This window comes from Dermacentor variabilis, chromosome 2 (assembly GCF_050947875.1).
Source record: "Dermacentor variabilis isolate Ectoservices chromosome 2, ASM5094787v1, whole genome shotgun sequence".
Lineage (NCBI taxonomy): Eukaryota > Metazoa > Arthropoda > Arachnida > Ixodida > Ixodidae > Dermacentor > Dermacentor variabilis.
In genome coordinates this window covers 134,178,239-134,322,417 of record NC_134569.1, presented here as the reverse complement: position 1 = coordinate 134,322,417, position 144,179 = coordinate 134,178,239, and the positions used below count along the sequence as shown (strand labels likewise).

At 48.5% G+C, this 144,179-nt stretch overlaps 2 protein-coding genes across 3 annotated transcripts; one reads left to right on the top strand and one right to left on the bottom strand.

Moving 5' to 3' along the window:
- The first annotated feature begins 72,345 nt into the window (after nucleotides 1–72,345).
- LOC142572721 (uncharacterized) lies at nucleotides 72,346–128,292 on the top strand. Of its 2 annotated transcripts, none has more exons than XM_075682024.1 (5): nucleotides 72,346–72,875; nucleotides 115,700–116,630; nucleotides 117,995–118,216; nucleotides 122,069–122,791; nucleotides 124,831–128,292. In XM_075682024.1, exons 1-5 carry the CDS (start codon nucleotides 72,829–72,831, stop codon nucleotides 125,284–125,286), a joined length of 2,379 nt encoding a protein of 792 aa, XP_075538139.1. In that variant the 5' UTR covers nucleotides 72,346–72,828; the 3' UTR covers nucleotides 125,287–128,292. The 2 variants fall into 2 exon arrangements, with proteins under 2 accessions (XP_075538139.1, XP_075538138.1); XM_075682023.1 differs by lacking the exon at nucleotides 72,346–72,875 and adding an exon at nucleotides 104,017–105,012.
- A 2,974-nt stretch (nucleotides 128,293–131,266) lies between these two features.
- On the bottom strand, nucleotides 131,267–140,719 carry Fer2 (basic helix-loop-helix domain-containing Fer2). Its single transcript, XM_075682022.1, has 3 exons — nucleotides 138,680–140,719; nucleotides 132,749–133,144; nucleotides 131,267–132,074 (listed from the first exon to the last, which is right to left on the bottom strand). The coding sequence occupies exons 1-3, from the start codon at nucleotides 139,080–139,082 to the stop codon at nucleotides 131,950–131,952; spliced, it is 924 nt and encodes a 307-aa protein (XP_075538137.1). The 5' UTR covers nucleotides 139,083–140,719; the 3' UTR covers nucleotides 131,267–131,949.
- Between the last annotated feature and the right edge of the window lie 3,460 nt (nucleotides 140,720–144,179).

The window sequence follows — 144,179 nt, the reverse complement described above, 5'->3', positions numbered from 1 at the left end:
CCCTCTCTATGAGTTTGACCATATTAGAAGTAAGAGCAATAGGTCTGATATTTTCTATGTTATAACGTAGTCCTTGTTTTTTAGGTATAGGGATTACTTTAGCTACTTTCCAATCGTAAGGTATCCAGGCTTTGTGTAAGGAATAGTTTATAATGTTTAGAAGATCTCCAGGAGATAGATCAAATAAAATTTTTATCATGTGAACGGTAATTCCATCAGGACCAGGGGCTGACAAAGGGAAGTTTCGAATCACTTGAGATAATTCAGGCAATGTAACTTCAGTGTACACTAAGGATGGGGCAACTTTTTGCAAATTATACGACATCGATGACGAGAATCTACTCTCCAAGCCTTTAGCAAGGAGTTCAAGAGATTTTCTCATTTCATCGGGAGACAGATTGACATAATCAATATTAGCTGGCGATGGCAGAATTTTCCGATATCTCATATATCTAAACAACGGTTTTTTGTTTTTAGATTTGGAAAGGAAATCATAGTGTTTCCTATCATAATCCTCTTTAGCTTTAGCAACTGTATGTTTAAAGACAGCAGCATGAAACTTGTAATCAGACCAATTTTTGGGGCACTGGTTGTAGAGGAGCTGCTTCCAAGCTGCCTGTCGGCGTCGGTGGTCTCGCGTGCAGTCTGTATTCCACCAAGGGTTATAAGATGATTGCTTTGCAGATGTAACACTGAATTCAGCCTTTTTGTATGTTCTTTTAATTACCGCACAAAGTTTCATAGCCTTGGTGTCTTCCTGCTCTTCGGAATGAGAAGCCAAATGTACCTTAAGATCGGATTTAAATTTATTATAATCTACAAATACGCGTACCTGGGAGCACGATGGCCTAATCGGGCAAGCAATTTCAACCATTATTGGTAAGTGGTCACTGTTGGTTGCACAGTCCAAGGCTGTCCAGGATGAGTTAGTGAAGGACGAACTTATGAAACTTAAATCCAATGCGGAGCGGGACTGTTTACAAATATATGTAGGAATTCTAGAGTTCAGGCAAGTCAGATTATTATCTATTGTCCAATCCCACAAGCGTTTTCCACATTGGTCAGTCCGAAAGCCCCAGCCCGTGTGATGTGAGTTGAAATCTCCAACCAGAATTTTGTCCTTACACCATGAAGTCACTGCAGAATTCAAACATCGAGTGTTCTGTACACCCGCCGGAAAGTATACGTTTACTAACGAGAAAGGTGGACACCCTGGTATAGTTATATCTAATGCGAGAATTTCATTTTCGGGGGACATATGTTTATATGAAATCTTTGCCTTAAGGCTGATTCTGTTATTGATAAAGAAAGCTAAACCTCCGCCCTTCGATGGACGGTCCAGTCGGAAAGATCGATAGTTCGTCAATTGAAAACATTGATGTACTGAAAGCCATGTTTCTTGCAAAGCAATGATATCCGGGGAGAATTTCGATGACAGATACAATAAATCTGTTGCTGCAGAGTAAATTGATCGGCAATTCCAATGAATAATTTTAAGGAGACCTATGGTTGCGTAAGTATGGACTCAGTAACTGCCTTACCTAAAATGTTTTCCTTTAAGAAATCTTCCTTTGTAAGGCTGTCTTTCTGATACTTTTTTGTCTTTGCCTGAGTTAGAGTCGTAGCTTTTTTAGACAAAGGGGACCTACATCGTTTTAATGATCGAGGATCCATGTCCATTTCATCTGCGCCCTCTGTGTTATCGTTGGAGCCTGTGCATTGGGTCTGGTTAGCATCGACTGGTGGGATTACAATTTGGGCATCTTGCGACGTGCAATTGGCGGTTACTTCCTCATTTGAAGTACGTGGACACTCAGTAGTTCGCGAAGTTATACCAACTGCTGTTGTTGTTGCGAATATCTGGGCCATCTGGCTAGTTAGAATTTGTGTCAGGGACTCACAAAGGTTTCCAGCTAGACGCCTTATAGACTTTTCCATTGCCCTTTCGATGGTATTAGCAATAGAAATTGAAAGAGACGCATCCGTTGCTGTCACCTGGCGGGCTGTGACGCCGGCGTATCCCTGTGTCCTAGAATGAATTTCCGCTACGGCTTCTCTACGCGAACAACGCCTTCGTTCAACTATTTCCAGAATTTCAATTTCCCGTGTCTTTGCTGAGCAATTAGAATAATCTGCAGAGTGCACGTCATTGCAGAGGCAGCATCTTTCTTCCTTGCTTTTGCATTCGCTAGCATTGTGCTCTTCACCACAAATTCGGCATCTGGAAGCAGATCTACATCCTTTTAACGTGTGTCCGCAGCGCCAGCATTTCACACATTGCAGGGGACGAGGGGACAGAGGTTCCACTCTGTAGATTAGAGGCCATGCCTTTATCTCTGAGGGTCGAATTATCCCTGCAAATGTGGCTATGATCGACTCAGTAGGGACTCTGTTTTTCTCGACCACACGTCCACACCGATAAACTGAAATTACACCCGCGGGTGAAAGCATCTCTAATACCTCTGTCGGTGTCATGTTCATGTCGACGCCGCGGACAAGCCCTTTCACACATGCCAAGTGGGGAGGAATAAATGCAATCACCGGATTGGCGGCAAACAGCGAACACTTTAACAGGTCTTGTACACAGGACTGGTCTGCCGAAAAGCAGAGGATTCCACCTCTGCCAAACTGGCGGACCTCAGTGATGGTCTGGAACTGGGCCGTCGCCGATCGCAATTCCGCCTGAATCGCTTTCGGATTCTTCATCCGTATGACTGCGTTATTGGTTGGAACTAGAGCCACAGGAACTGATGTGATGCCGTTGCGTAGAAACAGATCCACAGGTAACTCCTGCGGAGGAACAGAAGCGGACCAGGGGAAGGCCCCCGGCCCCGGCGAAGAAAAGGACATCTGCGTGGTCCGACTAGCCAAACAATAGTGAGACCAGAAAAACTGTTGATAAGCGACAAAATAGATAAAAAAAACAGCCACTCAATCCTTGGCCAATACCGACAGTGAGTGCTTCGTCAGCGAGCAAGGGGAACGCTTCGAAGTTCCTTCTTCTTCGTGCCTCCTTTGTCTCCGTCGGTTCTCGCGCTGTAGCCTTCCACTATAAGTCGGAATTAATCCGGAGTGCCCAACTACGGCGTGCCTCATAATCAGATCGTGGTTGTGCCACGTAAAACCCCAAAATGTAATGTTATGGTAGACTAGGAGAGACGCTGCGAGGTGAAATAACATAGTTACAAACTGCAAATAACAAGTTCGGATTTGGTGAACTAACACAGTCCGCGGGTAGCATACGCTGCTGTGAACATTTCAGCCAAGTTTTACTGCCGTACGCGGCGCGTGGAGCTCGGAAGCGGATCGCGAAGTCGCCTTCCTCTCAAAGGCTTTCTTTTCAAGCAGAAGCCTGTGCCCCAATCTCTTCAGGGACGCTTTATTTCGTACTAAAGAAGATTCCCATACGCGGCTGCACGTTGGTCGCTGCGGCCGGCTACGCAGCGTAGATAACGCGGCCGCCGCGGGGTGCCGCAAGAAGTCCACTGGCTAAGCGCACTGCGGCTCGCTAAGGACAACCGCGTTTGGCTTACGTTTAGCACATCGTAGGCACCAAAGCGGCATCAAAGTCATGGCGACTACGTTAACATCCAAATTGAAATTTGAACTGCGCGCCACGGTGACATTTAGAAGGTGGGGCGTTGTGGCTACGCCCCTCTCCGCCGTAGCCTTCGCAGTGCAAGGCATTGAGCAAGAACGGGACTACAGCGGAGGCCGCGTTTGATTGCCCTCAACACAGCTCCTGCTGAACACATTGAAGTATATTTTACGGCAAAGTATTCCTGAAATAGCCTATTTTCACTTCAAGTGCCTTTCTCCACTTCGAAAATGGTTCAGGTCCCCTTTAATAGCTTCCGATAGGGCTACGCTGCTGTTGAAGAAAAGTGGAGCTGTGCCGTACAGTGAAACATTCTTCACGACTTGCACTGCACCAGAGAGCCATTCTGTCACCGTGCTCAGATCGCGAAACCATACCAAAGGTGGAACTGCCAGCGTCTAGCATTCGACATGTATCAGCAGTTGTTTTCTACCGTTTTAGCACTGGGACAGGTTAGTATACCTTGATGTCAAGAGGGTGCTCAGAATATCACGCGAATCTTAATTGTTTAAGAGATCGCCGAGTACCTATATTATTCTGGAGCATGCATGCCCGACCTTGGCCCGTCCTTTTGGGTATACCGCATTGGCTTTCTCGGCAGCCAATGCGTAAAGCTGAAAAGCGCGTTCTCGACGCTTCGTTCTGCAAATCGGAGCACCTCGTAGTGACCATTTCCAACAGTGGTAAAGGTGCATCACAACACCATTGTAACATTGATCTATTCGTCTATTGCAAGTGCCAACTCCAAATAACAATGTAAAGAAAATGTTCCTTTGGGTATGTTGCTTTTATAATGCAAAACTTTCTTTGCGCATTCTCCCACATTTCCTTGACCGTGGCAATTAGTTCATGTATAAATATATGGAAGTATGGTGGAGTCGAACCTCGATCCCCCGGCACATCAACTCGGTGTTAACCATTAGGCCACAATCGCATGTGTATATCCCACTGCATATAGCACGGACACGCGAGAGTGCATGCGCGCGCGCCTGTTTCTTTCTTTTTACTCCAAAGACGCAGTAAATAAATTGGGCTAATTAGTAGCATATGATTAACCGCTTCACGAAGCCTTCGTTTCTCATAGATCCTAAAATGTGCGTTGGATCTGCGACTTCTTTTTCTAATCAAAAACTATGTTTGGCCTATGAACGACCTAAAAGGCGAATAACGCGAAGAAAGGGGGATAAAAGTCCAAATTTTGTTGCGCTATGCAGAATGTTGCGAAAAAACAACACTGATTCTAGTCTAAAATATAAACTCTGAATACACCCTTTAATTCTGACACAATTTCCGAAAATGCAGAGCAATGCTGTCACGTAGTGACGTGTCACGTTGTTGTGACTGGGAAATACCAGTGGCACAACGCAGGTCCCCTATGGTGTTGGGCTGCTGAGCACGAGGTCGCGGGATCGAATCCCGGCCACGGCGGCCGCATTTCGATGGGGGCGAAATGCGAAAACACCCGTGTGCTTAGATTTAGGTGCACGTTAAAGAACCCCAGGTGGTCAAAATTTCCGGAGTCCTCCACTACGGCGTGCCTCATAATCAGAAAGTGGTTTTGGCACGCAAAACCCCAAATATTATATATAACGCAGGTCCTGAAACTGTTCTGACAAAGCGAACCTGTGCCCACAAAAGAAAAAAAAAGAAGATAAAAATTAACACTCAGCACAATGGTGGCGGCGAGCACACTTGTGGATAGTCGATTTACGGGTTAGCTAGACGCGCCGTCTTGACTCATCAACGGTCCCAGTTTGATGTGGCGATTCTATTTCGATACTATTCCTTTTCGCACTTCGTCAGTGGTCCGAGCGGTTCTTCGCCTGTATGCTTTATCGCAGGGATCGGTCGGCCGTTGTGAACGGTGGGTGTTGAGAAAGGAATGGAGTCGAGCGAAATGAGTCCGTACATTATACTGGCCTAGGTTTGTGTGACTTGTTCTACGTTCGCAAGGGTGAAACGTTCCTTTGGGGGCGATTAAATATTTAACGCTCAGAAGATCCATTCTAGCGCGAACTTCTAAGTGCGTTGTTCAGCGTATGGGCGTATATCACTAAGTTGGGGTCATTACCTGCATAACCGTCAGCTGTTATTTCGACATACACGGAGACTCCTTTTCGTGTGTGTGTGTGTGTGTGTGTGTGTGTGTCTAGAAATCCTAGCCACAATTTTGTAGCGATGCCTTCCGCTCGATTTGATGCCGCTCTTATCATCTGTCATTCACGGCCGGCCCATGCCATTGATAACGCTGCCGGAGCGTGGCTCTGGCCACTGACGAAACGCGAGAACGAATTACATCGAAAAATGGGTCGGTAGAAACCCATGGTTAATACTGCGAGACACAGAGAAATACACTGTGAATAATATTTAGGTACTGCCTATTACAGCCGTGAGAACGTATATACTGGGGATCACAAATGATACTAGCACCGGAGTTGAAACTTCGTAGTGGATATAAAAGATCAGCGCCTAATATTCGTATCTAAGTGGAAACGCAAGCACACTTGCCGTGAAAGAACGTTACCGTGTTTCATTTATTTATGACTTAAATATGCTTTATGGCTTAACTGTGGCTTAACTACGTTTATCGGTACACTCAAGTTGATTGACAGTCCAGGGACATTTGCGGAACACCTGGGTTGCGTGGAGTCGCTTCGAACGCACTAAACATAAAAACAAATGCCAGACAATCAAGTAGACATTACCCGTGCGGGGTAACTGCTGCTGCGCGTCATATTGGAGCGGGTGCGGCAGCGTGCATGCTTGCCCGGTGTGGACGATGCGGCGGAACGTGAGCGGAATCTTAATTCGCGGTAGACTGCGAAGTCGCTGGTACGGCGATAGATGCTTCTTTGCGCCCGGAGTCTTATAGCAGTCTACGAAGCAGCGAAATGGCAGCAGTCAGTTTTGTTACTCTTTGTGTTTACCGCTTGCGTGCGTGCGTGAGTGAGCGGCTGAGTGAGTGCGTGAGTGAGTTAGTGCGTGAGTGAATGCGTGAGTGAGCGAGTGAGTGTACTATTGCCAGTGAAAGCCAAAATTGCCAAGAAGTTCTTCCCCCAAAAGTCACGCAGACCCATCGCACTGTTGGCTTCTAGGTGACGCGTAGCTTTGTGCTAGTTCACAACGTTTCAAGCCGTGCTTAAGCGTTTGCTCTCTGTTGGGTTGCGACCAGAATTGCACGCAACTAATTACATGCAGTTAATTATTTGTAATATCAATAACATTTTGGTAGTTTTGTAGTTGATCGATTACCACTTCTTTAATCGGTAACGCTTAGTGTAATTCTATATCCTATTACCTTTTCGTTAACCAATTGCACGTAAGCAGTTATTTTATTGACTAGACAATCTGCAATAGACGACCGCAGCTTTTGCACTTGAATTGGTCGGGAACTACGTCAGAGAGCCCCAGGTCGTGCCTTGCAACACCCTCGCTGACGCGAACATTCAGACAAGCAACACTAAGGTTCTCACCATTTGTGTCACCAATTCGTCCGGCTCTTCGAAGAGGTTTGTCACAAGGAGATAATCATGCATTCTAAGTAACCTAATGAAGTGACGACATATTTCTTGAACGAGAAGAACTTGAAGAGGCGCTTCTTTAACTCCCGCGATGGCAAATGTAGTGAGCGTTGAACGACACAAACCGAGGCATATACAGAGAGTGCGAGCTATTATGGTGGTTAGTTTTCTTAAATTTGACTGGAATAAGCTCTGCATAAGTGGTAATTGATATGCGAGAGCTTGCCGTACAATCACTATGGTCTATACCCAATAATGTAGACATGGGGAACAGCCGCCGCCATAGCAGAATTGGCAGTGCAGCCAATTAATGTGGATGTTGTGGATGCGGGTCCGAACGGTGGCAAGTTCTTTTTCGTCTACTTTCATTTACATGTAGCTTATAACTTTTACACTTCTATTAAAACCTACAAATAACTACCCCTCTGCTTTATTTGGCGCCGTCATCTGCTGGCTTCGCATGATTGTAACGAACAAAGATCGGGCCCCCCCATGGCTTTCCTTATAGAGCTAGAATGGGAACTGTTATATCGCGTTTTTTACAAGTGATTCTTCACTGCCGCCCATTTTGTGGCTGCGATCAAAGGAAATTCAAAGTGTGATTAACCCGTCTTCATTGTAAGATATATGGGCGCCACACGTGAATGCCCAGTAGGGAATGCGATACGTCTACACAACTGGCATTACAGTCGAGTTGGCTGATGAGCTGAGTTAATTTTAACGCTTCCTTGTAAATGGTAGTACTGCTGACTTTTCCGGTTGAATCATCATTCTGTCAGAAGGCGCAGTGTTATGTCGTTGCCTTGCCGAAGCATACTCTGTCATCAACAAAGAATTTGTCTGACGTTGAGAGGCAAATATCATCTGCATACGTCGGCGTATGGACTTAGTGAAGAAAGGAGGTTTTGGTAACATATGCTAGGTTTCGTTGCAAAAGAACGCTTAACGTGTTTGCTTGGGGAATCTAGTGCACGCAGCGCCGACGTAGGGAATCTGAAAATACAACGAAGCAGGCGTCCTTTTGGGCATAGGCTCTACAGGCCGTGCAAAGTAGGCACGGGGCTTAGTTAACTCAAATCCTGTCGGGTGTCGAGCGAAGCTGAAATTTTCATCCTTCCTTATGTATTTACATGCTCCATACTGATCGCTAGGCCGAAGACAGTCTATGACACTGCAATATATATGGACTCAAGCCAAACGTGTGCTCACCGACCTTGACTAACTTCCAGCCAACCACTGCCGTCGTAACATTTTCTGTATAACCTCGATCATGCAGGTGACCGACAAATGTTTAACAAGTTTGTGAATTGTAACTGCCTCAGCAACCCTCCACTAAGCCGGGACTGACGATATACACTGACAAACGGACTTGTTTGTCCTTCTGCGGTGACCGTTTATCACTGGCTAACAAATGTTACAAAGTTGTCGCTCCGCGCAAGACGCGCGTTCCTGTGTCGGAACTTTCTCTTATGTCGTGGCCGATCCTATCTGTTGTCTATATTGTCTCTGAACCTTATGTAATCAAATTGTGTGCATGGCGCGAATAGTGTTGTAGTACATTCTGGAACGCACGCGAGCACCAGCGATAGCGCTGGAGCCTCCGACGAGTCGGGTGTAAATAGCTGATGCGCTTGACCCGCAGATTTAGGCAATCGTCGACTGTGGTCGCCGCTGTCGTTGTGCTTCGAGTGACGCTTGTTTCTCTGGGCGCACGTTCGCCCAATAAAGAGTTAATTTCGTGACCCACCAGTTTTCGTTACTGTCCGATACTTAACCATCGCTACAACGTGTCAATAACTCGAGAAGTTGTGCCCGATGTTGTGAAGCGTGACACGTTACTGTTTAAGCTGCCGACGGATGCTTTTGTTCAATTTTGCAGCACAGCCGATGCAGTGACAACGGCATCACACGACAGTCATTACACGGACCCTTATGACATTCGCCCTGACTGAACGCACTGTATGTTAATGTGATTTTGCGGATGAGTTCGTACTTAAGCAGCTTCTTAGGTGTTTATTCGCTCGGCTATAATGAAGAAAATGTCACTCTTTCTCTTCACGTCGTCCCAGAGATCCCGCTGCTAATTAAAATCACGTGACCCTTTGTGTCAATCTTTTGCCTACTCTACGAAGAAAACATTGTTCTCAACTGCCTGATTGTTGCGCGATGACCTGCGATCCGTAAATCTCGATCGTGCCTCGGAGAGAGCGCCAGCTTTGCTTTCGTTATACTTAACCTCGTTGCTTGGCCGACTTAATGAAGGTCCGGTGCTAAGAGGCGGAGCGCACGGATAACACACGACGTGAATGTTAAAGCTAGGTTATGAGATGAGCACCTGCAGAGGCGTACTTCCGAACAGGTTCGTTCATCCGCGGTTTAAATTAGCTGTTCCTGAAGGCATAAGCAGGGTGAACAGCACAAGCGCGAAAGGTCGCCCTACTTCTCCTTGGCACCACAGGAAAATAAATGCGGAACAAAGTTGCTCCGTTAGGCTTGGGGAAAAGCTCGAGCTGGAGATCGTGGCTTGAATATAAAGCGCGAACAGCGAGCAGGAGAGTCTATGTAAGAATGACGACCTTTCGCGGACAATAGGGGAGCATATATCACTATACGAACGAAGAATGCGTAACGGAGAAAAATAAATAGCCAGCCAGTGCATAACAAATGTCTTTATGCGGCAAACAGAACTGGACATCTACATCTGCATACTTGACCAAGCTTCGTGTGCTTGCCCTTCATGCCATTTTCACTGTTTGCGAAAGATAAATGGATACGGGGGGTTTACTAGTGCTGTGCTATAATACGCAGAATACGTGGTATTTGCTGTGGTAGAATACGCAGAAGAACCATTTCCGCCAAGAGCCCGCTGTAAGAAAGAGACAGAGAGGGAGATAAAAGGAAAAGGAAAGACATGCAGGTTAAAGGGAAGAGATCTCCTGAAATGGCTATTGTGTACTGGGGAAAGGAAAACCAGGTACAAAAGATGAGAAATTAAATTGAACCTGGAAGAAAGCAACCATCTATAACTATCTGGATGGACCCTATTACCCACGGTCAGCCAAAGCGCCACATAGTCATACACAGTCCCAGTGCCGCGTATACAAAAATATGCAGAGGTATACAGAGGTATACAGAGGTATACAGAGGCATAGCGTCAGCTAGGGCGGTGTCACACAGTTCCAGTCTGTCGTATAATCCGGACTCCTTCATATGTAGCGTGGCAGCGCCCTTTAAATTCTCTCGTGTCGATGTTCGTCTATGGCTGATCGAGGGTTTGGTTGGAAGATCACACGAAAAGCTCGTGCCTTGCAGATTGGGGCATTTCGTTTGTGAACATTCACGGGTTTCCGACACATATAAGGAGGAATTGGCAAAGCTTTGGAGCATGAGCACTGATGTGTTGGAAAGGCTAAATATAATAAAAATACGTGGATGCAATACCTATGTGGCAATTGGTGTTAGGCGAAAGTTTCCCGTAATATTAGCGCTAATGTAAAAATAGATGTTACGCAAACGTAGCGATTGTTTGGATCTGCACTGCTGGTACGATCTGTTGGGAACTCGGCGCTGACGCCCGTGGTTGTACCTGGGTCGCAAGCCCCAAGGGTAGCGTTGGCCTGGCGGCCTGGGGTACAACTCGAAGCATCCGAAGGTCCCGGCAAAGCATGAGTCGACTGGTAACAACGAAACAACTTGTTTATTTTAACATCGCAAAGAGTTGGCGGTCAGGTTTGACCGAAGTAGAGAGACGGGAGAGCACTTCACTCAACTGAAGAAATCGGAGCCCTCTTCTGGCGTCCGGGGGCAGCTGTTTTTATACTCTCGCAGTTGAGGGCAAGAAGGAACCCCTCAAAAGACGAGCACGTGAATGTACAATGGGCTAATGGTGACGCACACTGTCGTAGCGACGCCGTAGCACCATGTCGTGGCGCTGCGCACGATCTCGAAGCACCTGGTCGTGGCGCTGCGCAGCACACTGTCGTGGCGCTGCCGGTCGGACACAATGACTGTAACGAGAAGATGGTCCCTGCTTTGGCATCGCCTGTTTCGGGCACAATGACTGGAACGAGATCCCTGCTTTGGCATCGCCTGTTTCGGGCCCAATAACTGGAATGAGATCCCTGCTTTGGCATCGCCTGTTTCGGGCACAATGACTGGAACGAAATCCCTAGGCGGTCGCATCGCCGCAGACGCGCCTGGAAACACCTGGCGATGAGTGTTGCGGTGACGACGATCGGGCCAAAATGTCCGCCGCCGTGCCGCCGTCGCGCCGGCAAAACCACGTGTCGCAGGCGAAACGCAACAGACCGCCCCGCCGGGGAAAGGAGATCCCGATGGACAGGGGACTGCATCCGCTGTCCGGAGGGATGTCGCTCGATGATGCTCATAACCGAAGTCGGGCGTCCCTTGACGTTTCTTGAGCGCAGCGCACAGAGAAGGCCTCGTTCTCTCGTTCAGGTTCGCACGGGACACTGCAAAGTGACTTCGGGAGAGTTCACATTTTTGTTCTCGTTCCCGGCAAGCGTTAGAACTACGCTGAAAACTCAACCGCTCAGTCAGCAAGCACGGCACAACCCTCACTAAGCCCTGCCAGGCTCTTTCCCCTTTTTATACCACTGCCTAGTTCCTTACAGTAGTCTAGCATCACTCAGAACGCGTCCACAAATTGAAAAATTGCACTAGAAAGCATATCATCACTTTGAAACACTAAACAAAAGCAATATGTTAAAAAAAATCCTGCCTCAGGAAGAAAAACATCAGTAACAAACAATTTTGAGGCTGATTCCTACGTTAGGGGCTTCGACTTAAGCCATCGGCGTTACCGTTGAGACTCCCCTTTTTGTAACGCACCTCAAAGGAATATTGTTGTAAAGCGAGGCTCCAGCGCAGGAGGCGGCCATTTTTGGGAGAGATGGTCTGCAGCCATTGGAGAGGGCAGTGATCTGTCTCAATGATAAACCTCGAGCCGGCTAGATAGCATGACAATTTCTGAACGGCCCACACGAGACATGCACACTCTTTCTCGGTGGCGCTATACGCCTGCTCACGACTGGTCAGCTTACGACTAGCATACAGGACGGGGTGTTCTACTTCTCCATTTTCCCGTTGGCACAGTACAACGCCCATGCCTCGCTCACTAGCATCGCACTGAACAATGAACGCTTTTGTATAGTCTGGCGATCGTAGCACAGGCTGGCTTGTTAGGGCACTCTTTAGGGCGCTAAAAGCTCTTTCCTTTGTCTCGTCCCAGACGACTGTTTGAGGCTCTGTCTTTCTTAGAGCATCCGTCAGGGGAGCCGCGATATCAGAGTACCTAGGGATGTACCTCTGATAGTAGCCGGCGACACCTAAGAACGACCGAATATCGGTCTTTGTGCGCGGTTGCGGAAAGTCTCGCACAGCGGCCACTTTTATTTCAGAGGGGCGGCGACGACCCTGACCAATCACGTGACCGAGGTAGACAACCTCGGCCTGTGCTAACTGGCACTTAGGAGCCTTTACTGTCAAGCCTGCTTCGCGCAGGCGGGTTAGCACTGCCCGCAAGTGTGTCATATGCTCAGACCAGGATGCGGAGAATATCGCTACGTCGTCTAGATACGGTAAAGCGAATTCTCGCTGGCCCCGCAACACTTTATCCATGAGGCTTGAAAAACAGTATGGCGCGTTCTTCAAACCAAAACTCAACACTTTAGGACGGAATGTTCCCATTGGTGAAATGAACGCCGCATACCTACTAGCCTCTTCTGTAAGTGGAACCTGCCAATAACCCCTGACAAGATCTAGGGTGGAAATAAACTGAGCGCCACTAACTTTCTCAAGGCGCTCCTCGATGTTAGGGATCGGATAAATTTGATCCTTAGTGATGGAATTAAGCCTGCGGTAGTCGACGCAAGGACGAGGTTCCTTGCCCGGTACCTCAACTAAAATCAAAGGGGAGGTATAATCACTCTCACCTGCCTCAATAACACCGAGCTGTAGCATTTTCTTTACCTCAGCCTCCATAATATCGCTCTGGCGGGGTGACACCCGATACGCCTTGGATCGTACTGGCTCTGTGGAGGTAAGTTCTATATCATGAGTAAGTACAGAAGTCCTACCAGGCCTCTCAGAGAACAGACCTTGAAACTCTTGTAATAGCTGGTGTAGTTCGGTTTTCTGCTCAGGCGACAGCGGTGCTTTACTGATAAGGTCACTAATGACTTGACCGGTGTCTTCCCTGTTCGTCACTGAGCCTAGTCCTGGAAGCTCGACCGGAAGCTCTTCAGGAACGTTTACCATCATGCACACCACTGCTTCCCTTTGTCTATAAGGTTTGAGCAGATTACAGTGGTAAACTTGCTGTGCTTTCCGCTTTCCTGGCAGACTTACCACGTAGTTAACGTCCGACAGCTTCTGAACAATTCGTGCTGGGCCCTCCCACTGCACGTCTAGTTTGTTGTTTAGCGATGTGCGCAATATCATGACCTCATCGCCAACCTCAAAACGACGGGCCCTGGCTGTCCGATCATAATAAACCTTGGCCCTCTGCTGGGCCTTTGCCATTGCTTCACCTGACAACTCCTGTGCCCTTCTTAAGCGTTCGAGGAGCTTAAGCACGTACTCCACCACGACTGGGTCGTCGCCCCTACCTTCCCATGATTCTCGAAGCATGCGAAGCGGAGATCGAAGCGAGCGACCGTACACCAGTTCAGCTGGCGAAAATCCCGTAGCCGCATGCGGCGCGGTCCTTAAAGCAAACATCACCCCAGGCAGACACAGCTCCCAGTCAGTTCGATGTTCAAAACACAACGCTCTCAACACGCGCTTCATGACGGAGTGGAGCTTCTCAACGGAATTCGACTGTGGGTGGTACACTGAGCTGTGTAGCAGCTTTACCCCACACCTTTCGAGAAAAGTTGTCGTCAAAGCGCTAGTAAACACTGTGCCCTGATCTGATTGGATTTCCGCAGGGAAACCAACTCGCGCAAATATGGACAGTAGTGCATTAACTATCTCAACTGAGCTGAGTTCTTTAAGCGGCACTGCTTCAGGGAACTTTGTCGCTGGGCAGATCACAGTCAAAATGTGTCTGTACCCCGTGGCTGTTACCGGCAGAGGTCCCACAGTATCAATAACGAGCCGTCTAAAAGGCTCCGTTATGATAGGTACCAATTTCAACGGCGCCCTTGATTTGTCCCCTGGTTTGCCCACCCGCTGACAAGTGTCACATGTCCTCACGAAATGGTCTGCGTCCCGAAAACACCCTGGCCAATAGTACTCTTGCAAGAGACGGTCCTTAGTTTTCTTAACTCCTAGGTGTCCGGACCACGAACCCCCGTGTGACAAGCGCAACAGATCCTGACGATAGCATTGAGGCACGACCAGCTGATCGAACTCCACTCCTCTTCGGTCTAGATACTTCCGGTACAGGACTCCACCTCTTTCCACAAAACGCGCAGTTTTCCTGGCGATACCTTCTTTGACATTGCAGCGCACGTTTTCTAGGCTGCCATCCTTCTTTTGCTCGGCTATCAAAGCCGACCGGCTGACTTTTAGCAACCTATCAAGTCCGTCTGACGTAGGCGCGATGAGCAAATCAGTAGATAGCTCTTCTAACTTTCCCGAATCGGGATTTTCCTCTCCAGTATCTGGCGCCTTCAACGCTACAGACTCAATTTTATTCTGTTCGGGCGTGCTCTGAATATCAGCTTGCTGCGCCTCTGACCCTTTTTCGTTGGTTGATAACGTCGGCCCCGCAACTACCGCCTTTGCAGCGAGCTCCCGAACCTTCGATCTGGTTAAGGCCTGAACACTAGCTTCACCAAACAAAAGCCCCTTCTCGCGCAGGAGGTGATCGGACCTGTTTGAAAATAGGTACGGGTACTGGGTTGGCAGCATAGATGACGCTGCCGCCTCCGTCTCAAGCGCTCCGAAAGGTCCTTCAATAAGCACTTTTGCTACCGGCAGACACACGCTATGAGCTTCCACGGCTTGCTTGATCCATGCGCACTCGCCCGTGAACATATGGGGTTCTACGTAAGACGGGTGAACTACATCCATCGTAGCTGCGGAATCGCGAAGCACTCGGCACTCTTTCCCGTTCACGAGGAGGTCTCGCATGTAAGGCTCGAGAAGCTTCATGTTCTCGTCCGTGCTGCCTATTGAAAAAAACACAACTTTTGGTGTTGTTTCCGGACACTGCGCCGAAAAGTGACCCGGCTTCTGGCACGTATAACAAACGCCCGCTCGCCTCATCTCGAACCGCTTTCTGCGTTCGGCTTCGGCTGCCGTCTCTTTACGTTTGGTCGGATTGCTTTCACTCGCATCCTCACTACGCGTGTCCCCCTTAAATCTCATGGGCGTGAACCTTGGCCTCTCAGACTTGGAGCCAAATTCACCCTTTTGACCGTCCTTAGCTCCGCGAGCTCGACGCGTCACAAACTCCTCGGCTAGCTCAGCGGCTCTAGCCACCGTACTCACGTCTGGCCTATCCAAGACCCAGTATCGCACGTTCTCCGGTAACCGACTATAAAACTGTTCTAGCCCGAAACACTGCAGAACTTTATCGTGGTCACCAAACGCTTTCTCTTCTTTGAGCCACTCCTGCATGTTCGACATAAGCCTATACGCAAACTCTGTATATGACTCACTTTTGCCTTTCTCATTTTCCCGAAACTTCCGACGGAACGCTTCCGCAGACAGCCGGTACTTTTTTAGCAGACTCGATTTTACTTTGTCGAAATCCTCTGCTTCCTCTCTATCCAAGCGAGCGACTACGTCGGCCGCCTCGCCGGGTAACAAAGTGAGCAAGCGCTGTGGCCACGTTTCCCGAGAGAACCCCTGCTTCTCGCACGTTCGCTCAAAGTTAACCAGGAACAAACCAATGTCCTCTCGAAGCTTAAACGGCCGCATCAGGTCAGTCATTTTGAACAATACGCGTTCTCCTGCACCGTGTGCCTGACTTCCATTACGAGCGCGTTCCATCTCTATCTCGAGACGCTTCATTTCCAAAGCGTGTTGACGCTCTTCTTTTTCTTTCTCTGCTTTACGTTCACGCTCTTCTTTCTCTTTCTGTTCTTTAAGTTCGCGCTCCTGTTTCTCTTTTTGCTCTTTAAGTTCGCGCTCATGTTTCTCTTTTTGCTCTTTAAGTTCGCGCTCCTGTCTTTTTGACCTCTCCTCAATAGTCTCAAGGCATTCCGACAGCTCGTCATCCTCAGCCTCTAACTCAAGAATAGCCTTTAGCAGTTCAGGTTTTCTTAGTTTGTCTGAGACATCCAGACCCAACTCTCTTGCAAGCTCCAACAATTTCGGTTTGCGCAACGACTTCAAATCCATGGCTGCTCTGAATGCTGCTTTCTCTACTGCTTACTATTGTCTTGCCGCAAACTAACCCGGCAGCAACGACAACCACAATTACCAGCTCTGTTTCTGACACTAACAAAAAGCCTGGCAAAGCTCAGAAGAAGAAAGTCCCGCACTCACCTAACCTCGCAGGCAGGAATTCCGCGCAGTCGTTCCGCTGCAGGCAACCAGTCGTCACACAGGGCTCGTTGCACTGCTCCCGGATCGTCGTTGAGCTGCTCAGCATACTGTCAACTGCATCTCTTTGCTGCTGGCCTCCGTTGTCGCGATCTCGCCGCTGGCAGACAGTTGTTTGAAGTCGTAGGCGATCTCACCGCTGGCAACCAGATGTTTGGATCTGCACTGCTGGTACGATCTGTTGGGAACTCGGCGCTGACGCCCGTGGTTGTACCTGGGTCGCAAGCCCCAAGGGTAGCGTTGGCCTGGCGGCCTGGGGTACAACTCGAAGCATCCGAAGGTCCCGGCAAAGCATGAGTCGACTGGTAACAACGAAACAACTTGTTTATTTTAACATCGCAAAGAGTTGGCGGTCAGGTTTGACCGAAGTAGAGAGACGGGAGAGCACTTCACTCAACTGAAGAAATCGGAGCCCTCTTCTGGCGTCCGGGGGCAGCTGTTTTTATACTCTCGCAGTTGAGGGCAAGAAGGAACCCCTCAAAAGACGAGCACGTGAATGTACAATGGGCTAATGGTGACGCACACTGTCGTAGCGACGCCGTAGCACCATGTCGTGGCGCTGCGCACGATCTCGAAGCACCTGGTCGTGGCGCTGCGCAGCACACTGTCGTGGCGCTGCCGGTCGGACACAATGACTGTAACGAGAAGATGGTCCCTGCTTTGGCATCGCCTGTTTCGGGCACAATGACTGGAACGAGATCCCTGCTTTGGCATCGCCTGTTTCGGGCCCAATAACTGGAATGAGATCCCTGCTTTGGCATCGCCTGTTTCGGGCACAATGACTGGAACGAAATCCCTAGGCGGTCGCATCGCCGCAGACGCGCCTGGAAACACCTGGCGATGAGTGTTGCGGTGACGACGATCGGGCCAAAATGTCCGCCGCCGTGCCGCCGTCGCGCCGGCAAAACCACGTGTCGCAGGCGAAACGCAACACGATAATGTCCAGAAGGTTTGCACAGAATGACGCGAATGAAGTGTCAGAGACACAAGTCCAATGTTATGCTTAACCAAGCATAACGCAGTCATGCAAGTTTAACTTAATGACGTGAATGTTGCTGACTTCTTGATTTGTTGCCTCTGGTAATTAACAGCGGGTTAACCTTGTGTTAACTCAGCAAGCCGCCAGTAGTCGAATCGTCCGGTAATGCGGGACATAAAAGAAGTGTTGCCAGAAAGTCGTCGTATTACATTTGTGCTCTCATATCTCGTGTCCATGATCTCGGTGTGTTGATGTGCAGTGTGGTCGGAAAATATATATACGTTATGGGGGAACGCCAGTTAAGGAATTACTTAAATGCTGTGTGATAGCCTTAGTCGAAACGACGCTCTGCTTGGCTCTAGAGATTCCCATTCTAAGGTTGCCTTCGACTTTGTTGCATCAAACTGTCTATCATGCATCGGTATATCGAGTATACCAAGTACGCATCTCGCGGCCATATACTGTATACTTGTTCCAATGTTTCCTGGTCAGTTACACTAGCAGGGCCCCATACACAACACACATACTCTATTACAGATCTAGCAGATTATTTGTAGAGTATTTCCTGAGATTTCAGAGGAAAGGTACGTGCACTTTGACGCAAAAATTCAAAACTCTGACGTGCTTTAATTACAGTATAATCTATGTGCCGTTGCCATGTTTAAGATGGGCAAAAGTAAACGACTAAGTATACATATTCCGACACTGTATTGACCTTAGTATTATTTATTGTGTAACAAAATTTAGCAGCGCTTTCTTTTTATAGGGAACCTCGTACAAACTGTGTCGCTAAGATTAAGATTCATTCTCCATTTTTCTCATCATGCATTTATTGCACTATATCCGGCATTGGTCTGCACTATAACAGGGTGCCCCAACTATCATGCACCAAGTTTTTAAGATATGCAAATGCCACGTAACTGGACAGAGCCAAGGCAATGTTGTTTGCCATCGCTTGGAGATGCCCAGATTATTTTTTTATTCCACCTAATGACATAATTTCTCTTAATTAACTGATAAACTTGTCAAATACGATAGTTAGATTAAAGGTGTCAATGAGAAAATTGTAGAGCGACATGAAACGCTCCAGGTGCAGATTTCTGTTGCTCAATACGTGCCACATAAAAGTGTTTTTCCGATCATGAAAGAAGCCCACGAACACACGAAAAGTGCCTCGACGGACCAGTCGCGCGGTAATCTTGCGTGTATTCGCGGGCTTCTTTCATGCTCGTAAAAACACTTTTATGTAGCGCGTATTGAGCAACAGAAATCTGCACCTGGAGTGCTTCATGTCGCTATACAATTTTCTCATTGACACTTTTAATCTAATTATCATATTTGACAAGTGTTTATCAGTTAATTTAGTTTATCAGCATCTCCAAGCGACGGCAAACAACATTGCCTTAGTTCTGTCCAGTTACGTGGCATTTGTTTGGATGTTTTTTAAAGTTTGGTGCATTATATTTGGGACACCCCGTATACCCGGACAACGAAAGAATGGCGGCGACGATGTGACGTCGAAAGCATGTTTTCGTTGGAGCTCACGCCTGTGCCTGCGTAAATCACCTGCTGCCGCACGCCGCCTCGGCTTGTGCTATATCTGGCACTGGACTGCACTACAGCGTGATCGTTGTTAAGTATTATGGGATTTCTAAAGCTCGTCGGTTGCAGGTAACGTAATTCGAGTCCTTGAGCTGGATTGTTCAGGGAGGTGGAGATTACTTGCGCAAGAAATTGAGGCACATGTTAGAATAGTTCACAGAAGCTGACTAATTACAGTCTTAATGAATTAACTTTCCGGCACATATCGTAATTTACGAGTAGTAGCCAGTGAGTTTGCAACACACGTACGCACGCACGCACACATACACACGTACACACATACGTACACACACGCGCGCGCGCGCGCGTACGCACATGCACACACACACAGACATGCATACGCGCACACAGACGCACAGACACATGCACACGTGCGCACACAGAGACAGAAGTTACGTGGGAATCGACATTACAAAGGCAGCGATAGCTACGGCACGCAGCCGCATGTTTTTTTTTTTTCAGGAATGACGTACAATCGAGTAATTTTCGTGTTGGACTTGTTATTAAAAGCATAAAAATAGTTTGAGCTATATTAGTGAATTAAACTGCCACTATAAAAATAAAAATCATTCTTACCGTGGGAAAGGGGTTTGGTGAGCCAGAGAAAGCGCAAGAATGAAAAACTGGTGGCGGAAACACTGCGCTGAAGTTCCCGCGCCACTAGGTCGTGATGTCACGGATTTTGACAGCGCCTGCTCGGGCCTATACGCGCCGTGCACGCCGACGGACGCGCCACTGGTGGCGGCCTTGCGCAGAACACGCGGGAGAGGAGCCTGGCGCGCGCCGTAGTTTGTTGTGTCGTTGATCGTGCTTCTCTGTCATATTCACGTTTTCAGAGCAAGATAGGCCACACCATTCGCACGTGTGGGGTGGCCAAAGCTTGAGGGAATGTCGAAGAAGAATTGTTGCAGGGTGGGGGGCTCAAATACCGGTGAAAACGTGCCGGCGATACGGTTCTAATCATTCCCGGCAAAGCCTCATCAGCGGGAGCAACGGTAGCAAAAATGGATCGTCGCTTCGATGGGAAATTTCTTGTTCTCATCCTTTCCTTTGTCTCGTCGGTGTTTTTTTCCACTCGATCATAGTTAGACGCGTGAGCAACGAAGTTCGTCTGCAGTGCAGCATGAGGCATTTCGCTAAAGTTCGGAATGCTGTTTGCCGCTTATATTGGTTTCCGCTTTTTTACCGCGTTGCGCTAGCTAGGCAGCACGACTGCACGAGCGCATTGCGTTGTATTTTAAAGCTATTGAAGTTTGCAAGAACTGAAATGGTTGGTTTCATGTGGCGCGGTAAATCCTCGCACCAGCTGTCGCGCACTTCATGTTTTTACATCTATTTTATGCGTGGCTTCGCACATGTTTAACCGTTGCTAGTTGCTCCATGCATAACACTTGTCGATTCTTTTGATCTGCGAAGTTTTCACCCTGCAGCGTGCCTTGTTTGTAAAGGGTATAAATCACGCTGTGTCTTATCGGTATGATATCAAGGAAGTGCTTCTTTAACAGCTTTATTCTTTTCGCCCGAGGGCATCTTAGATATTGTTTGCGTTTTTGGAAATGTGTTTAGAAAATAGGTAGTTCAGGGCGAGAATTGCTAATAGCTGCTGCATATGGTATTTTTGTTCCATTTCTCGCTGAAAAGTTCGCGTCCCATTTGGGAAGTCATCACACCTCGATACTGCCTGAGCAAACTTAACACGCCGAGTGATTTGTTTGTTTCACAACGTAGTCCCTTCTTGCATGTGAGTTTTGTACTCAACTGAATTCTTTCTTATACTTACGCTGCAGACAACTAAACCGGGCCTTGCCGCCAGCGCTCATCTACTTTGACTGGCACTGCTCTGCCTTTAAATATATCATGCGGCACCTCTCTCTAATAATATAAAAAAGTACTGAAAAGTTAGCCAGTCTTTAGCTTTGTACGTTTCCAAGCAGCTCCCTAGGGGAATTTAAAATTGCACAAACTGCAGCGGGAACGGTAGTTCATCGGCGTATGCAGCAGAATTGCATCGGCGGTGCAGCACTAACACGCGCTTTTATTAACCCGTGTGTTTGGTGACTTCGTTGGCTAGTATACGCGTTTCCATCAATAAATTGACAATTACTCTTCTTGAGGCGACTTCGACTGCACTTATTCGGTGATGTCACATGTATTCATCGGCAGAAAAATCACAACGGCATACGCAGCGATTGCACTGTGCGGATTTGTTTGATATAAGTCTGCACTAACGACGGATGCTTATTATCAGGTACAGAAGAAGCACTGCGGCAAGGGTAGAATAAAGAAAGAACCATCGAGAGATCGCATCACTCTACAAAATTTATCGGCTAGTGAACATGAGCTCCACGTCATGTACATGGGGTTCATGGCGTTTGTCTGCGGGACACACCTTGCACGTATGTGGACCATGTTGTCCCAAACACCGGTAAGATCGTGTTCATACCCGCTCGCACAGAGGTCAGCATCTTCCCTACAGCTGTCACCGCAGAAGAAGCAGCCTGGCACCCGAACAAAGGAGAAATCGCAGCCGCGAACTTCAGCCATCCTTGCTGCAAAGGGTTGTCGTCTGCTACTGCTCCCGCGTGTACTGTTGGAAGCGTCCGCTAGGTGGCTTTCATTGGCGCCTCTATAGACCGTTTTTTCGTAGGCGCCGCCATATTGCGAACGCAGTGGCGCCGCCTATGAGCAGCGCCATACTGGCTTGGGTGAAAGCGGTCTTTTGCATGGCAGGTATACGCTTGGCGGCAGTTTCTGGCGTTTGTTTTCGCGGTCGTGTGGTCTGTTTAGTATGACGTGCGTCTTCTACGTAGTAAACGGTTCTGTGAGACGTGCTGAAGTGGTTTAAGGCATCATGGCCGGAATTTTCTCTGGCGTTGAGGTGGACAGAACACGCAACGCGATGTGTGCGCGCATATTCGAGTCTGCAATCAGCCTCGGAGATGAATTGTGTATTTCTGAATGTTCCAGTCACTAATGATTGCAGTATTATCCTCTATTTCTAAGCTGCGGAAACATACGCGAGGATCATAACAGCGTGATCGTGGGTACCGTTCTGCTACGATAGGAGCTGTAATGTTATACTTTGGCAAGCGTTCAAACTGTTCGCTGCAGGTTACACTGCGTGACTACTTGGTTCGATGGGTGAGGTTTCCGCACCTGAATCAAATAGTTTTGGCAAGTGATAGCAGCATACCTTACAGTCTGAATTACGCTTGTCCAGCAAAGGGACTGTTTACGAACTGCGCGAGCGTCCTAAGCAGTGGTAAGTGCTGGATTACATATATCTTTGTTCTATATACCGCATGGTCCAAGCATACCGCATCAGCGGTTATATATTTATAAACGTTGTGCGGCGTGACTATGCGAGGCCCTATTGCGGCGTTAGCCCGTTTTCTCTTGCTTTTTCAAGAGAGAGGATTATCACCGAATTTCTTCTTCGGTTGTGTTTGTTCCGTTCACTACGACGCACTCACACGCATTAAGGAAATTTTGTCCTCAAAAATAGGCATCGCATTCTTTTTATGCGATCCTTCATATATTATGGCTGTATGCAGGCAAAAAAGGCAATGCCGAAGCACACAGCTTACATATGTACCGTGCTGGTTCACAAACCGCAGTGATCCCTGCGTTGAGCAGCGCCATCGGCCTCATGCAGGAAGGCTAGCGTAGACATATGGTAATCTGAAGCCTACTAGACTTGAAATGCACGAGAACGATGCCGGTGCATCACAAATATTTGAATGCGCCTGCCGCTTAGATGTTTCGTGGTTGCCTTAGGTTGGCCGTGCACGAGCATGCGCTCTTATGTTTATGCTTTGCTCCCTACGCCAAGCGATCAGATATTGAGCAGATTTACCATTTCATGCTGCTAATACAGAGACACCGAGTTTCTTTGTTGAATTAAAACCGATATAAGTAAAATAGTTCACAACACATACACACACCGCGACTGATAATGTGCGTACACCGCGGCTTATAAAACGCGTCACATTTCTACGCTCCCAAAAAGATATTTCCGCCTACTGTAGTTACCGATGCACCGAAAGGCTTCCCTGACGACCTTATATGAACGGAAACGGCGTAAATTTCACAAAATACCATCTAAAACATCTCAAAATCGCTCCGCAGCACGCGACAGCAATACTTTCAAGCAGCGCCGCGCCGGATCGCCCAAGCCAAAGAGGAGGAAAGGCTCTCCGCGCGCCCTATCCTCCTCGCCCGATGAAACGGTCTATAGGCGCCATTTCACAAATCTTTTGCGGCACTGCCGAATGTACGAGGCTTAGACAGTCAATATTCTTGCGCAGGGGAATATAGTTCCGGGCGTAGCTAGCTGTCTGTTTAATGGCAGGATTAGAAAGTTTTGCTTTTGCTTAGTACATGATACGTTACAGCAGTATACAGTTCAAACCTTTGCGTATGCACGTCGTATACAGCGAATCCAGCAGCCGCTGAGAAGACGACGCGGCGCGGATGAACACATCTCGAGGGGCTTTCTGTCCGCCTTCCTATTCGCTAAAGAGCCTTGCAGCTTCCACAGTGCTGCGAACGACTTGTGAGATGCAGTGTAGTTAAATTTGGATCGGTAAATATAGACTGCATTGTGTTCTAAAAGTGCCGAAGTCTGAACTTAGCAAGTTTCAGGAACCTTTCCCGAGTCGGTGACGGCCCAAAAGGGTGGGTGGTGAAAACGTCTTGATTTTAAATATCAAACACTGGTTTCCGGGCCTAGGTCGGTCTCGCATCTCCTATATCAGGGAATTCAGCTCAGAATTTTTTATATAGGCGAGGAGTGAGTTTGGAGCTGTCGAGCGAGAAAACGGCGTATATGCCAATCTCCAACAAGAGGGCCCAGAATGGCACAAATTTTGCGAACATAAAGCTAGCACTTAGAGGTCAGCCTCTTAATGAATGCAGGGAACTGAAAGTGTATGCGTTACGCCCTCGAAAAATGGAGGTGCTGGCCTCTGAATCGAAATAGGAGAAATGCTTTGTGATTCGGGACGTCGCATTGACATAACGGCGCTGTGGTGCAGGCACGATGGTAAAAAAGTAATAATCTTTGGCTTTGATTTCCTGTTATATTAGTGAGCCTCTCACCTCGAAATTGATTAAGGTAAGGTTCTGAAACGATAGTTTATCAGTCTAAACTGATATGATGCTTCTTTTTAGGATCTCTTTAAACGCGTGCCACACAATTTCGAGCCAGGAGATAGCCTACAACAGCTATCCGAGACTAGTGCGTTGACTGGGATAGCTGGCTCCACTACCTTCAATGTTTACAACGCCTGTATACTGCACAAATTTTACGCCAGTTTTTCAGCATGGAAATATGCATTTATTATTATGTGCTATTGTCACATTGTTATATAACGGTGAATGACCGTAGCGGCACCACGCAAGTCATGAAACTAACAGTTTATTGGGCGAACCTGTTGAGCCCAGCAAAGCAAGTAACGCTCAGCACAATGATAGCGGCGAGCACACTCGTGGATCGTCGAAAATGTGGATTACGGGTAAAGCGCATCGGCTTTTATGCATGACTCGTCAAAAGTTCCTGCGTAATCGACGGTGCCTGCGTGCCTTCCAGATAGTACTACATGGTACATGGACACAATTCGCGTCGTGCATATGCAATCTGAGTACACAAGGATCGGTTACAACGGACAGAACTGGAGCGATCGAAACCATTCGAGAAACTTCCGGTATACAGGAAGGAGCATATTGTCCTGAGCGATAGCACAGAAACAGAGATCGACTCAAAGAGAAAGACCTTTCCCTTTGATTGACTCGTGAAAAGTTTTTTTTTTTTTTTTCACAGAAAGTAGCGTGACATCTTCGCCAACACCACGTTTCGCGGAGCCGTTTAGCAGCTAGCGTTGCCTTACGGGTACGCTCGAGGCCCTTTCTGTCTGAATACTCCGTAAAGCAAGAACAATGTTTTCTGGCAAGAAGCGCCTTGTGCCCGCAATATTGTGACGCGTTTATTTAATGTGAAAAGATGTGAGTACCTGTGTAGCGTTACTCACAGGCGCCGAAATCTCCTAAACCTAATTTTGTATGTACTAAAAGAAAATGAGTGCACTTGCCGAATACTCTTTAGTTGAGACGGGTGTTGACGGAGATCATGAGGAGTCTCATGGTCAATAAGCTGAGTCAGTGCTGTTGTTTATACCTGCCTTTTGATAAGAGTTACGTCTTCTTCCAACGTTTGTCCAACGTTAGCTTCCAGCGTTAGCTTGTCCGCATAACCCTAATTTGCGGAATTCCAGAACACAGGTAAAATGAGCCGCTTCAACGACGCTGGCAGCGAAATTTTGCCAGACTTCATTAATATAATGTGCATGTTTTAAGCCTCTTGTGTTGCACGACTGTTCTTGTCGGAAACAACTAACGGGTAAAGGGGAAAGGATAACATGGTAATGACTGATTCACTGTCGGCGCTTTACTCCGGGTGCTAAACGACCTGTGCTGGTTGATCGTTGTATATATATATAGCTCTGGGTGCAATGGTTTAACTCGGCTCGATAAGATGGCGCCACCAGCGCGGCAGCTCGGATCTGTCTTCAATAGTGGGGTGTTCCGCAAATGAAGAATGCGTTACGCGAACGGGCAGGCTGAAACTTTGTAATATCAAAGTGATATTATCTTCTCTTATAACGAACGCCAACAGGGTGCACTGATGCTATTGCCGGACAAATGGGGGTCGTCTTTCTATGCTCGATCTAGATGTAAATATAATACCATAGCTTGAAACTAGGAAATATTTATCATTAGGTTTTGCTGCACATGTTAGCAGTGACGCACACTCGTCAATTAGATTAGGTAACAAACAGAATTAATTTATTCATTTGTTTCATTTCGTTACATTTGTTATCTTAAGGGCTCCTGATAAGGAGGAGGAGGAAATAAGGAGAGAAGGCAGGGATGTTAACCAGAAATGCGTCTGGTTGGCTACCGTACTCTGGTGGACGGGAAAGAGGGAATAGAAAGATGAGATAGAGAGAGAGAGGGAGGGAAAGAGGCAGGGAGGGAGGGGGAGGAAAGCCGCGGTGAGCTCGCGGACGCACGCGGAGGGCCTGAGCGAATCAAAGGCGTTCGCATAGGCCAGTCTTCAAGCAGCACCTGCACAGACAACGGCCGATAGTCCAGTCGTCGCAGTGCCATAGATAATATCCCTAATAAATGAATGAATGAATAAATAAATAAATAAATAAATAAATAATCGACCGCTAGTGAAGGGCTATTATACGTAAGGGGTAGGTGTATACGTTATACCGATATGTTAATAAAGTGTACGCAATCGATATAGGAATAATGAAGTCCTAATATGAACATTAGTGGTAATGAGGTTATAAATATATATGTATGCAGCAATAAAACAAAATATCGAGCACGCAGGTGATTACTATAGCACCGAAATAGTATCTTCCGGTCAACTTCCGTGTTTTTCGCATCTGATTATTCTCTCTCTCTTGACAGCTGATATTGGCAATGTTCCAGGAAGGCTATTTCAGTCACTCGATACTCTTCAAAATGAAAAGAAAAGAAGGAAAAAGAAAACAAGGAGACGCTGAAAATGTCGTCGTATGGACTCGTGGGCAGACAACTTGAAAGGGAGGACTAATTCGGTTAAATATGTGTGGTGGGGCTGATAGCTAAGGTGCGCGATTAAGGGATAGTGGAACTTGTGGAACAGTGCCAGACTAGTAATGTGGCAGTGATGGAAAGAAAGGTGGAAGGTCAGACTCCGCGTTTAGTGACGCGAAACTTATACAAATGCGAGGAGTGGATGAGTCGTGCGGAGTGAGTTGGAACTCACTCAAGTGCATTTATTAAGTATGTTTGGTGTGGATCCCAAATGGCAGATGCGTATTACAGCTTTGTTCTTGCTAGCGATGTCTATGCGTGCAGTTTGACGTGTCGTGGTGCACGCTGTAAATAACGTTTAAATACTGTGGACACAGGTGCGGTCCAAACAGGCGAGGATACATAAGGTGCAACAACAAAGCATATTCAAATGCAGATACATTAGAACATTTAATATGAAATTCAGGCTGACAGTTCCATTGCCCACTTGCGTTGAAAAGAATCTGAAGCAGTTTCGTTACATATTTTTACGATTCGGGCTAGCTAGAACACTTGAAGAGGTTACCTTTCACCACTGAAGAAATGAACATAGAGACGATTTTGCAAAGGGGAGCAGATAAATGTTTTGGAGAAAGGAAACCTGGGCAGGAAAGACGGAGAGGAAAGCGGAAAAAAGGAAAGAGAGAAGAGAGGGCGTCTTTCCTGTCGAGGTCTCTTTTTTTTCCGCAACAGTTCTTCGCTCCCCTTTGCAAAGTCATGTCAAACCAAGTAGCCCAACAGCTTACCATTCTGTAACATAGAGACTACAAGGCCCTAGTATTTTTTCCCCCACTTTTCACATACCCAGACACGTGGTAAACTCTATCAATTAAAAGTACTCGACACGACGGCTCAGTGGCTGTGGAGTACTGCAGAGCACGAGGTCGCGAGTTCGATTCTCATGCATCGGGGGCTGCAGTTCGATGGTGGCAGAATGAAAAATCATCGATCATGTATCGAGCATATGCTGCGCAATAAAGAAGTTGTAGTGGCCTCTACAGCAGCGTCTACCATAGCCCCTGCCACTCACTCACTCACTCACTCACTCACTCACTCACTCACTCACTCACTCACTCACTCACTCACTCACTCACTCACTCACTCACTCACTCACTTGCTCACACACTCCACTCACTAACTCACCTACTCACTCACTCCACTCACTCGCTCCACTCACTCACTCCACTTTACTCACTCACTCACTCACTCACTCACTCACTCACTCACTCACTCACTCACTCACTCACTCACTCACTCACTCACTCACTCACTCACTCACTCACTCACTCCACTTTACTCACTCACTCTACTCACTCACTCCACTCACTCACTCCGCTCACTCACTCCACTTGCTCCACTCCCTTCGTCCACTCACTCCATTCACTCACTCCACTCACTGACTCCACTCCCTCACACCACTCACTCACTCCACTTCCTCACACCACTCACTCACTCACTCACTCACTCAACCAATTAATCGGTCGGTCGGTCAGTCGGCGAACGGTGTCCTCCGTGAAAGTATCCGGAGATTTTGCATTCAGACATTATACTCACTAAGGATGCCAATTTTAAGTGCTCTGCGTTTTGCTCACTTCAATCGGTCTTCATTTACAGACAAGTCATCGTCAGCCGGGCCAGCCTGGCGTCCTGGTCCGGCGCTCCACAACTTCGGTGGTGGTGAAGCGCAGCAACTGTGCGAGCCATGCGTTTCGGCAAGGGCCGGCTGTTCGGCCGGAGAACCGCCGCTCCCGGCACCCCGGTCGCAGCGAGGAGGCACGCTAGAGCCGCTGCAAAGGCCAACGCGCCGAACACGAGGCAAGTACAGAACGTTTCCTCCTGAAGCCTGTGGGCGCAATCGCTATTTGAGGCTGCGCGTAATACGTCGCACCTTCACGTGTACGAATTAGGTGTACATTGTTTGGTGCAGCGCTACGCGGGCCAGCGCCAGCAACAACTACATATACGGGTCAGCGCTAGTGCATATTGAAATCTTTGGACGCTGGGGCTTCCCTGCTACTTCAGTTGTTCTGATGCTTTAGCTGCTGAGCACAAGTTTCGTATTCGTGATCCACAACTTTCCCAGACTTCACATTCAGTCGCGTTTATTTATATAACCGAAGAAAACGTACATGAAAAAAAAAATACATTGCAATTAAACCCTCTAGGGCTGGAGCATTTTTCGTCAATGTGCGCGCAACTAGCGCTCTTTCTATACCTGTTGGATCAGCAGCATGTTCTCTGAGGCTGCTTGGCTCTCGCTGAGCACCGGACAAGGGCAGTAGCCACCCTCCCCCTTACGCCTAGGCCTGGCGCCTTCCCACTGGTTCATGGCTCCTAATATTCCAGTCGTTACTTGTATTTTCACAAACAAGACCAAAAAATGATTGACAGTATTTGAACTGACCCCCTCCTTTATCCCTCCCCGAGCCCTTATGGATCGGCTTCCCGGGGGCGAAAACAACAACAGCAACAACACTAATCTCTCCCCTGTGTCTTTTTTCATTCCTGTGTCCCCCAATTCTCACTGCAAAGCAGCGAACTAGACATGCGTCGGGTTAGCCTTCCTGCTTTTCCTCGCTTCTGTTTCTCTCTTTCTCTCTGTGTCAGCGTTAGTTCCACGTTCCGAGACTGCCGAGTGTATGTGGCGTGACGGGATGCAGAAATGCGGCGCCGACGGTCATGAAGTGAAGCACACTGGTCAGGGTTGTTAGGTTACACAAAGTGCAGCCCAAGGTGCAGTGTCCCGGACAGACCGCGTGCGGGGGCATAGAAGGAAGCGATTGCATATAGACCAAATAAGAAGGCGTGAGAAAAAATTAAATGCGGACAAGAACGGCGAGAACAATCTCCGTCATTAGTTACTTATGTAGGGTTTAATGGTGCGAAAGCAACTAAGGTTATGATGAACCAACCAAAATGCCACGACATTGTAGGCGACGTTTACGTAGGAGCAACACCTTTCGTCACAAACAGGCAACATGTCGAAAGTTGGAAGTTAATACGTCACGCTCTACAATGATAGCAAGCATTCTAGGCTACTTCCGATCTTACTTTGTTCAGTGTATTCATTCCTGAAGTCTGGTGGTTACGCCCGGTTACCTCATTCGAGAACGCCAATGGGAACGCCAGCGTCATACGAACCAACCCTGCGCTCACAAAGTAACTCCACGATGCTCAACTTGCTAGGATGACAGACTTTGAGAACCCTGATTGCTACCACTGGATTGCTCCATTCGTGCTGATCTCCGCTCATCATTCATCAGCCTGTTTCGTAGCCGTCCCTTTTACACAGGGTAGAGTAGCAGGCCAGAGCAAGCTACAGGTATCTGCTTTTCTGTAAATACATTTATCTCACTGACTCTTCTTTCTATATTTTTTTAGGGTGGAAACCACAATCACCCTTGGTTAACCTCCCTGCCTTTCTATCTATCCTTTCGCTTTCTCTGTTACACACGGCAGGCCTGTTAGCCATTGCAGCATACGAGACGGTTTCTGCTACTTTATGCACTTCGAAGTGCATAATCTTCACGCAAGGATGCAGGGTGCATTAATTCCACACGACGAGATATTTCTATGTAAGCATCTTTGGTTTGGTATGCTCAACTGGAGGATCGAAACGACTGGCGTGCGCGAACATCGGTGGTGTTTTTTTTTTTTATTATTGGCAGTCGCGTTGATGCTACTGGTTCGTCGGTGGTGCTAGAAGTTATTCGCCTATGACATAATATGGTTGAGCAAGCACACTAACGTATGGACGCGCACTGAGCTCACAGGTGGCGCACTTGCTTCTTTTTTTCTCGACGCACGCATACGCGCGCTAACAACGTCGATACTTTCGATATTGACGGGGGCATGTGCAAGGATAATGAAATGAAGAAGCTCGGTCAGCTTTCTTGCTATGCGTTATTTAATATGTTAAGTGCTATCGTAGGTGGACCTATAGATACGAACCGTCACCATATCTACCTTCGGGCGTGTGTCCTTGCTTCTTTCATAAGAACTTACTTATTCTACGGCGCAGTTGTGTCAAATTTAGCCCGCTTTATTTTGCCATATACTGTAGATGAGGAAGAAAGTGACAACAAAACTAAATTACGTAAATTATTTCCTTCCTAAGTCTGAGCCAGAAAATACTTCCGCGTACACGCACGCACACACGCACTCACTCACGAACGCAGCAATTACTTTCCGGGCACAAGTTACCTTTCAGATTTTTCCTGCCCGTAGCCTAAATTGCATCTGCTACTGACAAAGCGTGCGGCGCGCTTTCTAATAGGTCATAGTTCATAAATTTACTGTTAAAGCAACCCTGAAACGATTTTGACGATTTTGTACAAACGTACTGAGTCGATCCTTTTGAGTAGGTCCTTTTGATCATTAATTGACGCATGTAAGTGCTCCGCCTAAAGCGTGTAATTTATGATAAGATTTTAAAAATGTACGTCGCTGCCGATCGCAGCACATCGATCGGCTGAATTTTAAGCCGCCCCTACCCACTTGACGTCATTTACCCCAATGACGTTTGTAGGGCGAGCTATCCGATTGGCTGCCCAGGGCGCGTCATCGATAATTTTTTCAACTTTATGGTGAACAAATGTTGTTCGTAATAGTTGGAATGATAGTTAATTTTCACAAGAACAATTCCTCACTACACTTAAGCACTTCTGGCACACATCAAGCGTCGTCTGCTTGTGTTACAACGTACTCCATTTTGACAAGAGCTCCGCGGTCAGAGTCGGTCTCAGTCTTTTCGTGAGCACCATGATTCGAATTTGTTGCGTTGTGGGCTGCAAGCGTAGCGACTGGCAATATGTCAAACTGCGACATCATGTCCCTCTGCTAGGCAGAAGACGAGCGGACTGGCTGCAGCGCATTGGACTGCCGCTATCCGATTGGCGCGAGGATTTGCGCGTTTGCGGCTGTCACTTTACACCGGAGGATTACTACCGCAATAACGTTTCGCGAGTCCGGTATTCGGGTAAACGCAAGAGCAAGGGGACAGGGCCTGGCCGTTTGACCGTGTCCTTTCATGGGATGAGCAGAAGTGCAAATGTGAATCGTCTGCACGGTGCAGCCACTTGGTGGCACAGAAATCAACCACACACAGTAGCAGTCACGAAATGTATTCTTCTTCTTTGCTGCTGCTGCAAATTTTTCGCAGGAGTGTAATCATCAACACGTTGTTTTTGTAAATGTTTAAAATGTTTTATACTTGGTTAGAGCAATATTAGCGCTTTGTTTCCCACGGCTACTGTGGTTTGAAGAGGCTTCGCGCGATCTCTCCCCGAGATCCGGAAGTTGACGACACAACGTGCCATCATGACGCAGAGCCAGTGAATGCGGAGCTTAGCCCCGATCACTCGGCGAACGAGATAAGGAGAAAATGCGTAAATATGGAGGAGGGTAACTTGTAATCGTCCGTAGCTCTCTTAATATGAGACGCTTCACACTAATTGGGGTGCGAATGATTAACTTTAGCTGTACCCTACGCGTCTGCAAAATTTGTCCGAACCGTTTCAGGGGCCCTTTAAGGTTGTTTAAAGGCCAACAGCAACGGAATTTCACTTGGACTAAATTGACTATAAATGCCTAGCGTATACTCTCAAAGTAACCTTGGCCAAACCGCAGGGCTGGTAATCGCCTAATTTTGTTGTTAGCAGCTATTAAATAGCGCCTATGCAACGACGCGTGCACCTGGCGGCAAAGCGGTAGCGATGCGGATATGGCGCATATTGAAGAGCCGTACGCAACTGGGCTTCTTCGATTTTCCACTTCTGGCTACCCGCGGGCTGCCACGGCCAGGCAGAGCTTTGTCTTCGTGTTTCGATCTCGGGCTGCTCCGCCCGCGGCGCCAAGCATTTCGCCGGGCGTTCGTTTTGCTCGGGCTGGATGGTTCAGCTGCCTACAGTGTACTAGAAGAGCACACTGTAGTTCTAGTACACTGTAGTGCACTTCTAGTAGACTGTAGTATTCTAGTTCACTGTAGTTCTGGCTACCCGCTGTTACGTTTCGCCTACGACGCGCGGTAAAGCCGGCGCGGATGCAACGGACGCCGGGGCTTCGTTCAAAGCGGCAGACATTTTGGCCCGTTCGGCGCCACCGCTACGCCTCCCTGCCAAGCGCGTCCAGGCATGTTCCAATGCCACGTGTCTTCATGTGCGTGTGTGTGTGTATGTGCATGTTGGTGCCCACGCTTGTCGAAGCGCGGCAGCGGGGGAGAGGAGCTCCCCCAACTGTGAAGCGAGGGGTCTGACCGGCGCCGACACGACGTATGCGCCACCTTCTCTTCCCATTGTGCCCGAACGGCGCCGGCACGACGGCTGCGCCACCTTCTCTTCCCATTGTGCCCGAACGGCGCCGGCACGACGTATGCGCCACCTTCTCTTCCCTTTGTGCCCGAGCGGCACAGTCACGTGCTCGTCTATAGAGGGGTTCCTTCTTGCCCTCAACTGCGAGAGTATAAAAGCAGCTGCCCCCGGACGCCAAGAAGAGGCTCCGATTTCTTCTGTTGAGTAACGTGCTCTTCCGTCTCTCTACTTCGGTCGACCTGACTGCCAACTCTTTGCGATGTTAGAATAAACAAGTTGTTTTGTTGTTACCAGTCGACTCATGCTTTGCCGGGACCTTCGGATGCTTCCAGTTGTGCCCCAGGCCGCCAGGCCAACGCTACCCTTGGGGCTTGCGACCCAGGTGCAACAACGGGCGTCAGCGCCGAGTTCCCGACAACTCGTGCCAGCGGTGCGATTCCAACAACTCGTGCCAGCGGTGCGATTCCAACAACTGTCTGCCAGCGGTGAGATCGCGACAACGGAGGCCAGCAGCGAAGATATGCAGTTGACTGTATGCTGAGCAGCACAACGACCATCCGGGAGCAGTGCAACGAGCCCTGTGTGATGACTGGTTGCCTGCAGCGGAACGACTGCGCTGAATTCTTGGCTGCGAGGTTTGGTGAGTGCGGGACTTTCTTCTTCTGAGTTTTGCCAGGCTTTTGTTAGTGTCAGAAACAGAGCTGGTAATTGTGGTTGTCGTTGCTGCCGGGTTAGTTTGCGGCAAGACAATAATAGGCAGTAGAGAAAGCAGCATTCAGAGCAGCCATGGATTTGAAGTCGTTGCGCAAACCGAAATTGCTGGAGCTTGCAAGAGAGTTGGGTCTGGATGTCTCGGACAAACTCAGAAAACCAGAACTGCTAAGGGCTATTCTTGAGTTAGAAGCTTAGTATGACGAGCTGTCGGAATGCCTTGAGACCATTGAGGAGAGGGAGACTGCAAAAAGAGAAGAGCGTGAACGTAAAGAACAGAAAGAGCGAGAGCAACAAGAGCGTGACCGTCAACACGCTTTGGAAATGAAGCGTCTCGAGTTAGAGATGGAACGCGCTCGTAATGGAAGTCAGGCACACGGTGCAGGAGAACGAGTATTGTTCAAAATGACTGACCTGATGCGGCCGTTTAAGCTGGGAGAGGACATTGGTTTGTTCCTGGTTAACTTTGAGCGAACGTGCGAGAAGCAGGGGTTCTCTCGGGAAACGTGGCCACAGCGCTTGCTCACTTTGTTACCCGGCGAGGCGGCCGATGTAGTCGCTCGCTTGAATAGAGAGGAGGCAGAGGATTTCGACAAAGTGAAATCGAGTCTGCTAAAAAAGTACAGGTTGTAGCGGAGGCATTCCGTCGGAAGTTTCGGGAAAATGAGAAAGGCAGAAGTGAGTCATACACAGAGTTTGCGTACAGGCTTATGTCAAACATGCAGGAGTGGCTCAAAGAAGAGAAAGCGTTTGGTGACCACGAGAAAGTTCTGCAGTGTTTCGGGCTAGAACAGTTTTATAGTCGGTTACCGGAGAACGTGCGGTACTGGGCCTTGGATAGGCCAGACGTTAGTACAGTGGCTAAAGCCGCCGAGCTAGCCGAGGAGTTTGTGACGCGTCGGGCTCGCGGAGCTAAGGACGGTCAAAAGGGTGAATTTGGCTCCAAGTTTGAGAGGCCGAAGTTCACACCCATGCGAGCAAAGGGGAACACACGTAGTGCGGATGCGAGTGAAAGCAGTGCGACCGAACCTAAGGAGACGGCGGCAGCCGAAGCCGAACGCAGAAAGCGGTTCGAGACGAGGCAAGCGCGCGTTTGTTATACGTGCCAGAAGCCGGGTCACTTTTCGGCGCAGTGTCCGGAAACAAAACCAAAAGTTGTGTTTTTGTCAATATGCAGCACTGACGAGAACATGAAGCTTCTCGAGCCTTACATGCGAGACCTCCTCGTGAACGGGAAAGAGTGCCGAGTGCTTCGCGATTCCGCAGCTACGATGGATGTAGTTCACCCCTCCTACGTAGAACCCGATATGTTCACAGGCGAGTGCGCATGGATCAAGCAAGCCGTGCAAGCTCATAGCGTGTGTCTGCCGGTAGCAAAAGTGCTTATTGAAGGACCTTTCGGAGCGCTTGAGACGGAGGCGGCAGTGTCATCTATGCTGCCCCCCCAGTACCCGTACCTATTTTCGAACAGGTCCGATCACCTCCTGCGCGAGAAGGGGCTTTTGTTTGGTGAGGCTAGCGTTCAGGCCTTAACCAGATCGAAGGTTCGGGAGCTCGCTGCAAAGGCGGTAGTTGCGGGGCCGACGTTGGCGAACAATGAAAAAGGGTCAGAGGCGCAGCAAGCCGATATTCAGAGCACGCCCGAACTGAATAAAATTGAGTCTGTAACGTTAAAGGCACCAGATACTGGAGAGGAAAATCCCGATGCGGGAAAGTTAGAAGAGCTATCTGCAGATTTGCTCATCGCGCCTACGTCAGACGGACTTAATAGGTTGCTAAAAGTCAGCAGGTCGGCTTTGATAGCCGAGCAAAAGAAGGATGGCAGCCTGGAAAACATACGCTGCATTGTCAAGGAAGGTATCGCCAAGAAAGATGCGCATTTTGTGGAAAAAGGTGGAGTCCTGTACCGGAAGTATCTAGACCGCAGAGGAGTGGAGTTCGATCAGCTGATCGTGCCTCAATGCTATCGTCAGGATCTGTTGCGCTTGTCGCACGGGGGTTCGTGGTCCGGACACCTAGGAGTTAAGAAAACTAAGGACCGTCTCTTGCAAGAGTACTATTGGCCAGGGTGTTTTCGGGACGCAGACCATTTCGTGAGGACATGTGACACCTGTCAGCGGGTGGGCAAACCAGGGGACAAATCGAGGGCGCCGTTGAGATTGGTACCTATCATTACGGAGCCTTTTAGACGGCTCGTTATTGATACAGTGGGACCTCTGCCGGTAACAGCCACAGGGTACAGACACATTTTGACTGTGATCTGCCCAGCGACAAAGTTCCCTGAAGCAGTGCCGCTTAAAGAACTCAGCTCAGTTGAGATAGTCAATGCACTACTGTCCATATTTGCGCGAGTTGGTTTTCCTGCGGAAATCCAATCAGATCAGGGCACAGTGTTTACTAGCGCTCTGACGACAACTTTTCTCGAAAGGTGTGGGGTAAAGCTGTTACACAGCTCAGTGTACCACCCACAGTCGAATTCCGTTGAGAAGCTCCACTCCGTCATGAAGCGCGTGTTGAGAGCATTGTGTTTTGAACATCAAACTGACTGGGAGCTGTGTCTGCCTGGGGTGATGTTTGCTTTACGGACCGCGCCGCATGCGGCTACGGGGTTTTCGCCAGCTGAGCTGGTGTACGGTCGCTCGCTGCGATCTCCGCTTCGCATGCTTCGAGAATCGTGGGAAGGCAGGGGCGACGACCCAGTCGTGGTGGAGTACGTGCGTAAGCTCCTCGAACGCTTAAGAAGGGCACAGGAGTTGTCAGGTGAAGCAATGGCAAAGGCCCAGCAGAGGGCCAAGGTTTATTATGATCGGACAGCCAGGGCCCGTCGTTTTTAGGTGGGCGATGAGGTCATGATATTGCGCACATCGCTAAACAACAAACTAGACGTGCAGTGGGAGGGCCCAGCACGAATTGTTCAGAAACTGTCGGACGTTAACTACGTGGTGAGTCTGCCAGGAAAGCGGAAAGCACAGCAAGTTTACCACTGTAATCTGCTCAAACCTTATAGACAAAGGGAAGCAGTGGTGTGCATGATGGTAAACGTTCCTGAAGAGCTTCCGGTCGAGCTTCCGGGACTAGGCTCGGTGACGAACAGGGAAGACACCGATCAAGTCATTAGTGACTTAATCAGTAAAGCATCGCTGTCGCCTGAGCAGAAAACCGAACTACACCAGCTCCTACAAGAGTTTCCTGGTCTGTTCTCTGAGAGGCCTGGTAGGACTTCTGTCCTTACTCATGACATAGAACTTACCTCCCCAGAGCCAGTACGATCCAAGGCGTACCGGGTGTCACCCCGCCAGAGCGATATTATGGAGGCTGAGGTAAAGAAAATGCTACAGCTCGGTGTTATTGAGGCAGGTGAGAGTGATTATACCTCCCCTTTGATTTTAGTTGAGGTACCGGGCAAGGAACCTCGTCCTTGCGTCGACTACCGCAGGCTTAATTCCATCACTAAGGATCAAATTTATCCGATCCCTAACATCGAGGAGCGCCTTGAGAAAGTTAGTAGCGCTCCGTTTATTTCCACCCTAGATCTTGTCAGGGGTTATTGGCAGGTTCCACTTACAGAAGAGGCTAGTAGGTATGCGGCGTTCATTTCACCAATGGGAACATTCCGTCCTAAAGTGTTGAGTTTTGGTTTGAAGAACGCGCCATACTGTTTTTCAAGCCTCATGGATAAAGTGTTGCGGGGACAGCAAGAATTCGCTTTACCGTATTTAGACGACGTAGCGATATTCTCCGCATCCTGGTCTGAGCATATGGCACACTTGCGGGCAGTATTAACCCGCCTGCGCGAAGCGGGCTTGACAGTCAAGGCTCCTAAGTGCCAGTTAGCACAGGCCGAGGTTGTCTACCTCGGTCACGTGATTGGTCAGGGTCGTCGCCGCCCCTCTGGAATAAAGGTGGCCGCTGTGCGAGACTTCCCGCAACCGCGCACGAAGACCGATATTCGGTCGTTCTTAGGTGTCGCCGGCTACTATCAGAGGTACATCCCCAGGTACTCTGATATCGCGGCTCCCCTGACGGATGCTCTAAGAAAAACAGAGCCCCAAACAGTCGTATGGGACGAGACAAAGGAAAGAGCTTTTAGCGCCCTAAAGAGTGCCCTAACAAGCCAGCCTGTGCTACGATCGCCAGACTATACAAAAGGGTTCGTTGTTCAGTGCGATGCTAGTGAGCGAGGCATGGGCGTTGTACTGTGCCAACGGGAAAATGGAGAAGTAGAACACCCCGTCCTGTATGCTAGTCGTAAGCTGACCAGTCGTGAGCAGGCGTACAGCGCCACCGAGAAAGAGTGTGCGTGTCTCGTGTGGGCCGTTCAGAAATTGTCATGCTATCTAGCCGGCTCGAGGTTTATCATTGAGACGGATCACTGCCCTCTCCAATGGCTGCAGACCATCTCTCCCAAAAATGGCCGCCTCCTGCGCTGGAGCCTCGCTTTGCAACAATATTCCTTTGAGGTGCGTTACAAAAAGGGGAGTCTCAACGGTAACGCCGATGGCTTAAGTCGAAGCCCCTAACGTAGGAATCAGCCTCAAAATTGTTTGTTACTGATGTTTTTCTTCCTGAGGCAGGATTTTTAACATATTGCTTTTCTTTAGTGTTTCAAAGTGATGATGTGCTTTCTAGTGCAATTTTCCAATTTGTGGACGCGTTCTGAGTGCTGCTAGACTACTGCAAGGAACTAGGCAGTGGTATAAAAAGGGGAAAGAGCCTGGCAGGGCTTAGTGAGGGTTTGCCGTGCTTGCTGACTGAGCGGTTGAGTTTCAGCGTAGTTCTAACGCTTGCCGGGAACGAGAACAAAAATGTGAACTCTCCCGAAGTCACTTTGCAGTGTCCTGTGCGAACCTGAACGAGAGAACGAGGCCTTCTCTGTGCGCTGCGCTCAAGAAACGTCGAGGGACGCCCGACTTCGGTTATGAGCATCATCGAGCGACATCCCTCCGGACAGCGGATGCAGTCCCCTGACCATCGGGATCTCCTTCCCCCGGCGGGGCGGTTTGTTACGTTTCGCCTACGACGCGCGGTAAAGCCGGCGCGGATGCAACGGACGCCGGGGCTTCGTTCAAAGCGGCAGACATTTTGGCCCGTTCGGCGCCACCGCTACGCCTCCCTGCCAAGCGCGTCCAGGCATGTTCCAATGCCACGTGTCTTCATGTGCGTGTGTGTGTGTATGTGCATGTTGGTGCCCACGCTTGTCGAAGCGCGGCAGCCGGGGAGAGGAGCTCCCCCAACTGTGAAGCGAGGGGTCTGACCGGCGCCGACACGACCTATGCGCCACCTTCTCTTCCCATTGTGGCCGAACAGCGCCGGCACGACGGCTGCGCCACCTTCTCTTCCCATTGTGCCCGAACGGCGCCAGCACGACGTATGCGCCACCTTCTCTTCCCTTTGTTCCCGAGCGGCACAGTCACGTGCTCGTCTATAGAGGGGTTCCTTCTTGCCCTCAACTGCGAGAGTATAAAAGCAGCTGCCCCCGGACGCCAAGAAGAGGCTCCGATTTCTTCTGTTGAGTAACGTGCTCTCCCGTCTCTCTACTTCGGTCGACCTGACCGCCAACTCTTTGCGATGTTAGAATAAACAAGTTGTTTTGTTGTTACCAGTCGACTCATGCTTTGCCGGGACCTTCGGATGCTTCCAGTTGTGCCCCAGGCCGCCAGGCCAACGCTACCCTTGGGGCTTGCGACCCAGGTGCAACAACGGGCGTCAGCGCCGAGTTCCCAACAACTCGTGCCAGCGGTGCGATTCCAACAACTCGTGCCAGCGGTGCGATTCCAACACCGCGGGCTGCCAGAACCTGTCAGGACGATTTTGGTCTGGCTGCTCTCTGGAAGTGTTCTGGCTAGCAGACGAATGAAAGAGGCGATGGGCGCTCGCCGCCATCTTTGAGGGGACTTAACGGATGACAACGCGGGCGTTTGAGGACGATTGCGATTTTGAGACCTACCGTGTTCGGTCGTCAGTCCTCTGGCAAAAGAACACCGTATATCTTGTACCCGTATCTTACAACGTGATTTTTTAATATTTCGTTTTCTTTAAACAGGTTAGCTAATGTTAACTAAGACACACGGTAAATGCTCTCTTGGAGTCGCATAGTTCAGACTCCGGAGGACAGCACTTGGAGAAGCGCACAGAAAAGAGCGACACATACGCCTGCTATATTCATACTTTGAATAGCAAGCGTATGAGTTTGTATCCGAACGTCAGAAGCAGTTCGAAGCCCAACTTCGAAGCCGTTATGCAGCTTAGTTGCTGAGAATCGTTTCTACGTGCCAAATAAAGGCACGCACCCCATAGTCCATACTTCTAATGGGACTCCTCGATTATCAGTCTCTGACAGTCCCGGGCTGTCCGAGGCGCTGCATACGCGACGCTCGGTGGCTGAAAGCACTGCCCCGGGCAGACCGAGACTGCCAGGAACGGATAATCGAAGAGGCCCAATGTATCCTTTTCCCTATACGTACTCGCCACTTCATCATCGGTCCGTCTAACCTAGGCCGCGCTTTCACGACTAGGCATACAGTACCACCCACCGTGGTTGCTTAGTGGCTTTGGCCATGGGCCTGCTAAGTGTACTTGATCGCGGGATCAAATCGCGGCCGCGGTGGTCACATTACGATTTGGGCGAAATGTAAAAAAAAAAAAACTGCGTACAGTGCAGTGGATACACGTTAACAAACCTCAGGTGGTAGAAGTTAATCCTGAGGCCCCCTCCCCACTATGGTGTACCTCATATTCAGATCGTGGTCTCGGCACGTAAAACCCCAGAATTAGTTTCTTTAATTGCAGTAACAAATGTATTCCGCAGTGTTCCACAGATTAACAGTCTTCCACAAGTTAACAGCGCGACGACGTGGAAGCGGTGAACATATCTCTGAAATACATTCCACGTCGTTTACGTTTCAAATTCGAACACGCTTCATGCTGATAATCTCAAGAAAGAAAAAAAAATGTAAGAAAAGAAAACAAGAGACGCCGTGGTACATTTACACACGCGCTCACACTTAATGAGACTGGCTGCGTCTCTGGCACGCAAGGCGGTCACTTTTCGCCTTGGAAGTGTGGCACATCGCTCAAAACGCGGCGCGTATCATATAGAGGTCGGCAGTATGACGGCTACACAAAAATCAAACATTGCACGCCTGGTTCGACCTCACCAGTCCCACTATTTATTTTATTTTTTTTTCTCTATCTTTTTTTTGTTTTTGTTTTTCGCAATCGTCGCTGACATTCACCTCGCGGCGGAGATATTCGGCGGCCTCATACGTGGCGCACGCGCGCCAAGTCATTTCCCAACAAACCGACGTGGGCGATGAATTCTGCGCGCGGGCGGCCGAAAGATTCTCGACGAAAAGAGGGGGTTCCGGTCTCTCCGTAAATTGCGAGTCGTTCCGCGCGCGCGTCTCCCGCTGCGCTATTTCGTTAAGCGCGTTGAAGCGCCGCGCTTGCTTGCATTTCGAGCGGTGCTGCGTCTGGTGCTATATAGATATATCCTCCTCCTCGCGCGTACGAGCCGCGCGCCACTCAAGAGCGAACCGCGCTTTCGTCGACGTCTTTTCAAGCCCGAAAACCCAGAGACCCAGTGACTGAGTCACTTGCCGAACAGGGAGGCGGCGAGCGTCAGGCAACCCATGCGCCGCCGCCGCCGCCGCCGACGGATGAGGGCCGCGCGCCGTCTGTCAGAAGCGCGCAGCAGAAGTGCATATGTGCAAGCCCTCTCGCTGCTATAGCTTCCAGAGGCTAGCGGCGTCAGCGGTCGAAACAAGCCCTGTGCGGCAGGAGCCGTCTTGACCGCGAAATAGTGACGCACAGGTAAAACGCGCGCGTACGCACGCACTTTCTCCATGGCTTTTCATTCGACCCCCCCCCCCCTCTCGTCTCCCCCCACCCCCTCCCAGCGGGGTTGCAGGGAGGAAAGAGGAGAAGAAAGTGAAGGATCGCATGATCTAAACTGGCGCTTCTTATGTCATACACGTGTATTGCACAAGAGGAACAAACACATCTTTGACCCGAAGTCAGTTATGTAGGCGTCCTGGGCTTGTTTGTTTCACTAGTATGGGGCAGACGTTATCTTATGCCGCCACGAGGTGACGTAAGGCGGAGAAACCACCAAACAGTACACAGCTTCAATAAATGTGGCATTGGAAATGGGATATTGCGCAGTTTTGTTAGATGCAAGCGTAATTAAATTCACCGGATGAAAAACAATAAAAAGTGCTTCGAGTATACCTTGAAGTGACGCATACGTGTACACTTGCATCTGAATAGGCCTTTTAACGCCTCTCGTCGATGACGCGTTGCTTTCCGTTAGGTTGCCAGTGTTGGGGTGCTAGTACTATAAATTTTATTTCTGTTAGGGGGTTTTGGGTGGTGAGGGGGTCCGTCAGTCCAGCGCTCCACTGGTCTCTGCGGTTCGCTGGGCTTGATCGACCAGATCGCTCTGGATAGATCTGCGCTGGCAAGCCAAACCTGCCACTGCATGTCACTCGGCATATTTTCCCCGTAAGGGAGCGAATTGGAATTTGGAGGCCTTAGTTTACACGTGCACGTGATGTGGACAAGATTTGGCCGCTGTCTGCATTATAGACTACTAGAAACAGCAGTAACAGCTAAAACGAGCTTTAGCGAACGAAACTCCAACGGTATATTTGAGCGCTTTGACGGACACTTGTGAAGCTCACGGATGCTTCGGAAAGCGCGTCGTACGGCGACAAACAATATGAGAAAGGATCAACGTTATCGTTTAACAAAAAAAAAGAACAATTATTAAATTGTGGGGTTTTACGTGCCAAAACCACGGTCTGATTATGAGGCATGCCGTAGGATGGCCTCCGGATTAATTTCAACCCCCTGTGGTTCCTTAACGTGCACCGAAATCGATAAGTACGCGGGCTTTTTTGCATTTCGCCCCGATCGAAACGCGGCCGCCGGGGTCGGGATCGCGCCTGCGACCACCATCAACGCAATGCGTCAGCCACCAATTATGATTAATTAAGATAATCAGATTGCGCGTGCGATGCGGATAGTGTTGTATACATTCTCGAATAGCAGCATCGATTACCCTGAAAGGTGCGGTGACACCTGTACACATAGTCGACAGACTTGAGCCGTGAGTTCAGGAATTTTTATTTAAATATGCACGAATGTCACGTAGCTGGACAGAACCAAGGTAATGTTGTTTACAGTCGCTTGGAAATACTCGGATAATCTTTTGCATTCCGCTTAATTGCAGAATCAGTCTTAATTAATTAATCAACTTCTCAAATAATACAGTTAGATGAAAAGTGTCAATGAGAAAATTGTAGAGCAACAGGAAAAACTTCCGAGGCAGCTTTCCGTAGCTCAATACGTGCTACATAAAAGTGTTTCTCGCGAGCGTGAAAGGAGCCCTCGAGCGGCCACATCCCCGGCAATTTTGCGTGCATTCACAGGCTTTTATCACGCTCGGAAAAAAACACACTTTTATTTAGCACGTACTGAGCTACAGAAAGCTGTATTGGCAGTTTTTCTTTTTGCTCTACAATTTTCTCATTGACACTTTTCATCAAATTGTAATATTTCAGAAACTGATTAACTAATTAAGACTAATTAAGTCACTGAGCGGAATGCAAAAAAGAAAAGAAAGAGTACGAGTATTTCCAAGCGACGTGGAGGAAGACTACTTTGGTTCTGTCCAGCTACGTGGCATTTGTATATTTTTAAATATTGGTGCATGATAGTTGGGACACCCCGTATACGCGCTCCGGGAAAAGATAATGGGTTCAATACATATCGGCAGGGTTAGAATATACATCTACTTTATTCGTTTATTCTGCGATTTTGCAAGGCACATCTGCATTTAGAAAAAGTTTATTTCATCAAGAGACGATACGAAGACTGAGTCACACTCACGGTACAATTCCCCGATGATGACAACCTATACAAAGTACGAAACACTGTATACACGGCACGTTTTCAAACCAGTGTCCGAGTCCCAACTCACTAACATATAACCACATAGACCCACGGAAACGCACATCTTCTAAGTATATGTGTACCACACGGTGTGTGCACGCCGTCAATTTGTGTGGCGCGCAGTGGGCGTATTGCGTCACACAAAGGCGATACATTCTGCGACACTTCTTTCGCTCTGGTGTTCTCGGTTTTAATTTCTGCCGATGTATTTGAGCGCGCTGAGCATATAACAGGAAACAACTCGTGAGTGCACCGCACTGCATTTTTTTTTTGCCTGTTAGTAGACGAGACGATTCCATTCGCGCGAAAGACCAGTACAATTCTTAATCCTATTTTACCTTACTCCGTTTTCAGATGTGCCTCATTGCTGCTTCCGGTCAATGCTCTCCATCTAACATCTAATTTTGGTAAACTTGTAGGACGTTAGTTGCCGAGAAAGGGAGAGAGAGAGAGAGAGAGAAAAACTTTATTGGTGCACAAAATTGCACCGGGGCAGCTATACTGTCGGGAGGCCTCAGTCCGAGACCTACGAATCATTTTATACCACACAAGCTAAAAGCGCAGTGTACTTAATAAGTGCAAAAGATAGCTTTCTTCTTGCTTTGAGCGAATAGCAAATTAGTCGTCACGTGTGGCATGTTACTGAACTTGCGCAAAAATTCGGTTGAAGAGGTATAATTCTATAGGCTTCGCGGTGAAATGTGCGATGTTGCCGAGCCCACGCCAATGCTCGAGCTGATACGCATGAACATTCGCAATTGCCCTCACATCGCACTGTCAGCATTGCCAGGAGAGCCAGCTTTACAGGCTGCTTAGGGGCCCTCCATGTAGCACGTAGCGAGGCTCTCGCTGGTACGTGGCCATGACAGTCGCTCGGCGCCGCGCAATGACGCGAAAGTCCGCAGATGGACAAAAGGAGTCACGGACGAGGCGACAGAAAGTGCCTGGCAGCCGGTTAAAAGCATTAACGGACACGGTCGCGTGCGGCTTCGCTCCTCGGAGACGTCTGACAGCATTTTTGTCTATTTCTTCTCGCTTCGTTTCTCGGATGGGCGCTTAGGAAGCTTCGCCGTTTTCCTTTTTTCTTTTTTTGTTCCCCCGCGTTGTCTTTGCACGGCGCGTCCACCTCGTGCGTGTATGCGTGTACCGCACGGGTCCAATTCTGGCGTATTGCGTCACACAAAGCGATGCGTAAGCCACGGTTATCAAGCGCGCTATGCGTGCTTGCATGCTGCGGCGTCGAAGCAGGGGCCACGCGGCCTGCCTTCTGGACGACGACCCCTCGAGCGCGATGACCTTCCGCCTTCTCGCCGCGGCTTCGCGAGTTTCTTGGACGCTGGCTCGTTTGCTTGCTTGCCCGCGTCCTCTTCGCGCCGCGTCGTTGACGCCTTCTGCGGACGAGAATAGTGATGACTTGCGCGCGGTCGCTGGGCCGGCACTGTAGGCGCGCGCGCTCGCAGCTGTAGGTGGGCGCGTTTAGAGCTTTCTCGAAGAGATACAATCTCCGAAGCGGCGTTGAGAGAATGCCCGAGGAACGGCGTGGCGTACGGCTGTGGCACGCATATGCTCGGCCGCATTTTTCAGAGTGGGAGGCCATGCCGGACGCGTCGGCCGCTCAGAGAGAGAGAGAGAGAAAGCCCGTAGTCCACGTGGGACGTGTATTTAGGAGCGGAGAGCCATCGGACCCGATGTTCGAAGGGGTCGTGACACGGCGGATGTGTTGTCGGAGGTGGAGCGAAACAAACCGAACGAAATGAAAACGGTGACGAGTGAGTCTGAGCAGGCATCGCTTACGCAATCTTCTCTTTTCGTTCTTTCATTTCTTGCCCGTCTTTTTGTTCGCTTTGAAGACGCTTTCGAGGATGGGGAGGACGCTGCTTTGAAGAAAAACGATAGGGTTTGTCATAACGAAGTTGAAAGCGTCGCGAGAATTTCGGAACGGTCGTGAATCAGGAAATGTACCTGGGTGGGAGATTGCACGGCGTGTGCATTTGTGTGCATGCGCTTCTTTGCGTGCGTGCGTGCGTGCGTGCGTGCGTGTGTGTGTGTGTGTGTGTGTGTGTGTGTGTGTGTGTGTGTGTGTGTGTGTGTGTGTGCGTGTGCGTGTGCGTGTGCGTGTGTGTGTGTGTGTTCGTTCTCGTGAATCTTGTGCTGTGTACGGGTTTACGGAGTACTACACGAGACATACCTTGGGCGCGTCACACCCTGCCACCGATACCACACAATTTCAAGTATCGTCAACTGCCGCGCCTTGTATCACGCTAACGATGTCAGGGCATAAGGCTCTAAATAAATTTTGGTGACCTTCGTAGTATCAAATCGGACTGCATGCGGTACCAGCCTGGAGGGCATGAAAAATTTTCACCGCAGGCTCACAAATTAGCACAAACGCCAGGTTGTCGTTCGAAAGAGGAAAACGTGAACATTATTCTTTCTTTTATTCTAAGAATTGTCGCAGAACATTCGAAACTTTCAGCGCACTCTAGCGCGCTGAATAGGCTTCAAGTATGTCGTAACTCCTTCGCAATGCCGTTACTTTGGCAGTGTAACTGTCTTACTTCATAAATGTGTTCGCGCTTTTTGAATTCTTAAGAGAGACGTATTTTATTATGGCAAATAATTATTTGGGCTTTCATGAGAGTGGCTTGTTGGGCTAGTTGGTACATGGTTATACTTGGAGAATGCCTTACTTTTAAGTTTGCTGGCATTCTCCTAGTATTATATTGAGCGAACGTGGCGGGGCGTGGGGGGCGGGGGGGGGGGCGGCTATATTTCTTGAACTATGGGACTAAAAACAGAATTAAATTTATTTCACAAGCGGTTAGCAATAGTGGAAAATATCATGGCGTTGAGGCAGCACTTTAACCAACTACAGTCACGTTCATCATAAGTGGGTGGTAGGAAGGGATACAGAAAGAGAATTAAAGGCATGAGGGTAACCAGGTTTCACTTTGTTTGCTACTCTGCGATGGGTGAGGGGGAAGCGGGAAGTAGAGGAAAGGAAAAGGAAGAAGAAAAACTTGTAGAAGTGATGCCACAATACAGCGTTCACTGCGCGATTAAAAGTGGTCGCAGAGCCCATTCGTCTTTGAATATTGCAGCAGTGCTCTGATGGCTTTCCGTGTGGATGACGGTCAATTCTATGGTTCCAGTATCCTGTCGCCTGCGAGCGCTCTCTTGTCCAGTCGCGGCCTAAAGCAGCACTTAAGTTGAGTCCTTTGTCACGAAAATAAGGGAAGTGCATGAGTATATGTTCCATGATATCGTCGCAATCGCAAAAATTGTACGAGGCACTGTCCGTCATGTCGATACGGAAACAGTGGACGTATGCAAAATAGACGCCCAGTCACAAGGGATACAACGAAGTTGCGTCGCACCGAGAGAGACTAAATGACACTCGAAGGAGCAATCAAAGCGCAAGAAAATACAGTCAGAAGTCGGCACATTCCACCGTATGTACAAAAAAGAACGAAGGTTTTTGCAGGGCATATTTGGCTGATGCCGCGAAAACACGAGGACGCAGTCGTTTATAATGTGGTGCAGAACTCGCCGACGACCAGACACGCATGCGAGACCTTCTCAAAGCCCGTTCTTTGATGAACCTGCCGGTGTGATGGTTCCGCTTTCGCGTATACGGGCGACACAGCCGGGGCGCGGTCACCGACGCACAATGCTGGACGATTCAAGCCCGCGTGACCGTCGTCCGCACGGGAGTCGAAGTCTGCGCAGCGTATTACAAGCGCGGACTGCAGTGTACTGCCCTTCGTCCTGTGCAGCGTATTTCCCGCCTCTCCGGACGCATTCACAAAGAACAATGGCCGCTCTTTCTCGTGTATCTTTGTGCGCATGCATTCCCACACGGGTCGCGGTTTGCGTTCGCCGCCATGGTCACGAATCGATGCCACGGCCAAAAATGAGAAAAGAAGACCGGGAAGGAGGAAGAACAGAAGGCGCGGCGGGCTCAGTCGGCATCGGGCGGCGCGCAGGTTGATTGACCTGTTGAACTTGACTCCCACGCTTCGGGAGTGGTTGTGAGCGTCGGAAAAGGAGCGCGCATTCATACATCTCGGGAGTGCGATGACCCCGTTTGATTATTCGCGCTCAATAGTGCATTGTCTTCGCGACAAATTACTGGCTGCGCATAATTTCTGTACCGTGCATATATATTGTCTCCTCTGTTCCTTAGGACAATGAAACAGCTTATGCGTGTGATGACTCTCGCGTGATGGTGGGGGAACGATTCTGCAGCGGCGTCGCGCTGTCTCGCGCGGACAATATCTCGCTGTCTCGCGCACCGTCTGGCTCAGGCAAACCGTGAACTTCTTTGAGAAGGAAACAGCCAGAAAACAAAAGGCCACGACTGTAGTCTCGGTGCGACGGCGGGTCACCTTTACTGGAAAGCAGGGTACACGAGGTTGTTTTTACAATTACTGATAGTGAGCAATATGAAGAGAATGAAGCGGGAGGGGAACATCTGACACATCACAGACCAATAATATTGATACGGAACAGCAACGGATGGGGGCCGCCTCAGCGTGGCAGCAGCGAACAGGAGGAGGAAGACAAGTTCGTGCCGCTTGCTAGTCGATCGCCATCTTGTTTGCGCTTGCACTAGCATTGGAAATATACCCTGAAGCTAAGCAGCTTCCCGAGTTGCACGTAACACTCGTGCGTGTAACTTTTGGAGGCTGCCTCAATATGACTGATTTATCAAAGTCGTATCTCTCCCTCTCTCTTATTCGGTATATTTGCCGCAAGGTATATGTAACTAAACATGAACGAAAGGGGGCATAAAGCAGCCAGCCCTTTGTGATGCGGGTGCTGCAGCAATGAGTTAGCGCATTCGTTGTCTGTCATCCAAAATCTTGATTAATAAGCCTTACCACAATTGACCTGAAAAGTTCAAATTAAGGAAACCTAAATGAAAAAGAAAGGAAGACACGTCATTTATCACATATGAAATTACGAAATACGCTTATCTGAATGGACGTACAGCTAAATGAGTACAAGGCTTAGTTCGCGACCTTCTACGCTAGCCAGGATTTCAGGCAGATGCTTCTGTAGTTGTGCATGCCACTAGGCCTTGTCAGCACTTCGCCTCAAAAATTATGTAATGTGTGACCCCGGTATACCTGCAGTAGGATGCCATCGTTGCGACGTCACCAAGGGCAACGTTTACGCCGTAATTACCAGCCTAAGGCCGCATTCTCTCCTCGTTCTCCTAACGGTACTGCATGCACGCGAAAGGCACGGATGGCGGCTGCGTGACGCTTGATTCATCGTTCATACCGCTGTGGTTCACATCGCCTCGTGTTGCGGCGTCAGTGCGCAACGACGCGTGGGGCATTGGCAACGAAATAAGCCGGCGGCACCCATATGTGTTGTTGTAATTGGCACCTTCTGATTATAATGATAAACACCCGCGCGCACAAAGGTACCCAAACAAATTTATCTACATATAAAGCGACGTGCTGACAGGCATTCGGGCATGCCTTTTTGTAGTGTTCGCGTGCCAACATTTCTGAAACCCTTGAACCTGCAAGCGCTACGGGGCATTATGACAAGCGCCCGCGTTTGCAGACATATGTCAGACCAGAACGGCTTAAGTCATCGCCTTTCTTGTTATTTCGGTCTTGATAGAAATTCTTCATCTTCTTTTTCTGTTCGTTTAGATTTGTCTTTCTCTGCACTGCCGTGAATATCAGCCCCATAATGCGGAATAATCTCACAGACATAGGTGGGCAAACTGAAGTCAAAACACATAGTCAGACATGGGGAAAAAAAATGAGAAATTATGTGAAACGTAGGTCACAAAATATAAGATAGAGATAGATAGATAGATAGATAGATAGATAGATAGATAGATAGATAGATAGATAGATAGATAGATAGATAGATAGATAGATAGATAGATAGATAGATAGATAGATAGAGAGAGAGAGAGAGAGAGAGAGAGAGAGAGAGAGAGAGAGAGAGAGAGATACATTATGCGCGGCAAGTGTGGGAAGAACTTTTTTTCGCACGCTTATGCAAAAGGATATTGCGTGTGAGTCCTTGATAATAAGTATATTTTTTATTCAGTTTCTTGCTGTAAAGATTGAGTGTTCTATACAAAATTTTTTTTTCACAGCAAAAAAAAAAAAAAAGACCAAGAACGAAAGAAATAAAAAAGCCACCCGCCATCTTTAGACGAAGCAGCTGTACATACAGGGTTTGATTTTTAGCTGCACCAAATTTTAAGAAATTGCTTGGGCTAGATAGCAGAATTATAACCCTTGACCTAAATTACTCTATCACGAGGCCATTACTTCTACGAGAAATGCTTAATTCAGTAATTAACATAATTACACTAATTGGCTTTTAATGAATAATTGTAAGGCACATATTTTAATCTGCGAATTACAGCTAGTGAGTTCGCAAGGCCTATTCATTTGGAAAGAATTCTCAGGACTGCACCAGTTTCGACATGTTCATTTTCAAAGTGTTCGACGAATTACATTGGCGTTCCAGTTTCTTTTGTGCTTCAATGCATAAAATAGCATTTTAAAAAAAAGTAAATGAAACGCCAGGGCATTTGGTCGGACACTAAAAATTAATATCTCGAAACTAGTTCAGTACAGATAATTCGTACAGTGCCTTGCGAAATCAGCGTAGATTGACATAGATACCGTAAGTCAATTAATTTAAGAAGAAATGCCTAATTCAGTAGAGCAATAATGTTAAATATTCAATTAAGCATTTTGATTTCTCGCAGAAGTAATGGCCGCCTCATTGAGCAATTTAGATCAAGGGTTAGAATTATGCTATCTGCCACAAGCAATCTTTAAAAAAAAATTTAGTACAGCTAAAGAATAAATGGTAGGCGACCCTAATCTTTGACTTAGGTGTCTCTTAGTCAGTGACGTAGCTAGGTCGTCTGGCACCCGGGGCCCATAGATCTTCTATCACCTCTCTACCCCCCCCCCCCCCCCCCCTTTGCTACGCCACTGCTCTTAGTGGCAATATCGCACCTCTGCGTTGGTGTTCTTTAGGTTAACCTTAGGCGAACGCAACACAGGAACCGAACTTGGAGGCAACTGTTCTTTATTAATTAGACGGTTCAATATTATGCCACATTCTTGTGTGCGATGTCATTAGTGACGTCATTAATTTCACTTTCTACTTCCGGATTTCCACGAATTTTGCCGAAGTCGTGCTCACGTGGCGGGTCTCTGTAAGGTCTACGATGTTGTGTTTTGGCGTGCGATAATAAGAGATTTTTACTTAATTCTAATTATTCCAGACACTTCAGTAATCCACCTTGATACTAAACTTATGCTCTGATATCATATATATAAGGGAATCCATCACTTTTGTGCTGTACTATATTTTTTCAATTTTTTTCTGGTTTCTAAAATTTTCGTCCCCGGTCATCTCAATGATTTCTAATTATTCCAGATACTTCAATAACTCAACTTGTAACTAAACTTATGCTCTGATATCATATCCATAACAAAACTCACGAATTTTGTACCGTACTATTTCTTTTCCTGTTATTTTTTTTCTGATTTATTTTCGGGAAAAGAGAAACAAGCACAAACGTGTGAATGTGCGCTGATATCCGAAAATAAAGCTGCGCTAAACATCGTCGATAAATCAATTTAGACTGCTGATGTATTTTTTTCTGAGCACTACACTTGCGTTTGTTTGACAAGCTCGTTTCGATTACCAGCGAGAGAAGATTAAGCTGAAACAGCCTCTTACAAAATTTCACATCCACACCGCTAGCCCTGCATGGTTGGCGAGGTCACATGTTTTAGTGTATGTTTGCGCATTTGGGCCGCTTCTGCGTACGCGAAGAAAGTGGACGGCAGCGGCAACCTTGGACAGAAGTGGTCACTGCGCCTCATTGACACCCTCACGGCAGTTGTTGAGAAGCGTGACGTCTTTTTCGGCAGTGGGGTGGCGCTGTGATAAGTGGTTGGAGTGGACGAAGAGCTCCGTCGAGTGAGCTGGTATCATTTGAGAATGCGGGGGCGAGTCTGTGATGCCGTTAGAAGGTATTCTTACGTTATCGAAGGTCTCTGAACTACAGTCCCGTGCAAAGGATGTAAAAGTCTGTGACGTAACGTGCAACTGGTGCTTTTAAAGGTATTGACACAGATTTGGCTTCAGTTGCGAGGTTGAAGGACGTGAAATAGTCTTCAACCGAATGGGCGTGCACAGGAAAGCGTAGAAGGATTCGAAGGGGAATAGAAAAGTAAACTAAAAGACAAGTCGCATGTACGCGATGCTGGCGACAGCTCCGGATGGAGCAGTTGCCCTCGACCGGCTGCGAGCCCGATACGTTGCTTCGTTCGCGTTTCAACGCTTTCTGCCGAACCTTTAAGAACACAGGGAGATACTGGCCTCCCTGTAACGAAAGATTCGTTGCTCAGAATGCAAGTCAGAGCCAAATAAAGCAGACCATAATGATCCGACAATAACGATACCAGAGTGAACATCTTCAAAGATACGTTCAGGAAACTGCAGAGATAAATGACTGTCGATTGAAATATTAAGACAGCTTTTGATTACGGCAAATGAGAAGCCCGTCTATCGGTGCAACCTTGCGCGCTCGACTGCGATGGGGACGCTTCTTTCGAGGCTCGCACGAATCCATAGTCCACGCCAAAACTTCCGAAGTAACGGTAAATGCGCGCGCACGCGTCGAAGCGAGCGATTGCACTTGTATATCCCTCATGACGGACGCTTCTAAATACGGCGTCGCGCGCACGCAATCGCGCTGCCATGGCACGCCGTGCCTTCGCCGCTGGCAGATTAACCGCGAGCGCTTCGCGCAGACAGCTCGCATGCAGCAGGAAGCCGCACCAGCGCGAACCTCTCTGCAGCGCCGGCCTTAATTACCGCAAGGTCGGTGCGGCCGCGGGCTCTTCGCGGCGGCTATCGTCGTGGAGGCAGCGGCGGCGTGCGTTCCCACAAGGACGCTGCGCGGGCGCGTCTTCGCAGAAGCCCCGAGGATCGGAGCCCCGCCGTCTTTGCCTCGTGCGGGAATCATGGTGTGTATACCTCGGGCAGCACGCGCGGACGCCTCTTTCTCCGCCTATTTCCTATTCCGCGCGCATCTCTTACCCCGAAGCAGACGCAGTGAGCTCGTCAGTATGTGAAAATAATACTTTCCCGCTTGGCTCATCATCGCGCATCCGTCGTCGTCGTTCCGTCTCTGCGTTCCTTTTGTGTTCGCCGGACAGCCTCCAAGAGCCACGCCAGAAGCAGCGGATTCTGCTAAAGGTCAGCCCACCTTCCGCCCATCCTTCATCTCGGCTTTCTCCCTTTGGGAATATTCTGAGCTCTTGACGTGCCGCAAGAGTGTGTGCGAGTCTGTGACGTCACCGACTTTCGAGTCGTGTGACGTCGACCCCTAAACCCCCCCCCCACCACACACACACGCACACGCACACACGCACGCACGCACGCACGCACACAGACACACATTGACTGTACACAGGCACATGCACATGCACACAGAGACCTTAGTTCCACGATTACTATTTGCTTTGCTTAGTTTTTCTCGATGTAAGAGTGACAGCGAAAGCACAAATAAGCGGTTTGAGAAGCCGGCGTATGCGCGTCAGAGTCTTGGGCTTACACCAAAGGATTACGTTACGCGAAGGTTGTGTGGTCATAGTTCTTGAGTTATTACTAGAAAGCCAACGTTACCTCAGATGCCTTTTTATGTAACTTGTATAATACGGAAGATTGACGGTGACCCTGCTTTTTCGTCCTCACGTCTTTTAAGTCGTTGTTCGCAGATCTTTTTGCATAAGTTGCTATAAAGAAAGCCGTGTCCTTCAGCCGCGCACAGAATGTTGGGGATCTTAGGCTTATCACTGGAAGTTTTCCTGCTAGCACGAAAGGCCATGGGCGCTCGACTGGGAGATGATCAATCTACTAAGCCGCTCATCACGACAGCGAGGCATCTCAGGGAGCACCATCTCAAACAAACCAAATAAGAAGTGCCCAGTACCTTTGTGCCTGTAAATCCAGGATCGTGATGGCTTGGGAACATTGTATGAAGGTAAATTATTCAAATTAGTTCTTGACCTTTGTAGCATTCTCTCGCAGTCAGGTGGACGACAACGTTTTCCTACGGTATACAACGGTATTCATACAATGGTACACTTCAGGAAGCAGGGTAGCCGATGATATATTGAGACTTTTGCGCACAACTTTGCCTTATTCTGACCGTACATTATGCAAGTTCGACGACTCGTGGCTACTTGTACCCCGCCACTTACTACGCACACACTCGGACAAACGTATCGCCATAAAGAGGTAAAAATAAACCAATCTCTGGTCGTACTTTAATTACGCGTCGGGTGTGTTAATTTAGCACGTGACCTTCAGCGACGTGCTAAATTAACTAAAGTAATTAATTAATGACGTGAACCGAGCTCTTTGTGACCGGTGTGTACACACTACAGTGACTGTGGGTACAGCGCAAACTAGACAGGACGGACAGAAGTAGACGCACACAGTGCTGTCCACTTCTATACGCGTCCTGTCTAGTTTGCGCTGTACCCACAGTCATGAATAAGCAGCGAGCCCAACTTTCTTCGTTGGAGCACTTCATATTTATTTATTTATTTATTTATTTATTTATTTATTTATTTATTTATTTATTTAGTGGTTGATTGATTAATTTACGGTGTTTAATGTCCCAAAACAACGATGGGGCTATGAGTGACGCCGTAGCGGAGGTCTGAGGGTCAAAATTTTTAACCAGCTGTGGTTCTCTGATGTCTACCGAAATATATGGGCACAAGCGTCCCTGTATCTCGTCCCATCGAAGTTGAGCTGTCGAGGCTGGAATTCGAACCGGCGACCTCGTACTGAGCAGAAGACCGCCGTATTGGCAACTCCAGAATTCGTTATTGTGCTGGCAACACTGTCCACATAAACAAAGACGGCTGCGACATCCACGTTCACGGCGGTTCTTTCGATTGGCGCTGTTTCGTCGAAGCCTACAGGGTCCTTGCTGCCGATTACCTTATTTTAGTCGGCCTCAAGGATTTCTGCGACGAAACCGCGGAAATCGTTGCGCTGTGCGTGCTAACGTCCCGCCTGCCCAGCGATGTTTTAAAGACATGGAGCCTTCCAAGCGAGGCGGTACTTAAAGAAAGGGAGCTGTTTGTGCATAGCAGGCCTCCGAAAGGTGCACGCACTTATTCGCGGCGTTGCTCCACTGCTACAAGTGCGATGCTGGATTGTTTTCGACCTGCACATGGCAATTAACCGCGCACTGCTACTCGAGTTGTAGTATATTACATGTAGCATCTCACAATATACAGGCAGTAACGTCTGTCTTGCTTTCGCAAGCTAACTAAGGATATTCTGCACTGATATAACGAGGCTGAAAACTATAAAGCTACCTGGCCAGTGTGTCATGCGATAAATTAATAATAGTTGCGTTTGTGAGTCTGGGTCGCACTTTTATTTGTATAGTTAGCTGATATAGGTGTGATAAGGTCGTCTGCGTCCGACGACTGGTACTTGTTCATGGCTGCAGTACGAAGTGTTCGAGGTATGTCTCGGGCATATGTACGCAGCAGACACCCACCACCCGTAGAAATTCCCAAACTCCAGTGACACGGGAGAAGTGCATAACAACCAATGGGAGCAAGTTGAGCTTCTTCCCACAGGTTTCCAAAATTTAGCGGAGGTTTGCTTTTAGGTAAAGTCACTTGTATTAGTGTAGATGCATAACTTGAAAACCAACTGAACCAGCTGTACAGGAATTTAGGCGTGCGCACACTCTCGCAAAGCAAACTATAGCGACGCCTGTGCGCAGGTTGAACGCTCCAAAACTGGAACGAGCAATGTTGGCTGTTGCTTCTAAATTTCTTGCGAGCAAATGAACTGACAACTCAACGCGTTCAATGAGAAAACATCATCTTCTGCTTGCACCGCTAAGCTAAAGCATGCTATGAAAACGATATGTCGCCTTGCGGTATAACATGATCAACTTCAGACCTTCCGAGCCAGTTGTCGTTCCTGCTAGCGTGCCTGCAGACAAAAGTACATTAGCGAGAATATTCCTGCTGCTTAAACCATAGAGAGCTATAAACGAACAAAATGAAATGAAGTTTGAACGTTCTTCACTATAATTTGTCAAAGTGCCTGCCGAAACAAAGCACACTCCGCGATTTGAAACGCCAGCCAGATATTGAAAGCAATGTTCTGCTCACCGGGAAGAAAGAAGTCATGACTGAAGTGCTGACCCGCCGTGGTTGTTTAGTGGCTGTGGTGTTGGGCTGCTAAACACGAGGTCGCGTGATCGAATCCTGGCCACGGCGGCCGCATTTAGATGGGGGCGAAATGCAAAAACACCCCTGTACCTTGATTTAGGTGCACGTTAAAGAACCCGAGGGGGTCCAAATTTCTGGAGTCCCCCACTACGGCGTCCCTCATAACTATAAAGTTGTTTGTCACGTAAACCAAATAATTGTACTGCATAGGACAGATACAGGAATAAACCTTGAGCGCAAATTATATACTTACGACGGATTCTGCTACAGAAGTTCTCGAGAAAGGGAGAGAGAGCCTCTTTACTGAAAACTAGAGAGGTTTGCCTACCGGCATGTCTGTAGCATTGCTACTCCGGCTGAATTATTATTATTATTATTATTATTATTATTATTATTATTATTATTATTATTATTATTATTATTATTATTATTATTATTATTATTATTATTATTATTATTATTATTATTTGTTTCTAACACATACAATTAACAGGAAAGGGAAAGCGAGGAGCAGGCTGGCAACTGCCACCGGAAGGGGCACAGCGCCTGCCTACTCTTCAGAAGGGAGGTGACAGCAACACAGAAATGGAAGATAGTAAGGAGGGGAGGAAAGAGAAAGGATCGGCTGAATGCGATGGTAAACGCAATGGCGCATGCAGGAAACACGCCACTTTAACACACACACAAACATAAGGCACACGTTGCGCAACATAGATAATTAAAGTATCTTGTTGAGACCACGTGTCTCGCAGAAAAGTTGAAAGCTCTCGCGTAGCCTGCGATGCACAGGCGGCCCCACTCCACGGTCCAAGTACGTACACGCTGCAGCGCAAGGTGTCAGAACCCCGAAGTACATATAGTGCGGCCATTAGAACGCGCCTTTGGAGTGCAAGAAAGGGTTGCGATTGGAGATTAAGTCTTCTATGTCATCTGGTACATTGCACGCAGGGCTCAGCGGCGATCGCGTCCGCTTACTTTGCACAGAAGTATTTCGTGTGGGCAACGTTCAGGCGAATATGGTGTGGATGTGCACGGTCACGTCTGTGACGTCGCCGTGCACGGCGACGTCTCAGACGCCGGAAAAATGCTGCGTTAGCTTTTACGAAGAGAGACGTCCTGCACAATGACTGGAAATAGGACGGCACCCAGGGGTAGTCTAAGAAAAGACGTTGGGTTGCCTTGTTTTTGAATCACCTCCATGCATGCCTCATTCATTCATTCATTCATTCACAGTTATAGGTCATTTTTGTAGTTTTTATTATTTAGCAGTGAAAGAGTCGTCCTTTTACTAGATTAGCGGGGAAACTACAATGGGACCCTGGGTGGGTGGCGGCATGCGAAAAGTACGTTTGTTTATGGAAGAGGTCGCCACGGGATGACTGCTGTGACAATTCACGTGGTGTTCTTGCTGCGTGGCAAAATTTAACGGCGTTACTGAAAGAAAAAAGGAAGTGAAACAGTCGAAAGTATTTTTGTGAGAAACGTTTACTTGGTGACAGCAGCGTAAATTATTTTACGCCCAGTTTTAGGTGAAAAGAACTTGTTACGCTGGTGTGCATTATATCTTACAGCACCAAGTCTGTGAATGCTAGTCGAAAAATTGATCAGTGTGAGTCACGGTTACGGACATTCTACTAACAACGTCACTTGACCGCCAAACGCTGCCATGAGTACCGGACCGGAGAACGGTTATCAAGTTCTGCACTGGCAGCATGCTAAATGAAAGAAAGAAAGAAAGAAAGAAAAAATCGAAACGATTGCAGTTATCGACCGTTGATGCGACCTTGCCAGCCGCATGGGGATTGGAGAGGTAAACAGGGTAATTCTGTGCCGTCTGCTGCATGGTGATCGGGGAAAACGGCCCCGTTGCAACAACAGGCCGGAACACTCGTGCCTGTAGCGCGAAACGTATGGTCGGCCGCTGTTGCCCTCTAAGCACCGGTTGACGCCAGAGTGCGATAAGCTTCCCGCCGGATCGCCTTCTCCACTACCTGCATTTCAACACGGAAATGGGTGTTAGCCCTTACGCTTCGGCTATTTTATCTCTCACGAACACGTTCGCTTGCGTAAATATCACCCCGCGTGTTCTTCGGAAGGCTAAAACGTAGAGGTAACGTTATTTCAATAATTTTCGTAGTACCCCGAGAACTTATTTTCTTGGAACGTTCAGATATAGTGTTCCTCAGCTGTCGTTTAGTGCAGAAATCAGCCGTGGAAATGGTTGCCTGCAGGCTTTCCGCCGAGTTCGTCCAGTCCTGGTGAAAATAAGGTAAAGCACCGTGTACACAAAATGCGTTAAACGATTAAACATTAAACGGGGAGAAAAGAAAACGGTCATTCTTAACTAAATGTGCCTTCCATTTTTTTTTTGTCACCACTGCGTGCGTTTAAAGTATTCGCACCCATGTAAATGTTCTTAGCAGAAACGAAGAGAGGGAAGCGAGGATTTTCGGCAGAGTTAACCGCGAAGGATAATGAGTATGTTCCTCCAGAGACAATGCGCTGGTGCCTAATCGAACGAGAACGATCACCTACTCATGGATGACGTCATGACGTTGAGCGCAAAATTGTGGTTTCAGTTTCCCGTATCGAAATGATGGCAGAATGCGAGAATGCTTGTGTGTACCAAGCTTTCGGCCGACATTAAAGAACCACAGATGGGGAAAAATTTTCCGGAGTCATCCACTACCTCCATTTGTGTTGGTGTAGGACACGCACGGACAAAACGACAAAGTTGGTCGCACTAGAGTATTCGTTTAACGAATTGTGGACTCTTGGTGGGAAGGAACTCGAGAATAAAGTAAAAAAAAAGAAAGGCAAATAATTCATAAATATTTGCTAAACGAAGCCATTGCCACGGCTTTTTTTTTCCCTCATCATGAATATTATTGGCTTCACACTAAGAGAAAGACGGACAGCAGCATGGCATTGGGAGGAAACACGGGTTCTTGGAATACCATTTGAGATTAAATTGAAGAAGTGCAGTTAGGAAGGTCGTGTAATGCCTACACTGCGAAACGTCAGTGGTCTGTTAGAGTAACTTTCAGAATGGGTGGCTAAGGGAAGAAATGCCCAGCCTAGAGTTACAGTGAATTAGGCAGAGCGGTGAGGTTTGGGAAACTTGCAGGCGGGGGATGAACTTGCTTTACACAGGACAGGGACCATGACATCTCTTAGTTTGCTGCGTGCTACGCGAAGTACTCTTGTGTTATAGCATAAGCAAGGGTACGTATAGTTGATTCTCTACTTATTCGAGGAATCTACCGACACTTCCCCAGACTGTCAGCTCGACACAAGAATCATCCTCTTCGAAACAAGCTACTTCTCCGATCCGGATGGCTCTGCTGTGCAGTGCGAGCACATCAGGCCGTTATGGCTTAGCTTCATCATCCTGTACGTCTTGAACTCCAACATCCTCCTTAGGGACTTCCAGAACCTGCTGTAACAGAACCTGCTGAACCTGCTGAACCTGCTGTAGCCTGCTGGCCATTCCGGACATTGAGAAGAAATCATCTACTCCTCCCTTGGAAGCGGAATAGTAACACATCTTCAAATCAGCCGTCAGTGTGGTTTAGCAGCCGATGAAGATCCGATGGCGGCATTTTAGTTTCTTACACTTTATGGGAGCAAACGTTACCGATTTTCTCACCAGACGTCACCCACGAGGGCGGAGCCCTTCGGTTTACTGCAAGCAGCGAGATTCATATCAGAAAGTGCTCGCATCGGTAGACGGATGATGTACTCTGACTCGAAGATGGCCGTACAAATGGTAAATACACCGCACTATTACGATGAAAGTAGTTTATTGCCTTACGAAATCTCAAAAGTACCACAGATTGCATCTTTGTCTGGCCACGAAGTCTGTTTTCAGTGGATTCGGGGCAATGCTGGCATTTCAGGAAATGTGGGGGGCAGGCAGATAGGCGACCGGTAGCGCATGATTTTAACACCTTGACCTTAATTGAATAGTCAGTATCAAATGCCGAACGTTTTCTATCTAGCACGCGACAAAAACTTAGTGAAACCACGTGGTTTGACGGCCAGACAAAGTCATTTCTCCTATTCAAGATTGACCCCCCCCCCTTTTTTTTTTGCGCTTCACAACACGCCAACGCATTGATCGCACCTTTGGTACTCTATTACACTGACTACACCTGGAGGTGGTTTACACAACTTAGTTCGTGCATTGGCTCAAGAACAGGTTGTCGGCTGCTTGCACGCACTGAAAGTTGCCGGATGAATTTGTGGAACATGTACTCATCAAGTGTCCACAATACGAGCGCCAGCGAGCTCTGTCAGCGAGCTTTATCAGCGAGTTTTATATCATGAGCTACCTTTGGCTGTGGAGAAGGCTCTTGGTTCTTTGGCTGTGCTCAGACAAACAAAGACAGGCTGTAACGAGCTCTTCATAGCTAGCTGATACATAGTGACTTTATGCAGTCTCTCTGAAAGACGATCCATTGGGAATGTGCTCCGTTTCCGACTTCGTGCACGTTTATGTAAACTTGCACTATTTTTTGTTTACTTTATTCGTAACTGTGCTTTGTTAATGCTAATCTTTCCTTACCTAGTTTAGGCGCTTTGAGTCTATCTATCTAGCATGTTACGCCATCGTCATGCGGTCGTGGTCGTTTCTTTAACATGATATGCAGGGTGCCCCAGCTAACTTTATTTAGCCAGAGCTTAAAGATATGCAAATGCCATGCAGCTGGACAGAAAAAATGTAATGTTGTTTGCCGTCGCTTGGAGATACTCAAACTAGTTTTTTTCATTTCACCGAATTAGATAATTAGTCTTAATTCATTAATATACTTCTCGAATATTAAAATTAGATGAAAAGTGTCAATGAGAAAGTTGTAGAGCGTCACAAAAAACTCCCGATACAGCTTTCTGTTGCTCAATACGTGCTACATAAAATTGTTTTTCTGAGCGTGAGAGAAGCCCACAAGTGCGCTCAAAATTGTTCCGCGACTGGCCGCTCGAGGCACTTTGCGTGTATTCGCGGACTTCTTTCACGCTCGGAAAAACACTTTTATCTAGTACGTATTGAGCAATAGAAAGCTGTATCAGAAGCTTTTCATATCGCGCTAATGTTTCTCACTGACACTTTTAATCGAATTATAATATTTGAGAAGCTTATTAATTGATTAAGACTAATTATCTAATTAGGCGAAATGAAAGAAAAATAGTTTGAGAATCTAGAAGCGACGGCAAACAACACTGCCTTTGTTCTGTCCAGCTACGTGGCATTTGCATATTCTTAAGCTGGCTAAAGTTAGGCGGGACATTCACAGGATATGTATGACATGACATGCACCCACGACATGAATGGCGTGCCATGATATGAATGACATGCCAAGCGTTACACAAATTAAATGACATGCATCTCATGATCTAGCCTCTTGTGACGGTGATACACTCTAGATGAGGAGCGTTCCGCGAATTTTATGTATGTTCTGTAAGAAGCAATGTTCGGTTAAATGATTAAGATGTGCAAAAACTTTAGGGATTCTATGTAGCGGCGGGTGATGAGACTAGTTAGATTTTACGCAGAAAGTTTTGAAGACGGGGAAAAGTTGCTATCATAACGATGGTAGACGAACGTGATAACTTTTTTTCTGAATCATTTCCAACTTCTCAATATCAGATTATTTCTATGGATTTCATACCACACAGGCATAATCCGGAAGTAGCCGGATAACTGAATTAAAAGTGACTAATCTTGTATATAGGAGAGCTGTGCGCAAAGTATGCCGTAAGTAACCCAACTTTTTTGAGTGCTTTGTTGCAAATATAACTTATATGATGGGACCATGACATGTTGCTATTAAAATAAAGACCCAGGTATCTATATTCGGACATAGTGCGCAACCGTTAAATGCATAATAAAGCGTGGATAGAAACAAACGTCTGTAAAATGGCATGTATACTGTTTTCCTAAAATTTATGGCCATTTGACAGGTTTTGCACCGCTGACAAAATTTATCAGAAGCATCATTAATCAGAATATGATTATTTGACGAGTTCATAGATTGATAAAGTACGCAATCGTCCGCACATAAATGCATATAGACATGTATGTTAGAAGGCAAATCATTAATGTGCAGCAAGAGCAGTAATGACCTCAGTACGAATTCCTGCGGCACGCCGGAAGATGCGTCAATAACCGGAGAGTTAGTGTTATGAGAAAAACAAAAACAAAAAACAAACGCACAGTGAGCGGCTGGTAAGAAAACGTAGCAGTACAATTAACAAGAGAAGGATTATTAAATGTTGAGTCAAGCTTGCGTAATAATTTGGAGAGAGGGACTGCGTCGAACGAATTGGACAAGTTGATAAAGATGGCACTAATTTGGTGACCTAAATCAAGTGCGGAAATGATTTCCTAATTAAATTCTATCAGTTGAGTAGCAGGGCTCTGTGACCTCGACGAAAACCATGTTGAGAAGATAAAATATTATTATCAAGATACTGTGCACTATGCCCGTGTATTTTGTACTCCAGCATTTTGTTCGAGTTAGATGTTAGAGAGATTTGCTTATAATTTAATAGCGATTGCTAGTCACCTGACTTATATAAAATAATCACTGTGGTTCTTTTCCATGGTGAAGGATCTGTGCTAGTCGATAGTGTTTTCTTGAATGTAAGCGCCTAGTGGCGACTACACCAAATGGAATAGGGGGAGGGAGGGAAAGAGAAAAACAGAAGGCAGGGAGGTTAACCAGAATAACGTCCGGTTGGCTAGCCTACACCAGTGGAATGGGAAAAAGAGAGTAACGATGCAGAAAAGCATAGGGAATCTCAGTGGGACCGCTGAGAGACAAATACATCTTCGATCGGGGAATGCACATTACCGCATTAAGGAGGAACTTCGTAGTTATCTAATGGGAAAGTAGATCGAGAATAAGCATTAAATGTTGTTGACGTGTAGCGTGGGATCATCAATGGGTGCATTGTTAACGATAAAATTATCGCTAAAATTTAAGTTGGGAGAAATTGTGCTTCACCATTTTTCAGGGTTACTGCGCAATAAGTTATGTAAGGCAACATTGTAATAACAGTATCTGGATTTCTTTGTCTTGTAAGGGGAAGGTCCTCCTTGACAATATGAAACTGCGTTGTAACATGGACGCCATCAATCCAATCTAGAAATATAGAATCTCAATCTAGCATCTCAATCTAAAATGCGACGAGACAAGTGAATTAATTCTCTTGTCACTCAAGGATCCTTTGAGCTTATTTTTAGTTTTCAGAGGGACAAAAACATCGAATTCACCGTAGGACAAGATACCGAAAAAAAAATAACGAGAAAGAAAGAAACGAGGCTAATATGTTAACATGCATGACAAGTTAAGCTGTTCAAACGGTTCGAAAGAATTGCATAAGACATCAGTAATTGAGCGGTCGCTAACCCAATTGAAATCGTGAAAAGTAGAGTGAGTAATTCTAGACGCCGAAACGGTAAAGGAAATCGACACTGCATGCAGTACAGCATTGTGACCCGGCAGTCCTTCTACCGCTTCACGTTCATTCTCCTCATCAGAAACGCACGCAATGTCGAACACGGGGTCTCAAACAGCCACCCCTCGGGTGCTGCACTCAACGATCTGCTTCGCGCCAAGTGAAAGGGAAAAGTCGATTAACTCTTTTCATGATAGGACGTCGTTGCCACATACAGATAAACTTGATCAAGTGTATACCAGGGGCATTACAATCCACCCATTGATAAACCATTCGCAGAAGAAGCGTAATGTTGGTTTATGAAGTTGCCTAACGTCAGGGGATCAGCAATGGGGGATCGGGGATGGTGACACGCAGCACAAATGAAAGAGTTCTCGTCTGAAGGTTAACTCAAACAATCCCAACGTCACCTGGCCCATCGAGCACCGAAAAGTTCCGGACCGATCGCAGGAATAGTGCGACGTCTTTCGTCTCTTTACGATCACTCCTAACTATTCGGTAAAACCGGGTGGCGTTCTTTCAGAGCCTCAGATTTCGACATAATGACGATAACGACGACGACACTAATGATCAAAATATTTCAGTCAGGTACCTCAACAAAGCGCACCCAAAATGACGACGAAGGGACCGCGAGGTGACGCCGTGAGAGGCCACGCATACGACGCGCATACACGCCAAGAACTAACAAAATACGCGCATGTAACCGCAAAGGCCACTGGTCCTTTTTTGTTTTGTTTTTCGTCAACACCCATCGAGTCGAATGAATTCCTCCCGCGCTTTGGACACGCGCATTCTCTCTCTCTCTCTCTCTCTCTCTCTATTTCACGCGCCTGACCCGCCGCCGTTCGCCGTTATCGGGCGACGAAAGGACATTCGAGATTACACTCGCGGGCAATATGCACGAACATCCGCCCACCCTGCTAAGCCTTGTGTCATCATCGCCTCGGCTGCGCACGAGGGTTGGCGCCTGCATGCATATACGTCTGCATCGAGGTTAGCAGCCAGGCGCGGCGCGTATAGAACGCCGATTCATGGTCACCGCGAAGCGTCGTAGCCGCATAGCGTCGCATCGAGGATGCGCGCGAGAAGCACGCGCGATATGGCCGCTCGCGCGGCATCACACGCTACGCAGCTCCCGTGTAATGCGGGGACATGCGGAATAGGTTTAGCGCGCATAAAGGACGACGGGCGGGCGTCGAGGCGTCGCCGCCGTCGCCATTTGTAAGCGACGCGGCGACGGACGCGCGGTGTGAGTGATAGTGTGACCTCGTTAGCGGAACGTTTCTGTTTTTGTTTTCTTGCTGCTGTTACCGCTTCCTGGCGCTGACTATATACCGGCGCGAGAGGCTAAAGGCCTCGCGCAATAACGACGTTGAAAAGGGCCTTTGCTATAACAACAAAACGCTGCGCGAATGGATTTAGTGAACAACGCGTAAGTGCGGTGCAAAAAAAAAAAAAAAAAAAAAAAGGACGCAGTCCTCCAGGGTCTTCGCACTTTTTTTTTCCTTTTTGTTCTTTTCCGTTTCTGATATTGCTCTTTCATTGCACTGGCCTATAAAGCGAGAGGAACGGATTTTTTTTTTCGTGTAAATGCTTGTCGGGTTGTAAAAGCAGAAGGACGAGCGTAACTTAGAGGCAAGGAAATCACAAGCGCCACGGAATTCGCTAATGTCCTTCTCAGGGATGACACGCTCGCTTTTGACTCACTCGTGTAGCGCGTGCACTAAAGAGCGCGGAGAACGGGAGAGCGGGGCGCACTTTGATGTTCCACGTATGCACCGCCAGAGTGGATTACGGGTGGTCTATAGGAGCAAAATTTTCTCGTATGTTTTCGCGCCGTGCACTTACATTTACCTACACATATTTACCTACAACACCAGACTAATAATGACCGGGGACCTTAATCTACCTAATATTAACTGGGACAGTTTACTACCTGGACACGTAGAAATTTCTAGTAGCGAAAAGCAGCTTCAAATAATTATCTCGCACAATCTAAAGCAAATCGTGAAAGAAAACACGAGGGTAACGCCTGAATCTCAGTCATTGTTGGACTTGGTGTTTCTTTCGAATAAAATAGGCGACTATACAGTGTCTGTGGAAGATGGTCTGTCAGATCATAAGATGGTTCTTGTACACATAGTGTCGAGCGCAAGCACTCGTTCCCAGCCGTTTATACCTGTGAAAGTCAAGGACTATAGTCGGGCAGACGACACATCTATTCTCGATTTCTTAGAATTCTCATTTAATCAATTTGAACTTGTCTGCGATTGTGAATCGGTTGACGAACTATGGCAGCGCCTCAAGAAAATCATAAGACATTGCGTTGATAGTTTCCATCCCAACTCGACTAATAAATATAAAACGACGGAACCCTTGGATTAGTCGACATATCATTCACATGAAGCGCAAAATAAAGCGCTTACGCAAAAGGCAAGGTATCTCCGCCGAGGTATCGAAATTGCGAAGGGCATTGAAAACGGCTCTGAAGGAATCAAAAGAGCAGTTCTTTAACCAAACATTAAATACTTTTATGAAAACATCACCACAAAAATTCTGGCTTTATCTGAATGATAAAAAAGAACAAATAAACAAGATCCAAGTTAACGATGTAATAGTAACGCAAAAAGCAAATATTGCGAGTCATTTTAATAATTACTTTCAATCAGTTTTTTCAGCGCCTAGCAGCAATTGCGCAGACGCCTGTCTGCCATCTTCCTTTCCATGCGGGATGGAAAATCTTGTCGTCACTCAAGCAGGCGTGTTTAACCAACTACTACTTTTAGATTCCAAGAAGGCTAGCGGGCCGGATGGAATACCAACCCAATTTCTAAAGAAATACGTGGAGTGGGTGCCATTTTTCTTAAATAATATCTTTGTTAAGTCATTACAAACTCACTCGTTGCCACAAGACTGGCGTTGCGCAGTCATAACTCCTGTTCTTAAAAACGGTAACCGATTGCTAATAAATGACTATCGCCCAGTTTCCCTGACTAGTGTCTGTTGTAAAGTCTTAGAGCATATCATAAGTAAGCGTATTCTCGTTTTTCTTGAAAATAACGACTTTTTTTATCAGCACCAACATGGTTCCCGAAAGGGCTTTCTATACAGTAACCCAGCTCGTAGAAACTATTCATGATTTTACTTCAGCTATAGACGCCCAAGAACAAATGGACGTCATCTGCGTAGACATTGCGAAAGCCTTCGACAAAGTTTCCCACAATAAATTACTTTTCAAGTTGCATAAGGCAGGAATAAATGACACTATTCTAAAATGGATTGAAGCCTACCTACACAATCGCAGGCAGGTTGTGCGTGTGGACGAGTGCTTGTCCCCTGCGTTAGAAGTGCTTTCTGGTGTTCCCCAGGGGTCTGTTTAGGCCCCGTTGCTGTTCTTGGTTTATATTAACGACATTACAGAGATTGTCGAATTCCCTGTGAAATTGAAGCTTTTTGCTGACGACTGTTTAATTTATTCTACGGGAACACGCATTGACGACCAAATCAGAATTAACCGGGTTCTTCATTCCCTTCACATTTGGTGTGAAAAATGGGACATGGAAATCAATTACAACAAATCTACTTTTACACATGTTACTAACAAAAAAAGTGTGGCACCATTCTTTTATAATATTGCAAGCAACAAACTAAGGAATGTAGATACATTCAAGTATTTATGGGTCACAATTTCACATAACTTAGGCTGGCGTAAACATATCGATAACCTGTGCTCGACGGCTTCACAAAAACTGTATTCACTGAAGAAAAAGCTGGAACATGCAATGAAGGATGCCAAATTAATTGCTCATAAAACTCTCATACGTCCATCTTTAGAATAAGCTTGCGTTGTCTGGAGCCCCCACCAAAAAGTTTTAAAAGACAAACTAGAAAGAATTCAGAGAATGGCTGCTCGTTTTCTTGCTTCAAGGTACCTAAGGACGGACTCGGTAACAACAATTCTGCGTTCGTGTGGGCTTGAGTTGCTGGAAAGCCGAAGTAGAAAAGCCAGACTTAAGATTTTTTGTCAGATACCTTAAAGGGTTTTGAAGATAAAAAAAGGAAATATATGTACAGTTTCCTGCAAATCGTAGCGAGAGAATAAGCCACAGCAGAGCCGTCAAGCCTTATAACACACGTGTTGATGTTTTTCGTTATTCTTTTTTCCCGGATGTAATTGAAATGTGGAATGCCTTACCTGATGTTGTTGTAGATCAGACGGATGTGCACAAATTTGAATGCTTGATTGATATTTTGTATCGTGAGCACCCAACCTGATGCTATGAAATGTCAAATTTGCTTGTGTTGTACTATTTTCCCTCCCTGTAACAACCCTCAAGCGAGGGTTAAGAGTATTAATAAAGAAAAAGAAGAAAAAGAACATGTAACTACACATTCGAGTTAAGAAATAGGAACTTTTTTTCGCGCGTGCACTATATATAGAGAATCCGTGACGGTAACTGCTGATTTAGCGCAGGTGTAGGGTCAACTTAACACAAAGCTGAAACAATCGCCAGTAGTTCTGCCTGAAAATTGGCATGTGTTAATAAGGAAGGCGAACAGATAATGACCAATAAAGGAAGGAGAAGAATGTTCGCGTTAAACGAAAAGCCTGCGTAATAATTGTTACAGAAGAAGGGAAAACACGCCAAGACATCCCAGAGAGAGAGAGAGAGAGCAAATGATAAATGAAAGGCAGGGAGGTTAACCAGGACTGAGCCCGGTTGGCTACCCTATACTGGGGAAAGGAAAAGGGGGAGCGATAGATTAAAAGAAGAAGAGAAAGTCCACCGGGGATATCGATCGATCACTCAGTCCGGATCACAGACGGTGACTCAATCCGGTAGCGTTCATATATTCCAGAAGCGCTTTTGTGGCCTTTTGTAGCTTCGATATGCGAGGCCATGGTCACAAAATCTTGTTCGAGGTGAACGGTTTAGAGCTGTGCAGAGGTGATGTCGTTCATTTTCAAAAGATGGGCAGCAGCACAGTAGATGTTCGATAGTCTCCTCGACACCGCAGGCATTGCACTCGGCGCTATCAGCCATTCCAATCAAACACGTATATGCGATGGTGAATGCCACGCCCAAGCGTAAGCGGCACAGCACTGTTTCCTCATTTGGCGGAAGCCCATGTAACAGCCGCAGTTGCATAGATGGGTCGCGGTAATGCAATCGATGTTGGGTGAATTCAGGCGTGTGCCACTCCTCCAACGTCATACGATGCGCTAGCTTCCTTAAGTGTTGGGCTGCGTCAGTCCACGGTAAGGGTACAGTAACAAGGGTTGCTCCTTCGTGGGCTTTCCTAGCAGCTTCATCAGCGAGGTCGTTGCCGGAGGTACCGCAGTGGCCAGGCAGCCACTGAAACACGACGTCGCGTCTTTTCGAGATCAGATGATGCTGCATTTCTCGTGTCTCCGACACGAGTTGTTCACAGGACCCGCGACGAAGAGCTGACAGAAGACATTGTAAGGCCGCCTTCGAGTCGCACCTAAGCTTCTATCTTGCTTACGACAAGGTGTAACATCCTCGGGCCCTGACGCTATGTAAATAAATAAACGAATAAATAAATAAATAAATAAATAAATAAATAAATAAATAAATAAATAAATAAATAAATAAATAAATAAAAAATAAATAAATACGGCAAGAAAGTTTCACTTAAAGAAATGAAAGCTTGCCACTTGCTAATCTTGTTTCAGTTTTACGGCCCCATTATCTGGCCTGCCCAACGACACTTCTGCTCTCGCTTTCTGGCCCATTCTGCTGTGTTGATAGCTCTTAATGTTACACGCATATGCCACTAACCTTTGGGCCAGAACTTGATGAAGAATGATGAAACTTTAGGGAAAACTATAGGGCAACCAAACAATAACGGAACGCAATATGAGAGCAGCATTCCGGCCAAGTTGGTAATCCATTACTGAAGTATTATTACGCATAAAAAAAAAAAAAAGGCATGTACGTGTGTTCTTCTTCTCTAACGTCCGTGTCTTTCTTTGCTGCGCAATAATACTTGAGTAATGGAGTGCAATATAACAGCGTCACAGACGCTGAGCGTGGCTGCAAGTTATTTGCTTGTCTGGAACCGTCTTTTTACAAGTTGCAATCGACGCCTGCAAAGCACACATTAATCCTCGCTTAACGAGACACGGTTAAGAGACGGGAGCCGTATGGACACCGGTCAGCGCCGTTACAGCCGTCGAGGACGCTGTTTCGTCTAAACATCCACTCCTCGTCGGCGGCTACTGCATTTTACAGCACGCGCGCGCATTTTTTTCGCCGCCCCCTCTTGCAGGACGGCCTCCCACTTTCGCAAACGGTTTCCTCTCCACGGCTGTTGTCACGGCCTTTAGCGCCTAACGAGCGGTCATCAGCGTCGATGAGGAAAGCCCGGCCCTAAAGAAAGAAACAAAGCTCGCCCTTTCTTCGAGTGCGCATTTTTTTTCAAGCGAACTCCAGTACGAATCTTGCAGGGTAGATAGAGACTTGGAACATACCACCGTGCGCGAATCAACGTTTGCATATTTTGTTGTTTTTTGTTTCTTTTCCCCATAATTCCTGGCCTCCACATCGCGTGAACACAAAGAAAGGCAAGTCTCACTGCGCGCGCGCAGGCAGGCACACCACCAAAACCCGCAACACTCTGGCGGTTTGCCCGAGGCAGGAAATTGGAAGCGGCAGTCGTCAAGGGTGAAAAACACAGCACTGACTCACCGGCGGCTACTCACTGCATATTGCGAGTTTGCAATAATCTCGCCGCCGCGTTTCCCCCAATATTTCGAAACAATTCACCGAGGTGGGAAAGGGAATCGCGCGAGGAAAGAAAAAGAGGAGCGAAAGAAACAAAAGGCGAGAACATTAAAGGAAACGGCGCCTATTGAAGGTTTCGGACAAATCGAGTGCCGGCCTCGAAAGGACTTGAATTGTGTATACACTGACCTCTGGAGCGGGCCTTTACGCGGCGCGAGGAGCGCGCGCGGATATTGCACTCTGCGTCCTTCTGCGAAACGATAATGACTGCCAATTTATCGCTACGACGCGCGAGACTTTGGACGCACTCGCCGAGTTCAGCCGAATGCTCCAGCCAGCTTCGTCTTCACTCACAGCTTACGTGGGTGTCGCGGCCGGCCTCCTGTTTGATGGGAGGACTGAAATGACCTCTGTCGCGTAAAGGCTGTTGTCTCGAAGGTGTCGGTGTGAAATGGACTCCGGTACGTCGTCTTAGCGATCGACAGCGTATTTGCGACATCAGTGTCGACGGAACACGGTGTATAGACATACTACATTTCAAGGCTCGCTAAGGTTGGTAGAAACCTCAGCGGTCTTCACCTAATTGATTTCACGGATTTGTCATTCCTAGTCGTTTTTGTGTACTCAGGTAAGGTCTTGTCGGAGCACGTGATACGATAGAACACTTTGTTGTTTGGCGAGCCGAACGCACCGGATTGATTCGGCGAAACAAAGGCTCGGAAAAGTAAGCTCGACACGCCCATCATCGCGTCACCCCGAGCGGCTCTCGCCTTCACGCCGCCTTTATTTGGGTCGCGCGGAGCCCTTCGCTGGAACGGCACTGGACCATGTCGGAAGCCGGAACAGACGTCGCTGCTTGCAGCCGCGTGTGGGCTGCGCCGTCAAACACGGCGGCGGCTGCGGAGCCAAGCGCGACGGATCACGCACACAACCAGCCAGGCACGCACCACGGCCGGGCGTCTACGCCCGAGCCTATATGCTATGCGCATGCAGCCAGCGAAGAGAGCCTTGACCGAAAGGCGCAGCAGACGACGACACTCTCCTGACGCGGATGACGAAAAGTCCCAAACGCAAACGGCGCTCGCTTGTCGTCCCGTCTGCACGCGAGTATCTCTCTATGGCTTTGCGCACGTGGTGGGGCACGTTTGGCTCTCCAGTCACTTCAGCGGAAACGCGTCGCACACGAGAAAAAAACGGGAACGATGGTGCTGTCGTCGACTGAGCCAGTCACAGGCGTAAATACCGCGTTTCTCGAAAGATGCAAATACATACACACGTTTGCAGAGAAAACGGCGCGCGCGCGAATAGCGTCGAGAGGTCAGACGAAGTCGAAAGTGAAGTTTCGGGGAAGGGAAAAGATAACAAAGCCCGAAAGTGGCTCCTCTCCTATCGCTTTGCCGCACTAGCAGACGGTCGGCGTGACGCAACGGCGAGCGATAGCATCCGCGGATCAGCCTCCTGGGCGGAGGGGGCTGACGTCTGGAAGGGGCAAGCGCGTCTCCTTCTTCTTCTCCTTCACTTTCGCCGCGGGATACCCATTGCGCCTCGCCTCAGAAGCAGCACCCCGTTCGTTTCAAGGTCTCGCGGACGCCGCGCCTTCAACTGTGGCGGTTCCCCCTCCATTGCCGATCCCCTCGCCTACTCCGCCACGAGGGATGAGCGTCTTTCTATTTACGTGCGCGAATGTATGTCTCTACACGCTGGTTTCTTTCTTTTTTACCTTTTTTTTTCTCTTGGTTCCACCTCACTTTCTGGACGCGCCAGAAAGACAAAGAAGTTTCTGCTGAGAGATAGCGAGAGAGAGAGAGCAGGGGGAGAGATCGAAAGGGGTGGTGGCGGTTGACGGAAGAGAAAGAAGAACCGCAAACTGCCGAGACGAAAGAAGCCAAAACAAAACGGCGAGAGATCAACAACGCGCGGAAAGAAGGAGAATGACGCCTGCGCGAGCGACGTTTGAGGGAAAGGCTTCGTTCGAAATACAACGGGGAGGCCACGCCGCGACGGCGGAAAGAAGAAAAGAAACATGCGCGCCATAACCCGAGCCGTCCGTCTCTTCGGGAGCTCACTCATCTCCACGCGCGGCTCGCGCTGTGCAAGCTCTCCCTCCTCTACGGATAGGTGCCGGCGCGCATCGGGTCATCGCATCAGCGCCTACAGATCGGTTCGCACCGTTTCCACGCGCCTTGCAAAAGCGTTGCGGTGCAGCTGGGTGCAGGACCGAAGGATTCGGGACTGGTAGCTGGGGAACTGTAGAAGCACATAACGAAAGGACGGGCAATGCCGGTACTTCGCATCACCGGCAGGCCGCGAACTCCACTGTGGCGGTGCACGTGAATGGACGCAGTGACCGCGCCGCCGACGCCGCGCCGGCGTCGTGTTCTTGTGGGATACTAGGGAATTGTGGCCACCTGTGCTGCTTGTGGTTCTACGGGCGCAATTTGGAAAGCAAGGCACCGCCGTCGTGTTCCCGCTCGAGGCAGCTGAGCAGCGTGCCCCGGCGTGGCGGCGACATGATGAACGGGCACAGCTTGCTTCTGGAGACCCGCCAGGTGTTTCGGTGAGTGGGGCGAGAAACAACTTTCACTTAGCTTGCTTCCTCGTCCGCGGCAGTTGCTCGATCTTCGCGCGTTTTAAGTATGCCAATCGTGCATCGAATTCGCGCGCAAGGACGGCGTGCTTTTCTTCTTGTCGATGTCTTTGGATAGCTATGCGCGAAACACTATAGTTCGCGCTTGCGTTTTTCGTCTAAGCGATTCGAACCTCGGGTCTAATAAGCCAGACCACTTTTACTGGAACATTAAAAAGGAAAAAGCAAGAATATTAGTATTTATGTAGTGCCAAGAAGTGCTTTGTCCTGACAGTGTTCGCGCAACACATTGTGCACCAGCGAACACAAAGCTCAGAGTCTGACTAAGGGAAGCCCTACTACGCTAGCTGTTCACGTGAACCCCCGTGAGAATGGATGTTTCAGTAGATACGGGCTTCACGCCCTCCTAATCCCCACCTCGTGGCATATTACCAAACGCTATTTGCGACGCATGATTGGTCACGTCAAATGGTATATTTGAACATCGTATGTGTCTTTAACACGCGTGCCTGCAGTGTTTCGTTATAGCCCCGCACATAGGGCAAGCGAGCGAGCACGGTTTTGTCCACTTAGACCGAAGACAATCTTTCCATTTCAATTATGCCAATCATCTTTTTCTTTCTCCATACGTCGTAGTTCTATAGACTTTGGTGCGTGGAAAATGTTCGTAGTGGACGGTTTGGCGTGACAAGCTATGGGCTGTCAGTAATCTCGATTTCGTGTCTTCGGCTGGCACATATAATTTGTAGCGGAGACTTTTACTCTACACGCTGTCCCGCAGCATCTTCTTTTTCCCTCGATAACACAGACACAATAGAACGAAGTGCTGCTTCAGTTTACCCACTTCGTCACGTGTAGTATGTAACAGAACATGTAATACTCGTGGAAGATAGCTCGATATTATGTAAAGTCACGCTGGCGTGCGAGTTGATACACGTGTAGCTCGATATAGAAAAGCGCCTTCTCGTGTCTTTTCACTAAACAGAGCTCGCTTGCGGTCACCCAAAGCGGCCTTAATAGAAATGAGTTCGGGGGTTTACGTGCCGTAACCACGGTCTGATTATAAGGCACGCCGTTGTTGCTGTAGTCCGGATTAATTTTGACCAGCTGGGGGTTCTTTAAGGGCACCCAAAGCATGGTACGCCAGCGTTTTTGCATCCCGCTCCTATGGGAATGCGGCCGGTATCGAAACCGCGACCTCCTGCTCAACAGAGCATCGCCATATATATATGCACTGAGCCACCACGGCTGGTGGGGCCTAAAACGGAGCGAATTGATCGTCACTCCGCTCTGCTGGTTCTTTGGGGCGCTTAACTTTCTCGGAGGCGGAGTATATATACAGGGTTAGGGCGCCTGATTTTCTCATCGCCCTATAGTATAATGCTATAGCTAGCGTACGATACGATATATAGGCTTGTATGTATTGTATGAGTAATCGAGCTGACAGTGAGGCAAGATCGGCCTCCTCTTCCTCTGATGAAGTACGGATTGCCTACTCGCGACCTGACACCAACTCCATGATCAAGGCACTCATGCAGGACCTTACAAAGGCTTACAGAGCCCACTCTGATAACGCTCACAGACGTCTACATACGATTGACCCAGATGGTAAATTCTGTTTGCCTCCGAAGCTTACACGGAGCAAAACATCATTGCTACGCAGGATTCGGCTCGGCGTTGCTTTCACCCGTCGCTACGCACACCTCATCGGCCAATGGAACAGCCCTGATTGCGTACACTGCCAGATGCCCGAAACGCTCCAACACGTACTGTGCGACTGCCCAGCATATATGCTGGAGCGAAGGACGCTAGACAGTTTCCTAGCCAGCGTTGGCAGACAACTACTGTCGGAGGAAGCTATCCTCGGCCCATGGCCTGACACTGCAATTTCAATGCGTGCAACAAAAGTATTGTTGAAGTTCCTGCAGGACACCAAGCTCGACGAGTGGCTCTAGCGAGGCAACTGTCTCATGTACATAAGCAATCACCACTTCTCTTATCATCATCATCCATCCCAATACTTTCACTCCCCTTCCCTCTTCCCCAGTGCAGAGTAGCAGACTAGAGCGCACTAGCTCAGGTCGACCTCTCTATCTTTCCTATCAATAAATTCTACTTCTTGGCATGAGTAATCGAGATGGTGTAGCCATCATCGCTGATGAGGCCAGAATATATATATATATATATATATATATATATATATGATAAATTACTCGTACCGAATAATTGAATTAAAGAAATGATAAATTATTTGTAATGACAGCGGATGAGAAAACAACTTGCCGCAGGTGAGTAACGATTCCACGTCTTCGCATTACGAGTACAATGCGAAGACGTAGGATCGTTCCTCACCTACATTGGGGGAAGGTGAAAGGAGGAAAAAAATATCAAGCATACCCTGCAGGAGACTTGAACTGTGTGCTTGCCTGCATTGTTGCACAAGAACAAACGGTCAGTCAGTCCGGTTTAAGCGGCTGAGAAAACCGTGGTCGATGACACCACATTTGTTGCTTTGTGAAATCACCCACGTTGACCACGTGCGCGAACCGAATGAAGCACAGTATGATAGGCAATCTTGCCCTTCGGCGCTCAGCTTGGGGCGCCGGCAAGTTCGAAAGCCGACAATGCCGAAGAGAGATGGAAATAAACACGTATTTATATTAGGGTGCGGAATCTTCTTCGTAGGCTGGAGCCCTTAGTTCAGGTCCCCATTAGCTCGCGCCACTCGCGTTCCCGCTGGATCAGCCGTCGCCATAGAAGTGGCAGAGAGACAACCTCAGGCTGAAACAAAGAATTGTATGGATCACGTCAATGTCGAAGAACCTGTGACAAGGTTTGCGAAGGTGAAAACGAGAGAGCTTGAAAGAATGACTCGATGACGTGGCATCTGAAAAGTGAGGGGAAAAGAAAGAGAGAAAGAAAGAAAGAAAGAAAGAAAGAAAGAAAGAAAGAAAGAAAGAGAAAGCACAGTCGAGTGTGAGAAGAGAGAAAGTGTGCCAACTGTCAAGGCTGGAAGTATCGACGCCGTGACAGGCGGCGTTCGATCCTTGACACCACGTTGACGAAGGAACAAAAGCTCCATCCGCATGCGTAATGTGACTGTAATCCGAGCCTCACTACCACGCAGAATTTCGCTGTAAGGTGTCAAAATTGCAGGTCACTTTGATGCAGATTGGGTTTCTGGATAATGTAAGATAATGAGAAGGACATCCCCATGCACGGGCGAGAAACCGCGATTAATCGGGCGGCTCTGCGTGAATCGATCGAAACGCAAGGACATCTGCGTGACGCCGTTAGCTGGCTCGTATGCAGCCTGTCAGACAATTATGAGCTTTCTCGCATGCAAGCCTTGAAACTTGTTTCGCTGCATGCGAACAGTTTCAGGAAGCCGAAGCAACCGCGCTCGTTTGAGATTGACTGTGTCATGTGAAATGTGCAATCAAAATTTTTGATGACGTGTCCTCGACAGATTGCGTGTGGTTACCTGCAATCTCCACCTTGACGCGTTGCTGCATTGTATCCATCTCCTAGGAAATGGGCGCGCGTTTACCAATTACAGTTTCTCTGGGTTTGAGAGAAAGAGAGAGAGGGAGAAGCCGGGACGGTTGACCAGGGGTAGTTCTGATTTACTGCTCTGCGCGGGGTAAGGGGTAAGGAATAGAAAGAGAAAGTGACACGAACGGACGTAAGGCCCGGCCTACATAGTCCAGCGGCAGCAGTCAGTGTACTCCAAATCTGCCATGGATGTTTTGAGAGAAGGAGTAATAATAATAATAATAATAATAATAATAATAATAATAATAATAATAATAATAATAATAATAATAATAATAATAATAATAATAAAATCAGACCTATTTTGTTACAGTTGCGACGGTGCCGCCACCTATAGCTCGATCTTGCGGCGGCGCATAGGATTCCGCGCTGCTTCTTTTGCGCAAGGTCAATATATGCTTTCTTTTATAGTTTATATTTTCTACTAAAATCGGTGTTTATTGGAACTTTCTTTTACAGCGCAACAAAATTAGAACATTTTCGGCCTCTTTTAGCATCATTCGCACTCAGTTCGTTCATGCCCCCCTCCAAAGGCAGTCTCGATTTCAAAATAAATCAGAAAAAAGAAAGCAAAATTCAAGGCCATTCCGCCGTGCGAAAGTGGATGACCATCGGAGCTGTAAACATCGTGGTACGAAAACTTGTGGTAAATACTTTGTTGCATCACTCGTTGTAACTTAGTATCAACGGTCATAACGGCTTTCTGGTTGCTATGATATATACTGATCGGCATACTCGCAACTGCAAACGCAGTGAAATCGATGTACGTACGCCGCTGGGCGGTCGGTTGCGCCGGATCGGTGTGGCATCGGAAGTGATATGTCTCCAGCACGAAACGCATAAGCCACTCCATTCTTGGTCCCGACACATCCACATTGAAATCACCGACAACGACCGCAGGGGTAATGTCATCGGAACTAATCCACGCAAAGTGAGCAGCTACGCGCCTTACGGCACTATGAGCCATAGTATTTTTTGCTTTCATACGGGGGTATGAGCTGTTGATGATGACAATTTTCGACATGCTGGTCTGGACGTTGTATGCGTGACTGGAAAGAATGTAAGCGCTGTTCCCTTCACTTTGCCGAGTGATTGTAGCCTCTGCCCTACGGGGCTATGAACTACATCATTTTTTGATTGCTTACGGGGTATGAGCCTTTGATGATGGTTGGTTTTGTGTGCGGAAACGAAAGTTTTGTGGTACCCTAGCTATATATAGCTCCGCTATAATATAGCCACAGGAACATTCTTTTTTTGCATTACTACTTACAATTAGCACTTACAACAGAAGAAGGGTTTATCGCTGTTACAATTTGCTGTGGTGCACCTTTACACATCTCAGAATCGGTCATTACGGTGCATTGTCTCGAATTTTCAGAACGAAGCGTCGAGGATGCCCTTTCAACGTTCTCATTAGATTAGAGGAAGCCAGTTGGTTCAATAGCGAGGTTTATAGGATAAGGGTGTAGAGCTTAGGGTGCGCCAACAAGCAAGCGGCCGCTTTGTGTTCGCGGTCTGCCCTGCCGGGAAGGGGCTTTATAGAATAGGGTTCTCGGCTTACGTTTGCGTCACGCGATTGCAACGCCCTTCCTGCACGCGGAAGGAAAGAAAACATAATGCCAGAAAAAAAAAGAAAGAAATCCAATTCGTAATACTTTGCAGGATGAAAAGTATACGTGAGACTTTATTATATATATTCGATGAGGGAGCATTGACTCGTTTTTCAGATGTTCGCTGATAATTTAACGTTAGGGGGGGTGCGAAAACCGAAACCCCTAGGTACCGCCTGCGTTTGGAGCATGCGCCGTGGCGAGACGCTAATTGTTAGGCGAGACGCTAATCGCTATTCTAAATCATCCTAATGCTTCTGTATACGTGAAAGGGCGGGCCATCATCAGGCGTCCATCCTCCAGAAAACTATCCGGGCTCACTCAGCAATTTATTCAACAATATTCACGCCTGAGATTTTCATATTGCCATCACGGGGGCGTCGTGTCCAGTGGCGTAGCAACAGGGGGGGCCGGGGGGCCGTGGGCCCCGGGTGCAAGGGGCCAGTGGGGGGGGGGGGGGGGGTGTCATATACGTCTGAAGACACCCTTCTTTCCGCCGGCTACACCTGCGGGGGAGGGGGGGGGGGTGTTACAGAAGACCTTGGGCCCCGCGTGCCAGACGACCTAGCTACGCCACTGGTCGTGTCCCAGTGGCAAAACGGCCAAAAAAAAAAGAAAAAAAAAGAAAGAAAGCAACTGCTGATACGTGTCGAACGCTGCTGGCAGTTCCGCCTTCGTGTGTCAGTTCACGATCTGAGACCGGTGCCAGAATGTCCTACTGGTGTATGCCTATATAGTGCGAGTCGTGAGGAACGTTTCACTGTACGGATTGGCTCCGCTTATCTTCTGTAACAGCGTAGTACACTCCCAGAAGCTCTTAACGGTCTCGCAGCACCCTTCCTTGTCTCATAATGCATCAAGTATGGGCGGTCAATATCCGCGCAAATGTCGCTGATGCGTCATTTCGCCGACTTCGCGGCACCTACAGAAGGACAGCAAGCAGATGAATGGAAGAGAAATATTTCATCCACGTGACTTGCAACCGTGAAGCTTCAAAGGAAAGTTATTGTTCTAAAAGCAAAAGTTGTTGAATAATTAGGCCTGCTCTGCCGATTTCCATGGAAATCGGCTAGCCTCGTGGTGAACTAGCTAAAATAGTAAGGGGACCGCGCCCGGAAAAGTATTGGTCCCGGATTCGATTCCCGTACCAGCAAGAATTGTTTTTTCAAATGCGAAGCTTTTTGCTTCTGAAACCCGTACGGGTTTTCTTTGTAGCTTCGGGCTTCAACAGGGTGGATAATGTTTTTTTTTTCTATTTCACGAATCTTTCTTGAGGAGAACTGATTTGCCACACACGGCAAGGAGACGATGCACATCATTGAAAACGGTAGAGTCAGCTTGTAGTCCCAAATTAGCGAGAGCAGATCGTTTCAATTTTTCCTCCTTCTTTAGGCACCTCAGCTTGATGCGCAGGTTGGGAAAACGGCGCCGCATTAGCTCAACTGGTAAGAGCATCGCACGCGCAATGCGAAAACTTGGGTTCGTATCCCACCTACGGCCAGTTGTGTTTTTCGTCCCCTGCCGTTTTCATTTATTTAAAATAAACAAATTCCCCTATGCATTGGCTGTCCTTGTCTGTTGACGTTGTGTGATTGTGACTTACGCAAGACGGCTCCTTCGGCTCTCTTTCTTCTCGTTCATTGTAGGAAAGTTGTTGCGTCATGAAAAAAGAGCATTCTTTCTAGTTTTGGTTGGATAGTACTCGTTCTTTCTTTCTTTCTTTTTCGTGATGTTGTAGAAGTAACGACAAGTTCGCGCTTAGCTATGTTTCCAGTTCCTAAATATGAACTTGAATTTTTGTTTTCTGGCTCCTAAGAAGGCGCGGGATATTCTTTTAACTGTATTATCTGCTTCCCCATCTCTTATATCTTTTTTTTTTTCGTAACTTTGCTTTATAGCTCCGCCATTCTTCCTGTCCATCTCCCCTTACCCTTCCCCCATTGCAGGGTAGCAAACCGGAATCTCTTTTGGTTAACTTCCTTGCCTTTCCCGCCCCGTTTCTCATCTCTCTCTCTCTCTCTCTCTCTCTCTCTCTCTTATAGGCTTTGTTATAGCAGTTCACCGCAATGCGTCTTGATAATTTTCGTGTAGCCGCTGTTCCATATATATATATATATATATATATATATATATATATATATATATATATATATATATATATATATATATATATATATATATATATACGCGCTCTGTGCCACTGACATAAAATATTTATTGAAAGGTAAAATTATCATCCACCCGAGTTTTCCCTTTCATGAATCTTTCACCACGTTCCGGGATTCCGCAGAATGATTTACCATAAAATGAAACAAATTTAATACAATTTCAATTTTATAATTTTAAACATTAGTCTAAGCGTAATATGAGCCGCGAGAAAAAAAAAGACAAGAAAGAAAAACCGAATCGTCCGATATGTAGCGCTGCACATCTGTGCGCAGGCGATGTAGCCGATAGACATTTCAACGTGTGCTGCCTTGAAGAGATGCGGGTTTAGCTAAGCACAAACGCAGCCTAACGTCAGCCGAGCTTTGATTGGCTGATTGGTGGCTTCTGGCGTTCCCAAGTAATTATGTGGCTATTAGAAGACGCCGTAGTATATGAAATGCTCCGAAGAAATTTTAATCACGAAGGGTCTCGCACTCTAAACGAGAAGGAACCGGAAGGAAAATGTATAACACATCATCGGGGCACAGACTGCATACCAACAAACTGCCGCAAATGTCGCAACATGAGGCAAAGATTACAACTGCTCTTTCGCGAGCGCGCATGCAAAAAAAAAAAAAAAAAAAAAAAACTCCGCTGGGAGCCGTATACACTGCAGGTGAGGCGGAGCTGCGGGTGTCGTAAGCCTGGCTCCGGCAGTTGAGGGACAAATGGTTTTCGAAAGTCTACCCTCCCGAATTCATTCTACGCCCGTTCTCGCCTCGCCGGGCAGCAAGCCGTGACCACCCATTTCGCGGTAGCCTTACGCGTGTCACTCACACGGTCAGTTACGGCGGCGACGGCGTTGCGTCAGCGGCTTCCCTTTAGCAGAAGGCAAATGAATTCGACCTCCCGTGTGGTGGGTCTGCCTTCTTCCACGCCGGAGGCGAAAGCGACGATCAAGGGACGCTCACTCCGTGAAGGCGAGAGTCTAATGACTGACCAGTTAAGGGCGAAACGTGACACTAGTCATAACGCAGAATCGAAGAGGGCGGATAAAGAAAGGACAAACGGAGCAAGTAAAGAAAACCACGGGGGGAGGTTACCGGGCAACATCCGCCGGCCATTTCCTTCCGCTTGACAGCTGCCAATGATTCTCACTCTCTCCTCCCGACGTCGGTGGCGACAGAAGGTCAAGCAGCGGGCTCGCGGAAGCGCCGCCAGAGGGCAAGTCATCTCGCTTATTGTCACGCTTATACGGAAGAAGTTGGGGGGGTGGATCGCAGGCACACAAATGACGAGGGAGACCGTGCACAAGGTTACCCTCGCGGTGCTGCAGCCGAGGGCGCCGCGGCACCGCGTGGGTACGCACGATCTTCGGCGTTGCCACTTCGCACGCGTTAAGTGGAAGCGCGTGATGCGAGGGCACACCGAGGGAGAGAGAGTACGTACGTCTGTCCTGGGCTCCTGCGGCTCTACGCCTGTTAACGCCGGTTCTTTTTTAATCGTTTTGTTTTGTTTTTCCGGTTCACCGGAAAAAGGCGGCGTAGGGTAATGGTGATGACGGTTAATTAAGTGTAGCGTTTGCTGCTTCCTGCGACACCGGTCGTGACCGGTCGCTTGACGTTCGGCCCGCCGCTGTGGCTTGGTGGCAGTGATAGCCTTCTGACGCTGAGCACGAGGTCGCGGGTTCGTATCCTGATCGCGGCGGCCGCATTTATATAGCGGAAAAATAATAATAATGAACAAAATGAAATTCGATCGTCTGTCTGGATTAGCTTTACACCAAGAACCTCAAGCTATTGAAATTGACCCGGAGCCCCCTATACGGCGTCCGTCATAAGGTCGCTGCATATATGGTTTCGGTATGTTAAACCTTGCGAACGAAGTGAATGAACCTTGACGTTTGCGGCGACGTCACCGCGCACCACAGTTGGCAAGATCCGCACATTAAATAGCTGTACGAGCGATCGAAGCACTTAAACTTTAAGGCTGTACATTGCCAGGTTGTGTCAATTAAGTGCTGGTGGCAGGGTTCCCACAGCTAAATTTGTTTCGAACTGGTCTGCTTAACGGAAACGTTCTGAATAGTGATCTGTAGGCGTATCGATGAAGGTTTCGACTGAGGGCGCATTTCCCTTGCGGGGTGTTAATGTGACGGCGAGTGAGTGAATGAGTGAAATCATTATTGAGGTCTATAGCAATTGTGTTCTTCTGCGGCTGCGGCGGTAAAACCACTCGGGAGACCGGCTGCACGTTCGTGCAAAAGGGCAGGGTGCACATTTTATCCTCCATTTCATCTCTGTCTCTTTTAGGGCTTAAAGACGGCGGGAAAAGCTGCCCGTGCAAGCATACGTTAGCCGTCGATATGTAGCGGTTTTCCTTCGTAGTAGAACACTTTGCTTTGCTATATACTGTCTAACGCCTATCTGCGACTCTGCAGGTATACCTACCTCTGTAGGTCTGTATGCCTATCTGTATGCCTGTAGTCTGTAGGTATACATACCTACCTGATCAGAAGACTTGGCTGCTTTTCGAAATAACGTCGTTTTCTTTCATAAATGTGATTAACGTTAATTCGTAGGATGCTTCACGTACTTTCCGGTATCTATGCATGTATACCCGGATTTAACCACTTTTCTGTTACCCCAGTTGTGTCACTGGGTATGTGCTAGTGTTTATGTGGCCCCTCTTCAATTAACATCTTAGACGGCAACATGTGTGGTCTGCCACTGGTTAGTTGCTGCTCTTCAATGAAGCGAAGCGCGAGGGAGAGGAGCCCAGCTGCAGTATATATACACCACGCCTCATACGTGACGCGTTTCGGCAGTGACAACAGGCCGTGTTGCGACATAACTTCAATGCCAATCGCAATAACGTCGACAGTCGTCTTGAGATGGTTTCTGCCAGATCTTCCTTTTTTTCCCATTCTCGTTGCCGCGGCTCCCGGGAGCCCGAGAGGCGTCAAAATGCATCAGCTCTGTGTTTTAAAAAGAAGTGTCGCAAGCGGTGACGAGTGCCAGCTGTCTCCGCGTCGCGAGAACCTTGCGCGCGCCCATCGTGGCCTCGCGTCGCACGCGCGAAACCACGCGGAGCGCTTCCCGCTTCGCCACTCTGCGTCCGCGCCGCACAATTGTTGCTCGATCGCGCGCACGTTCGCCGCCGCTTGCATGCTTCGGGTACCCTATGCACGCGCGCGAGTGGTGAAAAAAAATAAGACCTTGAAACGCGCCGAGCGAAGACGACTCTTAGCGTCGCGCCGCTTGTCCCCGACTATAGCAGGCGTACACACTCCTCCATCTCGGTGGTGCGACAACGAAATGACACGCACCGGCGGCAACAACGCCTTTTTCCCCGCCTTTCTCGTTGTATTTTATTCATACCCGCTTCAGGCAGGCAGGACGCGCGCACGCATTCGTTTGTACGTGAGCCTGCGCTCCGGGGCGGGCGTTGCGACAAGCTTTCCGAGCGCTGAATAATCCTTCCGCGACTCTCGCGGTGAGGCGTCGCGCCTATCCGAAAAGGCCCGTGATTAGAAACAAGACGCGTTCTCGCGTATACCCGTTGCCTCGTCCGTATGCGGATGCGGCGCTGTGTACGCGTACACTGCGGCTTGCGCGCCGGCTGTGCCCGGCGAGGGGGGGCCTGGCTGTGCTTGCCTCTCCGTCGCGGTATAGCGGTCAGGGCTATGTCAACGCCGAGTTGCGCGCCGCACGCCGAAGGAGCCCTATTGCGAAAAAAAGAAGGGCCCTTTCGAGTATAGCTAGCGCGCGCTCGCTCGTCTTCTTCGCTTCTTCTTTTTATTTCCCCCTTTTTTTTCTCTCTCGAGTCTTCACCCCTCCAGGCCTGCCTCGCCTGCAGCGGCACCTTTGGTTGGGCTCTACTGATGAGCACCGCCGGAGGAACATTGGCACGGAGTGAGAGAATGACAGAGTGACTCTAGCGGAGCCAAATGATGCACGGCATCGCGCAGTCAAGAGTGCGCGAGTACTCGCATCCCAGAGGCCAATGAGTCAGCCTCTTCTCGCTGCTAGCGCTTCGCGCTTTCTCTTCTGTCTCCGAAGCCTTGATTGACGCCACTGTTTGGTTCCTCGTCTTCTCTGCCTTGGCCGAATGGCGCTTCGCCGCTTGCCTCTCAAGTGCGTCGGCGTACGCTATATGAGTGTGGGCGGCCAGGTTCTGAGGGCCGCAGATATTTATTGGATGGCGGCTATTTATCGGATAAGGGCTCGTGTCTGGAGCCATCTAACCGCTTGCATAACGCCTCCTGTCCCGGATAGCCTTTAAGATTTGTTATCTATACGTTTGCGCCGGTCCCGTGATGGGCTCGAAGTTCTCTGCGAAAGGGTCACTCGCATTGTATGTCGCGCTGTTCCTTGTTCCAGATGTTCTTGTGCGTCGGTGGCTTACCGCCATTGAGAGAGAGAGAGAGAGAGAGAGAGAGAGAGAGAGAGAGAGAGAGAACAAAGAAAAGTCCAGCATTGATTTCAGAGTACTGGGTCGTGTTATGGGAAATAAGAGAACTCCCGGTGCTTGTGAGTTGCCAAAGGCGTTGACGAGATTTTATTTTCGAGGCTTTGCAAAGTGGAGTGCGCGGCACAGATCCCACTTCGAGGCCCAGAGGCAGCGTAATAATGTCGAAACTGGTCTCAGAATTTTTAAATGAGTGTTTACATTTAATATATATATATATATATATATACAGTGAAGTAGACGCGCGTATGAAGCGGTTTATTGATGTTTCGGCAGGGGTCCGGCCTGATGAGTTCTGATGAAGGCCGGACTCCGGCCGAAACGTCAATAAACCGCTTCATACGCGCCCCTACTTCACTGTGAATATTTACCCGGAGCCAGAATATATATATATATATATATATATATATATATATATATGCGTGCGGTGTAAATGGGAGGATACTGCAATAAACGTGTTGATTCTTGGCCTTCCTTGCTGCTTCAAATTATTCTTTGAATATTTTGTTAGTATATGATGGTGATTTAGGCGCTCTTAAAGGACGGCGCGATGTACCTGTTTGGTCGAAGTCTGTGTGATAGCCGATCTTTAATGGTACGCTGTCTCCAAACAGCAGGAGTGAATATGTATACGTTTTCGGTAAGAGTGCACGTATAATATCCGCGAATCCATCCATGACGTATATAAAGGTTAACCCAATGGCAATCGTAACGAGCTCAGGAATATGTTTATTTGCGTTGTTCGGAAGTTTAGCATACGAGGGGTCTTGTTTAGCTTACCAATGTCATACTCTGCTGGTTGTGCTTTAATTCAGCGTGTATGGATATATACATTGTAGGCGCGCTCTGAGCAAATGTAATATTGCCAGTTTTACGCTTTTATACAGGCCCTGCCGCAATTCTTTCTTTCGTCGTGAAAAATTAGAGGATAAGTACTCAGGTCAGTAATCGATAGTGTTTTTTTTTTCCAAGTAGACCCACAAGCACGTTTGGAACATTTATCCCTCTTAGGGACGATAGCCTCAGCATCTACTGTCGCGAGCAGATGAAATACAGGTGCACAAGTCGAAATTCGACAACAGAATCAATATTTTTTGGTTCAGAAAGTGAAAAAAAATAAACAAGAATAACTGAAAAAAGATACGATGGCTCGTTGATATCAACTTCGCCGGGCCACGTGATGTTTTCCGTGAGTGAAAACAAATGAATCGTAACATCATTAGACATAAACCAAGCCAAGCGCTCTCTCTCTCTCTTTTCTCCACGTGTTGCATTGGTCCGCAATGTCTCACCCGCATACAAAACACAAGTGCGTAGCCCCCTGCGGGTATGCGCATCCGCATACAAAAATAAACACTCCCAAAGAAAAAAAGTCTGTCATTCTCTCGGGCAGCGTTGCGGATATTCCGCCATGCTTGCGCAGTTGAGCGAAACTCGCGGTCGCGTTCATTTTTGGACCGTTGCCGCGCTTCTGCGTTTTTCGTTTTCTCTCTGTCTCGATGGTGCACGCACGTCAGAAGGGCGAGTGCGTATATCGGCGCGCGGCTTCCTCGTGAGAGCGTCGTCGCGCGCGTGCGTGACTCCCGCGCACGCGGTCACGCGAATTCCCGGCTTTTTTTCACGCGCTCGCGTGCGCGCGGCAAAGGCCTGACCCTCGGTGGCGGCCGCGTGCTTCAGCCGTTGTCACGGAAGCCGAACGGCTCCCCCCCCCCCCCGTCCCCCCCCGTCCATATTTCGCCCGTTTTCATCGCGTTTGCTCTCGATTTCACCTTGGCTTGACCGCGTGTTTCTTTTTCCGCTTCGAGGCTGGCTCGCCCCGCCCACACGCAAAGCGAAACCTTTATTGTATGCGCACGACGTCCGAATGAGAACTTTACGCGTGTAAGCTTCTTCGTCGGTGCTTCGCCGATCGCGTTTTATTTTTCTTTTTCGAACTTGGCCCGCACTTCTTCCTGTTTGAAGATTCCTGAAATGGTCCTATTCTCGGCACCTTATAGACGGACGTGCGCCGTTTCGTCTCGGCGAGTGCGGCTCTCTGCCTGCGTGGTTTCTGAAACTGTACGGAGCAGAATGCGCGCTCTCTCCGGGTATCACACATACACGCGGTGTCACCCAACGTCTGCGAGAACTGGTGAGCATTGAAGTGGTATACTGGTGTGCTTCTTTTCCCCAGCACAGTGCGTTTTGAGAAACTGTTTGCCGATCCCTCGCATGTGGTGCACAATTACGCTGTTGTACGTAAAGCCAGCTATAGCTCTGACGGAACTTTGTTGCGTGTGATAATCAAGGCAGCTGCTGTGACAGCACGTTTCCGGACATTATTGTAATGTTTCTATTATTAGGTGTGTCGTCTTACGACGGAATTTAAACGTAACGTGGAGCCGCGACGCGTTTACGAATTAGGCGCATATTGTACGTGACGCCTTGTAAAAAGCTAGGCACACATGCTTGACTGCAACATATACATACACGCCGTCTTCAATCTACATATACGGCGATCTCACATGCCCGCATGAACGTCTCCTCCAAGTTCTGTGGCGTGTTACTCTGGTTTCAGTTTCCGCACAAATGCTGTACTGCTCGAATTGGGCATTTATGGAATTGGTACATTAGGCCTGTCCGCGCCAGCGATGGGCGAACCCTCCGCACGATTCCTCTAGCAACTGCAGTGACAGTCTGTCCAGCTTATGACAATCACTGCTGTGTCATGATGCGCCGGTTGCGGCAGTCTGCTTTCTCGTCGCTTTCTTTGATCGTGCTTAATTTTCTGTGCTTGACCTATAAGTGTGTGGGGCTTCGGGAGGCAGTCTATGTGCACGTGCATGCGTATGTTTGCGCGCGTGCTGTATAGTCCACCTTTAAGAAAACTTTAACCACTTTCTTTTTTTCCCTGCCCCATCTCCGCTTCTTTCTCTTGGCGATGGTTCTTTGCAAATGAAGCCACTGAACCGCAATATGCTTCGCTTATAGTCCCCCTTCCCTCCCCTTCCCTCCCCCTTCCCTCCCCCTCCCTTAATTTTGGTTAAAGAATGACAAACGACACACAAAAAAAAGAAAAGCAGGAGAAAGCGTTTGCTGACAGCTGCACGGTGACGACGAGCAAATGGTTTCTTTTTCGGCATTGATTTCATTGACGTTACGGCTTCTTCCGTAGTTACACTGTGCTGAACGATTTAAACGTGTTTACTGCGCACTGAAGTTACTGCAAGGTGTTAGTCCAGTTAAGTGCTTGAAGCGGGCTGCTTTTCTCGCGCTATTGAATGATTAGGTCTGTGAAATTGCTTGCTTCACTAGGATTCGGGTGAATGAAGCTAATGATTGTAGAAATTAAACTTCACTTGCAAAATAGCGAAAAAGGGACGAATTCATAGTTACAGATGCAGTAAACTGAATGACATAGACTATATTGAAATGCGTGGGCGAAAAAGCCGGATAAATAAGCACACTTCAGAGGCCAGTGCCCGGAAGCAATAATAATCTTGGATGGCTGCACTAACATGCCTGTGACTGTGCCCGAGACATCCTCCAGAAGCCGCCGGCTCTCCAACCATTCATTTTCATTAGCTGGTAAAAATCGAAGCTCCACGAGTAAGGGCAAATGAAATTATAAGAGTGAGGTCAACTTTGCGAAATGAAATCTCAAACTCTTTTTTTCTCAAGATATAGGGAAAGTCAGCATTATGGTTCTTGCAGCGAATTCTCTCTCTTTGTATTTTTTCCTTGTCAGTTAGGTCACGTGGTTGAAAAATGTTTCTTCATTCTGGGTTCACTTGACGTTTGTATATAATACTGTCTTGTGTTTCACGTACGTGCCAGAGCCACGATCAGATTATGAGGCACGCTGTATTGGGCCACACCGGATTACTTTATACTATCTGGGGTTGGCCATTCAAGGAACGGTCCAAGAGCGTTCTTTTTTTTTTTTGCATTCAGGTCCCATCACAATGCGACCGGGGTCGGACCTATCTGTGACCTTGTGTTCACCAGCACGACCCATAGCCACTAAGGTACAGCGGTGGGTAAACACATGCCAGATGTCTTAAACAAGGGGCCGAAAAGACAAAGAAAGTACAAAAAAAAAAAGAACGGCGCCGCACGCCTACAGTGGTGCGGCCCCATGTGTGGACTGGGTGCAGCCCGATGACGCAGATGAGTTTGAGTCCACCGACATTTATGACTATAAGGCCTCGAATAAAATGCAAATATTCGAGAAAAAGCGACCTTCGGATAGCGTATGTAATACTGAATATTTTAAAATAAATTTCTAAACAAAGTGAAATAGAAGAAACATTCGACATAGAAAAAAAAAGAGGGGCGGGGGTGTCTCCTGAATGGTGCAGTGGCATAGGAAATAAAGCTCACACAGCGAAAAGCACTTAGGTCATGTTAGGAACGAATAGTCTTAATCCCTTCCCTCAGTTTAGGGTAACAAACCGCACGAGTGTCTTGTTGAGGCCCCCTTCCTCTCAAACTTTTCTTTCTTCCTCTTTGTTCTCTTTCTCTCTCATCGACGATCCAGATTAGAGAGGGCTCACTGACACCTCTTAGTGTCTGTTGATTATAACAGCGAGTGAATTACGAGGTTGGTCTGGCTGCCAGTTCAGTCGACTCACAAGAAAAACAACTACGCTTCTAGGCTATCCGAACTAGAACCAGGATTCCTCCTCCTGCTTCTGGAATTGCGGTTACAGAAGCATCTGCAAACGAGACTTGTCTGAAATGTATCCATGCTCCAGGGGAAAAAAAAAGCAGAAGCTTAGCATGGTGTTTTTGTCGTCCTAATTCCCTCAAGGTAATTCCACCTTGCTTGCACATGCGCACCGAGGCCCATTGGTCACCGAATTCTCGAAAGATTCCTGGAAACCCACTCGGTTACATGTCATCTAGGCTTTGAAGCGCGTTCCTTTCAGGGGCCTTGCGATTTTCGGGAGCAGTCAGAAATAGCACGTACCCATATACGTCCGAAGAGTATAGAGAGCTGGACGAATCGCCGAAATACTTTGCCGTGCCAAGATCATGTGAGCCGCACGAAAACGGACGCTATCATTGCGCAATTGCCAGGTAATCGGATTGCTCTGTCAGAATCCTGGGCAAAATTTCGCGGGCATCCACTGCGTGCTCAAATCGTCTTTAAAATGGCCTTCACACCATCCTTGTTGCTATCAAAAGCTCAGCAATTTCTTTGACAGTTAGCCGATGATCTTCGATTATCATGGTTAACACTCCATAAGCAATCGCATCATTCTGGCTTGCTGAAGACGTCTCCAGCGCGGCTTATTTTCCGCAGATGTTCGGCCTACCTTGAAGTGGTTGTTCAGCATTTTTGACGTGAAACGTTCTTAAAACCGTTCAGAGGGGGTCGCTCGCTAAAACTGCATGTAACGAAAACGTGTTATATAACACTATCGCTTGCATCTTTGCAACCGCACTACACACGTGTCTTACTTTGACATCGTTGTGTAGAGTAAAGAATCGCTTTGTTGATCAAGCATGTGTAGCATGCGCAGATGAAGATCTTGTTACGCTACTCATGACGAAATCGGAGCTAAATTTAGCTTCTCACTCGGCGTTCAGAGAGGCATATAGCTCGGCAGTGTGTTTGTTGATCCGAGCGTGAGTGGGCGCGTTTGAGTGAGTTATAATCCACCAAACCAGCAGCGGATATAACCCTCCAAACTCAAACCAGCGCTCATTAGGGCCGATAAGGACTATAACTGTGCAATTTGTTGCAGAAATTTCACGCTTCCTCGGCTATGGCCCCTCTGCGTTCGATACGAAGGTCCTCAAATGGCGTGAAGAGACTAGAGCAGCGAGACAAAGGGATATACAGCCCCTTTGACAACTACGGAATGTGTTTGTCTCCATATAGAGAGCGCAAGCGAAAGAAATTGAGGAACCGCAGGTATCCCAACCATCCATGTACGGGTACGGCGAGGTAGCATGTACAGTAACTCTAGCGCAGGGCAGTCTCGGGCGCCTTTCATAAGGGGAAGGGTCATTTCTTTAACCTAATGGCCACACACCGTTTGCAAAAGAAACGGGCCCACTACGAATAGGGAGCGATCACAGAGATAAAATTCGACCGTAAGACCTCCACTAGCTGCCACATAAGATAGCATGCGAACTTCCTTAAGCGTGAATAAATGTAACTTTTGCATTCGGTTACGTCGTTTCTGTACCTTACATTGCCCATACTCCGTCTGCAATAATTACAAGTAGTTTCACGTAGCTCACTGCGGTTGCGTCCTCGGTACAGCCTAGACATTTTTTGTTCGCTTCGTGAGCATCATTTCCAAACGCTCTTGGGACCTTCCGCATTGCTTCTGCTCGGCTTTCTCAAAGCTTTGAACAGAAAATTATGCAGTATCGTTGTTAAGTTAGCTCCGTCATTCTCACTCGCTTAAAATCATGCCAGAGGCGAGCCGACAGCACAGAACACAGTATGCCCCTGCGCAACAGCAGACACAAGAGAAGGTCACGCCACCTGCGGAGTACACTATAACGCCAGAGATTTTCCTCTCCCGTCGCACGGTGTGGCGAGCGTGTGCCCTTTAGTTTTATCTAAAATAAATGAAGTCGGATACTATTCAGACGGGCTTGGTGTGTCAAATGTCCGCTATTCGACGACATCCAGTCGCGATAGCATATAGGCGAAATGCTGACCCACCATGCCTGTCAGTCACTGAAAACGTTCACGCGCATGGGAGCAACGTCGTGACTGACCCCTTGTACTCCTTCGGCCAGTTGCAGCGGAACACCCGCTGTAAATCTTATACGCACTTCGATTCGGCATGCAATATAAACTGGCGCTTCAACTCAAGCGGTTAGCCTTGCTTTCTTTTTTTCGACCGCCAGCGACCTACTTGTAGAGCAGCCTCGCACTACAGTGAGCGGCGCCTTCCGAGCCAGGCCTAGCTATGTAGTGAACCCGACGAGGGTCGTGATCCACGGAAGCCTTAACCTTGCAGCAACCGGTAAGGCAGGAGAAAGGACGACACCTCGCAACAGCCGGAAGCAGCGAGCTTCACGCGTTGCGCTATGTGAGAAGTCGAACTTTGTAAGCCCTTCCCTTGACCGTTTTTCTTTTTCTTTTCCGGACGTGTAGGAATGCTTTTCCATGATATATCTTCCCTTATACAGTGAGAGTTCGGATATTTGTCTAGACTTAACACTACGACCGTTTATTTCAATCCACGGCCCACCTTGAGGAAAAATAGATGGTCAACCTAAGATGTCCGGAAAGTGCTTCCATCAATTCTGCCTTATGTCCATGTTTATGGCAAAATCTATTTTAGGTGGCGCGGATCGGAAGAATAAGGAAAAATAAAATGAGAGGAAACGTGCTGGTAATTAAAAGGCATTTCAATACCCGTATAAAACAAGTTTTGTAGAGCGGAGCTCCTAGGCGCTAATCCCTACAGCGAGAGTTGGCGTAGCCGAGCGAACGAGCAAAGCGAAAGATGAAAGCGAACGTGGAGCGCAGCGGTGTATGAAAGACGCGAGGAAGAAAGCGGAGAGGTAGTGCAGCTGAGCCATGAGACGGAAAGCAGAGGAGGGTATGGCGACAGCGTGAGATGAAAAGCGTAGTGGGGCGACGATGGCTACGAGATGGCGCCAGAGTCGCTGGCGTTGTCTGGGAAGTCTGTGGGCTGCTGCTGCTGCTGTGAATCGCACCCACGTCTCACCACGCGCCATCTGTCGTGGTCTCCAGATTAGCGAGACAGTCGTGACACACTTCGCTCCGTTTGCAACCTGCCACAGGAGACAGATTATCCGCGCCAGCCATTATATCGCGAAATGAAACTCCGTACAGAGGTACGATCATATTTCTCGTAAGCGTCGGTGAAAATTTCTTAAAATGTAATCTTAACGAATATGAGCACTTCTGTTACTTGCGCTTCGCAATTGCTTTGAACAGGTCGCTGCGGAGCTGTGCGTTAGATTACGGACAAAATGAAAGGTAATCTGTGCCGTCGCACATATTCTGAGGCAGCCGTTTTATTCTAGCACATTCCGCGGAGAGAACGGCAACGCACCCAATGGTGATGATATGTACCACTGAAGGTGAGAACAGTTATGAACACTAGTGATAACTTCCTTTGTGAACTTTCTTGTACGAAAAAGAAAACTGCTATTCTTGCAGGATGCTTGCATGTTATCCTGTAGGCCAGTTTTACCTATTCGGCGAGTTCTTCCCGTCGAATGAATGCGCCTAGATGATTTTCTTTAGATATCTCGGCTATTGGAGCAACACGTTTCTTCACCAGTCCGCTGGAGTGGTCGGCTGAAGTGATCGAGGTTCGAATTGACAGAACCCTTAATTTTTACTTGTACTCTAGCGCTTAGCACCCTTTCTTGCTCTGGTGGAGGTTCTTCACTTACTACAGCAACCTTCTGTACCCTTTGTTTCTGCACAGTCGGCGCCTTCTCCTGCTGTTCTTTATTTGAAGCTTTTGGGCAGTCTCTGGCTAGGTGACCCTGTACATGACACATGTGGCATTTTAAATGTGTCCTGTGCGGGCTAGCTAGTTTTGCGTGCTGCAGCAGTGATGCTGTTCCGGCTGGCTTAGTTGCTCGTCCTTTCCCTTTAGCTTGCTCGAAAGTCTCGAGCACTTTCGCCACCTCCACTGGCTTAAACCAATCTTCGCCCTCCCGCAAAAGAACATATTCAAGGGCTTCTGAGCTTAGACTGGCTTTCATACGGTCAGCGACCATAAGCTCCGTCATAGCTTCTTTGGTGTTTGCATTTCGAGATTGAAGGTAATAGGCCAAATAAGTTCTCCCGCGAGACGCGAACTGAGCCCAAGTTTCCTCCTTTCGTTTAGATGCCTTTTCAAACCTCTCCAAGTATTTAGCTGGCGTGAGCTTAAGTTCATCTAATACTGCCTTCTTTACAGTCTCATAATCTGTACATTCCTCGTCATTGAGGCCACGCAACAGATAACGAACCCGCTCGGCCAGCGCAGGCATGATCAAATGTACACGGCTATGTGCTGGTACTTGAAAAGATGCAAACAACTTTTCGACCTCATCAAACCATATCGGAATGTCAGCGTCACACGGCAACCGGTATGCCTTAAGCACTTTAGCACATTGTGCTATTCCATTCGTGATGGCACCGTGCCGATCGCTTCCTTCCGACACCGAAGGCGGCCTGCTCGACTGCTCGAGCTCCACTCTCCGTAGAGCAATGCGCTCGCACTCTAGCTGTAGGCGCACCTTTTCCAGCTCCAGCTCCAGGCGTCTCACCGCCATGGCTTCTGGATCCGTCGTGCTCGGAGCCTGCGCAGCGCCTTGCGCCTCACTATCCATTTCAGTATCCGACGTCTCAGACTCGGTCTCTCCGACGCGTTGCAGCTCCTGCCGTCTCTGACCCTCTATTTGTTCAGATGCAGTATCAATGTTTATGTTAGCCTCAATCGCATTTGCTGTTCTGCGCGTGAACACCATTAACCTCACTGAACAACAGCCATGCCAACCTCGACAAAACGCAAGGAATCCCGCTCACCCGTTGCTGCTGGGGGCGCCGCCTGACGTCCTCGTCCAGATGAAGTGCAACCCTTGCGGAATTGGCTGGTGGCCCTCTGATGCCTTGCGCCTGGCTCGCTGCTCGTTGTGGGGCTTGCCGATCCTGTCGTGCTGCGCCAGTAAAGTTTCGTTCGTTCTCCGTCCTCGCTTCACCGTTGGAACTTGAAGCTTCTCGGACGATGATCGGCAGTTGTTGATCAAACGCAGACAGGAAGCGATGCAGATCAGATGTACAAGAAATATTTATACGCAAACTTTTCTATATACATGGCAGGTAAAACAAATACATTACAAAGTTGAACAATTGAGAAACAAAGTCTCACTCTTCGACTGTCTCAATGACTGTTAGAGCCCAGACTCGTTTTAACGTACATAGTACGGAGGCTCACTGATCTATCAGCAATCCTGATTTCAGCCAAGTCTAACGTACATGGTACGGAGCCTCACTGATCTATCAGTAATCCTGATTTCAGCCAAGTCTGAGGGACAGCATGTCGTCCCGATTTTTATAGCCCAAATATACAAAGAAAAAAAAGGCGGTAGGGCCGTTGGCCCGTCCCACAGGTTCAGTTGCCAATCAGGGTCAACCGTTTGTTAAGCCACAACCCACAGGGATGGGCTTACTCTTAAAAATAAACATATTGGAAAACAAAGCTCTTTTCCTTCTTCGCCAAAACTCCGTTGCCCTCTCATTTCTCCGTAGTTAGTGACGGGCTCAGCAAAACACGCCAGGCCCGAACAAGTTATCCCTAGACCGTTTCAAATCCCAACGGCGTCTAGGCCGCAAATGTCTCGGAAGCAGGGGCATCGATACCACGTAGTGCGGCCGTACTCAAAGTTTGTCCGCGTGGGAGACTGATGGCCCTCCTTGTACTTCAGAGTTATTGTCTACAAGACAAAGTTCTTCGAGTGCGTGTTTCCAAGACGCCGTCGTCCGAACGCACTCTTTACGTGTGCCCCGCATTCCTGCAGCGTGCACTGTAAGCTGGCCTTCGACACCACACAGGCAGTCGCACCCAACAACAAGGCTGGCGATTGCGTTCCGGACGCGTAGAAGATTAGGTGCATGCTCACTGCTGCGGAACGGGGTCAGAGTTGCTAAGCCCTTCTTAACCTCGGCGGCGCCTCCAATTAGTCAGGCACTCGGGAGCCACACTCACAATACCTTGTACAGCGGTCCCTTTCAAGGCTGGTCTGTGTGGACTCGTGTGACCGTCGGCGGACTGCCAACACCGTGCGCACAATGCCGACTTCCCGGAATCGGCACTCGCCCACCTGGCACCTGCCGCGACGCGTCACCCAACCCCGCGCGGTGCCTGTGACCCCACATAACACAGCAACTGTCGCCCGGCTGACACGGGGGCAAGTGAACCCCCTCTCTATACACAAAGCACGTGGCCGATTCGTGACACTTAAGAACCCGAACAATTAGAGCGACCTTACAGGTGTAAATGTGTGTATAACTCACACCCTTTGGGTGTTATCTATGTAACGCACACCCTAGCTAGGGGTGTCAGCTATAGACACATTTACACCCTTTTTCACTTATTAGGGTGTAAATTATTTTACAGTGCAGTTACCTCTGTCTTGCGTCAGCTGACTCGAATTTCCTAATTTCGCTGCACCGCCTAATCCTCTGCCGTCACGTACCGCGCTGCCCTTCCCTTGGAACCCATTTTATAAGCTCTCACTGGTTACCTGCTCTACGCATTACATAAGGCGGCACCCCCAGCTCAGTTTCCGTTTCTCAGTCTCAACTACGGTATGTCGGCTACCTATACGTTTGCTGTATAATCTACAGAGCTGCCTTTCTGCTCTCAACGTTGGTGAGTACCGGAGGGTGAAGGAAAGGCAATTTAACTAGACTTGTGCCTGGCTTAAGGCCTTGTCTAAATGCGCGTAGTTGATGTGTTTCCGTTCACTTCCCCATTCTCCTCCCCACGTGTGTGACAACAAACTGTGACTACTATATATATATATATATATATATATATATATATATATATATATATATATATATATATATATATATATATGCAGAGGGATACGGCTTCTGAATATGCCAAGACATCGCGACGTTCTATTCTGTATTTCAGCAGGTACGGACGGCGCTTGTGTAACGTTTCCTTGCCGCCGGCGTCTGGGGCAAGATCGGTATCGACGGCAGCTCGCTCGTGTCCTGAAGGCAGTAGAGGTATTTTGTCGCCATTTAATCGCAACAGGTGATCACGGGAGTTCTTAATGATGTAAGCATAACGAACTGCGCATTGTATTCATCTGTATACACCGGTCTTTGTCAGTCAGATATGGCGACAGCCAGCCGCTCTTGTATTTCACGCCCATGACAGAAGCCGTTTCGTTTCCTGGTGCTCTTGTTTCAAGAGTCCAGTTTATGCTTGTTTTTTTTTAAATGCTTGTAAGCAGATGTAGGAGCTTCGTCGAGGCGTGGACTACTGTTCTCTTTTGACACGCGATAAAAGGAGAAATATTCTTGCAAGAACGAAGCCACGGAGAAACAAAAAGTCCTCAAGGAGGAACTCCCTCTCATAGGCTCACAAGCCGTGGCACTACAAGCCACAGCTTCATAACCCAGAACACAAGGCCAGTTTAGCCTGTGTGAAAAATGAAAACGTGGGAAAAAAAAGAAATAAGAAACCCGTATAGGGACCACCGCAATAATAGGTTGCACCACAATATAAGAAAGAACGTGCAGTGAACGATGAACGCACATGAACACATATGGAGAAGTTTGATTTGCGTTGGCAGTATGCATTTTCTACCAGGTGTAAAAGTAGTTTCTGACTTCCTTCGTATCGCAATTCATAACATGACTATGGCATGCAACTTACGTATGATGAGAAAAAGAAGTGGTGTAGTCTACACGGTGTTTTACAGCGATGTCTAACCTCATTCAACTTCAGTGTCATGTAAGAGGATGCCAAAATTATTAATAGGGTGCAGGGATGTTACCTTGACCAATCATGGTATTCATTTCAGTTACCTTCAATTCGTGAGGTGCAAGTTAGATTTTGTGAATGCTTTTCTTTTTTGTGACTATGGCTCCCCCTCGCGGCTGATCGACGAAACCAGAAACACCTGTTTACTTGGACTCTGTCAGATTGCTCCAATTGCTCATCTGTTTCGCTGAAAAGCAGTTATAATTAAAAGACGTTTCTGCGCGAATGTTAGAGTAGTCTCGATGACGTTGCATATTTCAGGGCGGCCCTCTGTTCCCTGTTCAAGGCGTACGCCCGTGCCGCGAGAATTAGTTGAATGCGGGACCCTTTGCTTTGGTGGCACCGTCATCTTGAAGAGCTTTGTAACTGTCGAAAGATAAGCTGAGTAGTTTCAACGTCGTCCGAATCATCGGCAAAATCAGCTGTAGTCACGGGTGGGTAACAAATGACAAAGTGTTAAGAGGCATGAAACTGCGTCTTAGAACACTTGAGCGTTGTCCATGGGGGCCGTTTGCCAGCTTTGCAAGCTTCCTTTATCTCTGGCCATCGAAGCCATCGCCAACCCATCGGTACACGCAAAACACAAATCGTGTGTTTTGCTGATTATAAGGAAAATTTTAAGCGAGCCGAAACAGAATGGCACTCCTTCGCGGTGACAACCGAGGAATACTTGCCCCTTTTGTTTGCTGACCGGAGGCGCGTCGTTAACATTCCCACGGCGTATGACAAAGGTATTCCGCCTTTCTCCGCGTCACGTTTTTGGCGCTCTTCCCGCACCCCGACGACGACTGACGGCATCTGCTTGGGCGCAAGCGAATACGCCAACTTTATCGCGTATGCAGAAGCGCACCGAAAAGTTTTGCGGGAAGGTCCTGTCAGCACTCCAACGGGACTATGGCACAGGCTTCTGTAGATGGTAAACAGTGAAGCGCCGCCTGCCTCGCCTCTCGGCCTGTTTCGCTATTTGCCTTCTGCTCCTCGGTCGCAACTCAACACGCCGCCAACGCCCCGTCAAACAAGCGCAAACGGTTCGTTCGTCTTGACAAAGGGTGTTGCGCGTGCGCGCTGATGCACCTGTCCACGTGCGCAGGGCGCGGCTGGCAGAGTTACGACACCGCGGCAAGATCCTTGCCATGCTGGCTAAAAAGGCATCCACATTTAACGCCACAGCGGATAGCTTTGAGGAAGACGCGGCGGCGATTCGGGTGTAGCCGTGTACGGAGTGCAACTCGTCTGGTGCAGGCAGCGTCTATTGTGTGCACTTGTCTGTACTGCTTTCGCGTTTTCTGTCCGTGCGCTTGCATGCGAGTGTGTGTCACAGAGAAAGGCAGGCATAGAAGGGGAAGGATAGCAGTGTATACAAAGCGGCGTGGAAGAGATGCTTATAGGCGTGTGCGCTTGAGGTGCGGATGGGTAGAAGTTCCGGCCATGTGGTTCCGGCACGCCTGCGCACATCTCGGCTCGCCCCGGAGTACTTTTGTGCGGGCCGCCTTTTGCGCCCGGAAACAAGGACATGCATGCGGTGTCGGCCTGCTGATAAGCTCCGCCCTGCCCACTAAAAGGGAACGCTACGTCTTCTGTAAAGAGGAATGGTTTGACAAACGAGACTCTACAGAATGAGCCTGCAGGGTCCTGCTGCCATTGAGTTGCTTGCTGTCGAGTCCACTGCTTCTACAGAAGTGTTCGCGAAAAAAACGAAGAAAGCAAACGTAACGTTATCATTTCTGCTGCTACATAAGCGACTCAAATGCACCGCCATGGCTAACCAAGATACGTTCGACAGAGAACGAAGAAAAGAAATTAATATTGCCTTTTTCAAGATTGTGCGGATCCCACACATTGTAGGAGTCGGAAGACGCGAATATATTTTGACGTAGGTGCTTGCTTTTATACAGAATGTGCTGATTTATTTATTTATTTATTTATTTGTTCATTTATTTACGCATACTGCAGTCTTGGTGAGGCTATTGCAGGAGTGGGCAGTGAGAGAGGGAAGAGAAAAAAAGAAAGCGTGAAAACAAAATGCAGGCACAAAAGAATATCAAGTAAATGCAGTGGTTTTCAAAAATTCTTGCCTAGGTAAAGAACGGATGCTTCCAGGTGGTGAATTCCAGAGTTCAATGGCCAGCGGAAAGAAGCTGTGCTTGAACATCTCCGTTCGGCAAAAGAAAGGGATGAGGTTAAGATTATGAGAACTCCTAGCGGTAGAAGGTGTACGAAAGTTCAAATAATTATTTTGTGTAACAAGGCGCTCAGAATGAATCAGCGGGTGTAAAAGTTTCATGCATTTTAAGCGGCGGCGAGATGAAAAAAACTGTAAGACCTGTAACTGTATAATGGGAAGAAGGGGAAAAATCTCGGCTATAGTTGCGAAAAATGAAGCGCACTGATCTCTTTTGGACTGATTCTAATATTTAACATCCTATTTCTTACGAGGATTCTATATGATGCAGCCATAATCAAGAATGGGGCGGATAAGTGTTTTATACGTCAGCAGTTTGGTATCCTTTGGAGCCTTACGCAATGAACGATGGAGGTAACCGAGACGTCTAAAAGCTTTGTTACTTATGATATCAATGTGTTTCGACCATGACGTGTCATGAGAGAAATGAAGACCAATGCATTTAAATTCGGTTAGTCTTTTTAAATCCTGACCATGGAAAGTGTACGTGAAAAGTGATGGAGATAGGCGTCTGGAAAAAGACATGGAAACAGTCTTAGAGAAATTAATGTTCATTTGCCATTCCTTGCACCACCTACAAAATTCTGCAAATGAGTCATTAAGTAAATCATGATCCATTGCTGCGTTAATATTATGATAGAGGACGCAATCATCAGCGTAAAGACGAATATTAACGGACGCACAATGCGGCAAGTCATTAATATATAACAAGAAAAGAAGCCGACCTAAAACGGAACCTTTGTGGGACGCCGGATGAAACACTGACAGGAGGGGAAATAGAGCCCTTAAAGTGCACAGACTGAGAACGCTGGGTTAGGAAGCTATGTATCCAACCAGTCAGAGAAGGGTTATTTAGGATGGAGTTAAGCTCGTAGAGGAGTTTTGGGTGTGGGACGGTGTCGAAAGCTTTGGATAGGTCAACAAATATGCCGTGAATCTGTCCGCCTAAATCCAATGACTGACAAATATCGTGCGTGAATTCGATTAGCTGGGTAGTATTGCTGTATCCGCGACGGAAACCGTGCTGGTAATTGGATAGGATATTGTGGCTTTCAAGAAATTCCGTGATGTGTTTGAATATTATATGTTCGAGTAACTTGCATGAACGGATGGAACTTGCAAATGGGTCTGTACGTAGTTCTGCAGAAGTTGAGCGTTACCGGATTTTTATATCGGAATTACCTTAGCAAGCTTCCAGGATTGCGGAGCAGCGGCGGTGGATAATGATTTACGGCAGATAACGCAGAGGTATCTGCTTGTCCAAATGGAGTAGCGAACGAGGAAGGAATTGGGTATGTCATCTGGGCCGCAGCTCTTTTTAGCATCTAAATGGAGGATCATGTTCTGAACACCTGAACTAGAGACGACGATGTCTTCAACAGGAGGGTATGAGTCACAGCTAAAAGTTGGAAGTGAAGAGTTATCCTGTGTGAACACGGAATAAAAATAGGTCTTAAAAGCGGAAGCAATCGTGAGTGAATCTGAAACTGCAACGTCATTAACAATTAAACTGTTAGAAGTACTGCTACTTGGCACCATCGATTTCCAGAACATACGAGGGTTTGTTTTCATTAATTTTGGCAAAGTAACAGCATGGTAGAAATCCTTGGCAAATGTCAGTTTCTGGCGAAGTTCCTCCTTGGCAGCATTGAGCTCTGCAATTTTGATTGGATTACCATTTATTTTACACTTGCGCAATCTCGAAACGCGACGCGATAAATGCAGTAGTTCTCTTGTCATCCACGCTGAATTTATATTTTTCTTTTTTGTTTTCAGGGGAACAAGCTGGTTAACACACGTTTCAACAATACGCTCAAAAAACCTTACGGCAACATCAACATCACTGGTCAAAGATAATTCATGAAACTTCTCAAACGCTTCGCTAAGTGTGTCGGTAATTGCAGCATCATTGGCGCGGCTAAAATCACGAAAAGTGCAGTACTCAATCCGCGGTTTGGGAACAATACAGCAAACTGAGAACAATTTGGCCTTGTGGTCAGAAATCCCGTCAGTAATACAGCACTGGAAGCCACTCTCGAAAAGACTTGAGCTAAGAAAAACTAAGTATAGGACAGCAGTCTCCCTGGTGTTCTCGTGGACAATCTGTTTAAGACCGAGTGATAGGGAAAGGCGCAATAATTTTCTTGAGAAAGACACGTCGTAGCTGGTAATGGTGAGAGAGGGCCAGTGAATGCCTGGTGCATTAAAATATCACATAAGTATTAGATTTGGTGATTTCAAATCATGCAAGATGTTGCTAAGAAAACCGAACTGATCATCACAAGAGCCGGGAGGCCGGTAAAGCGCTCCAATTAGTGCGGATGACCTTTCCAAATGAACGTTGCACGAAAGCAATTCAATTTCACATGGGGTTTCGAGAACTGAAAACTTAAGGTGGGATTGCATATAGAGGGCGACACCGCCGCCTCTACCATTTGGTCTGTCAATTCTTACCAACGTGTATCCATTTAACGCAACTTCGGAGTCTTATGCGCCGTCATGTAGCCATGTTTCCGTAATGCCCACAATATGGGGGGAATGAAGTTATTAGAGAGATGAAGTCGGAAAACTTATTGAGAAGGCTTCTTGCGTTAATATTTGATACACGGAGGTCATTGGTGTTGCGACGAAGTAGTCAAGGCGGAGAGGCAGGTGTGACACTATTTAGTGGTGTGTTACGCGAGGTGCTTTCTCTAATCTATTAGAAGCGCTATTCCAGTTGTATCGAACTTTATCGATAAATATATGGTCAAACCGTATGCGGACCGTGCACCTGCTGTGCCTGAAACTCTCAGACGCTTCCCAAAGTTTTTTGCGGATATTCAGGACACGTAGTGAAAAATCTTCTAATATGCGGTAATCGATTTCCTTAAGCTTGTGACCACTTTTTAACACCGAAACGTTCTCCCGGTAGTCCAGAAATTTCATAATCACGGGTCGCGGACGCTCACGTGAAGGCCATCCAAGACGATGGCATCTTTCTATTTGGGGACAGCTCATTTTAAGTTTATCTTCAAACCATTTTGCAATGTCTGAGGACGGGCGTTCAATATCTTCATCGGATGATTCTGGCAGACCGTGTAAGATTAAATTGTTCCTGCGAGCACGGTTTTCTTAATTCACAACTTTTAGTTGAAAGGCTGTGAATTTCGTTTGTTAGACATGCGAGTTGCCGCTTTCGACGGCAGGCTTTTGCTACGAGGACTCCAGAGCGGCCAGACGCGATTCGATAGTCTCAAAACGTGTATTAGCAGATTGTTGGAACTTTTTAATTTCGGCGATATCCTCAGCAATTTTTTTCTGTCCGTTCAAGAGCTCAGCGAGCATTTCAGACACCGACGGTTGATCGGCAGAACCTTGCGAAAGGCTCAGATTATTTTGGGAGCAAGTAGCCTTGGTTGGCTGTGCAGGACCAGGATTGCTTTCAACATCACCACTCTGTAACAGTCTACTAACACAAGCAGCGAGCTGCGAGTACAAAGAAATATAAGCAAAGCATCTGCGAGAATGGTGTGGGCAAGGGAGCAGCAGTGAGAATCAATCATCAGAGCGAATGCATGGGGCGTTCTGGAAGTAACATACCTGCGTAAGAAATAGGCAGTGGGTAAGCACGGTGCTCGTACTGCTGCCACCTCGCCCACTGAAGAAGGAAGGATCCGGCTGGGAATTTGCAGGCATGATCGTTGACATCATGGGACTGGGCTTGATTGTGAATGGACGGTTCAGTGTGCCAGCTATGCCCGGGTTGCGGGCACGTGTGGCGGCGGGCAGATCAGGACAGTCATCGGTAAGGGAGATAGGACAGTTCATACAGCGGCCAGCGGAATCACCCAGGAACGTTGACGATGGGGGCGGGTGCACGAGAGCTGTGACGTCACGAGAGATGACCGCAACACATTCGAAGTGGCAACAAGCGAGGAAGGTGATCTGCGTAAGAAATAGGCAGCTGGTAAGCATGATGCTCGTGCTGCTGCCACCTCGCCCACTGGCTATGTTATGTTATGTTATGTTATGTTATGCTATGCTATGCTATGTTATGGGCTGTCATGTATATATCATGTTATGCTGTGTATGTACCACATTTACGTTAAATAGGCGCTGTTTTAATGTCACGGATGTCATGACATTCATTGCTTTTGTTGAAGCGATACAGGAAAATGAATCAGTTATTTGTTCTTTGAACGAAATGGATGATCGACACCCCTTCGCATTTGGGCACATTCACACCCGCGACTGCTTCCATCGCAATTTTGTTTCGTGGAATTACGAGTAGCGGTTCATGCAACGAAAAAAAAAACATGAAACGTAACGCTCGAATTTTAGCGCGTCTAGCGTATAGATAATCTTGAAAATACACTGATCGGGACCACTTTCCGCCCGTTCGTATCCATGGAAACATTCGCTCCATCACTGCCTGAAACGGGCTCTTTGGCGATCGGTGGCCTTTGTTTATTCCCGACTGCTGTCAAGGATCATCGGGTCATGCGGCATGCCTCCCACCGCCGACGCTGCCGCTTTTACACACGGCAATAAGTCAGCGCGCGGCTCGGCTGCTCGCCGAGTCATAGGCGGCGCGGCGAATGGCTCGAGAGGAAAACCAACAGGTGTGGGTGTCGGCCCGCGTAAGAAAAAAACCGGATTGTCCGCGTGCTCTCGCTCTCGCGAAGGGTGTTTTCGGCGGCGGCGTGATGTACGCGCGTCGCGCCGAGGGCTGCTGCTGCTGCGGCGGCGGCGGCGGCGGCCACGAGGTGTGGGAGACGAACCGCCGCAGCTATTGTTTCTTCTGCCGGCGGCCCGAGAACGCATCTTGCAGCGCACGGAAGCGGCGTGTGTGATCGTGCCACCAGCGTCGCTTTCGCTCGGACTTTTCCAAGGCGAGGACAACGAACGCTCCCGCTTTCCAGCGTCAGTGAAAGTGCCGGGGAAGTGTTCGCGGGCGTCCCCGTCCGGCCTGCCCCTCACGGCTCATCGGAAGTGTCACGACGTAGCCGCGACCTCGCCCTGACACAGAGCGCGACGCGTCGTCGTCGACATGACCGCGGCTGCGTCCAAGGCGCGGCCTTGTCGCCCGCCTCGCGTGCGTTAGCTCCGCGAGCGTGTTGTTGTCGAGCGTGCGCGTGTGTTTGGGTGTCCGCTTCGTGGAGATGGATCTCGCGCGGACTGTTGCGAGTGGCGCGGCGGGCTACCTACCGGAAGGGAATTTGCATAACTGACACGCCTGACTGTTACCACATAAGGCGATCGCTGTCCCGACTGAAGACGACGACGAGGAGTTGCGACGACCGCGACCATGCGCCGCTGCGCTGGTTTCGCAGTGCTTGACAAGGACGTGGTCAGAGAGAGGCTGGCCGCCGTGCCGGGGTAAAGGACGCTGTCGATGAGTTTGCGCGCCCGCTCTTGAAAGCGGCGGCTGCGACGAGTGCGGTCGGCATGGCCGCGATGCTGGAGCACAAGGACGCCGCTGGCGCTGCTGCTCGGCCCGCTGAGTCGAAGCCCCAGCTGTCGTCGTCCTGGTCCAGACGGAATGGTGTCAGGAAGGCCGCGGCAGCGATCTTCAGGTCTCTCAGCTTCTCGATCCGGCAGCGCGATAACGACGGTAATGCGCCGGACCGCGGCGACACCACAAGGGTCCTTGCCTGTGATCGCGGCAAGTCAAGGTAAAATGTTCTTTTGTTCGTGTACTTGGATGGCCATCCGTTTTGATGAATGCTGGAAGGGGTCGGAAGGTGGGCGGTTTGACCGAAGGCGCGATATTGCCCGTGTAAGTGCGACGTTGCTTCCATCCGTTACTATACGCTCACCTTGAGCTGCCCTGTGTCTTCTTCCCTGTAGGCGTAGAGAACGTCCCATTCGGTCAGGAGACACGGTGGCGGAGTCCGAGCGGTGTTTTATGTGTGCACACTTTCAGTGCAAACTCTTCAGGTCCCTTATTCTGGTTCTTGGGTTTGGTTTTCAGCTAGCGTTAGTAATCGTAATTCTTACTACTGTCTGTTCTTACCTTTCTGATTGAAATCTTCATCAGCTAAGTAAGATCAGCAAATGAGCAGACGCGTCAGGAGGTACGGTACTGCAGGCTGAACATCATAAACATTCGTATACGCACTTTAATTTTTACAGTTTATACTCTACGCCACGTTATCATTGCTGTGGATGAGGAACTGGTTGTTACGTTAAGTCTTGCTGTAAGGCTTCGTCAATCGGGAACGAAAGTCTGTTTACCGCACTCATAGAGGAAACGCTGAATTCCGCCGTGGCCTGTGCACGCATCATTCAACTGAGACGGTGAACAAAATTTACTCGCTCGAGAGTCGTGGCGCATCACTCAGTTCCAGGTTGCGGGCTCTGAATTCGACGAAAGTCAGCGTTTCTTCTGTGTGCGCGGCCTACTAGTGAGAGAGATACAAGCTTTAATGATATGCTTGAGATGTAGGCGTGGCTGTTGTCCACGACTTGTACTCGATTGTATGTTTCTGAACCTCAAGGGTGATTGACCGTTTCGCTAAACGAAAATTGACGGAATATTCACAAATGTGCACACACAGGGTAGGTGTGTGTGCACATTTCTGAAAGGGTATCAACTTAAAAACGAAAACGTGTTGGAGTTGCATGCGACGGGAGGAAATTGAGTCTTTGGTAGTCCACGGCGCACGTTCGCTGTGTCCCACACGGATGCTTCGACAACGCGAATTCACACGAGGCCACGAAGAAACGAACAATCCGGAGCGCCCAAGCGATCGCTATACGCGTACTGCCACCCTCGAAGACGTGAAACAAAGAAATATGAAATGGGAGATAAATTGCCGCTTGAAGCGCTGACAAAGCAAAGCAGGCCGCGCGGGAGCGCGGACTCTCGCTTCCTGTAGACCCCCCCCCACACGGACGACCGGAATTCTCGAGCTCATCGCGTCGCGCGCGCTGTAGCGCCTGGGCGGTATACACTATGTGTACTCGTCGCATTCCTGTTCGTACGCGAGAGCCAGCAGGGGCGTCCGGAACGCCTGCGCGCATGAAGTCCCACACGCGGCGATGTTTCAGCTGCCAGCCTCGTGGGCGACGCATAACCGCGCGCAGTGGATCAAGTGCGCATTCTCAGTTTCACCCCCGTCGTTGTAGGCTCAGCGCCGCTCTTCACGTTCAGCGGCCGCAATAGCGTCGCGAGGACCAAGAGCTTTGCTGAACTGTGCGCTAAATGGTGCAGTGCATTCCTCTTGCAATATAGGTCATGTACTTGTGCAGCCCCGTACTTAGAATACTGTTCTTACACTGGAACAGTTTGTTTGTAAGAATGGATACCTGCCAACTGCGAAGACGGCTGACTAATGGCGAACAACAGTTACGAATTAGAAGGTTTCCGGGCTCGGCCGCAGAACCACTGGCTTACCGCACTTTTAATAAGCGGCATTGACTATAGCATATATAGTTCAGCGTCCTTCTAAAGACGCATCGTGCTCGGTCCATCAGCCAGTGCTAGCAAACAGCCTAACCGAAACCGCGACAATTGTTATAGGATCGATGACTAAAATAGGTATTTCAACAACTGTTGTTCCGGTTTATGAGGACCGCCGACAGCATAATGTCTCCGGCTAGATTCGCCAAATTGTTTGCGATTGTTAGAGCACCGACTGCTCGAAGCCAGAGACTCGGTTCCTCTTCCTCTTAAGATCCCCAAACTGCCTCCAGAGAGCATTACTATCTGAAGGCAGTTTGGGGATCTTAAGAGAAGCGGGAAATTTCATTGCTTTTGCGTACGTCCAGCGATAAGGGGCGTTATTTTGTTATGTAATCTCATATTTGACGCCCATTGAAAAGGAGTAGCCGAAGTGTGGCTGCTCTGCGCTTCATCTCACTCCAGCAAACCATTCTGTTCAGCACTATAGAACGTACATCCGGCTACCCGGCCGGTGGCGACCGCTGTTGTATCGCGGGGCAACAGTCCGATAGCTCTGGCTTATCTATTCTCTCGCAAGGAAGAGTTGGCCTTGCCTTTGGACGGTCTAACTGAATGTTTGTTGATGCTAGTAAATGCTGTAGACACTATGTGCTTCTGTACGCGTTCATTGGCACTGTACCTGTGCCAAGCGTCGTACCGAACCGGATTACCAGCTGCTGTGATGCTTTAATACCGTGCGTGTTGCACATGGCACCTGACACCCTGCGGTGCCGTCACAGCTGGCGGAAGTTTCTGGCTCCGGACATCGACGTTGCTTCGTACAACATAGCGCCCTCAAAATAAAAACGACGTTCACTTCCCCGAAACGCTTGATTTGGCGTTTTTCATTCGAAGACCAGCAGGAAATTCTGTAAGAGGAAGAATAAACGCCAGTGAAAGGTAGGATATCTAGAAAGAGCAGGCACAACTCGGTGGCGGATATGAAGAATGGGCAGGTCGGCTTTGTACATATGTGGGCAGTGCGAGAAAAAGAGTATACGCATTGCCGAGATTACTGCACTCCACATCATAGGGACAAAACAGAGTTTTTCCATGTTGCGATTCTATACGCGAACAGACCTATAGTGAAAAGAACTCAACGCTCGTAGGCTCCGAGGAACTCTGCTTTGAAAGTGCATGGTAAGAAAGTGCAGTGGGAGAAAGATACAAGGACGACTAAAGAGCGGGCACTAATAGAGGCGCTTCCATCGCTTGTCTCCTCTGTTGCCGTTCTCGTATTTTTCACGCTGCACACTCGTGCCAACTCGCCCAACTTGGCGTCTTAAGTCCTACTTTGCCTGCCACACTGGCATAATGTTGGGCTGCTGAGCACGAGGTCGCGGGATCGAATCCCGACCACTGCGGCCGCATTTCGAAGGGGGTCGAAATGCGCAAACACCCGTGTACTTAGATTTAGGTGCACGTTAAAGAACCCCAGGTGGTCCAAACTTCCGGAGTCCCCCACTATGCGGCGTGCCTAATAATCACATCTTGGTTTTCGCACGTAAAACCTCATAATATACGCGTAGATTTTATTTTTGCGCACTGGCAAAACATGTGAAACGAAAGCGTCAATAGGGGAATTTCGGCTTACCTTTGTGTGTTGTACGTCAGCGAACCACTGCTACGGACAGAAACATTTCGCGACTATTAGCAGGCGCTGTTGTACCGTCATAGTAAATTGCCGCGCTCATTACTGTGGCATCGAATTCTAAAGTAGACGTAAACTTGCCGAAAGAAACAAAGTAAACAATTCTGGCTTCCATTCGTTTTCTGAGCTCCCTCACACGCACACACGCACACACGCACACGCGCACACGCGCACACATGCACACACATGCACACACATGCACACGCGCACGCACGCACGCACACACGCACACGCACACAGACAGACAGACAGACAGACAGACAGACAGACAGACAGACAGACAGACAGACAGACAGACAGACAGACAGACAGACGCACACGCACGCACACGCGCACGCGCACGCACGCACACGCACACACACAGAGAGAGAGAGAGATAGACGTACAGAGACAGAATACGAATCGAATACGAATCGAATAGTGCCAGAAGCGAATGGGATCGAATCGAATATCGAATAATTTTCGAATAATGAACAAGCCGTTATGACAATGTGCACACCCTAGTATTCTTAAAGTTACCAAGTTTCTGTCATCACATAGTACGTTATGGAACGTTGCTTATTAAAAGAACAAATGAAGTAACAAAAAAGTACTTTCTTCGCACGCTCAGGACTCTTCGGAGAATGCGAATGCTTACCGTATAGCCTGCAAAGTATGGCTGCCTGTGCGATCCAGCCTGCTCCACTATACGCAAGTTCTCATGTTTTATTTCTATACCACGCCCGCGGAGGTGAAAATTTACCGTCATTTTCTCCAATTTTAGGCTTAATTGAGCGCAGTTGACGTTCTAAAATATTTGGAAAGTGTGCGCAAAATATTCGCATTTGCGAATAGTGACTTATATTCGAAGACCGAGTCGAATAGGCCACTCTTCGGTTCGTTATTCGAAAGTTCCGAGTAATTCGCACAACCCTACAAGTTTCCCACCCCGTGCACGGCCAATCGGCTCCTGACGCTCGCAAAAAATCTCTTGGAACACTTCTGCCTCGTCGAGAAGTGCGTCAACTGGGACATTGCCTCCCTATAAAAGGTTTATTTGAGCAGCTCGAGGATGGCGTACTACTGGGCTACTACTGGGCTACTACTGGACGCAGACGAAGGGGCACTTGTTCGCCCTGACCGAGCAGCTAGCCAAGCCCACGCTCTTTCGGACCCCCGTGTTTGAAGTCGGAGGCGATCCCACCGCTGCCACCAGATGTTTGGGATCGGACTGCTGGTACGATCTGTTGAGAACTCGGCGCTGACGCCCGTGGTTGTACCTGGGTCGCAAGCCCCAAGGGTAGCGTTGGCCTGGCGGCCTGGGGTACAACTGGAAGCATCCGAAGGTCCCGGCAAAGCATGAGTCGACTGGTAACAACGAAACAACTTGTTTATTTTAACATCGCAAAGAGTTGGCGGTCAGGTTTGACCGTAGTAGAGAGACGGGAGAGCACTTCACTCAACAGAAGAAATCGGAGCCCTCCTTTTGGCGTCCGGGGGCAGCTGTTTTTATACTCTCGCAGTTGAGGGCAAGAAGGAACCCCTCAAAAGACGAGCACGTGAATGTACAATGGGCTAATGGTGACGCACACTGTCGTAGCGATGCCGTAGCACCATGTCGAGCACGATCTCGTAGCACCCTGTCGTGGCGCTGCCGGTCGGACACAATGACTGTAATGAGAGGATGGTCCCTGCTTTGGCATCGCCTGTTTCGGGCACAATGACTGGAACGAGATCCCTGCTTTGGCATCGCCTGTTTCGGGCACAATGACTGGAACGAGATCCCTGCTTTGGCATCGCCTGTTTCGGGCACAATGACTGGAATGCGAGGATGATCCCTAGGCGGTCGCATCGCCGCAGTCGCGCCTGGAAACACCTGGCGATGAGTGTTGCGGCGACGACGATCGGGCCAAAATGTCTGCCGCCCCGCCGCAGTCGCGCCGGCAAAACCACGTGTCGCAGGCGAAACGCAACACCCGGCATGTCCGAGCTACACAATGAGCGCCTGCTCGAAGTCATCGAAAGAGCCAAAGAGCTGGTGGAGGCGCACCGCCGCAGGGTCGATGCCATAGCCAGCTACCTGCAAGACGCTTCGCATAACTTCTATTCCCACAGTACACGTGGGATCTGCATACTTTTGTATGGGCTATTTCGGGCGTGTTATCGCCGCCTCTATTTCTTGTGGTGCTGTATGAGCGTGACCAAAATGCATTCCGCATGGACGGCGCTGCATGTAGGAAACACACCACGAGCCCAGGTATTTCGTCCGTTTGCAGTGTTCATCGCGCTGCGTGAAGCAGACACGACGAAGCCAAGCTGAAAGTGCGCTATAGCACTCTGCTGTTCGTGGTATCTTCACGCATGTTGTAGGCCAGGTAATGCGTCTGACCTCACGAGGCAAATATATAGAATGTCGTCTAGCGCTCTGTGCTAAATAGCGTTTTCTCGGAGCATTGAGCGCTACGTGTTCTCTCGGAGACTGGAAGGACTTCGTCGGAAGCTCTCTCTCTGTTTGCGCGACCTCTTACTTAGAGGAAGCGAGCGTTTGGCGCTGGTGCTGTGAACTGCAAGCAAATCACCGGAAACCCAACCGCTAATAGTTAAGGTCAGCGACATCCACAAAAGAGACATCTCTATAACCTGCCTCACGGGCTGCGGCGTGAGACTCTATTTGCATGCCGTCCCGACAGAACGGCGTGCGTAGAAATTACACGCTTCGTCTCGAAACATAGCCTTACCACGGCGCAAGCGGCCTCTGAATTGGTGCTCGGGGCACATTTTTGGCGCGTTGTTACTTGCGTCTCCTTTTATGCGATGCCCGTTTATTTCGCTCGTTGAATCGGCATGACACCTGCACAAAGTCGACGGAGCGCCGAGAAGCCGTAGCCGAAGATCCGCCTGCAGCTACGCGCAGACGCTCATAGGGCGTAAAGACAAAAGGCAAACCGCAATGATCGATCCGTTGAGGAAAGGCGACGCGTCTATTACGCATCATGCCGGCTTGCATGTGCTGCCGCAAACTGCGATCGGCTGTTGTCCGAACGTGTTATTTTCGATAATCGTACGGCAAAGGGACAGACAGCGATGACGATGATGATGATGGCGGAGTCGTGAGGTTTCCGTATCGGCGCGTCACGACGAAATGGATGGAGAAGACGCGTTATCTAAGCGTATTTACGTACATGTGTGTGCGTACTATGATTTCTGGGAGCGCAGCGGTGAAAGTGGTAGAGGTGAACGTTGCCGAGGCTGCCAATTACGAGCTTGCGCAAGGAAACGAGATGAAAAAAGAAAAGAAGAAAGGAGCGCGAGGCGTGCACTTGAGCATGTCCGGGTGCGACTCGTGGTTGGCGGTGCCAACTTCGTGGAAGGCGTGCCGTGCGGCTTCGTGCTACCCCGTGGCACTTTTGTTTGGCAACGGCGCCAAGACGCTTTTCGCTTCCGTGGTTACGGTAGTTGTGACGGCTCGTTTCATCGTTTTGTACGGGTAAGAGTTCTTTCGTAGATAACGTAGCTAAAACGATCTTACGCCAGAATTCTTCGTAAGATAAAATTTTAGCCGATTCTCACGCTGGACATATGATCAGTCAAGGTGGACGGCCAATGGCAAAGTGCACTTACGAAAGGAAAGCTTTATGAATTCGGCCCGTATTTCCAGGTGCAATTGTTGAAACATTGAAAGTAATGATTGATACATTTACATATTGCTAAACGTATGCGCTGGGTACCGAGATAATATTTCTTTTCCCGTTCAGTCCGGCTGCTCGTAAATATATTTTGCCGCTCTTCTTGGCGATCAAGCGGTGCATCCGACAAAAATGCTTGAATATGCGGTATTAACGAGAGGCAACGTTTATGTATAGGAAGAGCCGGTTGGGTCTCTCTGAGTATGATTAACCTAGCCACTTACTCTGTGCTAGGAAAGGAAAAGAGGGAGGAAGAGGCAGCGACATGTCGCGAATCGATATCGTTCTTGATTTTTCATTCTAGCCCAGTGCGTGCGTATATAGCAGTCCATAGAATATCCTCAGGCTGATCCTTCTGATTCTCTAAATGCTGTCCGCAGAATACATCGGGGATACGTCTGACGCCCTGATGTTAGCGAAAGCAGTATCGGGAAAGTGAAGATAGGCGTCGCCGCCCTTTCACTTTTATTTGGCTTCCCAACGCGCGAGCAATCCGGTCGCGCTAAACGTGATCTGTCACTACAGAAGCATATACCACATCAATCTAACATGCCTCAATATATGGCGTTAGGAAGTACTCTTTCTGTTGAAAATACTGCTGGTAAACATAATACATTTACACAATGCTATTAAAAGTACTTAAAAAAACATAAAGAGCGAACCACTTTCTATATCGTTTAACTCATTTCACCTGCTTGCTGGTTCTTCCTTGCTAGATTGGTTCGTTGCTGGTCCTCTTTATTACTGGTCATTCTCCTTCCTGGTTCGCATTTTGCTCCTTTCACGTCCTTGTTGGGCCATGGCGCGTCGTGGTGATGGCCGAAGTCTGTACGAGACTTCCCTACCTTCCGTAAAGGAGGCGAGATGAAGCTCTCGTCATGCAAGGGCTTGAGAGAGAGAGAGAGAGAGAGAGAGAGGGAGAGAGAGAGAGGGAGAGAGAGAGATTACTCATGCCGAAAAATGTCAGCCGTGCTACATGCAGGGCTTGCAACTTCAGATGGAGGTTACTGAAATGACAGCAAGCACACGAAAGAAATGTATACAAGAAATGGTAGTATCAATAACAAAAAAAAAAAAAGAAAACAACTGAAGCCCTAATACTCCAAACGTCAAGGAGTGTCTATTTGGGTTCCGAGGCACGTACAGAAAGCGCGCAGGATGGGTGCCGAATGGGACATCAAGAGCAGTCCGAAAAAAAATAGAAGATAATAAAACGGGCTGAGACTGTCTTCCTTTGTGACAGAGGTCGCCGAAATTGAAGGCGATATAACAATTTATTAAATTCTGGGGTTTTACGTGCCAAAACTACGATTTGATTATGAGGCACGCCGCACTTGTGGACTCTGGATTAACTTTGACTACTTGGGTTTCTTTAACGTGCACCCAGTGCTCTGTACACGGGTGTTTTTGAATTTCGTCCCCACCAAAATGTCGCCGGCGTGTCCTCGCGCTTAGCAGCGATCGCCTTAGCCACGAGGTCACCCCGGCACGTAGGCCCTACAGAGCACTGCACGGGCCGGCTTTATGACGCCTGAGCCCGGGCACGCCCCGGGCCCGTGTTACTAAGCCCGGGCCTAGCGCGGGCCCGGGCCTAGCGCGGGCCCGGATGTTCATTACTAAGCTTAGAGCTTAGCCAGGGTCCACGTGTGCATGACCAGGCCTGGCTTGCAAGTAAAAAAAAAGACTTTTTTTTTTTAGTTACAGATTGTACCGGTATGTGTCAGCTTCACCTTCTGTGGGTCTAATCAGCTGCAGTGTATAAGCAATAATCGACTGAAACCTTTGTTTCTCCAATGGGAACATCATTGATCTGGCCCGTTGCCTGTGCTGTTATTTTTTCCGCTGGTACGCATGCGTTTACCTTGATCGTACGGTTTCGCCCTAGGAGGCCACTTAGCATGCGAATATATATATATATATATATATATATATATATATATATATATATATATATATATATATATATATATATATATATATATATATATATATATATATATATATATGTATATATATATATATATATATATATATATATATATATATATATATATATATATATATATATATATATATATATATATATATATATATATAGCTCGGGCCCGTGGCTTCATGCCCGGGCCCATGCAGTGCCCTAAGCACTAATACGAGCACAAAAGTGCAACCGCCGATAAATACTGGAACTTACAGTGTTCAGTGAGGGAGATGAATCTGAACCCTCAGGTTACGGGATGCCTGGCTATATATATTCGTCAAGCAAGTAACGCCTCTCGCTAGACAAGTCTACAATATCTAGTCGAGGACAGATCAGGGCTCCTCTACTGCGGATATATTTTTACTCCCTCTATATGGTACCTGCGACTCGCCTCCGACGTTCTTCGTGTATGTGCATTTTCTCCAGCGGCGCGCATTCGTCAAAGGCGGCTTCTCCACCGTAAGCTTCCATGTGGGGAGAAGCCAACTTCGAGAAGTATATTCGTTTTGCACGGCACATTATTTACAGTCATACGATTCGAAATATTTGTCTGCGAGCAAAACAACTTTACTGTGGCCACTGTACGCGTCGTAAAAGAAGAAAAGCAACTTGAAAAAAAAAAGAAAGGATTGTGTGGCGCTGATAAGAACAATATTTAGTTGTTTAGGTTTAACATTTCTAAGCAACGCAGAGGCTTTGTGAAAAGCCTTAATGACAGACTGTGGATAAACGTAGACTATATATGTGGGGTTTCTTAACGTGTACCCAAAACTCTCTACACGAGAATTTTCGCTCAGCGCCCCCGCAATATTGCTGCCTCGGCGGCAAGTACTTGAACCCAAGACCTTGTACTCATGCACAGCAGAACATCATAACAATTGAGCTTCCGCAGCGGTACGTTCATCAATAGCTACACATTATCCACCCACTGCCCTCAATAAAGTATTTGCGTGTAGGTACATAATACTTTCAGTGCGTCGCGCTGTATCACGGTCGCTTCGGTACTGTAATTGACTTGAAATGTTTCGAGAAAAGGTTGCGAGAGCTTGAAAAGCATAGGAACTGACGAACAAAATTGGCGCTGGGTGCGAAAGGATAAACGTTCTCGCTTTGCTGAATATCGGTCTATTTTATATTCGTAATTGAAACTTTGTGCAAGAATGTGCTATCGCAACACTGAAAGCCATACAGAGCAGCGCCGTGAATACGAATGGATGCTGTTAGCGGGCATGTGCTGCGCGCTTGAACACTTATTGATCTTACGCGAAGTATTGCAAACGTAAAATAAGAAATTAGGTTACAGTTCACAGCTTTATGTCAGTGACGTGAAATGTTCACAGCATCCTGAACTAAATTCGAGATTTGGAGCAGTAGTGCTTAATTTGTGCTACGTTCACACTTTTCACTAGTTTCCATTGCTGCCTTTGTGTTTAGTAAAAATTAAGAGGAAGAGAATAAAAGGAACAGCAAATAAGCGAAACCTACTCGCATTGCGCAGGAAAGACTCTCTATTTTTAGGTTTCGTGCAACATATTATCATTACGTAATATCTAAAACGTGTCGAATGAGCTGATTGATAACGCCGTGTTCACAAGTTCTTCTTCCCCGTCTTTTATCGCAGGATTCCGCAACCGAAGCTGGTTCACTTCCCCAGCAAGATGGAGGTGAGAACGGCTCCCGCGACTCCCACCTGCAGCCCCGCAATGCCTCCCGTTTCCGACTACCGGAGTCACTTCAACAGTCCCTCAACGTCGGGTGGCGGACCTGCCAGTTCCGCTTCTCCCTCATTGCCGCCGGCCGCAAGCAGTTATCAAGGCTCTCATCACTCCTCGTCGAACGGGACTTCCTCGTCGGCTTCCACCGAATCCATACCTACAAACTCCCACGCCGCAGCGGCGCCAGCGAGCGTGCTTTCACACTCGCCGCAGAACGGCTTTCATTCTTCGACTGCGACGCTAAACGGTAGCGTCAACGGGCACAGCGTCGGCAGTTACTCCCCGGCCGACGCGTCGAACGGATCTTCCGCGCACGTCAACGGGAATAGCGGCGGCGGAGGTGACGCGGCGCAGCGACAGGCTTCCATCACCATCTTGAGTTCGAAGGGCACCGAGAGCCTCAAGGAGATGGTGCAGTGTCCCATCTGCCTGGACCGCCTGCACCGACCCAAGATGCTCCCGTGCCAGCACACCTTCTGCTTCCTGTGCCTGCAGAACAGCGTGATGTCGGCCGACGCGAGTCGGCTGCGCTGCGCCAAGTGCCGCTCCGAGGTTCCCCTCCCCAAGGAAGGGATCTCGGGCTTCCCGTCCAGCATTCACCTGCAGAACATCCTGGACCTGCTGGAGTCGGACTACGCCTCGATGGACGAGCTGCTGCAGTGCTGCGGCTGCCAGACGGTCAGCGGCAGCAGCGTGTTCTGCGAGCACTGCAAGCTCTCCTACTGCTCGCTCTGCATGGCCAGGCACGTGGAGGAGTTGGCCAAGCAGCTCGGACACATTGCCGACCAGCTCGACGCTACAGTCGACAAGATTGCGCTGCGATACAAGAAGTTCGAGGTTTGGATTCTTTTTCTGCAGGCTCGCCGAGGTCGTGCGTGTGCTGGGCGCGTGCCGCTGGAGAAGGCCGCCTTTTGCGGGGGCGAAACCGTGCCAAAGAATAATAACGGCTCGTTTTGCCGGGTGGTGCGCCAAATGCGAGTGTGATCCAAGCGATGCACCGCGAATAAACTTGTAGACAGAATAATGTTAGCCGTATTGCTGCGAGGCTCATTAGCTTTATAAATTTGCGGTTGCAAGGCCATGTTATGCCAAGCGTAAAGCCAAACTCGGGAATAGACACTGCGATTTGGCTCTCTTGTCTTCGCTGCGTTCTTCTTCTTTTTAGTTGTCTACAGTGTTTTCATCGGAAGATAGCAGTGCCTTTTATGGTGATTGCGTAGGATCCTTATATAATCGTGCAGAATACCTTCCAATTAAGGAGCGTGTTCCCTCTGCGCCGGTGCGATCTTATGCCAACCATTTACTTTGTCTATAATCTGCTAGGTTCTGTACATAGCAGAATGCAACCTCGAGGAGTGATTAATAGAATCTTATTCAGAAGCTGTTACTCTCCGTCGACGTGCGAAAAGTAAAATATGCTTTCTGTAACTTAACCACCTTGTTTAGTCTCATGCACGACGTTGCGGCCGTAATGGAATATCTAATGAGTATCTATTCATAGAGGAACAAATAAATAATGTGTGACTTGTCATACAAAGGTAAAGACTCAACTATTTCTAGATGAAGAAGGAAATAAAAATTCAATTTGTGCACCAAGTTACCAATTCGCCGAGAAAGACGGGGTTGCGTTGTGTCAGAAGCAGGTGAAAATAATTCAAACAGTGCTTCACGCAATGAGCCGACATTTACGAGGGCTCATGAAAAGAGATGTGTAAGAATGAGCGCTTCAATAGCCCAAACCAACGGTAGCGAAGGGTACCATGCTTGAGCGGCATTAATTCCAGTAGGGACTCGAGAAAGTGGTTTCAAAGGATCCAGAGAGACACCAGAACTTGTTGTGGGCTTTATGGCGATTCGTGACCATTGACGTTTGTGAAACTCGGAGCAGAGATGAACCAGTTCTTGAGACATGTAGAGAAAGAGAGAGCTAAATATTGACTTACGTTATCGCGTGCAACTTTCACTTACGTTTTGCTGACGCAGAGTTTACAGTTAATCGCTTAGTAATCACATACACCAAATAGCGACGTGCAGAGTTTGGTGCAAGATATATTAGTAGAAAAACTATCGTGTTCGCGCAGGACAATGGGAAAAATTTAACGTGGAGCACACTCGGCAACATCGAAGAGTTGTACACTTGGGGAGAGCTACAGACAGCCCACGCGTTCTTTGTTTCTCCAAGCATCTCGCTTCGCACGCAGTCTAGCCAGAGCGACATCCAGTCCAAGGTTCGCCTGGAGGCCGAGAAGCGTGTCCGGAAGATCCGGGACTCGGAGGCGCACCTGCTGCTTCGAGTGGAGACCGCCAGGGCGGCCGAGGAGACGGGCCTCCAGGACGTGGTGCAGAAGGTGCGGGCTGCAGCCACCGGCGCGCGCCTCTTCTCGTCCAAGGGCTTCGACGCAGCGCAAGACCCAAACGAAAAGGTTAGTCTCGGAACGACCTTGTTCCGTAGATTTGACAGGTGACGATTTCATTACACGTGCAGGAGTATTTCGGTCCTATTAGTGAGTAGGGTGGCTAGTTATTTAGAACATGGGTTGTTCGCGCTTACCCCGACATGTCCGTGTGTTGGCCGTCTCTCTCTCTCTTTCTTTGTTTGTTTTAAGCCTTGGTTTTTGTGCACTTTGGCATGGCGCAGTGCTTTCATGTCAATGCTTCACTACAACAGTGAGTGTCCACGTGAGTTTCTGCGCGCAAGTTCCTGTAGTTTTACGGTTGTTGATATAGAAGAAGAAGAAGAAGCTTTATTAGGAAGAATGGTCCGGCAGTTTTTGTTGATATAACTTGATTTTTTAAAATGTTTGTTGAACAATTGGAGAATACTTAAAGATCACGTCTCGAGCCGCGAGCTGACGTTTCCTTCCGTAAGCAGGTTGTCCGGAGCCTGGGTTCAGGGATATACCCAGGGGTGGGCACACCAGACACGTGCCCCTCCTCACTTACTGGCTGGGCCTGAATAATGTAACGATTCTATTCAAATACTATTAATTTTCGCAGTTCGTCAGTGATCTGAGAGGCTCTGCGCCCCGCGTTATCACCACGATCAGGCGGTCATGAAAGGTAGATGCAGGATAAGAAAGAACAAAAGGATTAAGTTATACTGGCATGTACGTACCCAGCGCCTACGCATTTGTTTTATTTTGCAGATGGTTTTGTCTTGTGCTTTCATCTGTTTTCTTTATCTGTTATTATGAAGCCAAATATCCGCGCTAATACTTAATCTTTTTTAAACCATGCAGAATAACACTCATGATTATGAAAAAAAAAATAGTCATTGCGACCGAGAGACATGCAGATGTTTATGTGAACACGCAACTAGGTACACTCATCCCCCCTCCCCCTTCCTATTAAGGGCCTAGATATCAGTCACCGTAATTTTACAAATTTCTAAAGCGTCAGGCTGCAGGTATTTTGATTTAGGACAAAAGCGTCACAGTGTGGGCGAGTTGGTGTGTCATGACTTTTTTAGGCTTATAGCGCAGCTCAGAAAGAGCAAAAAGGAAGGTGGAAGGGGTAATGAAAAAGAACGGAGAACTGAGTGAGCGCACTCTCTGTTCTCCGTTCCTTTTCATTACCCCTTCCACCTTCCTTTTTGCTCTTTCTGAGCTGTGCTACAAGCCTACTACTACTACTACTACTACTACTACTACTACTACTACTACTACTACTTCTACTACTACTACTACTGTATAAAAGCGAGACCGGATGTCGTTGTTGGGTTGGTGGCGCAATAATGCAAATAAGTCAGTCACAGAACTCGCAGCGGAAATAACACTGTGATTCACACGGTTGCGCTAGTTGTGAAAGTGCGTGCCATCGTCAAGGGTTGTTTTCCAGGTCGTCGCACACTCTGCGGTACAGTGTCGCCACTTGAAATGTTTCTTTCTTTTTGTCTTTGCTGTCTAGATTTTTTTCTTTCTCTTTAGTTTCCGAGCGCCACTAAACGAGTCGGGCGATGCGAGCGACCTCATTTCTTGCCCGTTTTTAAATCTGTCCGGGCGAAAATGAAAGAAGACCAGGACGCCCAAGGATTGGCTAACAAAAATACAGGGCGAAGCGTTCCCAGAAGCAAGGAACGCACTCTGTCTGTGACCTCCGAAAATGGCCAGACTGCAGTGTCGTTTTGCTTCTTTTTTGCAGCGGAGCTATATAAGGCTAGCGTACCATAGACACTTCGTGTCCGCACACAAAAACTATCATCATTATGTCAAACCCCCGTAAGCAGTCATATCCCCGTAAGCAAACAGAAAGTGCAATGGCTCACAGCCCCATAAGGCAGAGGCTACAAGCACTCGTTAAAGTGTAGCGAGCATTGCTTGCATTCTTTCTAATCAGGCATGCAACATACAGAACAGCATGTCGAAAAATGTCATCATCAATGGCTCATACCCCCGTAAGCAAGCAAAAAGGCAATGGCTCATAGCTCCCTGTAATATTAATGGCTACTCACTTTGCGTGGGCTAGTTGCGATGACACTACCCTGTGGTAGTTGTCGGTGATTTCTATGTGGGTGTATCGGGACCGAAAAGGGAGTGGTTCACGCGTTTCGCGTTGCAGACACATCGCTTACAATGCCACACCGATCCGGCCCAGCGGCGTACGTACATCGATTTGACATTATCAAAGAATGTGTTTGTGGTTGCGAGCATGCCGATTAGTGTACATCATAGCGACCACAAAGCCATTGTGACTGACGTTACTAGGCGACAATGAGTGATGCCAATAAAGTCTTTACTTCAAGTTTTCTGGCTACGATGTCTACAGCTCCGCATGTCGTCACCTTCGCAGGGTGGAATGACCGTGATTTTTTTATTCGAATAAAGGTTAACGAGAAATCCCAACGCAGGCTTATTTAGTATCTGTTATTCCAAAGTACCGAACACTACTGAAAGAATAAAGAAAGGAGGATTTAACGAGATGAAAGTAACACTGCCCACAGTAAGATACAACTATAGAAGCACACACGTGAACTCCTTAGGACACCCCCCTTTCTCCTGCAGTGGAATGGGTGACTGTCCTAGGTACTTCCGGTGTTCCTGTGCGTGATTTCTAAATGTTTTTTTTCTTTCTTTCTTACTGTACGTTACTGCACCGCACCGCAGGTGTGGCAGTGGTTCCTAAACACTACTACTACTATTACTACTACTACCACCACCACTACTACTACTACTTACTACTACTGCTATTTACTACTACTACTTCTACTACTGTATAAAAGGTGGCACAGTAATGCAAATAAGTGAGTCACAGAACTCGCAGCGGAAATAATACTGTGATTCACATGGTTGTGCTAGTTGTGAAAGCGCGTGCCATCGTCAAGGGTTGTTTCCATCCGGTGCCTTTGACACGTTAAATCGGCGTAGACCCTTTCGAATACTTCGGTTTATCTCCTAACGAAAACGTGTGTACACCAAAAAGAAAAATTACGCTATGAAACAGGAAACTGACGTCCACCAGAAAGCAGCGCGAGACTTGTTCTACTAGGCAGTGTGGTCCTGTCTGCACATGTGTTGTTTATGCTGCAGTGGAGATGCGTGCGTATCGCCCTAGGGTGCTGCCCGCAGACCTGACTCGTTGGGTGGCGTAATCTGAGGTCAGTGTCTGTGATAGATGATTTCGTCATTAAAGAGACTTGCGGCACTACCAGGGCGTAAACATAACATTTATATCTGTTGATTAACTGTTGACTGACCGCTAGAAGTCGCAGCATTAAACAGATTGTGGGACCGCAGTGATGGCGAATTTATCCTCTATTTTCTTTCTTTCATTCCCTGTCCCCCCTTTTTTTTTCTCTCCTCTGTTATTGCTCGTCGTATCACTTGTTATAAAAGGTGAACCGCACTTTGAGCGCCTAGCAACACTGATAGGCCCGTAGTGCAAGTGTACTAAAAACAAGGGCCAGCATTCACCAAATCGTCCTAAGCTAGGATGATGGTAAGAGAAGATGCCATCCGCTCACGATGTTTGGCGTATTGTTAGCAAAGGCGAACGGTCAATGGCAAAGTGCACTTACAAACGAAAACTTTCGTGAACTGGGGTCCAGAAGGATAAGAAATGGCTGGCTTCGCGGGCCGGGTTCACGACGATTTTCGTTCGTAAGTGCTCTTTGCCGTTGGCCGGCCTAATTCAGCAATGATATGTGCAACATCGTGATTGGCTTGCATTCGCACTTGCGAACTACTCTAGCGTAAGAGGTTTTCTGTGGATACGGGCTCAGTTGGTTTAAGTTGTTGGTACAGTTACACCATAAATGCTTCCGCCCACGATGCTATCAGATTCTGGCCTTCATGAAGCTACACCGCGACGCCGGCGACGCACTGTCCGAAGTCACGGCAGTGGGCAACACGCAAGTCAGCTTCGACCCGGAGGCATTCAGCGTCACGATCGAGTGTCGGACGGATGCCGTCGCCGAGGACGACGCCGAGTCTCCCGGATCTCCGAGTAGCAGCCCGGAGACGACGCCCTACTCGGCTTCTTCGCCGGCGAACGCCCTCACCTCACCCGGTCCGCCAGCGGCCGACGCGCCGAACCAAAGCAAGGCGGAGCTTCAGAGGGTGGCCGCGGATGCCCAGTCTCGCCTGTACCGATCCAAGTCGTTCCTGGCCCGCATGAGGCTGGGCAACGGCCTGGTGCAGCGGCCGTCGGGCGCGGCCGTGTCCCCGTGGTCGTCGGAGATCTTCGTCGTGTCCATGGACAACCACAAGGTGCTCACGTTCGACTCGACGACGGGCCGGTTCCTGCGCTCTTTCGGCAGCCGGGGCCAGCAGGAGGGCGAGTTCCTGTGCCCGTTCGGCATCGCGCTGTCGCCAGTCGACCAGGAGATCCTTATCACGGACAAGTGGAAGCACTGCATCCACGTGTTCGACAGGGACGGCAACTTCCTGCGCCAGATCGGCATGAAGGGCCGCTCGGCGGGCCACTTCCGCAGCCCCGAGTCCATATGCGTGGACAACGCCGGGCGGATTTACGTGTGTGACACGTGCAACCACAGGATTCAGGTGCGTGCGCCTTAGCTGTCCGACCGCTTGCAAAGTGAGCTGCACGTCGCAAGTGCCTTCGCCGCTTGATTTTTTTTTTTCGCTTCGTTCACGCAGGACCTCATTTGTGCTGCAAGCAAAAGTGAATCGCAGGCGGTTGTATGCGTACAAAGGGCGCTAGCGTGAGGCGCATACATGAAAGAAGAAGTAGCTGCGCACACTCCTAATGAGTGTTCTTACACTTAAAAAAAGATGGTGCATATTGTAATGCGTTGGCATTATAGGAGGGTCATAATGAAAAAAAGTGTATGAATATATATATATATATATATATATATATATATATATATATATATATATATATATATATATATATATATATATATATATATATATATGCTGTTTAAATTATAGATCCGGGACCTCAAAGAGACGTGACGTAATGCTCGCGAATTTCTTTTACATCTACCGCTGAATCCCCACTGCCTGTTCTTGCCCGTCTTTATTTTTGAAGGCTTACTTCATCTTTCACTCCCATAATCCGGAATATCATGCCAGGCATTTTGCTAGGTCCACGTCGCCAGCTTTCCTTAATGTATTTTTCTTTCTCTTCGATAAGGTCCGGTAGATCGCTTGACAAGTCATTTTGATTGCAAAACAATGTTTTGCCTAATTTTGGCATGGCCTGACTGTCCCAACGTGGGAGCGGCCCGCAGCGCGCTGAGTCGCGTACCTCAGGACCTTCATTAAAGTTTTGCATGCATCCATCCATCCTAATTTTGGCGAGCGTAGTTCTCATATTTCCTACACGGGCCTTCTTTATCACGAGCTGGACTAACCCGGCGTCAAAACGTTCACCTCTTCATCAAACACGAAAGAAAGTTATGAAGAAAAAGAAACCGTTGGCAAGTCGTTAAACAGACTTTTCCTACGCAGGGTTTACTTGCAGGACTTGTGTTCTTATTCTGCTTATCTCAGGGAAGAACTTTACAAGAACTGCATGAATACGTATACCCCAAAGAGGCATTTATGAGAGCACTCTTAACTTCTATTTTACGTCACCAGTGTTTGCCAACAGCGTCAAAGGCTGTTGTCTGGTTCACGATGAGCACATTCGAAGTAATTGATTGGTCTCACTCTCTCTTGTCACACCTGGTTATTTTGTCGCAGCAATATCTGTCTTGTAGAACAACTTCGGCGCTTTCATACTGCATTTCTGTGGTTCATAGTTATTCGGAAATAGCCGCTTGACTAAAGCAAAGGTTGCATTCGCACGCATTCCTTAGTTCTCAGGTACATTGGTGAGTGGCCGTCGCGGTATGCCTCAATGGTAAACAGAACATCGCCCGCTTAACGCGGAGGATGGGTATTTGGCTTCCACCTGCGTCAAACTGTCTTTTCGTCCACTTTCGTTTTTTCCCCTTTAACAGATGTTTCTATATTTGTTCATTGAAATGTATAGAACGTTTAATTTCGCCTCTGCTTTCCGTGGCTTTATTGCCTGCTGGCTACACACGGTTCTCACTGACAATAAAACGACCACCTTGGTCCTCCTCCTCCCTCCCCCCCCCCGTCCCGCCCATAGCTCATTATTGTTCTGGCACATCTTAACCGTATCCTAATAATCTTGTTTGTGGAGTCACAAAGGGCCTGAAATATCGTGCTGAAGCATTGGCGTGCGCTATATACAGCTAGTACCTATCGAAGTCCAGGCAGCGCGAAGGTCGACGGCTCAAGCACGACTACAAACGACGAAGCGCTGACCTTCAACTAACGTTTCTTGCGTGTTGGGCGCGGAATTATAACACGCGGGAAAGAGAGATCTCAAGGGGAAGGAAATCTCGAGTACGTCAATATATACATGCGATATCATACCACGGGAACAAACGTTAGTCCAAGGTCAGCGGCTTCTTCATCGTTTGTGTTCTTGCTTGTCCCGTCCCTCGCGCTGTTTGGACTTGGATCTGAACTCGCCCTTTTATTTTCTCTTCCCATCCTTCGGTCACCGGTATCTTAGTGCTTAAAAACAATAACAAACAAACAAAAAAACACGCTCGCAGGTGCTGGACCACGACGGCATCTTCCTGCGCGAGATCGGCACGCACGCGCAGCCCGAGAACGCGTTCAACCGGTCGCGCAGCATGTTCCAGGAGCCGACGGGCGTCGCGGTCAGCGCCGACGGCCAGCGGGTCGTGGTGTGCGACTTCGGCAGCCACCGGGTGCACGTCTTCTCGAGCGGCGGCGAGCACCTGCACACGTTCGGCCAGAAGGGCGCCCTCAAGGGCCACTTCATGCACCCGGAGTGCGTGGCCGTGGACGGCCGCGGCTTCATCCTAGTCGGCGACAGCGGCAACGGCCGCGTGCAGATCTGCCGCCCGGACGGCCGCCACGTCCGCACCTTCGGCAACAAGGGCTCCAGCAGCGGACAGTTCAGCTGGATATCCGGCATCGCCGTCACGGCGCAGAACGAGGTGGTCGTGTGCGACTTCAAGAACCACTCGGTGCAGGTCTTCTGAGGGGGCGGGGCGCGACCTCGGTCCCGCCTCCTCCTCCTCCTCGTGTCGCGCGCTTCTGTTTCTGTTCCTGTCGTCGCCTCGCGCGTCCATTGCGCGCGCGACGTTTATTTTTGCATCGTGCTGGTCAAGCCACGCACGCGCGACACAAGCGGCATTATAAGCGCACGCGCCACGCGTACGCGTGACAGAAGTCGCGCTCGGCATGCGCGAATACACTGGTATGCGTCTGCGCACCTGCAGATCAGCGCCGTGTGGGCTGTTCGACACCACGGCCCCTATTCACAGAGTTTTTTTCTTTTTTTACGCTTGATGAGATCGTAGCGAGAAAAAAAAAAGGGCCAATAGCAGCAGTGGACATATCCTTAAGCTGAGGCTTTGTGAACAAAAAGTTTTGTCAATTCGGCCCCAGAAGTGCGTATGTGCCTTTGTTCGAGAGGCCGAGCTATCGCGAATGCGACACGTGTACCGTTAGGAATGGCTACCGAAATGCTCGTGAAGGGTTTCCTCTTCTTTGCGGACGCTTATAGCGTGTGGATCCTGACCCCAAATGATCGCACGTGTTATCCTACTGGCCATCCTTATGTTCACGTGACACCCGTGGCATTAAACGAGCGCACTAAAACGTGCGCGGAACCGCGCTTACCGCACGCCGATCGCGTGGGTCAGCGCCATCTATCTGTACGCTGTTACAACATGCTCTCCAAGGTGCCGAATCATGACTTAAGAACGCGCGCTCACTCGCATATATGCCAACAGAAATAGTGCGCCAAAGTATCCGACGTTTCAAGTATTGCTTAGGAGGTTACCCCAGTATTCAGAAATTCATCTTAACTTGAAGCCCATGCTTGACAATGACGCCTGGTACGAACGCGCCCAAGACGCCCACTGCGTTTCATCGGTTGCGTTCACGACAGGCGTCATTTCAATCAAGTCAAACGTGGGCTTCAAGTTAATATACACTTCTGAATACGGGGGTTAGTCTCGCGTGTGAAGTTCGCAGATTCGCCGTATAACTTCTCATTACCTAACAGCGCCACCAAGTGTCGGGCTCGGTGCAATACGATATAAGCTTGGATGGGCGCACGCATGTTCCGACCTCCAGTGACAACTGGCTTTGACCATTCTGGGCTTTTTTTTTTTTTTTGAATCCGATCGGGCCCTTCTCCGCCTTAAGGTATTGTTAGGGCTTTTCTTTCTCCGTGGTGCCATTTTCGATTCCTAAGCCCTCGTTTTAATTTTTGTGAGTCTTTTCTCCATAGTTTTGTCAACGTGTCGCCGTTAGAAGTGCTTCGGAACAGGCGAAAACTGTCTGATGGTTGGAATTAGTCTGCAGATGGCCGCAACGTAGGGGAGATGATCGGAAGCAAAATTGAGAGCACTACATTTAGATGCGTCTATTTTATAACTTTGTTGCGGATGTAGGATTTGTTAACGATTTCCGTCTAAGACAAAAGCATATATGATGAAAAAAAAAAAGAAGACAGGCACAACAATATTGAAAGTCTTGTAAGGCTGTACTGTTTTCGCTCGTTTTCTCATATTCGGAAAACACACTTGGCATTTCCTTACTTGCCAAAATTAGCATATAATGGCAAGAATTCTCAGTTCGAATTTTTTGTGCAAAGATATGAAAAAGAGTCGCCTATGAGACGAAAGTTGCCACAGTGCCGAGAGTTAGTTGAAAGCTGTGTGGGTGAGAGGTCACATAACCAATGTAACTAGGCCTCCAACTATTCATTAAACTGCTGAAAGTTAAATAACTAGTTGATACAAGAAATATATTGGCGCATGGTAGTGACCTTGCTGCCGCCTATGTAGTTAGACCGTTAATGGAGCCTGGATACGTCGCTTGATTTTATGACGGCAATACTGGGAGTGTAGCGCAGGCAGGTCAGTCTGGTTTCGCAAAAGAAATAGTAACAACGCAGCTGAAAAGCGGAGTGCCTTGTACGCATTTAGCCATATACGTGAGCTATTATTTCTACGTTTATAAACGTGGCACGCCACTTAGGACTCCATAGGTACATTTTTCTTGCTATGTGCAAACACTCTGAAAAATCCTATAAAGATATGACAGCAAAAAAAGAAAAAAATTTCAGCATCAAAGCTTCTTTGTACCGTCTCGAGCACACTTTAAGGTAAAGATTGCACTCTATAGTGGCGGTAATGAGCGCGTTTCTTTCGAAGCGATGGTTTGTCTGTAGAAGACGGCACTCTGACTTAAGTCGTCTCGTATGCGTTGCGAGAAATAAAAGTGTCAGGCGTGCCCTTTCAGCCAGCTTCGAGAACAATGACCACCATACTCAAGGATCAATGAAGGTCCATAAGCATGCCGTAAGGAATAGTCCACGAGCATGTTGAACGACCACTGATACGAAAGTAAACGAATATCGGTGTAGGTCCGAGAAGTTATAAAATGCTGTTGAATCGCACTGTTCACAGCAGTCTTGTCGCATGATGTCGTTTTCTTTTCTTTAAAATCTCCATGGACCCCTGAAAAACGCTGAGAGTGATCAGAGTAATGCACTTTAAGGCGCACGTTTACTCTTTTTTCAGAGGCCGAATTCGTATTTCACGAAGGAAAGTTGGGCGAAGTCGTGCACGCGTGCAACCACCAGGATGCGCTGCCACTATAGCAGGGCAACAATATTTGTGATCATCAAAACTTGCCTGTTGCAGTGGTTCACGTTGAGGGAGTCGACACAGCTCGCGGATTTCGACGCCCGCTGGCATCAATAGTCGTTGAAAGAACACGTGTGACACGCGTATATACAGCAATAGCTTGCCGACGATTTTTCGATCAGTGGATCTCGTTGCGTTGTATATAATATAGTGGCTGTGCGTGGAAGTGCCTCCTCTGGCCGCAAGAGATGGTCGGTATCCCAGGAAGCTTCGAGCGTAGATGTTTAGTGCGCATTAAGTGTTGATGTGGTGAGTGAGCTCTACATCTCGTTGAAAACCTTTGCTGTGTGTTCTTGTATGAAAATAAAGCTGAGTTGTCGTTTTCGCCCTTTGTTTGTTGAAAGTGGGCACAACGAGATTCCGTTTGCTGCTGAGCGCAACTATCCGAACGTCGAAAGCGTGGTCTTCGCTAACCACGCATATTTAACGGTAAGTGTGCATTGTTTTCGCTCACGTTTTTGTTTTTTTTATCGCATAGAGTTTTTGTTGAATGCTCAGGTCAAGGCAAAAACACAAAAAGAAAAAGGCATTTACATGCACACGCGCCTGTGAATGCTTTCGCTTGCATTGACCATATGGCTCACACTTCATCTATAGACGAGCTACCAAAGAACAGGCGCCTCCTGTTATGAATTCTATGAAAAGCAGGAATTGATTCTTGCTGGTGCGCGATATGTCGCCAGTGAGTGACCGGCTATAACTTCGTCCTCCCTGGAAGTTTTAACCACCCGGTCTTATACTGCGGCGGTGCCAGGGGTAAACAACGAGAAATCTAAAGTCAACATTAATGCTCTTTGCGCCGCAACACATGTCGCGCTGCGGCGATCGAACAACGCCACTGCATCTGCAAAAAGTGCTCCTGTAACACCTCCTTTATCTACTCTAGCTGGGTCACTTTCATCCACCGGTGCTGCTGTTTACGAGAAGCTCTGCGACTATATGCCTCCAACACTACTTCAGAGCTGGCATTGCACGCAGTTGCATACGTTAAAACACCAATCGAGCTTCCGGGCCTACTTTACGGGCTCCCGTGAAACCCTTTTATCGGTTAAGTCGTCACGCGCTAATGATTTACTTCTCAAAGACCAACTGTGTATTTGCATCTACGAAGCCTGTGGAAACCTGTACGCCGTTTCACTGTAGTGATGTCATCTCGCTGTGACATAGTTGGCAATGTAAACGTTGTCTGCGATGCTGGTTCGGTGTACATCGACTCTTCAGATGAACTCTTGACGCTTTTCTTTTAGAGTGGCGGATCGGCTTTCACGTCTTTTGGCCTGTGGTGCTCGCAGCGTGCTATGTGTAAGGTCCCTAAATAAACTTGTTTTATCTATAGGTATACCTTGGCTATGTGGACAGACTCGGGCCATCAGCCAGACCTATTCTCACTTATGGCCCAACGTGCGTGTTACGCGAGCCTCGTCGTTTTGACTGGCGCGATTGTGTGCATGTGTAGCGTACTCGTCTTAAAGTTGTAACCACTACGTGCTTGTTTAAGTCTAAGCGGATTGCCACCGTGCCCTTCGCGGAACGTACGAAAAGACAAAGCTTACTTAATCTGCTCTCAAAGTCTTCTTTCACTAGAGCTTATTCGGCGCTAATTGAAATGGCTGGCAGTGCTGCATGTGATGTCTGCAGTTTGCGAGAAGAACAAAGACCACGTAATGTGCCACTATTCTCGAACTCACATACAAAGAAAATCAATGTCCAGTGCATTGAGACGACTAGATCATCGTCGACTGAGCGTGCAGACACTACTGGATTAACGTCCCCCACCGATATCACCGGTCCAGAAGGCAGTGAAAACACTTCTGGGCTTTTTGAAAACGACTGGCATGTGCGAGTGCCGTTGACTGCGTGGTTCTGTCCGCGCAAGTGCCGCACATTCACCGCTTCCCTATAGCTTTCTTTCTCTTTTCCCTTCCCCCAGCATAAGGTAGCCATCCCGACGTCTTTCTGGTTAACGTTCCTTCCTTCTCCCTTGCTTTTTTGCTATCACTTTTCACGTTCAGAAGGACCGCTATAACGTACTCATTGAACATAAGTCAGAATTGACGCCTTGAGCTGCGAGACCTATTTATTATGGGCTTGCGATGCCTGTGAGTCGTGCTGTGCGAAGGCGGATTTTAACCAGCCTGCGAGACACCGGTCTCAGATAGTTAGATTAATTAGCCTTGAATAAACATTAGCATATAGAGTGCGTCCTTTGAGTAAGACTTTACTTGTTTGTTTTCAAAGGGCATAGCATGCAAGGTGCACAGGCAGCCAAACTTCGACAATTTTCATTAGGCTCTGCCGCTTTGTTTCTTGCGTCTGTAGACACTGCGCCGAAAGTACGTTGTAATAATGGTAAACCCATAAGCATAGCTTGAAAACGTCAAATTTTAGGGAATACCGGAAGACGAGGTGCATTGTGCGCCAAGGTGGCCATTTTCTCGAACTCTCCGCTTAAAAAAAATAAAGATCATTAAGAATGAAACTGGGCACAGCCCTTCAAAGATATACAACTTAAATAAAGGGGCAGGGATTGTGAGACATTGTGACGTACGCCATTTTCACAGACGCGTGATAATATGCACCATGAAACGTTTTATGTGTGGTAGATCACATATTCATGTTTGCTGTAAGTGGAAACGTAATAATGAAAGCGTAGAATGGGGCAGATGTCGTTTATTCTCTCACAGTTTCAATAATATTGCACTGTCTCAGAGATTCTATAAACTGCCCGTTATGACAACTTAGTCGGACACTTTAGGACCTATCTCCGCGGAGAAGCACATGAGCTCTGTAAAATTAACATAAAATACGATGACCAACATTATTTACAGTGTTTCGTGTTCTTCTTTTCGTACACGCAGTCGGAAAGGCGTGCACTGTTAACATAAGGAAGGATTTTGTCTCTTGACTCAAACTCTGCAGAGCGCATGCGTTTATTTTTTAAGTTTTCGATGCAGGAAGAAAATGGCCACTTAAATTTGCAACACAATAGAGCCGGCTTGACTGTATATTAACCTTATCGAACAAAATATAGGAAGGGGCGAATGACTAGAACTCTGCTTATTCCTGCTGCAGACTAAATCGAGAACATATGCCTGACTAGAATAAGAAGTGGAGGAAGCACGCACATTTAATTCACATCGCGTGTAGAACAAAACAACATTTAAGCGCCTCGCAAGAACCTTGCATGTCAGTGACTCAATTTGAACCGACCGCGTTTTGAAATATATCGATAACGTAGCCAACATCGCAATTCAGCCGTCTTTCCTGTTAACTACAAAAAAAAACATATAACCTGTGTAACTGGAAAGGAATGACACTAGCTCTCCACTGGAACTCATTTCAACATCCTTTCTGACAAAAGTTCTGCATCGACTGTTGGGTAGGCTAATCATTCTAACCGAACCTGTCCTCCGCATCTCGTCATTTAAGGTTGGATTGACTCGTCGTTTCCGGTTACTGGCATCATCTCTTTTTACGACTGGCAGCAAACTGGTGATTCTGACCTATGCAGTCCTGCGACAAAGCTCTGGCTTGGCCTAAACCGAGCCCGAACTCCGCACCTACACCTTTCGCTCTTCTTGAACAGCTTCTATTTGGTAGTGTGCACTACGAACGTCTCACAGCTTTATCCCGCCGGCCACCGCTATAGACCCTCGAAAGCGACAGACGTCGACGCTTCGAGGGAAGGATGCTTACCTCGCTATCGAGCACGAAAGAAAACGCCCACATTCAGTGCGCACACTCAATGGTCACCCACACCAGGACACAGTCCCGAGCTGGTGGCTGCCACTATTCGTGTCCTCGGATCGCCGAGAGTACACAGAGTGCGGGTCCACTGTCGCGGAAAACACGAGGCGGGCGCTGAGGGCTGTCGGTATACGGCGGTCCAAGAGAGGCGTTGTCGTCCCAGGCTGCGGCGGGAAGGGCAGCAGTCAGCGAGGCGCGGACACACGGCGGCTAAACCGCAAGATGGCACGATCATCACTGGGTTCCGTTGTGGCAGCCGATGGTGTCTGCGGTCAGGGTGAGCGTGGTGAGAACGCTCCTCCGGTTTGGGTTGACGCCCAGGTTCTCCCAGTTGATCCAGGACAGGCGCGCTGTCAGATCTGCGCACGCGAGTGGACGCCGATTACGTGCCGGTTGCCGGCAGTCGTTTCCGTCTGCTTAGTGCACATAACAGTTGCAAATCTGACTCACACGCAGAGTTCTCGTACAGAATCGTGAATGAAAGGAGGAGACGTCGTAGGCGGGAAAGTATTCAAAAGAATCGATTTGAGAATACTTCCACGGGAAAAAGAATTACGAAGAGCTGGTGAGAATTCGTATACCTGGCCAACGTCCGCTCAGTTGTAGCAAGAACAGTGGTTTCAACCAAGCTGTCCCTCTCACTCTACGCGCGAGGTTCAACTGAAATTTTGGCCACATTGCAACGACCTTGCGTTCGAGTTCCGCTACAATTATGCGAGGCCGCATTTCGTATAGTGCACCCCCAGTTTACTCGTAGGGGCGCATCAAAAACTATATTTCAGTAGATGTACTTAGCTTGCTTTTAATTTCGGGGAGAGCTTTAACGATAGCTTGTAGCCAACATGTTTATTCTGTTATTGTTCTGAGGGTGTCCTTCTCAAGACGAACTCTTTAAGTTCTGGCAGCTGCCCTGCCACTGGAACGTGCCACTGGCTGCATTCCAAACTACGCAAACGTATCTGATCTATCGAGGAAACAAGCCAGAGAGAGAGAGAGAGAGAGAGAGAGAGAAAAGCCTCTCCTCGTCGGGCACCTGAGGTGTTCCACTCGGCGGCGTGCTCGCCCTTGAGCTCTCCCCGGAGGCACTTCTCGATGTGCGTCAACGGGTCGTACTGGGAGACGAGCACCTCGCGCAGGAGCGCGATGTACGCGATGGCCAGCCGCAGCGTGTCGATCTTGGACAGGCGCTTCTCGAACGGGAACGTGGGCACGTGGCAGCGCAGCTCCTCGAACGCCGTGTTGATGCTCATCATGCGCTTCCGCTCCCGGATGTTGGCCGCCCGGCGCTGCACTTTGTACGGACCCGTGAAGCCCGGCACGCCGCCCGCCGAGCACGGCAGCGGGCCTCCGCCGCCGATGGGACCGCCCCCGCCGCTGGCGCCGTACTCGTAGCAGAAGCCGTCGGCCGAGGTAGGTCCGGCGCCGCCACCTGCGAGGGTTCGGGCACGCCGTGAGAACTGCGGACGCGCGTGCGCGCGAACGCGTCGCCCTTCTTCGCTGCCCGAGGCGCAATGCGCGCGCGGCAGCTGAGCACGGCCGACTGCAATGCGTGTGCAGTCCGAACGTCGTTGCTTAGGGGTTTCAAACAAAATTTGGATTTCAACGAAAGTGAATTAGCGAGTGTTTCACGTCACGCAGAAGCTTACTTAGTGTGTTGTGTAAACGGGCTGTAATGCACGTACTCACAGCGAACGCTGCGCTATCTAGGTTAGTTTGCAAGGAAAGAAAGACGAAAAGAACTCGGAACAAACTGCAATTATTGCCAGGGGTTGGACAGAGCTTATCCGTCATGGGCTGTTTTGTTGCCCGATAAGGTTAGCCTGAGTGTAAGACCCGTTCTTGTCACAGGCACAGCCTGCGATTGGCTGAAGTGCAGTTGATCTTTCACCGCGCCGTCATCCTTTAAAACCCCAACAAATATTTAGCGCACGCTCCGCAGACGCAAGAATAATCGAAATTTGTAAAACGCGGTTTCACTACTAATTACGAGCAGTAAAACAGCGCTAAATAACAGGACAAGGAGAGGGACACAGACAACAACGCTGTTGTCTGTGTCCCTCTCCTTGTCCTGCTATTAGCGCTGTTTTACTGCTCGTAATCATGAACCAACCAGCCCAAATGCGAACTCTTCTTCCTTACCAAGACTCGGTAGCAGCGATATCGGCACTGATATAAGCACAAGACAGTCAGGATATACGGCTTCACCGAATGATGGATAAATACGGAATGATGGATCCCCGACTTCGTTTGTACAGTGCTCAGCGATTGAAGCGCGATACTCGGAACGCGTGAATGCTGGTACCTTTAGCGCCACCGGCGGGCGCTCGGGACACCAAGCTGATTAATTTTTGCATCACATAAAAGCGAGGTCCTTTGGGATGCATTGTGACTATAATACATTTGACCCCTCAGCGTTCATCGAGCACTCACCAGTGAACCAAAATCGCCGGCCACCACGCGGTCCAAGTATTACGTTTCAATCCCTGCGTACTGCCAATACTGGAACGTTCTTCTCCTTGCGTTTTACTCATCCGACTTAGCATGTGGCGCTGACTGGAAACCACATCTAGGCACCAACACAGCGATCATTATCATTATCAAGTCCTTCGCCAGCTGCCGTCAATTGCATACATAATACACGCCACTGTGATGCACAAAGCAATTATAAGTCGTGCTCGCTTTCGTTATCTAAGCAAGGAACGTTATCCCAGGTAAACGTCTTGTTCCTCTTCTTCACCGTGCCCTATCTTTGTTCGCCGTATGTATAGGGTGACCCAGCTAACTTTAGCCAAGGCGTCAAGCGGGACAAACGCACTTTAAAAACATCGTGCAACATATGATTTTAAATCCGGCGGTGTTCGATTGTCAGAACTCGGAAAACTAAACACCATGGATCTATAATTGTATCTGGCAACTTGTTTTTCATGTATCTACTTTTTCGTTGACCAGCTTGGCTAACGTTAGGACACACGGTATACGACCCACACAAATGGCTCGGCTGCTATCAGCCTGTATATACAGTATAGTCTGCATCTCAGCGAGACCTCTGGTTTGCAATAAACATTGTTGTTTGAGAGAGCTTGTCGTCGTACTTGCTGCTTACCCTTGTACCGCCGAAGCCCGGCGATGCAAGGTGAGCCCTTAGGCCGTCAAGCCGAAGGCTTTACGTGGGCAGGCGGCTAAGTGAGAACTAAGTGCGTAGACTCTACGAGCCAAGATACACAAGAAGATGAGCCACCCGCGCTCTACATTAGACAGGTTTGTTCCGGCATCTATGCAGATTAAACCAAAGTGAAAGGCATATATGTACTCTTTAAACCATCTGTACCCATATATATGCCTCCAATGGCGATGATGAGGCACGCCGTAGTCTGGGACGCCCGGATTAAGTTTTATCATCTGGAGGTCTTTAACGCACACCTAAATCTAGGTACACCAGTGGTTTTCCGTTTCGCCCCCATTGAAATGCGGCCACCGCGGCTGATCGAACCCCGCGACCTCGAGCGCAGCAGCGCTGTTATAGCCGCTTGGCTGCCGCGGCGGGTCTTCCTTTTTTTCCTTACGTACCACATGTTACAGCAGAAACTCTTCCACACGCTCACTACCCTGCCAGCGAGCCATCCATCCTCTGGCTCGCAAGGTACGCACAGCGGCCCCATCTGTGCCCGAGTAATCGCCAACGCAAGAGCGCCACGTCGTTCGCATGACAGAGTCACTGGCTAATACTCTTCGCATTCATTGTCTTTATTAAGCTGCTGACACTGTCAGCACGAAGCGCCTGGCTAGTTCTGTAGGGCGGCCTGAATGTAGGGTTTGAAGGCATTCAATGGACACTGTGCATCATCGAATATCGTAATTTCGGACAGAAGTAAAAAACAATTCGATATTCCAGTAGAACGCTGTAGAGTTTTGGTGTCGTACCTCATCATTGCCTCAGTACGCTTTCAGAAACCCATTTCCAACTTAACCTATGGAATTCAATTATATTATTCGACTACGAATCCATCAACTCTTCAACGTGCGGCGACACCAGGAACGTAGCCATTTATACCTCCTCGCACATCACGTATATGTTCGCCACGTGTTGCAGCTGTGATGAGAAGCAATACGAGAAGCTCAAAAAGCGACGCGTCCACTGGCGCAGTTACTGAAGTTGACATACCTCAGTGACCAACTATACAGTCTCAATTTGCACCCCTGGATGCATTCGCAGCCCCTCACTCCCGTATTTCTTTTCATCTTTTAAACTCTTTCGCCCAGTGTGGGTAGCACGCCAGACTTCGCCTATTGTAAGCTTCCCTGCCCTTCCTTTCTCTCTTTCCTCTCTCTCTATCTCTCGCTAAGCTTTCCTTCATTTTAAGTGTGTCCTTTGTTTACAGATATACAGCATGCCTATGACACGAACGTACTGCATGTCTTCCTTTTGATGAACAGCACCTGTCCTCTTCTGTTGCAGTGCAACTATTATGACGCTATATTATGCGAAGTGTGATAGCAATTTGAGCTTGCTGTGCGCATAAAAGATATTGCACCTGTGACCACGCGAATGGAGTAGACAAAGGACTTCTTAGTGCTCTCCGACTACTTTTCAGCCGGCGCAGACGGACGTTAGAGAAGTATGTCTTCTCTGCACACCAGCTCTCACACTTAAGTCTGCACCCTTCTTGCTTTCTTGGCATGTTTATTAAATCAAAGAACTGAATGGCTCAGTGGGAGAAGTTCACTTTAGACGTCAACGTAGGCCTCGTTCGCGCTACGAAATTGCAGAAAACAGCTGATACAGGAGTCATAAAGACATATATATGCGCTATTGCCTACTGAAGCTATAAGAACAGAAGTCCTGACTAGCTTGTACAACTTCGTGGGTGGCCGAACAACGCAAAACATACAAAAACACGAGATAAGAGGTACAGACGTAACTGGCATGCATCGAACCATGCAGCAGTTACTCGCTATGCCTACTGAGTGAGCCAGAAAAATGCGGACAGCAGTATGCATGCACAGCGGAGAATTGTTGGGAGCGAGTGCGCTGTAGACGGAGCTGATGTCAGCATCTAGCAGCATCGCCTCATAGCAGGCGCACAGGTGAAAGCAGGATGGAAGAACGGTCTCTCTACAAAGCAATCGTTCTTATAGGATTTGTAAAGTTGCAGTGGCGGTAAGCTGCGTTTGGGCGAAGTGTGGTGCGAAGAAAGAACGAATTAAGGCTGCAGTTGAGCAATATATTCAGGAGAGCGAAAGCAAGAACAGGCCTTTGGCCCTCAGTGATATTCTTGCCACAGAAAATTTTTCTGTGCGACAAAGGACTTGTTGGTGACGCCCAAATGGCGAGTTTACGAAACTGTGGTGCGACCAGCAGTGTGGCAGGCAGCATGGAAAATGCTTTCTCAGAGCAAGTGAAACATTTCGAAGCCTGTAACTCGATTTAAGTAGCCATTTTCTCATAGCTACGCGGAATGAACATGAAAGCACGGTATGCTGTCTTTCCTATGTCTGACCTTTTTATTTTAGCGCTGCTTGGTATACACCAATATGACGGACCAATTAAACCGAATTACTCCCTCAGTGATAAGTAAACACAGAAATAAACCCATTAAAGGTGATGGTAATGTATACGTAGATTAGTTCCACAGTTTAAGAAGGATCTCTCAAGCTATATGGCCAACTAATAAAAGAAGGAGAAATAACTTTTTCGGAAGAAAGACAACAAAGGTGAAAGTCGGTGGTAAGAGCAAGTAATACTGGACTGAAAAATGGTGGCTGGACACTATTCATTATGACTACAAAGCCAAGTAACCAATGAAAGCAAAACACAAGTGATTATTGAACATAGCCCTTGCATACTATTACAATCACGCACAAAATAAACAGAACTCAAATTGTTTCCATCGCGGATATATTCCGTCGTGGTTTTTCGTACAACTGCGTTAATTAATAAACATATTAAGCTTTGCAACGTGGCTAATATAATTCTGCTGCTTTATCTAACAACAGAAGAATCGCAACAGACGGAGCTTAAGGGATGAAATAAAGTTACGTTAAGTTCCCCACAATATTACAGCCGAGCTCGATTACTGGAGCGTATATTTATGGAGGGCAACCACCGCAACTATGTACAGTCAGCTCAGAAGTGTTGACTGCTGCACACAAGAAGCCTTGCTTACACAGAGATGTCACAAAATACGGGGTCACAAGAAGCACTGTACTGGAAGTTACATCTCAGGCAAAAAAAAAAAAAGACTGACTGGCCCATATTGCAAGAGGACACCGTCGTCTCCAACGGTCTAGCAGGAGGGTGGAAAAGAATAACGAAAATAAGTCGTACAAATGCTGCAGCAACGAAAACTTAGAGCTGGTGTTCAGTAATGTTAAACATCACATCCTATTCCTACCGTTGGGCGACAACGGATGAAGTAAGAGCAGAAACAATGCTATATTGGAGCCGCCGGGAATGAGCCATAGATATGCATGGAGTCGTGCAGAAGTGTGAACAGGAAACTTAATAGTATATGAAGTTTAGTTTCCATGCCAATCCATGCTAGTATAACCTAACCACTCACGCTTCTATTCCATTGGCTAGACCAGCCTCATCGTTCTAATTACTCTCACAGACAACACAAAAAGTGAGTCTGATGCGGCGGCGTACACGCTAGCTTAGGAAGACAGAACACGTATCCCTTGCGCATGCAGCTGACGTCACCGATATCAGGAAATCTAGTAAATGCAAAGTTGAAGGCATATAGCTGCAAGTGAGTGGCTGTGAAGAATCTGCACTCGCGCATCTACGCATAAATAAAACGTTAATACATATATAATACGAGCTCACAACAACAGGTTATGAAAGGAAAGGAAGAACAAATTTGTTTTTCTGCAAGCGGCGCGTGCTGCGAGAGCTCATCACGCTGCGTGCTCGCCTACAGGCTGCGAGGCAGATCACGTCGTCGTCGTATCTCGGGACACTTACCAGCGAGGCAGGTCGGGTAGGGTAGCGCCTGCGGTGGTAGCGGTCCCGCTCCGGCTCTGGCGGCGAACTCGCACGCGGGCCTCTGGAGCTCGGCCGAGGACGGCGATCCGGGCGAGTCCCTGCCTCCCGCCGCGTCTTCGAGGCGCATCGGGTGCGGCGTCGAGCCTCCGCCCGCGCCGGCCGGCGCCGAAGACGTGGACGCTCCTCCGCCGCCCGACGAGGCGACGCACGGGAATCCGGCCAGCTCCTCGTAAGCCGGGAACTCCGCCGCCGCGGCACCGAAGTCTTCGGGGAAGTGCTGATGGCCGGCGGTCCGGTGGTGGGGGTGCCGGTAGTGCGGGGGCGCCGGCGCGAGCTGTAGCTGCTGCTGGGACGGCGGCGCCTGGGACGTCGATGCCGACATGGCCGCGCGGTGTCCGCGATCCCTTTTTATACGGCCAGCGTCAGAGGCAGCAGCGGCCGCGGCGTCAGCCGGCGCTGAAGAGACCGCACCGCGGCGAGGGAAGAAGCCGGGCGCATAGAAAGAAGCAGCATCCGCTGCTGCTGCAAGCGACAAGTCCAATTTCTGGACGCGCGCGCGCGCGCCCCGGCGGCGCGATGCTGGGCAAGCGGAGGCTGCTGGCAAGGCGCTTGGCTCCCGAAAAAAGGGCCGCCGCTCCCTGCGTGCGTGCGTGAGCGCGCGTGCGGCGGGCGCCTGAGGATGTTCCCCTTTCCCTCGCGCCTGCCTTCTCCCTCGCCCGGGACACGTCCCGAACAGGGACGACGACTTTCTTCCTACTCAGCGCACGGCGACTCTTCCGCTAGCGCACACTTCTGCCTGGAGGAAATAATAAGGGGGGTGCAGTCGACGCTAAGGGGGAGCCCAAGTGACGTCGCGTTAAAGCAGAAACGGCCAAAGCGCCGAACCGCCAGAGGCAGTGCCGAGCGCGCGCGAGCGCGTCGCCGCTCAAGCCGAAGCGCGGTCGAGCCGCGGCTCTGGTTCCGGCACGCGTGGTTATTGAAAAGTCTGCTCCTGGCAGATCCTCCCACCCGCTTTGAATTTCTCGACTCCTGCTTCTTTGATCTTCGTCCTCCTATCCTTTTTCTTTCTCCTCTCCAGACTCTCTCCTTCTGGATGCGCTCTCCTGAGGAGTCCTTCGCACTCTCTCCGTTAGGTCTGTACTATGCTTGCTTTTCTTTTTTCCTTCTTGCCTTTCGGTCCAGGAGCTTCCTTTGTGGCTCTGTGGACTGGTGATGGCGAGTACGACAACCGAAGCACAGACGCCGACAGGGCAGGAAGTACAAACTTTAGAACGTTAAATATACGCCGAAGAGAACTAAAGGAAACAATTATGGCATCCCAATACGCAAGAAAAAATATGAAAACGAGCGTCTGAGCTGGCCTTGCAGATAGAAGAAACAACTATGCAAATTGATTGACGGTTTGGGCCGTGAAGGAAGAAAGAAAGAAGCTAAACACGACCGGCCGAGAGGCAACGAGACATTAAAACAAATACAAGCGCAGCAAGGGAAAGAAATTGCATCACCTAAATGGCAACAAAAGTGGTAAAGGAAGACTTAGACCACAGAAAGTAAACCAAAGAAAAAAAAATTGCCGATGAATGGAGCGAAGGGAGAGAGGACGGTTCTCCAGCGATGATGTAAAGAATAGGAAAGAAGGTTCTGCCCCTGCGGCAGTGAAGAATGCGAGGCGTCTGGACCAGCGATCCTGCTCAATCGCAAGCTCCGGCAGCTGTTGGGACCTGCGGCGGCTATGCGACGCACTTGTGCAGACGACGGAGCGCGGCGAAGACCACCGGTCGGTTTCGCGAACTGCGCGCGGATCGCGAAGATGGCGCTATACGCGACACTGACAATCGTCGTCGCGTGCGGAGGCGCTCGGCGCGAAGAGATGTTTTTCGTTCGGCGCAAAACCCCCAACTCCCCGCCGCGTAGGCCCGCGGGCTCTCCTTCTGGCGATCGCGACAACGAAACGACAGTGGCACGGGGGTGCGACGAAAAGTCCCTGCGCTGGTAACGCCCTGTTGCGGCGTACAGGCACCTTGCGCCCGGCCGCTACATGCCTAGGCGACGGATACAGGCCCTCCGGCGCTCCTTTTCCTCTCCCTACTCGTCGAGGGAGGAAAGGAGAGCGAAGTGGAGAGAAGGGTGAGATCGGCAGAAGGGAGAGGAGAGGACCGTCCCACTATTCCTGTGGACGCACGGCTCCTGGCGCTGACAGCAGCGCACGTTGCACTCGGTTCTACTCGAGACTCGCTTCTCATGCGCGAACAAACAGAAAGGAAATACCCGGCGATCCGTTCTGACACTCAATTTTCTCTCCTCACCACCTTTCCTTTCGTGCTGTTCTTTTTTGTTCTCGCTCCCTTGTAACGCGGCACCGGGTCTGGAGGAAGGGAGAGAAGCCGTGTCCCGCAAGCATTCGGCTTGGCTGTCCGGACCAATCACAGCGCGTTCTCTGCGGCAAAGAGGGAAGAGTAGGTTCCGGCGGTAGCATCGCGCTTGCCTACGCGTTCGCTGCTCCGAGCTCTATTTCCTGCTTTGGTAGGACGGTGGTGTTTCTCGAAAACAGTGTGTCCCTCTTTTCCCGGCGCCGTTTATTATTTTACGCTTTCACTCTTTGGAAGTCGCTAATGGTCCTGCGGGATTTGATCCTTTTTTTTTTCTCTCTCTCTCGCCCATTCTCGCACTTCTCTTCTTGTGTGGAATAGCGGAGGGTGCGCGAAAACGGGAGATCAGCTGGGCCGGGCACGCGTATACGGGAGGCTCAGGCGCGAGGCTCCGCCCACGCCTGATGTCGGGAGGGCCAATAGGAGCGTCGGGATGGAAGCGCCATGGGAGAGACGCGGGGGAAGTCGGGTTGCCGAGAGAGCCTGCAAGAGGGCTCTTCGCGTGAGAACTGCAGACTCAATCACAAAACGCCATGTTTGTTTCGTTATACCGCTTGTTGACAAATGAGCACAGGTATGCTTCCTTCCACAAGAATGGCTCCACAATAATAGGAGCGTCAAAGGAGCGCACCTATCTGTTCAGTGAGCTTTGAAAGCAGGAAAACTGGAGAGTTGACTTAAAGCGGTCGCTTGAAAAGAGGGCAATTATTTAATCACTCCTGAAACAACACATCTAACACGCACCGCAAAATATACTTAAAAACGGTAACAGTAATCTTGCAGTGATAACGATATTACTATTTATTATCACTATATTACTTTAGTTCTTCAGCTTTAGTCGAAATCATGCATGAGTTAAAGGTGGGGCAGGAAAAGATAACCATATATAATCAACGCAGACTTACATGTTCCGCAATATTGAGAGATGTACATGCGTTATTCAAGAAATAATGCGAGCCGTCATTTTAGTTTTCATTAATCATTTTAGAGATTTCGAAACTCGCTCGCCGCGGAAATTTTTCGCGTGCACTTTTATTATATGTCGGTAAAGCAGCATGACTGTATTAGATCGACAAAGTAACACTGATCAGCGACGGCCATTAGAAGCGGTGGGATAACGGTCAATTTGGAGAAAATCCAAATTAGGAGAATCGGAGAAAATCTTTGATTACCTCAACGGAATTAATGTGAAAAGGAGTTATGTGCACCCGATTATTCGATACGTTTACAAACTGCGACACGATCCCGAGAAGAACTCTCCGGTACTGCGGGAGGACAAAAAAAAAAAGCGCGAGTGTCGCTTGAGGAACTCCTAGATCCTGGACGATTGCTGAGAGGTTCCCCTACAATCTGAAGAAGCGTGCTGCTCGTACGCGGCATACATCTCCAATAAGGAGATGCATTCCAGGCACGCAAAGGGTGCTATTTTGGATGCTCTCAACTTCCGCCATATTGGCGTTTGGAGCCAACCAGAGAGGACGTGTAGCAGCCTTGTGGGTCAATAAGAGCTGTCAAGATGGTGGATTCGACAACATGGCGGGTAGGCCCCCAAGTCCCGAGGAAGCTCCTAAGTTGCCTAGTACTGCGCGAGGTGGCCTTTAATGAGTTCGCCTTTGCTCATCCAACTTTCCTTTTTTTTTGCTCATTTGTTTTACGAATCTGCGAATCTTGCAAACTTCACGCGGAGATAAGTGCCGGTGTAGCGAATGAAAAGCGCCCCAGGGCGCAAACGCACCAAGGTTACAGACGCTGCGCCTGGATAAACGCTGTGGTGTGGTGCACGAGATCAGTTGCACGAAATGCGATGGAAAACAACCGGCGTTTTGGTCCAAAGTACACCTTCTAGGAGATAGATAGATAGACAGTTAGATAGATAGATAGATAGATAGATAGATAGATAGATAGATAGATAGATAGATAGATAGATAGATAGATAGATGTGTGTGTGTGTGTGTGTGTGTGTGTGTGTGCGTGCGTGCGTGCGTGCGTGCGTGAGTGTGTGTGTGTGTGTGTGTGTGTGTGTGTGTGTGCGTGTGTGTGTGTGTGTGTGTGTGTGTGTGTGTGTGTGTGTGTGTGTGCGTGCGTGCGTGCGTGCGTGTGTGTGTGTGTGTGTGTGTGTGTGTGTGTGTGCGTGCGTGCGTGCGTGTGTGTGTGTGTGTGTGTGTGTGTGTGTGTGTGTGTGTGTGTTTGTGTGTGTGTGTGTCCGAGAATGTTTACTTCCCTACAAATTCTGGTGCTTGTATGGAAAGGTTATTTGATATGTAATCTTGAACCCTGTATGTTGCAGGCTAGACCCATTCAAGAGCTCAGTAGCCGGCACCTTCAATTGTGTGTCAACATCTCCTCATATCGTATTAATTAATAAACATATATGTTTTTTTTTTCTGAGCTCTTGAATGGGTCTAGCCTGAAACATATAGGGTTCAACATTCCGTATCAAATAACCTTACCACACAAGCACCAGAACTTGTCAAGCAACGTTTTCACAGTAACACTATGACGTAAGAAATACATGGCTGCGCGCGCGCTTAGAGACTGCGCTGCTTCACTCGACCACTCGGAGAACAAGGACGCTCACACTACATACAATGAAATCACTAAACACTACTACCTACAACGTAGAAAGCATAGCACGCCACACCGCACGCCCACTCGGGCTCAAGCGGCTACATTCAGAGTGCTACAAACAGTCGCATACCCCACGCAAAACAGACTACACCACTACATGCCTGAGCTCAACGACAAGTCTTATTTCACCAATTGCAATACATCCCTTAACGTCTATAATTTACTCTGACCATGCTCGCAAGCTCACATAAGCTCCGAATCGGACAAGAGCAAGTTTGAAGAAGCAATCCGGAGCGAAGAACTCGCTCCCCAACTCTGGGCCGTCCATGGAGGTCCACGACGCAGCCAGGAAACTCAACCTCCCGGTTCCGTCGTGGGAGACGCCCGCTCCATGAGAGCCACAAAGCTCTCGCGGTCTGCAGGACCTTGAATAAGGTTTATATCCTTCCTTTTTTCCGTACAATATACAAGTTAAATGACTGCGCAGTTCTGTAAAAGAAAGCCTCAAGAACACAAATGATACTGTCGACAAATAATGGTCT

Excerpts from the sequence above, each read along its gene's own strand:
- Fer2 (XM_075682022.1), bottom strand. The coding sequence starts at position 139,082 with ATGTCGGCATCGACGTCCCAGGCGCCGCCGTCCCAGCAGCAGCTACAG. Across the intron at positions 133,145-138,679 it reads CTACCCGACCTGCCTCGCTG|GTGGCGGCGCCGGACCTACC; the intron begins GTAAGTGTCCCG and ends GAACCCTCGCAG. Across the intron at positions 132,075-132,748 it reads CGCCGAGTGGAACACCTCAG|ATCTGACAGCGCGCCTGTCC; the intron begins GTGCCCGACGAG and ends TCGCGTGCGCAG.
- LOC142572721 (XM_075682023.1), top strand. The coding sequence starts at position 104,786 with ATGGCCGCGATGCTGGAGCACAAGGACGCCGCTGGCGCTGCTGCTCGG. Across the intron at positions 105,013-115,699 it reads TGTGATCGCGGCAAGTCAAG|GATTCCGCAACCGAAGCTGG; the intron begins GTAAAATGTTCT and ends CTTTTATCGCAG. Across the intron at positions 118,217-122,068 it reads CGCAAGACCCAAACGAAAAG|ATTCTGGCCTTCATGAAGCT; the intron begins GTTAGTCTCGGA and ends CGATGCTATCAG.